Genomic DNA, 105,102 nt, shown 5'->3' with positions numbered 1-105,102 from the left:
GGAATATCAGAACAGGTTCTGACATATACTGTAAATTGAATTGAATTACAGTGGCCCGCTGACCAACACTTTGAGAAAGCCCCGCCGTTTAATTATAAAAAGAAAACATGATAGAATTAACAACTACTTTGGTCAAACATATCACAAGAGTTCGTCCCGAAAAATGTGACACCATTATGGGTTTGGAATTCCAAGATTGTAAAAGGGTAACGGAGTTGTATTGTCCGTCTCAGCGAGTGGATGTGATAGTGAAATTGTGACACATTTATCAGAACCTGGGTCCTATTTGTTTAACTGAGTGCATCCTGTCTCAACACGTTGCTCCCATTCAGTCCTGTTATGGTCTGCCCCTGCCGTCTGCTGTCCGTGGCCTGGCCGCTGGCTTTTATCTCTTAAGTAAAACACCTCGTATCAACCCCTATGGTCACTGCAATGCAGACATCCGGACAAATTAACGTAAATGTCCTTTTCATGCCAAAAAGTACAGAGGAGAGGACACAATATGGCTATCTGTGATTGTGAGGGAGGCCTGCAGACACACAACCTTTGTTTCCTGCCTCTCGATGACTCATATATCTGCCACAAAATATGCATTGCCGGGATGACAGCGACATGATGAAAGGATAGGACTCAGTGGTGTGCACAGACATTTTGAAGGGCAGGTGAAAAAAGGGCACCTTGTGCGGCACGTGGAACCGCTGGCTGCCTTAATAGTGTGTGAAATTTATAGCCTAGATTTTGGGGCATAAATAATTTATTCAACGCTTTTAATCCAGGGTTGATCGATGTCATCATGGGCCACATACAAAAACAATATGAACAAACTGTACAAAAAACTAACTTTCAAAAGGGCACTTTGCTGTCCAGAAGGCATAAGGGCAGGTGCTTTAGCACCACTTGGTGTCTATCTGTGCACGCCCCTATAGGGTAGGTTGTGACCAACGGGATGAAAACACAGTGTGATTGATCTTGGCAGCCTTAACAAAGCATTTGGTGACCTAAAGAAAAAGTATTATTATTATTTCTCCGTTTTTTTAGGAGCCGCAATTTGGCCAAAATCTAAACAGTCACCTTTGCAAAAGCATTCTCCCTGAGGAATGCCTCAGCATACCAATGTATAGCTTCACCTGAGTGATTTGTGTTGTTTTGAGAGGGGCAGGAAAGGAAAGAAGAATGGTGCAGTGATAGTATGGTAGTAGTGGAAGACGGGTGGCTAAGTGGAAGTGCTTTAGCTACACATCTTCCTGACGCTGTGTACACAAACAACCACAGATGAATTGGTCAACTTCAGCACATGCACTATAGAGCGTCGCAGTCCCACCCCCTTTCATGACGACGTGAGACCCCGAAGTGAATTCCCCGTTCATTTTCTCCATAGGCTTTTCAAAAAGTATTTATTTAAAGACGTTTACGCCGCGGACAAAGCCAACTCGAGTTGTGTTAAATAAATCATGACAACAAACACAACAGTTTGGACCATACAAATAATTACAAAGAAAAAAAACAACTAAAAAAGCGTTTTTTTCTTCTTTCTAATTATTTGTTCGGCCCGAAAAATTGTGTTTGTTGTCATGATTTGTCACCACTCGAGTTGGCTTTGTACGAGGCTCAAAAGGTCTTTAAATAAATACTTTTTGTAATGTCTATGAGGAACATGAACAGGGAATCATTTCCTGTATTCTACAATCTGTATCAGTTTTCCAACTGTTAGTCCTTGCATTCATTTCAATCAAGGCCTATTAATTTATTATTTCTATTTGTATTATTTAAATATTAATTTAAATGGTGTTTACTTCCTATAATTTATTTATTCTGGCTGAAACAATTGCAGTTTCCCACCTGGGATTGATAAACCTACTATAAACACCTGCCATCAATACACCCCCCCCCCCCCCCCCCCCCCTCCAAATCATCATGATCTTGTTCTGGTATTTTGTCATTTATTTTTGGTCTTAAAAATGGGATTAGGATAGAACGTTTCTCCATACAAAATATATTTAACCCTATTCCTCAGACAGACTGACCTCATTGTATTTGATCCCCTCTGCTTGTTAGCCACTGAACCTGAAATGAGCACCTTAGCTGAAAGGATGCCAGTGACAAAGACTGTAAGAGAAAGAGGGGGAAGGAGTGAGCCAAAGAAAGGTTATAATGTTAAGTACCACCGTAGGTTGGGGAAAACTACAGGGCTTGTAGATTATCATATGAAAAGTAAAAACCATGAACAACCACGTGTGACTCGTTAGACATCTCCTTAATATCATACGTATTGTCCATTTCGGTCCAAAACATCAAAGTTCCTATAGGCTGTGTAACACTGTAACTTTTAAGGTTTTAAGTACAGTATGCCTACCGTATATGTGTTCATGACAAACTGAAACCGGACTCAATTCATATTCTGGTGTTTATATACCACTGTCTCCATAGCAAATAAGTATCTACCTAAAATGGCATTAACACTTTCAGGACTACTGGGTTAATGATAAAAATGTGTTCGATGACAACATTCAAAATATAGGGGAGCAGTACAGGAAGATGCATATAATAACATTTAACCTGTAATCTGCATACGAGCTCTTAGTCTTATCCAAAATGCTGTCGGAATGAACATACTCATAAGAACATGTTTTTCTGATCCAACAGAGACTGTCTATTCAATCATGTTATGTTTACCACAATGATCCAAATCATTGGATCAGTTTCACAAATGTAATTCCCCTATCCTAGACTATATACTGTAGATCATCATTCAAGTGGTTTGACTCTGTGAATAGAAGCTGATGGGAGTTTGGATGAAGTTCACCTGGTTTTCGGTTGCTAGCATCACTGTTGATATCGTGTGTTTATTAGATACAAGGTGGCAATTAGTATACTGTAGAGCACATCCATATCAATCCTGCAGTTTGATATGTCGTTCCCAATTGATATCATCTCACACTTGAGATGTTTTTAAAAGACTCAATTTTTTTGTTACAGTTGGATCAAGTGTGCACATCATTTCATCAGTTGTGACAGCTCCTGAAGAGATTATTACACACGATGACTTAATTTGGACATTTGTTATTATTACTGTTTTTCTATGCCGGCAAGCCTTCAAAAAACATCGCTATCCACATTCCTCATCTGTGTCTGGTGCTGCTGTCAGCAGTGGCACTCTCTCCTCCCTTCACTTGCGTCGGTAACGAGCTCCAGCAAAGCCTGGTTAAGCGTGAAAAATGTGGGCAAAGTGCTGGCTTCCTTGTCTTGTCTATGGAAATGAGGCCAAAATCTCTATCCTAATTCCTGAGCAGTATCCCTGGGAGACCCCTGCATGGCAACCACACCAAGGATCAAAGCCGGGGCCTAAAGGTCACAGAGTGCAGGGCTCCAGTGGGCACAGTAAATCCATCAAAGCTACTGCTATAGCAACACACATGGACACTTAATAATCTTTATAGTTTGGCCATTGTCCCTCAACCAAATTTCACTTCTGAGGGATCACAGTGCACATGCCACTGACCACCATAATGTGTTTCCACGAACAATGAGGTCACCCCAGTCTTCAATCCAAGTATTAGCCCCAGAGCATCTCTGTCACGCTAATCCCAAAGCTGTGAGCCTGCAGCGCTGCACGCCACCTGACAGATACATGCCTGAAACTCTCTTAACTGCTCCATTACCTTTGCCGCCATGGGCCACGGCTATCGACAGACAGCTTCTTACTGCCGTAATCCTCCTACTGATGATGGGTTCAGGAAGATGAGAAGGGGAAGGGGTTGAGGGGGGTGAGGAGGTTTAGGCTGAACTAAATCAATGGTCAGTGGCAGTAGGAATGCCTCCTAGCCTCTGATTCAGCCTTCCTACCGGTTCGCCCATCGTCCGCCTAGTATACTGTACGTGTCAAAGTGTCCCTGAGTGACCACGACACATGGATTAATAAGGGATCAGAACTGAGATGAAATAAAAAGTGAAGGAAAAAGAGAAAAAGGCCTGCTCTGCAGAACTAAATGAGACAAAAATAATTCTGAGCTGTGTGACTGACTGAATTGGGGTATGTACTAGCGAGACAAAAAAAACTGGATCTGTTTACACCCACCGGGTGACATTCACAACTATATAAGCGCACAGCAGCGTCGTCCTCAGCCCGCTGCCTGTCTCAGCATCACCTTCCTGCAGCTGACTTTGTTTGGCTCACTCGACAGTTACAGCAGACAGACCTCCGCTGAGTTCTTTCAGAGTACTGCGAAATGCCCATGAAGCACTGTGCCAAGGTACGATGAGCTCAAGTGTAAATTGTGAGTGGATTGCCTTGCATACCTACAAGTCAAGAAACGTGTGTTCGTAAAATGTCTATGGACCATCTGCAAGCATAACACAATGTTTCAAGCATTTCTTTAAAACAAAAAGAGTCTCTTTTGCCATTCATGAATCAAATTCAAGCATGGCATCTGGCACTGAGAATGTGACAAAACTATTTTATTATTTTTCTCACTATTTTACTCACTAATTCCGGCTTAACACTTAACACGCGACAGCACTGGTAGACAGAGAGAGCGACTGTGAACCTGGGACGAGGACTGACGTGACAAAGAGTAGACCTGTTGATTTGAGGGGCGCCGCAGTCCCCTCAGGGAAGATTACATGTACAGTGAGCACGCTCGAAGGCACCTGCTAAGGATTTTGGAAAAATAAATTCCTCACATTCGTGTTCTTGGTGCTCTGCAAAGACCCCTCCTCATCTCACTCTAGCATTCCACAGACACTGCAGTCGGGAATGATAATTTCTTTCCAGTTTCCCTGATGTAACAAAGCCGCAGCCTTTGTCCCGCGCACATTCCACTGACACATGGAGCAGATTTACAAAGCGATAACTTGACAGCTGACGTTTAGCCAATGATGTTTGGAGCCACAAGCAAACTTTGCAGATGTGTGCAGACTGACACAGTTGCAATCCCTGTTGGTCATACAGTTTGTCATAGAAAGTGTTGTCATCCAAATAACCTTTGATATGGTCCTTTGTGATGTATAGAGTTTAGACAAGTCACCTTTTTGACATTGCAGAACAATTAATTAAACTGCAAGACAGTTCAACTTGGCATGCAGCACTAGATTTGTTGCTGATGGTAATAATGGTGGTGGTCTACTTTTTTTTTACTAGGATTGATTGTAAAATTGTAAATGGAGATCTGTGCTTTAAGGGGCCATACTGGTGGTCTGACATGTTTAGCCCATTGACTGCGACTCATGGTATAATTGACATTACTGACGGCCATTGACCAAAGTATACCATGGTTTATTTGATTTTCGACAAAGCCATTGGATTCCCTTCATTTGAGCCAAGTATGAAAATCTAATTATTCAGGTAGGTTTGGTAGCGTTTAAAGGGGGATACCACAAATTTTCAACATTTTACTATGACATTAATATACCTTAGAGCTGTCGTGTCCCAGATTGACTGCATTTTGGACAGAGATATTTAATACCTTCTCGTATATTTGTAACTCAACTATAGATCCCAATCCAATAACGGCGCTGTTTGGTGCCCCTCCAGCAGCACCGCCATCTCACAAACGTTGGGTGGAGGATGTTATGTCACATCTCAAAGTGAAGAAGAACTTAAATATACAATCAGCGGCTCCACTCAGAAATATACCAGAGTTTGGCAACCGTTTCTAACCTACTTTGCGGTAGTATTTTCTACGTAGTCATTGGCCATCCCCCCCTTCATTTCTATTTACCCATTTGTTTTGTATTTTTTTTTTGTATTTTATTTCATGATAGTTGATATCATGAATGTACAATTTGTGGTTTTTACATTGTATTTCAGACTTTTATATTTTATACATGAATGTTGAGTACTGGTGTGTTGTTGTCCTGTATCTGTTCTGTAATTGTCATGTATCTGTTGTCTGTCCTGTCTTATGTACAAACTTCAATAAAAATACTTGAATAATATACCTTAGAGCTGTTGTGTGGAAATAATAAAAAAGTCCCCCCATTCTGTGTCTGAAAAAAATTAATTAACATTGTGAATCACATCTTGATGACATCATCAAGATGTGATTCACAATGTTAATGATTTTTTTCATACAGTACCTCCAGTTCTAGGAAACGCAGAATTGGGGGACTTTTTTTTATTATTTCCACACAACAGCTCTAAGGTATATTAATGACATAGTAAAATGTTGAAAATTAGTGGTATTCCCCTTTAATGACTTTGGCAAAAATATTAACCATGAAGAAATCTAAAATTAAAGCCACAGTCTACAGTTTTTTCCGCATTTTATGGAAAACACTATGAATAAAAAATGTATGTGTCGGTTAGTTATGTTATGAGTATGACCCATATCAAGGTTTTGGTTATTCATACTTCAACCCATGGCTGACCTTGCATGATCATGCAGCTCATGTGGCATGTTTGGTTGATCAGATCATCTCTTATTTAAGGCAGGACCCTCTGTGTGTGGCTGCAGGAGGTCTCTGTGCTGTGACAAGGGGGTGGGAGGTGAGGGGCGAGACCAGAGAGGCCCCACCTGGAAGTACTTCTCTTGTGTCAAAGGTCAATGTGATTGAACCTGAGTGACAACATCCATACATAAACAAACACACACAGCAGAACAAGAGAGACGTTGGGTTTGCGACAACAAAAGAAAACGTAGTCCTCCCTTTGCTGGATTATGTTTCACTGTCGGCTTGCCTTTCCAAATTGGTTTACATAGGAGTAAAGAATAAGAAGTATATGCACTGTCATTGTCATTCTGTTGTTATCAAATGCCAATAATGAACCCTATATACTTTGCTGTACGTCAAACAGTGAAAATAGCGTTGTAGACTTTTGCTGAATGTTCGCCTATTTTCCCAGAATATGGACACAACCAAGGATATAGATGCTAGGTTTCATGTGGTTAATTAACATCAAATCCACAACCTAACAATTGCGGTTGTTGGCACAACTCGGCAGACACTGGGTTCATTATAGGTTAAAGTTATGTAGACTAATCAGATCAATCAAGTCACTGGGCTAAAAGCTTATCTGCCAAACTGTTCAAAGCTCATGACACAGGGGAGACAATAAAGAGCTTGACTGATGGCTTTGACTGTATAAATGAAACAATTGACTTATCAATAACAGGCCAAAACTCCCTTTTCCTGGCCTTGAAAAACAGCTTCAATAGCTTGAAGAAACAAAATGGGTTTGCACAATGATAGGAAACATGAAATACTTTAATATCAGGACGGGCATCTCTCTCGACATTGTGCTGTTTATGGACCCTGGAGAAAGACTTGACAGCCAGCGGAAGACTTCCACTGGGCTGGTTCCTTCACATTAGTGGAGAAGAATAGGTGTCACCTATCCTCTGATAAACAGACAAGCAGTGTTAGCTTGCTATCCATAAGCTAAACATGTGGGTACAGTACTAGTATGTGTACACAGTAAAAGTGTTAGGCTACTATAGCTCTAAAAGTGAAAAAAGAAAGCAAAGTTAACACTTTTTACTGTGTAGTAGTAGGCCTACAGCCTTCTCATACCAGAAATAACAACAGCATTCACTACCAAGTTTGTTTCATAACTTGTGCTGGGAACTGCCCATAGATCCGACGGACCATTGGTTCGACAAAGCATTGGTCCGACTCAGGGTTAGGTTTAGGTGTGCTGCCCCGTGCTCGCGGTTATGGTTAGGGTGAGGGTTTGGGGTTAGGTTTAGGTGTGCTGCCCCGTGCTCGCGGTTATGGTTAGGGTGAGGGTTTGGGGTAGGTAGTCGATGGGACCAATGGATCGGACCTATGCCCCGTCGGACAAAAGGCATGCACTCGATCCGAAGTCCCATTAGTCCGAACATGCATTAAGGTTGGCGAACATGCACTGCTCCCATGCTTGCGGTTATGTTTAGGTTAGGGTTAGAGATAGGGATAGTAATTTCGGAACAATGAACCTGACTAATGACACGGCACCCTTGTGATAGCGGGTATATCTACTGTGTCTTATTGTGGGCTTACTATTGATGGCTGGATAAGAATAAGAAACTTTCCTTTATACAAGAAACTTTACTTGTGCTCCTGACCAAAGCACAAATCAAATATGGTCTTTGCATAATGTAAAGTTTGCATTGCATAGAGGTCATGATCATTTCGTAATTCGATCACAACAACATAACCGTAAACAATTCCTTGACCCATATACTAAATCGTATATATGTCCAGATTCAATCAAGGGCATGCAGCCATCTCAGCAGGTCCCCTTATTTAGTCTATTCAGCAATCACTCCTCATAACATCCCTGGGGGTTTGCAGCCTTCGTGTCTATGCTTATCGAGGAATGCCAGACATTCTCTACTGTGTGTGCAGCTCACGCGCGCGCGTGTGTGCCCGTCATGTACGCGTGTCCATCATGTCTGTTAGTAATGTGTGTGTGTGTGTGTGTGTGTGTGTGTGTGTGTGTGTGTGTGTGTGTGTGTGTGGGTGTGCGTGCGTGCGTGCGTGCGTGCGCCACACATTCTGACCTGAGCAGACGTGAAAATAACATGCGAATTCACCTCAAAATTCCAAACACTTGTAGAACCCACGAGCCAAAACAAGGGGATGGTTTCCTGTTTTGTTCTCAGCCCTTTGAAAGGAGAGCCCACCCCCACCTCCCTATCACCCGATTCACGCACTGTCCACCTAATACCCCCAGCCCGTGCTCCGGCCCCATCAAGGGATGGAAAGTTTGGAGAGGAAAGCTGAAAAGCTTTTAAACTCTCCATCAGTGAGTAGTTTTCCATTTCAGAGCCATTTCTTTCCAATTCCACCTAATTAACAAGCCTTTGTTTCTTTATTCAAGTTACAAAGAGTTATTCATCTATAGGCTGCTACCTGTTCCATAAACACAGTGCATTGCTTCCTGCAGCCAATTCCAGACTTGCCAAAGATCGAGGAAGTGATACTGCCATTGTGCGTTTGTGATCAAAAGTGATACAAGTATAGAACATTAGTCATTCTTACATTAAAGTCTCTGCCATACTATTACATTTGTTTGGGTATGTAGACCAGTGGTTCTCAAACCTTTTTGACTCTGGGAAACCTTGTAAATCCTGTTTGTCAACCACAGCACCCATGTATTGAATTGTTACTTCATAGTATCTTACATTTATGTCATATTACGCTACGCAAATAACATAAATCTTAAGATACACAATGTCACAAGGAAAAAAACTTGAGATCGCTATTCTGGAGGGAAACATTCGCCCCAAAATAGCAGATCTACAAGCTCACAACGCATCATTTATATAAGCCCTCCATGGGTTTCTTTTCTCACCTGCACATATTTCTCTTTTATTGATGTTACCTTTTACTGTACTGTTTTTTATTGTGCGAATAACTAAACTAAACAAAACACTACACGCATCACACTACGTTGTGACGCATTGTGAGCTTGTAGATCTGCTATTTTTGACGAAGAGATTTGGTGTAGATTGAAGAAGAACGCACCAAGTGCAGTGCAACTCAGTTTTACTAAGTGGGTTTTAGAGTGGTTAAACTGAAGTGATATTGATAATTAAGTATTCTGAAGCACCCCTGGAATGGTGTCACTGCACCCTAGCAGGGCACACACTTTGAGAAACCCTGATGTAGACTACAATATAAACTTGTTCCACAAAGAGTGAAAGACGTCTCATCGCAACATGTCACATAGTGAGCTTCTAGATCTGCTATTGTTATTATTTTTTGAATGATTTGAAAATGTTTTTTTATAATTAAGCCTATTAGCCTAAACGGGGACCCTGGTAAGTGGTTAGCACATGCATGTACCATATTTTCATTAGTAAATAATAATAATTAATCAATTAATTAACAAATGAAACCATTCAATTGCACATTTTCCAGGGAAACGGTTCAATGATAAGTATGAAAGTCTCTGACATTTCAGGAAGAATATTTGCTGTAATTATAAACAAGGAATGGGGGTGACAATGGCATTTTATTGCAATAGTCGATTGTCCTTTGAGTCAAAACAACGCCTGCTTAAGCCACCGTGGAGTGGCAATGTAAAGCAAACAATCTTTATTCTCTGCCAGCGGCGGTTACACAATCCAAATTGTCAGACGGTGAAAAAGGCTATGTCTTGCATGGCTGCAGCCAAAGTGGCTGCATGTATCTGATCTGTTCAACCAGGGATCGCAATAACAGGAACCACAGTGTAGCTCCTGCAGACCTGCAGATAAGAGCCATGTTGAATGAGGACCTGCGCCTGGTCTGGCTGTCCACAGCTTCATTAATGAATAATTATGCCTAATAATAACAATGCATGATTCAAGACAATGAGTGAGCTGTGGCAAGTAGAAAGTATTCTACCAACATTCTCTGTGCATCACGAGAACAAGAACTTGCTTTGCCTCATCTTTTACGGTATGCAAAGAATATTAACAATCGCTAGAAGTTCTAGGATAATGACGAGTGTTTGACAAGATGCATTTGTCTCACTAATTGACTGTAGTACCCCCCCACACCTCCCTCAAATCCACTTGAGAAATTTCTGATGTGATGGAAAACATAACATGATGACAGCAACTACTGGAATGTTGTTCACTTCACGCTGTAAATCCTTTTCTTGTGTGTGCTTCTCCACCCTGGTGATGAGGCTAACCTCAGAGAGTAATCACTGTGTTATTATGAATGCAGGTTAAAGGTAAAATAATAGCATAAGCAGACTGATTTCCCTTTCTCTTCCTATAATTGACTGACAGTGGAGTTCTCTGAATTGTGTGTGTGCACCATTGTTTGAAGGACACTCCCGGACAACTTCCAGTTCATGACAAATGTCTCGACTGTCGGTGGTCCATAGTGCAAATATTATTGAAATGCTAAGCGCTATTGGACAAACAAGATGGTTATCACACTTTTATCATCAGTGAACTAATGTGGAAGAAGGCAGTGAAGGCAACATGCAGGAAGACAAGTTATGCAATTCCAACAGAGAGCCATTTTGTTAAGTCATTTTAGCACAAATATTTCAAACATTAGATATCAGCTAATGTAGGGCTACGCAGTGGAAAGCATGCAGGTTGCAATGCTGTGGGTTAGCACTCGATGACAAACGACGGTGTTTAAATGTTGACAACATACGCCATGGTTACGAGGGGTATTTTCCTGAGTAAAACCAACGTGCTCCTTAGTTGGCTACTTGGCACAAACAAACCTGCGGTTTGCACTGACTTGCATCTCAGAATGCAAAGGCCTCGCAATCATCACATAACAAGATTAATTATTTTAAATATAGATACAAGCTCTTACATGAAGCTTTTCTCCTAATGCTGGAGGCTCACCAAAATAACACAAGTTGAGATTGCTGAGAAAAGCACTGAGGATGAAGTGGGCGTAGCACGCAAATGCTAAAATTGGCATGTATACTTTCACCAGGGTTAACGTCGACTATTGTGGTGTAGATTCAAAAATTCTAATTGCTGCTCGCTCTTTGCAGATAAGGAATTGCATGACACAACGTTTTGACAATAAATCACTTGTCTCCATCATAGCATATGGGAAGGATTTGCGTAATTTTCTGATACTGAGATATACTGTCTTCACCTGGTTAGTGAGAATTCTAGCTTACTGAACTCTAGATGCCCCAGAATCCAGAAGCCAACCCCGCCTCTTGTCATAAAGAGGTTTCAACTAAGCAAAACAACAAGTTTTGTCCAATGGAATATGTAGCTCACGTGGGAGAAGAAATAACAGGAAAGCTCCCTTCAGATCAAGGGCCCTCGAAGAATATATGTGAACAGAGTGTAGCTGTCAGCTGACTAAAACTACGTTCTGTCTCACCCTCCCAACATCCAAAACAATGACTGCTTCAACGTTTTATTCCTCCTTCTCCCTCTCCTCTTCTTGTTCTCAGTTTCCTATAGTAACTCTCTCCCTCCCTTTCTCAGAGTTTTTATTTTGCATTGGCTATTCAGGTTGTATTGGAAGCCATGTTCTGTAACCTTAAGCTACCGTGGGATCCACAGTACAGATTTTGTTTGCCAATCACTCACATGGTTGTGTTTGTGTTCTACAGTCGCATAGCGACTTTCATCTGAATTCTCTCCCTCTTTAAGTTTGAGTCTGAGGTGATGGGAGACAAACTAGGTACGTCTCTAGGTAATACTCTTTGGAAGGCTTTTTACCAGAAAACAAACCAACAAAGGCTTATCACAAAAAGCAATAAAACTGCTGTATGCAATACTACAAAAACTCGATGATTATAGCAACCTCCAGTCTATAGAAGCAGATTTGTCAGAGAATGGTGCCCTTGAGGAAGGCACTTTCTGTGTTACCGTTTCTGATGATCTGATCTGTGGTCTGATCAGTGGACGCTGCTGGAGGACTATGATTATATAATAAGGGTCGGTATTGCAAGTTCAGACTTGACCCCTCACCTTGAACCAGACTGTTGACTCACATCAAACTTCGAGGAACAACAGGGGTCGCTGTTTTCCCGAATATTTGCAGATGGGATTCTCAGATTGACCCCAGCCCTATGCCCCACTTCTTACCCTAAACAAAATTCAAGCAGTCACTCAAGCAAGATAAACACATACATATGAAATGTGTAGTGTGTAGTGCCTCGTTAAACTAGGATAACAGGTCAAACAAGAACCTAGCATCAGCCTAAAAACAATATATCACAATACTAATCTGTACATTGAAACTACTAGACCTGAACATTCATACTGAGACTACAAGAGGATAAATTCTATAAAAAATGGGAAAAGTGGAATCTCTTCTCTCAGCCTAGTGATATTGCAACAGAATTTCATTGAATGTTTTATTGTAATATGAAAAATGCAGCCTTTTTTTCTTTAACTTTTTGTCTTTTTTCTTTTCTGTATTGTCTTGTTAGTTTTTGTTTTTGTTTGTGTCTGTTCTAACTTCAATAAAAATTTAAGTGAAAAAAAAAGAAAAAACTACTAGACCTGTACGTGCCCGTCGGCTACTGGCCTACTTGAGAATGATGCAACTTGGGAACCTAATAATACCCGTTGTTTGCACTTGACTGTGCAAAGTGGACTGGTTAAGTAGGCTAATCAATTGTCAGGTGTGGGGTTGACATGGCAATCAATTGTCTGAGGCAGAGGCAGAGACAAAATGTTTTTATAATCGCCATGGGGGCCCGCCCATTTATAGTAGGATAGGACACCAGGTAAACAATGAACCGAGCATCTGTCTAAATAACTACATTTCAACCTGTAGGCTACATAACTCTGCATGGTCGTCAAAACTATGTGCCTTGAATGAAAGCTGACTGTCCAGGACAACACAAAGGCTCTTGACCGTTGGAACCAAAGCCACCAGGTAGTTATACTGGAAATAGTTAGATCCTGCATGGGGCAGGACTTACCTGGGAAGAAGAGAAGCGCTGCCTTGTGTGGGTGCAGCTTGAGGTGGTGAGAAGACAGCCACTGTGAGATGTCAGCCAGACTGGGGGGGTTGAGTGTCATCTGCAAAACAGTGAGTGATTGATTTATTGATTGATTGAATAGTTTATTGAACACAAATGTGAAAACAGCAACAGAGTGCAGTCAAACACTAGTAATAACAATACTCAAGATAAGATACGGTAGCTTCTGAGCATTAGATATTTCAATGCATTTTTTAATAGTTAAAATAGCCGATCTACAAGCTTTCAGCGTGTCGATGTAGATCGGCTAGTTGAACTATTCAAAAATGTTTTTCAAAATAGTAAAAAAGGAAAAGAAGTTTAGGGATAAGGGGTTTAGCATGGACGAAAATGGAGCCCTCAGGGCTCCATTTTCGTCACCGCTAAACCGCTAGCGGTGACAAAAATGGAGCCCTTAGTGTACAGTACAGGGTGAACAGAAGTGTGCCAAGTACAGATCCCTGGGGGACCCATGTACCCCATCCCTCACACCTCAGCCACACATACAGTACATTTGTTACTATTATTAATATCATCATCATCATTATTATAGGGTTGTTGAACATATTAGCCTGCACCTGCTATTCAACAATTAACCATTGTTGTCTTATCTTTTATCTTGCATAGTTCTGAATTGTGTGAAAGCATGCAAATATGTGTCATGTAACAAGGCAATGGTGAAAATGTATGTCCAATGCTATACAATACGGCTTGGCATATTGCATTGCATATTACTTGATGGCTTATTGAATAAGCCATCAAGAAAGAAAGAGAAACTGCTGCAAAACTAGGGCAAGACGTTTAATGTGTTACCGCATTTAGAATATAGCTGTCAAGGACTCTCTTACAAGTTATTACATGTGTTCCAAAATTTGGATTGATTTCTATCCCCATCGGCACTGCTGGTCAAATGCCTCTCTGGCCCCGATTACACAAACCTTTTACATGCATAGCCAATTCCTCACGCATTCCAACACTCACAGACATACAGGTAGTACTCACACTCATTAGAGACACAGTCACATAGACAGAGAAAGCACATATACATACACACACGGTTATATTAATAACATTGCGTGCGGCCTGTTTCTCTCTCATACTTCTCACACCATGACATCACAGTGTTTAACATAGCCGCGCTGTTCGAGAGTGGCTCGCATTAACTTAGACTGACAGCCGGTGACAGTAAGCAGCATTCCACACATGCTGCCCTATTGGGGAAAGCAGTTAGAAGATCAGAACATATTTGAGTGAAGTTTGATGTGCGGCGCTGAGGAGAAGACTTAAAAGGTTTATGACCATTAACAATTTGATGTTAGTGTAAATGTACTTAGTTGTCCTTAAGTTTAGGACAGTGAAACTTACTGAAGCCATGGTTTTGTATGTGAATTTGGTGATTTAACTTTAATTTGCACCATTGACGGGCTCATGCAGGCTGAAGCATTAAAACACGCATGTGCGTACAGTATACACACAAGTAGAGAATCGGTCAGATCGAAGAAGCGGGATGCTTTGATGTCCACGCAGTGCTACAAAGCATATATTTCCTGCAAACACATTTAGCAGCTATGCTAGAAGGAAGTGGTTAAAAAATAGATTCAAACGTCATTCCGAATCAAAGAAATAATCTTGTTATATGAAGTGTTCCCGGAGCCACTGTGTTTCCTTGTCTTTGGACACCATTGGAGGTGTGCCAAATGAAGGGTACTTGAACAGTAGCTGCTCTGGGAACTGAACTACTTATTGCGACCAGTATACTGGTCGCTGATTATGAAAACCTGAAAAACCTGTCTGTCCGTCCATCCGCCACCATATATGGCTGTCAGCCCATTATGCCTGGTGACACGTCACACCACCATATATGGGTGACGCTCCATATATGGCCGTCTCCATATATGAAGATCACGACACTGACCTCATCATACCCTGGATAGTCATACATGGAGAAGACTGGATCATCACCTACGTAGATCTGCATATATGGAGCTGGCCAGCAACTCTACCTCAAACCCTTAGATCTCCATATAGAGCCGACCTGTTCTGACATTCCATATGTTGATCCTTCCCCACCCGTCCTTCCTCTTCGACTTCGATGTCTCCCTTTTGACTGATACCTGTCCATTCAACAGGCCCGGAAATTAAGGCCCGGCCCTACCTGGGCCCTCATCATGAGGGCCCATGCTCCATATATGGCCAGTACAGAATGAATTCCATGCCAAAGTGCCAGCCAAGCAGTCTGCCGTCACTCAGGCGGATGCGTGCAAGCTTCTCGCCCTCAGGGCGTCTTACTGGTGTGGTTATGGCTGAGTCATAGTGACAAGACTGATGATGTGGTTTGCCGACCTGCCCACCAAACGACTAGGCGGCAGGCACTGAGTCCTTGCTGATGCACGCACCGTGTTTAAAGTAGGTTCGGTTGGAAACTTCCAGACCCACAGGAACATGCCCAGGGTGCCGGCCTGGTTCCGGCGAGCCGCCCTGCGTCCGAAACAGTCGAGAAATGACAGAGTTACCATGTGGGGGTCCCCAGAACATCCAGACCCCCAGGAACGCACCCCGGGGCCGGGCCGGTTCCGGCGAGCCGCCCCGCGTCCGAAACGGTTGAGAAATGACAGTTATCGTGTGGGGGTCCCCAGGGGGTCTCTCTACTGTACTGTACAGTCACTGTACTGTACTGTCACACGCGAAATCATCATATATACAGTTAATGTGTGTGTGTGTGTGTGTGTGTGTGTGTGTGTGTGTGTGTGTGTGTGTGTGTGTGTGTGTGTGTGTGTGTGTGTGTGTGTGTGTGTGTGTGTTAGGCTGCGCAACAGTGACACAACGCTATTTCCGTGCTCGGACAGACCCAGCCAGCCAGCCACCCACCCAGCCAGGCACGGACACACAAAGCTACTTAATGAAGTGGTTGCACCACTTAAAAATAGTCTATGAACAGGTTGAAAAGTATCTTGCCACAAAAAAACTAATATACGAATTCCAACCTGGCTTCAGAACATCCCACTCCACTAGTCTGACACATGCCTCCTCTATTTGAGTGACCACATCTGGACCTCCAAAAGGCTTCAGACACCGTAAACCACTCCATACTAATAATGAATAAGCTAAAAGCAATTGGTTTTGATAGCACATCAGTGAGCTGGATGCAATCCTACCTGGAGGGGAGAGAACATGATGGAGGTGAACGGAACACTGCCCCCCCCTCTCAGTGAGCTGTGGCATTCCACAAGGAAGCATACTAGGGCCTTTACTGTTCCTAATACGTAAACGACATGACATCAGCTTGTGACTGCAACTTGTTCCTGTTCGTGGATGACTCGTCACTGCTGGTCTCAGACAGGAACAAACTGCAGGTTGAAAAGGCCCTCAGCTCTGAGCTCGGTAGAATCTGCACCTGGCTCGCTGAAAACAAACTTTCTTTACACCTGGGAAAAACTGAATCCATTCTCTTTGGATCAAATAGTAATCTCAGCAAGGCAGACGGCTTCTCAGTTAAAGTGGGTGACAATATTATCACACGAGAAGATGAAATTACCTATCTAGGTTCCATCCTGGAGGATGGAACCTATAGGTACCTTTTCCGGTGATAAAATGGCCACCAACGTAAAAAAAAGAGTCAACTAAAGAACAAGATTCCTGTATAGGATCTCCTCACTGTGGTCAACAAAAACACCTTGAAGACCCTAACAGGAGCCCTCGTACAAGGTTTCTATGACTATGCACCTCTTGGTACCACAGCACCTCAAAGGCCCTTAAAACAAAGACATCTACTTGGCCTCACTCCCCAAACCCGCTCCATCCCTGCCCATTTTCATAGGCTGGAATGGTTTAGGATTGACGACAGAGTACAGCATCTTGTAAATGTAATGGGTCTGGTCTACAAGATTCGCTAAACCACCAAGATACCCATCTGTCAACGAAGTCCACACTCACAACACCAGAGGGAGTTCAACAAACCGTGTGCAACCCAGATTCGGCTCAAACAAGGGATTAAAAAAATTTCGCTCCTATGCCACTAAAATGTGGAACACCCTACCAACAGCCAGTAAGACATGTGAATCCCTCGACTCCTTCAAAACTGCTCTCAAAGAGCACCAACGGACGGCTGCAATTCGAAACCGTAAATAAAGTCTAGGTTCCCCCCACCTCTTTTCCTCCCATACTGTACATGTTTTTCTCTTTTTTACTTTCTTTATATGATGATTTCCTGTATTTTTGATTTACTTTTATAGAAGTGTATATTTATGTCTCTAAATGCTCGGCTGAATTGAAAATGGTGGCCCCTGTTGTAAACAAGTGTTGATACACAACTGTACATAATATGTCCATTTCAAATTTGGCTAATGTTAGGAGCCAGACATTGAATCATAGCGTTTAAATCATTCTCATCTAATTTCACAGTCATTTGACTCGTGTCTGAGTGCTGAAAACCAAAGACATGTACAGGCAGTAATGATGCTAACCACAATACATGCTTGCCAGAAATGTCCTGCACCAGGAGACAGTAGTACCAACAAACAGGCAGACAGATGGATAGACAAGAGAGGGAGGCAGGCTGAAGAGCAGACAGACAGCCTCGGCTGACGTAATTGTAAATGTCAGAGGATTTCAGCACCATCTCAGATAAGAGATCAACCTAAGTGATTATAGAACCTCCATATATTTCTGTTTTATAAGAGAGGAAGATTTGACAAGGATAACCCATTAAGAAACAGGCAAGAGGAGGACTCTGGGGGAGTATAAAATATGATCCAAACAGCATAGTAACAAAACATAAAAACAATGAAACACAGGCAAATATTGCTTCAACTGCAAAGGATTAACATGCTGTTTGTGGATGTTTTTTTCATGCATGGGATCGGTTGTATAGGGGTCCTTTAGATAACAAACTAATCTCAGCTATATCCTAAGATAACTATAACCTGGCTGAGACACACGCATCCGGTATGCCACCTGATACCATCAAGGCCCAAAGGCGTGAAATCTCCTTAGCATGACATGATACGGGACGGAGTCTTTAAAAAAGTGTACAGTCACGAATACCCTCATCAGCTTATTTACGTTCCAGTTTTGTCCATCAACTGTCCGCTGGACCGGGCGTGCTTCCAGAATCCCATTCAGGTGTAGCATCATGACATACTGTATAACGTTACCTGAAATTAATGTTCCAAAACACACCTTTGGATATCCTGTAACATGAACTAAACAATTAACTGAATTTTTAGGGATCAGAAATAGGCAATATTTCGAGGCATGAAAGACATGGACAGATTTGGTCTACGATCAGGTTGTGTAACATTTGCAAGAAAATCCTAGAAGGCCAAATGATTCCACGAAAAAAAGAAGAAAAAAAAGGTTTGAGGTGTAAATGAATATGAGCTCTGAGAACTAGAGCCAGCGACAGCCAGCATGTTCACTGGCAGGAGACTGCATGTGCAGCCTGCCATACGGGTTGAACCCAGCCAACGGCTGGACTTTTTTCACCTGCCTGATGCATGATGTCATGGACCGCCACCTCTCGGTCAATTCCAAACGGCCACTCAACCATGTCCCAACTGGGAATGAGGGTTTGTAACATCCCTCCTCTATTTACAAAGCCTGTACTACTTTAAGTATCAGCAGATTTGCGCTCCATCATGACATTAACTGACGGGTACAAACTGCTCTGCCAAAAAAAGCAACTTAGAATCTTGAAAAATAAATACCATAAAGGAGATGAAATTGCCTCATATCATCCTTTGAAACAGTGCCGATTATTTTGACCTGCTTAGCATCCTTCTAAATGGGGCTGTTGCCAAACTGTTTCCCCACTGATTTGTGGACTTTTGGAAAGGCATGCCAGCACAGGAAACAGAATTGAATGCATCCCCTCAGAGTTAGCATATACAGAACAGCATCTCTCTCTCTCTCTCTCTCTCTCTCTCTCTCAGGCCTACTCTCTCACTCTCTCTGAAACACTGAAGCTTTGCCAGGACTGCCATGCCTGAAGGAATGCTAGGATGCCAGCAAGAATGTGGTTATGAAACACGTGAATAATAGCAAAAACGATAAATGATCACCATATCACACAAAATGCGCACTACTGTACATATTTACCAACAAATGTGCACACACAAAAATATAGTTCTAATATATTCATGCAAGGTGAAATCTCGATTTCACAATTAAACTAGATAAAGTGCCCATCGGCACAGGTCTCCACCAGGGCAGGTCAGGTTGTGGCCTCCTGGTGGCGCTATAATAGGCCGTTGAGGAATATTTGGGGCAGAGGTTCGTCGTTGGCATCCAGGGAGTGTGTGTGCAAAGTTTGGCATGGATCGGGCCAACGGTGCCGGAGATTAGCTGATAACGGACGGACGGAAGGACGGATGGAAGGACACGGACAGAAGGACACACACACGGACGGACAGAGTGCAAAACATACTCTCCCCCCTGGCCTTCGGCCTGGTGGAGACAAGGACGGACGGAGTGCAAAACATACTCTCCCCCCTGGCCTTCGGCCTGGTGGAGACAATTAAAACATTGTGCTCCACAGATGCATTTGAGTCAAACAAAGATGCATTTGAGTCACTAGTGTTCAGTGTTGTTTTGCAGTTGTCATGAAAATATGCAGCTTATATGCATACTGTATGTATTGGTTTGTAAATTGTGCAGAGTAACAGAAAATGATGCAACTGTAGGCATCCTGTATACAGTAGTGATCTTCAACCTTTTTAATTTCAATGACCCCCGGTGTGATATGCACTGATTAGGCCACAGATTTTATCTCCAAGGCCCAATTTAAACACTATCCTCAAATGTTCATTTAACTCTGAGAGTGTACAAATGGAACCATAAGGGTCCATTTAGTTTCACTTGTACACTCTCAGAGTTGATTGGATATTTCACTCTCAAACCTGTTTGGGTCATTTTAACATCTACTCAGGCTTTTGTGAGCACCCTAGATAGTTTTTAAGTTGCTTGATTCAGTATTTAGATTTTTGTCAATTACTTTTTTTAAATGGTCTTGTTAAAAATAATAATATTATAAATAAGAAAGGTAATAAGCAGTCACCAGAACCAAGGACAGGTGTTTGACAAATCAATCACGGTTAAAAAATGGCGTTTGAAGTTATGGGTTTGTATAGGAAGCGGGCGTGTCTCATAAAAAATAATAGCAAATATCTAAATAGTAAATACTGAATGAAGCACCTCAAAAACTATACAGGATGCTCACAAAAGCCAGAGTAGATGTTAAAATGACCCCAAACATGTTGAAAGTGAAATTTATAATATAATAATTTAGCAGTGAAAACTGAAAAGAGATACTGTAGGTCGTAGAATACTATTTCTCAAGATGGGGTCCAGGCCCCTTGTACCCCGTGTTTCTATACCCTACAACCTATTTTCACTACAACGGCATCACTTGGCCTGGCGCAACATTCATTGCAGTGTGCCTCTGGACCACAGGGGTAGTGTTTTCCAGTCACCATGGCAACATGGAAGACTGATTGAGCTCTGTGAGCAGGAAGTTCTGCACGGACAACAGGATGTGCGCTGGCTCCGCCGTCAAGCGTCTAAGAATTCCAGGAAGTTATTGTACTTTGTGGAATGGCCTGAGGAATGCAAGATGTCTGCCATTTTTTTTAGGTCCCATGCTGGCCATATCACATGTCTGAGGGCGACAGGCTTTGATGATAATGTGCCCTTGTTTGGTGAAAGTGTGGCAGATGAATGTTTGTGGTCAGTTGGTCACCTACCTCTCCATTCTCCTCCGTTTTCTAGGTGCAGCAGTGGCTCAGGAGGATGTATAGGCAAACGGAGGGTTGCTGGTTCGAATGCAGCTCTGTGTCAAGGTGCCCTTCTGCAAGACATTGAACAAGTGAAATAATCTTAGTTGTGTCCCTGATTAATCAGCTTCTGCTATGTGCAGAGTTTGTTTAATTTGTTACAGTATGTATGGAATGGGTGCACTTGTGCACTGCACGTTTGATTTGTGTCATCGTAAAGCTAGCTTTGCATCATATCTAAACCGCTGTACTGGCACTGCACTAAATGCAATAAATCCAATGGGTGGAAAAAGGAGGCTCAACAGTCAAAAAACATAAACAATAGCTCAGTTTCCTAATCTACGGGGATAGTCTCTAACCAAAGGTATTCACTCGCACTTTTCCTCTAGACAGATCATGTATCCAGTAGCTTGCATTCTTCTCTCCGGCGGCACATTTGATCTTGTGTGAGCTACACCTACCTAATTGGCCCTGTCGCCCCACTTCCCCCATCGCCTTCAGACCAGCCCATGTTCTGGATTGTTCTGTGTGACAGCCCTTCTCCCTGACGCGTGGATAGAGCTGTCGTCCTGAGGGTCAGGGGTCATCGGGGTCATGGGTTAACACCACAGGCAGCTCTCCAATAACAAACAAATTGTTTCAAATCCAAAAACCGACGAATACCTGGCTCTCCGTTCCACCAACACTGGGTGCCATAAATCCTCTCACACCCAAAACATACAGCCACAACCTCATATCCATTACTACTTGGGAGAAATATCTTTGCACCCTGCTTCGTGTCTAGGTTCTCAGAAATGGGCCATATTAATGTATGTTTAACTTAAGCAGTTATGTATTTGGTCTATTCTTTAGCAGACTTCATGTTAACTTCAGGTTCATCGCTGCTATACATGCTGTGTGCCAAAAAAACATATGAGGGAGTATGTTAATGGGGGCTGTGGGTTAGGGGTTGATCCCCTAGCTGGCAGATCAAATGTTTGTTCAGTGCTGAAAGGTATGTTCTGCCTGTGGAATTGGGGTGTCTGTTTGTATGCCTTAGGTGTAGCTAGTTGCATGTCGGCTCACCCTGATGATCTGCTGTTCAATAGAAAGGTTAACAGCTTTGACTCCTCTGTTCCCTACTGGCCCCAATGACAAAATGCAGACAGACAGAGTGGTAGAAGGCAGACAGGAAGCTATGAGGCATGGCCTCATTAGATATTTGATTTGATATCAAGGAGTTAAACATTTTTTGTACCTGCCTTATTTTGAAATCCTTTCGAAACAAAACTCAATTCCAATACAAAATGTAATTCACACATTTCACAAATATGAACCCTGGGATCTCCAACTTTTCTGATTCACAGCAGCCAAACTTCACATGCAAGTAGAGTAAAAATCACACCCGTGTGAACTGCAGAATGGTGCAGGCTGCTCAACAGCTGTTCGTAGTCCAAACAGACAATCATACAAACGGATATACTGTACACACATGGCCAGTCATTGGAGCGGTTAGGCACCGCTCAAAAACAGGTGTTACCAATGATACTAATTTGTTCCATTTAGGTCAAACTGAGCCAGGGTGTTGCAATTGTGCACAAGGCTCTACTACACTAAATGCAAGTAGAGCATATCATAGCCTACAATTTCATGTCATGTCAATATGACTATCTTGAAACAGGTGTATTTCTTTGGGAATAGTATTTATTATGGCATATTAGCCTTTATCTGCAACATAATGACTTTATTTCCTGTTGATACTTTGCTAAGCGCTAATATTAAAGTGTAATGCGTTTAATACTTTGGCACATAAAGATTACAAATGGCATACAACCAGCAAAATAAAGTATGCTTGTACATCACATCAAAGATATTTAGCACCCTCCAGTGTTGAACCTCAGCACTACTGGATTTGATTCTCCCCCTTCTCATTAGATTAGTTTTCCTATCCTCAAGGGAAATTAGTTTTGCTCGGGTCAACGCATACATTCAAGACAAGACTAGACATAAATATGACCACAATGAAAACACCCAGCAACCAACAACAAAGACAAAAAGTATTTCCATTCTATAAAAGGTATGCCCATTAGGCCTAACTAATTCTAAATTTAAAAGGTTCATCTGTAAAAGAAATTAATTCCCTCTCCACACAGTGGAACGCCCATTGTGTGTGTGTGTGTGTGTGTGTGTGTGTGTGTGTGTGTGTGTGTGTGTGTGTGTGTGTGTGTGTGTGTGTGTGTGTGTGTGTGTGTGCGCATATATTTCTTCATCACAATTGAGAAAAGATTTATGACATGTCCTTGAAGAAATGATAAAACTAAATTACATCAGCAACCATGTCACTGTAAAAGACAGTGGCAGAACCTGGCAGGAAGGTCTCTGGAGCTGTAAATGTAATGTACCTCTGTTGGCCCAGAATAATGAGCCTGTTCATCTGTTTTCCTACTGTGTGACTCAAATAAATAAATATTGAGGGGAAAAACCCCTTTAGGGGTTAGACAAATCAACCATTTGTAATTGGATTCCATTCATTTCAATTTGAATCTAAATCTATATAAACTACGCTAATACAATCTGCTGTAAAATGCATTGTGTGAGTGTGAAATGTATGTCAAAAATGTAACAGTAAAACACTTGGGCTAAAAGGGTAACACAAATTGGGGACTTTGTCAAATCTTTCTTAAATCTTATTTATATATCATGCATTTTGCCATGTCTCACCTTCACATATAGTAGAGAAACATCCTACTTTGGTTACTATGAATAAAAACTAAAAAGACTACGATATGTTGCACCACCCTGACAGCTTGTTATTCTAGGCTAACTTCCAGACCATTTACCAGGTATTTAAAAATATGTCACATTGGGCATTAAAGGGTTAAACATTTTATCAACACAATTGGAAAACACATCTCAAAACTGGACCAAATAGGAACATTCCAGAACCTTGTCTCTGTTTTGTTTGTTATAAAAGCTTAGCAACATATCCTGTCCAGTTACTTGATGGGCCATTTTATTTGAATGAAATTGCCCACTATATTATGAAATGGCCTGCACATTTGCTGGCTGTAGGATAGTGGAGTGCGTTGAGTTTGTCAAGGGTAAATGTGAGGGCCGCACTGATTAACTAGAACATTGGTACGTCACTGGCTATTTGATTGTCACGCATGCATGCTTCAACATTAGGGAGTCAATCAGTTAGTAGGTCAGTGAAACTGCAGCACATCAACATATCGGCCTACTGTACATAGCAAGTTTCCAACTAATTCAAACATACAACTAGAAAAGTGACCTTCAGTGGAGCACATACTGTAGCTCTGCCAGGAATCAGTCTGGTGACATTAGTTTAGTAGCACAGATATATGGAGATCTCCACAGCTTCAGACTGGCATCCAAGTTAAGTACTGATATCATAGTATTGTAGAGTTCCACATGGCTCAAGACTGCATGCATGGCCTTCAAGTACTGGATGCGTGCGTGTGCGTGCGTGTGTGCGCGCTCCTGTTTTCAGAGCTAAACATAAATCAGCACAGTTTCACAGGCTGGTTAGACCTTTTAATCTTGTGTAATGTCCTGTTTAGTTCGTGTGAAACTGGTGTGCAGAACAGCTGCTGTTCACACATGATAGTTTGAGCTTCTTAGAGTACATCTCCAATTAGTTCAGTTATAAAAAGAAACGTTATTGGGAAGCACAGACAATATTGTCCACTAGAGTGCAGTAGAACTGCACATATAAGTGTGACATTACAGCCAAAAACATACCACATCACCATGGGACACTTTCCCAGGCCAGTAGGTAGGCCATACATACAGCCCTGTCGCTTGCCACTGAGAATAACTGATTGCCGGTGAGCAACACTTTCTTATGATGAAGTATGTGTATGTCATAGGCCTACATGTAGTATCCAGGCTTTGCTCAAAGGTCATCACATTTCAGTCTATTCATCACATGATGCGCTACATATAAACTAGAGTTGTTTGTAAACACTGCAATAGTAATGAGATGGGATGACTTGTTCCTGTCTTTAAGAGGATGAAGAGTCCAGTCCGCAGGGGTGGGCAACCCTGGAGATGGCCACTATATTTCCTCACTCACTCCAGAGGGCCACCATATTTCCTCACTCACTCCAGGGCCACATTGCATATTTGTTGTATAGCAAAAATAGCCGATATACAAGCTCAAAGCGCGTTGCAAATGCAATGCGACACGCTTTGAACTTGTAGGACAGCTATTTTAGAATTGAAATCCTGAATAATTTTTTTGTTCATTTTTTTGTTTAAAAGTAACATTTTAATTTAATTTCAAATGCCTTTAATTATAGTTATGTTAACTTTATGAACTAAATACAAATACACTGGACATAAAAAAAGACAGTAACATTTTAATACTATGCATTAAGCTACTAATTTAGATGGAAGTAAAGTGGGTCATGTTTGCATGTTTGGAATTGTAATCAATCAACTGAAATCAATAATATAACAGTATTCTGATATTAACCTGAGGGCCATATTAAGTGAAGGTAGGGGCCGCTTGTGGGCCCCCGGGCTGCCAGTTGCCCCTGTATGGTCCAGTGAGTCAGTCAGACAGTCAGACAGACATAGCAAGTTTTTTACATCATGTCATGTGAACCAGTTGTCCAAGGCTCTGTGTGTGTGTGTGTGTGTGTGTGTGTGTGTGTGTGTGTGTGTGTGTGTATGTGTATGTGTATGTGTATGTGTATGTGTGAGTGTGAGTGTGAGTGTGAGTGTGAGTGTGTGTGTGTGTGTGTGTGTGTGTGTGTGTGTGTGTGTGTGTGTGTGTGTGTGTGTGTCAGTCTGACCCCAGTTATTACAGCTGCGCTAGTGGTGCCTCACCACCTGTCTGTGACCTCTTTCCCTCTCTTCTACTCTTTCCATTTCTGTTCGTGTCCTCATTTTCAGTTCTCTTCTTTTCAACATCTTTTTAATGGCAAAAATAGCAGATCTACACGCTCACAACACATATGAGATGACTATTCATATGAGAATGAGAACATTTGGGGGGGGGAGGTCTCAGCTTTTGTTAGATGTAAGAAGAGGGGTTCCAACGAAAAAAAAGGTTGGGATGGGAACCTATATGATACTGTCTAAGGACAAGGGAGAAGCTACAGAAATAGACAATGCCATTCCAATGAAAACAATGTCATGCCAACCAAGACAATGGGATACAGTTCAAGACAATAGTACACAGTCAAGCTGTCTGTCTGAGCTTCTGGGCAAGTATTCAGCAAATGAAAGAAACGGTAAAGATACAGTCATTTGCAGTTTGTGGCCGTTTGCAATAAACGTAATGATGTAATGTGTCTACATGGAAAGAGAAGCAAACAATCAAACAGAGAACTATTGCTCAGTGAAATACGCCATTGGTTGTAAATACTCCAAAGATAGCTGCTGTGGGCAATGATGACACATTCATACCATTCAGTTAAGGCAAAATCGGGTGTGCAGCAAATAGACAAGAGTCATGCACAGTTCGTTTAGAACGGGATGAGAATATGTGATGAAACCAAATTCCACATTTCCCAAATCCTCCTGGCTGTCAAAAATCACACTGAAAAACTGGAGTAGAGATAGCCCACAGAGCAATTGATGTAATTGACTGCACCAGTGGTTTATAGTTATTTACACAATCCATTGTATTTACACAATGGATCTGGGTCAAACAGTGCAATCAGACCAACTGGGTCCTGACATAAATATCTGTAATATAATCTGATTGCAATCAAACAATGTCGTTACAACATACTAGGATTAATAGCCATTTCAAGCCATATACACATCGATTTTCAACTAAAGACAAAAACACAGAGAAAAAAAAGTGTAGCTTAGATTCTGAATAGTCTGATACCAGCAGATTTGGAAAGTCAGTGAGAGGAGGGAGGCCTGTTTACTGTTTTTCTCATGGCTATTAATACAGGATAGCCACCAAATAGCCTAACTGTTTTTCTATTCCCTACCCACACAGTAAAATCCTATCTATTTGTACCTTTCAAATGTTTCTGGGTGATATTGGTGGTGGTAACGGTAGGGGTTGCAGTGCACAACAGCTCCTTTCATAGCTGTCAGTGGCCGGGTCAGCTGTGCAGTAAGGGCTGTGAGTCCTACAGCTGCCTGCACAGGGTGAAGGGTGGGTGGGGTGGGGTGTGGGGTTAGAGAAGGGAAGAGGAGGAAAGAGAAGAAAGGGGTGGGGTCTGGTGAATGGGGAGATCTCCACTATAGAGCCATACTTTCTGGCCATTCAGATACAACTGGATGGTAGAACAAAGATGGGTCTGTGCCAGGGGGAGAGAGACTGCTCCTGGGATGCGATGTTGTTTGTCTGCTTCAGCATTCTGTTAATTCCAGAACTTGTCATGGAGTGGTTTGCAAACTTTGCATTAAGGAAAATATGGGGTATTCTCTGTTCTGTATAATATACAGACATACAATGTTTGCACCTGTCAGCCAAGATATTCATCATATTATGATGAATATTGCCGTCGGTTGGAAACCTTGTATGTCCAAAACGAAGGAAATGGGTTAAATAACCTGTATTCTAATAAATCCAATGTAGTAATTTATAAAACCCACAAATAGATTTAACTTTCACTTTCACTGATCTACAAGCTCACAATGAGTCGCGATGCGATACATTGTGAACTTGTAGATCGTCTATTTGGGGACATCCGGCAACAATGATATATGATGAAAAATCTTTCACAGAGACTCACTTAGTAGTTAAAAGTAAGGTTTCACTCTGCATGCATAAATGAATAATAAATGTGATGGACAGAAGTGGCTAAGCCAATCACAGAGATTCGGGCTGGTCTGTGTTTCTTAAATTATGCATGCATTCGATTTATAAGGAACCAGTTTTCATCACACATACCGGTACATCAAGCTTATTCACGCAAAACTCTTACTCAGACGTGTTGACACTATGTTTAGCTCTTCTTCTCCTTTCTACAGCATGTATCTTTTCTTTAACTGCCTTCTTGTTTTTCATCACTCTTGCACTCTCTTTCTCTGCTCTACATATCTGAGCCACAAGCAAAACAAGTGATGCGACCACAAGCAATGCACCTGTGTGTCATCCATATAGTAGGAAACAACACATTTGACCTTGAACTGTCCATCAAAGCAGACTTTGTTTTCCCCATGTCTCATCTCTGCCTCATCTCTCTGCCTCATCCCAGCCTCAAATCAGCTCATACAGTAGCAACCCACATCCAGGCTGCTAGTTTCAAGCACAAAGCGAGGTTCCATAACACTGGGCACAGAGCAGCCAGCAACCAGAATCATAAATTTAAACCAATAAAAATTGGCCATGCATTAATTGTAGTGCACATAATTAAAAGCATAATTGTGCAAGTAAAACAAGACCTCACATGCAGTCACAGTGTAATTGGACAGTGCAAGAAATGCTATAGTGATGAGTGTCAAAAAATCTTTCTGGCCTTGACAGCCCATACATCCAAACAGAAAAGTCCTATCTGATTGCATTAAACCATGTTAAACTCATTTTGCCACTCGATTTGCCATTCACTTTATGCATGCGCACACCCTCAATAGAGTGCTGAAGTCCTGACGTCACTCGCTAATCCCCTGGTTCTGCCTGGTTCACGGAAGTAATTCCTAGTATGGAAAGTAACATGGGGTCATCTTAAAATCATAAAAATTCATATAAGCCGATATTGACGTAGGACTTTGGTGCTCTATACCAGCTTATGTTCACGCCACTGCTGTGTTTGAAGCATCAATTTAGTGGTGGAGTTGGCCTATTGACTTTTCTTGGACTGAAGATATAGGCTACAACATATTTTGTTGTGATCATAGACCTATTCCAAGCTCAGGGAGCTGCACGATGTTCAATATATAATGACCTTATTAAGATTATTACATAATAAGCACTAACCTGGAACTGTGTTGCGGAACATTAGTGATTCTACTGTACACATCCTCATGCCCTGGCTACAACTCATTTATTGTCATCTCAACCGTCACCATGACTGTTCAGCAGAATAGCTGAACAGTTGGGAGCAATAACAACATAGCATTCAAGTCACAAATGCTGCACCACATGTGGCCTTAAGTTTATGTAGGGCAGAGCATTTGTTGAAAGACCACCTACTGACTCCGTGGTAATAAAGCAGTGTTGGAGAAGATACTTTCAAACATACAATACATTCAGTGCAAAAGGACTATGCATAATATTAACGGAAGAAGACAAACTGTATTGCGCATAGAACTTCTTAGTCCAATACCTGAACAAAATCAACAATTAAGAGGTGCCTAATTTGTCACTCACTCAAACTGCAGTGACGTTTTGGTTTGATTGATTTAAAATTGTATTCACAGTTTGTAGATTGGGTACAGTTCAAAAGAAAGTACAGGTCAATACAAAAACTGCTACTAAGGATATAACCAGGATAATTAAGCACTACTTGTAAACCACTTGGAAAAAAGGGAATCATATAGGCCTAAGGCCTACAGTTAAAGAAAGTATAGGGCCAAAGCGTAGGGAGGAGTTTCGCTCAGAACGGGTTAAAAAAGGGGGGAAATGTGTACAGTATGGAAAAGGGGGAGGGGACTTTTTTTACAGGGGTCAGTTTCTAATTGCAGCCGCCCTTAGTGCTCTTTGAGAGCTGCAGCCACTAAAATGTGGAACACCTTACCAACAGCCATGTGAATCCCGCTCTCAAAGCAGAGCACCTAAGGGCTGCAATTTGAAACTGGCCCCTGTAAAAGAGTCAAAGAACCCCCCCACCCTTTTCCATATACTGTGCAATTCTTTCGTATGATGATTTCCTTTTTTTCATAGATGTATATTTGTACGATTAATTGAAAATGGAACCCTGATGTAAATAAGTCTTTCTGGTTTCATCCTCATAGCAGTTTTTGTATTTGACTTGTGCTTTTTGAAAATTTTACCCATTCTACATACAATCAATTAATCAATCAATTAATGTTGGCTGCGTGTTCTGCAAGATTATGCTGCTCAGACGGCTATATCCGTGGATATACAGCTTGGGATATCGGCTTGGGGCGAGCCGTCTTCACGAAAAGCGTGGATATCTGTTTAAACAATAGGCTATAGTAGCTTTGGTCCAGACCATAGCTCTAATGCGTTATGGACCAGAGCTAGGCTACAACAAGATAATGACGGAGATAATACTGGATACATGTTCTTGGAAGTAAAGTACTACTGTTACTGTATTGTATATGATTACCCCTTTGTAAAATTAACACACATTGCTTTGTGACGCATGTGTTACTTTAGTCCAAAAAACTCATAGAGGATTCCAATAACAAATGCAAAATATAAGGTGCTTACCCAGTTACCCTGGTTCTGCCCCAAATGTTAGAGAGGCCTATGGCGAGCTTGTACAATATATTAGTCCATTAGTTTTCAATAAATAAGTGTTTTAATCCCGTTTGTGGCCGAAGGCCATTTTCCCACTTCCTGTTTACGTTGAGCATAATTCCGGTTTTCACCGGATGCGCCCCCTCACTACCGCCATATACAATGTGGACCCTGTTGTAAACAAGTGTAATGCTTAATTGGGTCGTCCACTCACAGTTAACAGTCTCTGTATTGAGTAGTTTGTGCTTGAAATGTACTGTAATTCTACAAACTGTTATAATAACTGTTATAAATATTTCAATCAATCAATCCATCTATGGTCATTGAGAACTTCCGACAGAATCGGCCACAAACGGGATTAAACACTTATTTATTAAAAAACTACGGCTTAATACATTGCACAAGTACCTCGTAGGCTCCTCTAACGTTTGGGGCAGCCGCATCAAAGCACGTACCTTATATTTTGCATTTGTAGCCTACATATTCAGAGCTCTAAGGGGGCAGCTGGTGCCGTTCTCCCCCCCTCAGGGAAATTAACATAATAGACTCGTGGATTGAAAATGTCAAAATCGATCAAATACATCTATAATCTTAGGCTACATTGTGGTATTGTTTACTTGTTAAAAAATAGTACTTATTCGAACACTAGTGCTATAGTCTGCCTCATATAGTCTCATGATATAGTCATATAATCATATTAAATACATATTGGCCTCAGAGTGACTGACGTCTGCCGTGGACATGTCTGTGGACACATGAACACATCTCACATCTGTGAGTGTGAAAATGTATTTACCGTCGTTTTGGCTTGAAGCTTAATTAGGGCGCGTTCGGAAATACCGCACCGGAGCGCACTCGCCTATTTGCATTGCACAGTTAGTGCGCTCAGACAGCGCGCTATTACCGAACGCGCCCCACCAGTACAGTTTCAATGTTATCAGACTCAGACTTGTCACTCGATCAGTGAGTGTGTTTGTGGCTTGTGGGGTTTTCTGTGTTGCGTTTTTGCATGGGTACAATTTAAGGCATGCATGTGTGCGCGCACGACGCGCGTCCCGTCCCGGCCCCGTCCCGGCTCGGTCGGGTCGGCAGCAGCTGAGCTCACGCGCCCCCCACTAGGAGGAGTCTGTCAGGGAGATGATTTGATTAGCTGGCCGCTCTGTCCACTCCGATCGGCGAAAGAGAAGTCTGATGTCAAGTCCCTTCAGAGCTAACATCTACAACTGAAGAGTGAGGACTGCTCTGCCTGTGTATCAGTCCATACTCCATAGGAAGGCTATATTTAAAAAACAAACAAACAAAAATAATGGGAAGAACAAGCAATCCACTTGTCACATGGAAGTAGGCTACATGATTAGACAAGAGGCATGGGATGCATTAAAAGGACGCATATTGCTGTGGAAGTTTGCGTTATTTTCAGCCCCAGAGATGGAGACCCGGAATGAAGGGACAATCATACAATTGTGAATAGGCTATTCACTAAAGGGACCTGCCTTTGTGCAGAGCAAAGGATGACACCTGCACAAGGAGACCGACTGGCTTTGCTGGACTTGTAAAGTAAGGTTATTGCTCACGGCCGGGGACGGGGAGTGACTTTTTGCTTCTAATTTTGCACGAACGTGAACTGACCTCATTAACCATCTGGCCAGCTGTCAGTGCGCACTGGACAGGATAGCTCATGAACGCAATATTTGTTGCGTTCTGATGCGTATCTATCTGCTACCCTTGTATCAGCACCACAGGCTGCGACAAATAAACAACATTGGACAGTGGTCTCTACAGTCTACACATCACATCAGATGATAATTAAACATGTGAGTATGACTATCCATATGAAAGAAAAAGAAACATCCTAAATATTTGCACATCAAATCTACTGTTAATTATTGTTCCGTTCTTTACAAAAAAGGGGGTTCAAACTTCATAACCTGTGCTCTATAGGCTACAGTAGACTAGAGGACGCATAATAGTAGTAGCTATATTATGTAGGCTATATATAATAGTAAAAAAAAAACATATTTCCCACTGAACTAGTAATCTACAGTACAATAGCCTATACAGTCACCCTTTTAGGTAAATTATTTTTTTCATAAGAAAGATCCCATAATTGTAATGGGTTAAAATGGATTAGGCTATATGAAATAATATACCAGTATAGTGTATTGTCACAGGCTGCAATCTAGCTTAATCGCTGTTAAGACTGTGATGCATGTGTGTAGGCTATATTATGACCAGAACTGTTTCATATGAATTGATGCCAGTAGTGTTTCGTTACTTAAAATGCTGTTTTGTTTGTTTTATGTTGCAGACATTGCTTCTGATATCATGGACATTTAGATTTGCCAGCATCTCTGTTAAAACAGACAAGGTTGGGTTGTCATGTCTGCCTTGGACATCTTTCCACCTGACTGCTCTGTTCAGCCATCTCAACCTAGAGTCAAATAATTAAAAGAGCAGATAGAGAGAGTGCTGTGCATCAACCGTCCTCACCTCTGTCCAACCCCCATTAAGTCAGTTTAATCTCTGAAGCACTGACTCACCATGGGCACGGTATTATCGCTGTCGCCTGGCACTCGGAAATCAAGCTACTATGATAACCGAGCAGGCTCTCTGAACCATTACCCAAGCTTCAGCAGCCACTCTCTCAACACTCAGAAGGACCGTGGTTTGAAACGGGGTCAGTCCATCTTCCTCCCTGCACTGACCTGGAAACGACTGGTAGCCTCCACCAAGAAGAGAGGCGGCACCAAGAAAAGCTCTGGGGGTCCGGAGGCCCTATGTGACCCCCTCAACAACAACAACAACATCAACATATACCAGAAAGAAGCCGTGCTGCACCTCAACCGCGAGAATGTGAAGAAGTCTGTGTCATGTGCCAACTTGTCCAGCTACGATTGCCCAGCGGGACTGGGTCTGGGGCTCGGGTACGGGCTGGGATTGGGCCATGGCCATGGCTACGGCTACAGCAAACCCCAGCCACTGCCCTATCCTGTCAGACAAGTCCCCCTGAGTACGGTGACCTCATCGCCCAAGCGTATCATCGTCCAGGCCTCAACCAGCGAGCTTCTCCGCTGTCTGGGGGAGTTCCTGTGCACCCGCTGTTACCGGTTGAAGCACCTGTCCCCGGCCGACCCAGTGCTGTGGCTGCGGGCCGTGGACCGTTCGTTGCTCCTGCAGGGCTGGCAGGATCAGGCCTTCGTCACGCCAGCCAACGTAGTCTTCGTCTACATGCTGTGTCGCGACGTAGTGGACGGGGACCTAGTGGCCACGGAGCATGAGCTTCAGGCTACGCTACTCACTTGCCTCTACTTGTCCTACTCTTACATGGGCAATGAAATCTCTTATCCCCTCAAGCCCTTCCTGGTGGAGGCTGGTAAGGAGGCCTTCTGGGACCGCTGCCTGGCCATTATTGATGCTACCAGCTCTAAGATGCTGCGCATTAACGCAGATCCGCACTTTTTCACACAGGTATTTGCTGAACTGAAGAGTGAGGGGGGCTGTGGCCCCCAGGACTACAGCCGGGTGCTGGATCGGTGATCAAACCCAGCTAGCACTCTTGCAGCACACCTGCTCTGCCTTTTGATACAGACATGTGCGCTCTTGAACACAGACGCACACAAAGATTCCTCTTGTTTTTTCACACTTTGCCCTTCTCCTGTTCAGCTGATGGTGTTAAAACCTTAAGGAGCCTATATGTATTGTTTTTAAATCATTCCATCAAATGCCTGATGCCCTTGTCCTTACAATCCACAGACAGATCCTTAGGAGTAAAAAGTTATATTGCAACATTTCATTGACACAAGGTGTCACTTAGTTTTGCATGAATCATAGAGCCATTTGATCCCAAGTCACCGCCCCATATTATCCAACTCTTACCTCATGAATCTTATTAAGGGGGACCATTCTCTCATTAGTGGCCTCAAGTGCAAACCCCTCTACACAACCAACAGTCGAGTGCATTCCCACTAGAGTGACTAGACCACCTGAAAATGACAATGCAATTTTCATCCTTGGCCACAGAGAAAAGGAATATGCCAACGCCAACATCATTTTATGTGGAGGAATAGTATTCCATGAAGAGGATGGTTGTACTATGATCAATCAAATGGAATGGAATCTTCATCACCAGTGACGTTCTTGTCATATAATTGTATATTTGCATTATATTCCTGCAGGAACATCCATTGAGACTTAACTAACACTTATTGTACAGTAAGCTATACTGTATGTGTCAGCAATGAAAGCAGTGGCTTAGAAGTCCTGAACAGCTGAAACATCCTCTGTGCTTTTATCAATACAGAACAGCTAGTGTTTTGCAGAGCCTTTTGAAGGTCATCTGGCTTTAGGGGACAGTTGCTAGTTAACCTCATTATAGTCACGCTCGTCAACCGACAGGGACTTCAGATGTCCCCGGCTACCTTATCTCATCTTAGGGTGTCCTGGTGGAAGTGGAATGGATCTTGTTTCAAGTTTTGTGTGTGTGTGTGTGTGTGTGTGTGTGTGTGTGTGTGTGTGTGTGTGTGTGTGTGTGTGTGTGTGTGTGTGTGTGTCTGTTGGTGTAATAGATTGTGCCGCGGGCAGTAGGCTATGAAGGCAATCAGCTGTTTATCCTCATCCGTTGTTAACTATTGTGGGCATCCACATTTGTGGAATTAATGCGATTAACAGATTACTAAAGCGCCTGCCCCGTGCCCCCCCACCTCTCAACCTGTGCCCCATTCCCGTCCACACCATACACTATATCAAATCCAGAGTGTTAATTTAACTCAGAAAGTGGACCCAAATGGATAAATTACCACAGGATTTTAATGCAAAGTCCTAGAGAGCTTCAGCAGCTAATCCTGGCAGGGCAGGGGCCAGTCAGCCTGTAAACACACACACACACACACACACACACACACACACACACACACACACCTTGTCTCGTGCAATTTCCTCCTTAAAACAATGTGCCTGTGTGTGAGCACTATGGGTCAACGTCGTGATATGTGTGTGCGCGTGTGTACTGTGCACACGCGCAAGCATGTGTGTCCGTGCGCGCGTTGCATCATCAGAGTCAGACGTAGCAGTAAGTGCCCCTCGGCACAGGGCTGAAATAAAAGATGGATTACACCGTGGTTAAATGCTGTTGTTATTATACTGCAGCTGAATGTGTCCCAGTTTCTCATCAGTCAGTGATGAGTATCCTTATCTGCCATGAAAAGGCAATAATGATACATGTTTCACTGTTAGAGCCCTCTCTCCTTGAACACATCTTTGAATGAATGCTCTAGGCATTCTGATTTAAGACCCGAGTGTGTGTGCTCACGACAGTCAGGAATATATAGAGCCCGCAGACCAGGAGGCTGCTGCTCTCTCTGTCCCTCCATACTCTCTCTCTCTCTCTGTCCTTTCCCACTGGAATATGTGTGCAATATGTGCAGAGATCAGTCCATTGCAGTTGCAGCATAAAAACACCATTGTACAAACAAATGCATAACATGGCATTTTAAGTCAATACTAAAATCACTTGCCCCCATTCAACTACAACAAACAGCATTTCCTCTCCTATCTCCTCGGTTGATTGAAAAATACCAATTAAGAGATGTATAGGAAACTTCCACGGAGAATGCTGTGTGTTGCTATTTCCAAGGATATCTCAGAGATAGGCTGCTAAAGGCTAACCCTGTATGTCTGACTCATAGGTAGCTTTCATCAAGCTGTTTCATGGCCACAGAGGCTAATGCTCAATTTCTGCCAAGGCGTCTGGCCTACAATACCCGTTGCGAAGCAGGCAGCACTTAATCTTACAGTGGTTGGGGACCTAGAGGCTCACATGCTCCACCGCCTGACCGTTGGTGAACACCTTCTGCTCCGACAAGACACTGGAAGAACCATGCACAGTTTAGATTGATAAACAAGTATACTACTACTCGTACACAACGGGACATTTGCAGGACATTCTAACTACAGTATAAAGTATATAGTTAGAAGAACAGCATGCGTGCGCACACACCACACACACACACACACACACACACACACACACACACACACACACACACACCTCTAATATACATACACCCTTGGGTAATCTAGTTCTAAGCCCCCTGCCTAATCAAAAGAGGAAGCGAAACATGAGGAGAAATAAGTATGTTGAATGAACGACGAATGAATCCAGTGAGAGTTGGTGTCCCACTTTCCTTTTCATTTTGCTCCTCACCTGCCTTTAAATCTCTCTCCAACAAGCACCCATAACCACCCAAGGGCCAGACAGGACAGAATGAGGTTGTTCGTTGGTGTCACACAGGTGTAGTGTTTTGGGGTGTTGTGTACTACTTGGGACTTGGGAGTGAATTGGGTCATGGTTCTCACTTAAATCTCCCACCATACGTCGTTCTTTGGGCAAGGACTGTACAGTATTGCTAAGGCTAAGAGATGCACCGGGTGAGTGGCATTTCCAATATAGTGTTATCCATTGTCTTGTACAGTAACATCAGTGACTCACAGTTAAGTATGAGAATTTTGAAACAACATTGTTTTTCACTTTACGCTAATCCTCTATAATCATGTGTATAGGAGAGGCCCATTTGCATGAGTAATTCAATACAAGTGCAATTTGACAAAATGTGACAACTGGTGTGCATCATTCCCAACTGACCTCAAACGTACTACTCTTTCTTTTACTGCTGTCTAATCAGTCTTTGAGCTGGATCATATGTTATATCATATGTTCATCCAATCATATAGCCATAAAATAATGTGGTCTCTAAGCCAATCAACATGTTTCTCAACCAGAACTCTTAATTCAACTCATCCAGTCAAACCCACAGCAGGAGGCCTAGTCTTTGTCTGGCTCATTGAATGTACATAATGTACTTATCTGCAGCAGACACACTTTGGCAACTCTGTGAATAAGTCATGACTCCGGTTATCTATAGTAATGAACGTGATCTACTTAAAATACAAAAAGGAGACTATTCTGTGGACAGAACACTGGCAAAGACATTAAACAACGTTGCTGTACGGAATGGGCCCAGGCCTTAATGTGGCTGGTATAGGAGACTTGAATTGGGGGTGAACATTGTGGACAGCTCTGTGAGTTGTGCTACCTTATCATAAATGTATTGTATTGCTGCTGTTGTACGTTGGTCTGTAATGACAATGGCACACCCTGGACAGTCTCTTGAAATTGAGACATAAAAAAGGCAGATACTACTGTACTGTGTAAATACATTGTGCTATGTAAGAAATGAACCAAAAACAAACAAAAAGAACATGTCATGCTGTGTGGTAGTGTGCATGAAAGCCAGTTAGTCTAGGCAATGTTCTTTATTTTTCTTCTGTATTTATTTTATTTTGTTTTGTACTACTGCTTTTTCTTTTCTATGTGATAATATTTTCAGTGACATTTAATTTCCTTTGGTACATAAAAAAGTTATTTTATGGGAAATCTTATACAGTATTACTTAAGTGTCATTGTTATGACTGCAAATGCAACTATCATAGCCATTGTGGTGCTTAGAAACAACAGATATACAAAAATCTGTAATTTGAGTTTTCTTATCCTCTGTCTTGAAATATCAAAGCATGTTGAGGTCATATGAACAGTGACAGAATTATAACATGAATAAAACCAACATGGCTGTATCACCATCTCAACTTCAACATCACTGCAATGTTATACGTGTTAAAAATATCATGATACTTTGACCATTTGTAGGATTTATGTACCATATGTTGCATAGTGGCTCCAATCAGGATGGACTATCTTCCTAAATTAACAATCTTTGGTTACAGCCAAGAGAAAGTGATGCCCACATTTCACGCAAAGGCTCATGGGACACTGGAAACAGGTTGATACATTGTTGTTAGCCCCCGCCCCCAGAGGCAAATTCAAAGGTTGTTTTTGCAGATGGGTTCCCAGATTGACCTTTATTAGCAAGCATGTCTTTAGAGCAGCATGTCAGACTGTAAATCTCATGGCCTTCCCAGCATCATAGCCATACTTTGTAAAGGCTCCGTTTATGTATAGGAAACGTACAAATCTGCGGAAGACAGTCAATGGATGTTTTCATTGATCAATAGGCCATATGGTGCCACAAAGGAGGCTATTGTACTTGACTGACTTTGTCACAGGTGGCTCCAGCCCACACTGCATCCTTCGTGGTCACAGCTTCTCTTTCACAACTCACAAGGCCATCCTACACATGCAGCATCACTATCACTAGTGTCATCAGAGGGAATTTGTCTTACAACATCTGCTGTATGTTATGACAGTGTACTGTTAATAAAGACACAGTAAAACACACCTGCCTTTGACCCTTTCCTACATACCTGCCTGCTCCATTCTCGTGAAGCGTTTCCTGGCCCTCTTGCGTTTCCATGGTTACCTTCTTCAGTTGCCATTTCACTCTGTGAACACCTCTGTTAAACTTACTTAATCTCAATATAAATGTGTTGTTAAATATTGTGGGCATCCACATTTGTGGAATTAATGCGATTAACATATTACTAAAGCACCTGCCGCCCCCCCACCTCTCAACCTGTGCCCCATTCCCGTCCACACCATACACTATATCAAATCCAGAGTGTTAATTTCACTCAGAAAGTGGACCCAATAAATAAATAACCACAGGATTTTAATGCAAAGTCCTAGAGAGCTTCAGCAGCTAATCCTGGCAGGGCAAGACCTCTAATCTAGAACAAAAGCCAAATCAAATATGATGAAAAATCTAGATGACTGTGGAACGGATTTAGGAACCCAAGGTAGAGCGAGACTCAGGATGGGGGCGTAGTCTCTGGAGCTGACAGCCATCGATGCTCTACTCGGGATGAACGGTTGGTCGTCTCTGCTCCGTCACTGCCCCCCTGGATTCCTAGAGAATCGAGGCGGAAGGAGGAGGTTGGGGTGGAGGAGGATCTACAAGCACAGTACTCACAACCCATGTTTGGTCTGTCGTGAAGCAGAACAAACAAGTTGGTTTAGAGATCGCAGTTGTATTTATACTGTGTCGATTGCACCAGGGATTGGCTGTGGTGAGAGGAGGCAGGTGTAGTGGATACGGGTGATTGTGAATGGGGAGTGGCCGTTGAGTGAAGGCAGGGAGTGGCAGTGATAAGCAGAGGATGGTTTCTACTCCTGAAACTACGTTGTATATAGGCCTACAAGGCTACAGCTACCTAGGAAAACAAAATTAAGCAGTGGACCGATCTATACCTTGAGTGACTTTTATAAAGCCACATCATAAGTATGCACGCAGCAACTGTTAATTTAACTCTGGAAGTGTACAAATTTAACTGTCAAAATATGCCAAAATATTCTTTTTCATGATGACTATGTTGACTATTTAATAAACTATATTGAGGTGAAATCCAAATCCAGTACTATGAATGTAATTTGCAAGATAGAATCCTCTTCTTTCTTTCTTTCTCTCACACACACACACACACACACACACACACACACACACACACACACACACACACACACACACACACACACACGACAGCTTAGCATCTGCAAAGCCCACATACTCACTGAAACTACCATTGTTGATTTCCCTGAGCACCATACTTCCCTTGTCTGCAAGGCAAGGCAGCCATGTCTGGCAGTAAATCCATGCGGGACATAAAATAGCTTAATGCACGCTCTTTACAATAGCCTGTGCGCAGATGGCCTTTGGGGCTTCTGTCGGGGGCACTGCCCTCCATCTGAGGCTGTCTCTCTGCAGTCAATCACCGCCCACTGTTGTGTGCCACTGTGGTCTGTATCGCCCCGGGCGGGGCAGCTGTAGCGGTGCTTTGAAGAGTGGCAAACGAGAGCCATCTCATTATCACGTGTCAACAGGTGCACAGTAGGTGCCTTGGCCGGCCGAGCGGTCCAGGCATCTACCTAGACCGGTAATCCGGCCTGACAGCGTGTCGCGGGTTCGAGTCCCGAGCCTGATGACCTTTGCTGCGTGTCTTCCCCCATCTCTCTCCCCCTTTCCTGTCAAACTACTGTAAATCGATCAATAAAGGCAAAAACGCCCAAAAATATCTAAAAAGAAAACAGGTGCACAGTAGTACAGATGCATTCTTGAAAATATGAAAATAGCAGATCTTCAACACTCGCATTGTGAGCTTGTAATGTAGGTTGAAGGTTCGCTGTTTTATACTAGGAGTATATGGAAATAGTGGAGCAGTCGAATACCTTTTCGTTTCGATTCATCGATTAATCTTCTCACCATGCAAGGGGGACCGACCCGGTCCTCATGGCATACAGTGCCTGTAGCCATGAAACTATAATAATGAAACCACTGGACCTTCCAGGCGTCCAGCCTGACTTGTGTGTTTTGTTACTTTACTCCTAATCCCTGTACAATATGTTTACTCCTATTATTTACTTTTGGATAATCTATCTATAAATTACATCATGTCTCTGTACGTCTGTCTGTGTGTACGTGTGTACGGCTGTAATCCACATAACTCGAGAACCGTTCGCCCCACCGACTAAAAATTCGACACACGCGTCCCCCGTCCCCCCCTACAGTGGGTGCATTGCCCGGTGTCGAGTCGGTCAGCCCACAAAAGGCCTCTGCCCAGGAGCTGGCCTGTTCTGACATCACACCATTCCATATTTGGGCATGCCTGACACAGAACTCCATAGGAATAGAGGGATAAAGGAATGCAGAGAGACAGATCTAGAAATCTCCATATATGGGCATAAAAGGGACACAGACAGATGGGTGGAACGGGTACTCCGACTCGGTTACAACGGGTATTGCATAGCCGGGTGGGGCATGGATCTCCAAATTCCATTGTTACAGGTGCTCTACAGCCGGGCACCGGTCTAGTAGTAGTAAAATGATAATCTTAGTTCTATGTTTAGTTTTACATCAGTCTTATATTTCTTACAGTGGTACTGCTACGACAAATGCATTTCTCTTGTGGGATCAATAAAGCTCTATCTATCTATACTGGATGTGTGAGAACATGAAGTCTCTCTAGTTCTACAGAGCATGTGAGTATCATGTGAGTTTAGAAGGGGGTCTTGCTTTCAAAGTGTGCGTCTATAAATGGAATGGAACATTATCTTAGTCCTAGAATAATATGTCACCCCATATTACTGAGTACATTAAATGCTAAGATACACACAGCATGCACACAGACAGACATTGAAGCCCATGCGGACCAACGCAAGCAATAATCGTTTCCCTAGAATCCAGAGATATCTATCTCTCAGTATCATTGTTCACAGAACTCCAGATATCCTACAAAAAGATAAACAGGCTGTGACATCCAAATAAACATATAAATAAAAAGTACCCTATGCTCACATAAATGTACTGTAGCAGCTGCTGATTTCCTTGAATCCAGAGGTAATCTCTCCGGATTCCCACTACAACCGTGAGTTTGAAGTAATACGTTCCCCTATAGAATTACATACCGGTAATATAAATAGGAGATTTATAGTAGGCCTACTTTTATTTTAGCAGCATAGATACCGGTATATCACATCTCTCTGTTGTCAAGTAACAGGATGTCAGCCATAAACATAATGAAGAAAAAAAAGAAAAAAAAGATGTAGGCAAAAATGGCATAAACTTTGTTTAATGCCATTCATATACTGCTCAGTGTGCTCACAATGCTCAACTGAAAAAAACATACACACTGGCCTGAGACCAGGTCTAAGGACATTTCTGAAGGCAAAGAGGTGAGGACAGGACACTAGATGCAGAAAGAAACAAGTCAGAGACAGAAGATGGAAAGAGGAGAGACAGAGTCAGGAGGTGGTGCCGCAGATGGCTGCAGGGGCTCGGGCGAGTCCTCCTTAGCCCTCTCCTGTCGACACAAATCACCATGCCCCTCTGCTTCCCACTGTTCGGCTCCTATTGTGCACAGTTCGGTGTGCTCAATGGCACAATGAAAGCCTCTACTGCTGTTGTCCAGCTCTTATAAATATAAAGTCCTCTGGGATGCAAGAAGGATCACGCAATTGCTAATAGGGTGGGGTCCATCGATGGACAATATATATTAGATTTTTCTCCTGAAATATCTACTCATGCTAGTTTACTTTAAAAGATTATAGCACACACAGACGCACGCAATTTATTATCTTATTTTGGGATAAAGCACTGTTACAAATTACGCAATTACATTGTTCTGTGAAATCTATAGGAGATGCAATGATTCTGATTGATAAGCAGCATGGTGTCAGGCACCCTGTTGGCCAGTTTAAGAGGTTTTGTTCAGCATAGCACCGACAGTTGCTAGCAAAGAAGGCAGCTATTAAAATGTACTGTGTATCGTCTTGAATGCAGAACGTCAAATGTATGTCAAATGTATGTAATGTATAAAAGGAGGGGATGACGTCACGACTCACAACTAGGTAGGCGTGACATCAGCCCTGACACCCCCCCTTCCGGGGTTAAATGGGTTAAGAGGCCGAAACATTCTAAACATTTAGGACCAGGACCCTACTAGTAACAACAGCAGCGATTGAAATGTGATGTGTCCAATTCAATTCAATTTTTATTAAAGTGTCAAATCACAACAAGACACTTTACATGCAGAGAGACTCTCTCGGCATCTCTCGGCATTTGCAAACCGATAGAGATCCCACCCAGGGCAAGCAATATTGCGACACTGGTAATGAAAATCTCCCCCAGGAAGAAATGTCAAGCCGAACCCGACTATTTGTGTGTTTTAATTGCAGAAATAAAACATTTAAACTCCTGCACACTTCAAAATGGTCATTCAAGATCAAGTGTGTCACATGCACACAGAAGTAGGGGCCATGAGTTCCCTATAAGCGGGTACTCTAGATAGAACAGTGGTTCTCAACCTTTTCAGGCCATGGCCGCCCCAAAACAAGCATATTTGAACTGGGGACCCCTAATGAACTAGGAACCCACCCTCGGTTCCGCAGATAAATATTGTGAAAATAGCCGATCTACAAGCTCACAACTCCCCGCAGCGCTTGTGGATCTGCTATTTTCTTATACTACGGTATTTGCTAATTTTTCCAGCTTTTATAGTATAGTCTGTTGATTACTTTTGACAGTAATGGTATTTTTTCCTTACATTGTCACTTTACTATCATCTGTGGAGACCCCAAAATCATGTGGGGACCCACAGGTTTAGGACCCCTGCAGGGAGTGGTCCTAAGGAAGATGATGAGGGATGTGAAAATCTCTGCAAGGGCTGTCAATTCTGTTTTCACAAAAAACAGACTCACAAAACCTTCATAAAGGGTATCCAGTAAACCCATATTTAATCTCAATAAAAACAAATATCAATCACAAGACCTTGAACCGTTTCCTGATTAGTAGGCATTCAAACTGATAGCATAATTAATTCAGAGCAACGCAAGCTACAAACCAATCTCCCCCTCACATGTAATGTAATCTGCTGCATGTGACCTCCTCTCCATGTCGAAGGGGAAATGCTAGAAAACCTGTATTGCTTTCCAAACCAGCAGCCAGAGGATTTAGAGAGAGAAACACATATTATGTACCAATCGTTAAATCCTCTCCAACACATTACCAAATCCTCTCTGTTGGGTCTCTAATCTCCAAAGATAGATAGATAGACCAGGTGCCAGTCTTTCTGTAATGGAATTGCAGCATCCCTTTTAAGTGATTGCATCAACAATTGGCAGTTCCGATAAATTAGATTAGAAATTAGAGGAATCCTATTAGCAATTACACTGCTGGAACATCAGCAAAATAGTCTGTATTTCATCAGCACATAAAACACACTGGCTGAAAAACCAATTCGAATTGATTTCCATGTGTCAACATTGTAACCACTCCTAGGCCTGTTCTGCACAAGTGGCATTTAGATTTACTCTGTTTGTGTTTGCTTGTCATTTAACAAATATGCATCAGGAACTCAGCTGCCATTATTCAGAGTTACACTATATAGGACTTATCCCTGTCCTCCAGACTAGAGCAGAGCTGTCAGACTGAACAATTATAATGGACAGGACTGTTGTGACTATGACAACTAGTACTGTAGGCAGTTGTAAATGTTTATCCAAAATCAGTTGGTAAAATCATCCTCTGCCAAGTGAATAATACATATCCATGTGGAAATATCCAAACTTAATATCCATCAGATGCCTGCCTGCCTGTAGCTAATCAATAACAGTCATAACAATCAAAACCATAAAGTTGTATGTCTGAATTAAAGAACTAAAAGAAATAAAGGTCCTGTAACTGCGTCAGTAATTATTTATACTGTAACCAAACTATTGCAGACAACAAAAAAACTTGATTTTGAAATTAAATTGCAATATCTTTATCTGCCTTAAACTGAATCAAACAAAAATAATAATTAAATTCAAATGAACAATCAAGATGATCACAGAGACACCACAGCGCATGCGTCTCAAGTCCCGGCGGCCCTTTGCCACACAGGCACAGGAAGATTTCAAATACAAATGTTAATGTTCAAACTCTGATTTTGTAAGTCCTGCAACGCAAGTATCAAAAATGTCATCCCAAAAGCAATTAAACAATCATCAAATAAAAAAGCAATGCAAAAGGGAAAGAAGAATATTCCTCACCAGCTCACCCAACCTTCAAGTCAGGATCGAGGCCACAGCAGGGTCCCCTTTGTGCAAAAGCTCTAAAGGGATTCAGAGCGAAACCCTCAGAAATGTTTCTTGACCAAACTTTTCTTCTTCCAGATCTCAAAGTTTTCCGGACCCACTACTCTGTGCTATGGTTTATGAATTTCTCATTATGGTTTAGTATTGGCCTTAAAAGAGTCTCTTTCACAAACCACCACCAAACACTCTTTTTGATACCTACAGTAAATGGAACCGTTGGCCACTTGGCCACCTCACTTCCTGTTACTTTTATAGACATTCCTAGTACCTCACTTCCTGGAACTATTGCTCATGCTTTTCCCCCCACAGCTCCCCCTATGATCAAACCTTATCAACAGAAATGAATGACCATGGTTTAACTTAAATTAAACTACATAAATCAAAATATCTCTTTTGTATACTACATTTCGGGGTTAAATATTCAACCATATTTTGACCAATATATTCCCTTGTTTCGTTCTTTTTTACTTTTCTACCAGAACAGGAAATCCATTTCAACTATTTATTTTTTGTGAATTAATAACTGCAGAGAAATCATCCCTCCAGACTATGTGATACATGTCCTGTGAGGCTATGGACCGGAAAAGGCCAATTGGGCACCTGTCCATCTGGCTTATGGGATTTATACTACTACCTAGCATGTTATAAAGCTCCCGTCTCTCAGGCTTATGGGATGTACCGCTACTAACCGTCTGTACATGCAAAAACTGTAGCAAAAGATGATCACCAAAATATACAGTACATTAATCAACTTGACAACATACCCCTAAACACCAAAATTCACCTATACATGCACCAAAACAAATACTGTGTAGCCCAATACAGTTGCCAGACAAGAATGCTGGAATTGAAAATAACATGTTTTGGGTGATTTAATTGTAACATGTCATCTGTGTATATGGGTTGAGAGACTCATTTGTCTCTTTACTCTCTCTAGTAGTCTACCCATCCCATGCAGATTGTCACATGCACACACAGGTATGAACTGCAAACTTTGGAAAACTACAAGAAGCCATGGCTCCATTGTGCAAAACAGAACTTTGGTTGCTGGCCAAGTCAGAGTTTAAATGAGATTCACATTCTAGTCTGTTTGCCAATAATCATAGTGTCAAATTAGGACAAGGAGATAGGAGAGTTATTTATATCAGAGTTTTGCCCTTTAGTTTGACTAATAGGGTCTCAAAATAAATAACTAAGCAAGGCGAAACTAGAAAGCAGGAAGATGAAGAATAGACGCACTTCTGCTGCTACTTGGGTCAACTTGAAGGCATGGAGGATTGTCTAATGGTGGGTACAGCCCTGTTACTATATCCTTAGTTATTGACATCCTTAGAGCATCAGTACTTTATACTGTATGATGGAAACGAATGTATGTATGTGATATATGAAATTAAGTATTCCTTAAAAAGTCAGAGGAATTCTTCCGAGCACAGGAAATACATTGTTCAAAATATGCAAACTGACTTACAGATGATGAAAACAGATGCACTGTACATTCAGAGAAAAATGGCAAACACCACATTCAGTTGCATTAATAGTACAATGCATTCTTCATTTTAAAACATGTAACAAGTAATTTTGGTTATATTTGTACAGTTAAATTAACCCTGAATCCCCTGTGGATACAGTATGGTAGGCCCTCTCCCTTTTCCCCCTCCAAAACTCTATATACTTTAATACAAGCTCACAAATGTTCGCCCCAGAATACAAAATAGAAAAACACAATGTTATTTTGTGGGGGGGGGGGGGGGGGGGGGTATTACAGCAAGCATGGTGAAAGAATAGGGAGGGCAGACTGTCCAGACTGTAGTATTGACAGCGGAAGACAAGAGTATTGATGAATTGGATTCAGATGATTCAGTCAGATGTTGTCTTTGAAAAGTGTGACCCTACTATGTTTAAGAACTCAACATGGAACACTTGTGTTATGTTACTTATTCCATGACTTTGACTAGTAAAATTGCTACATGTAATTATAAATTACTTTGGAAAATTCAAGCAACGATCATGGGGCATTGGGGCAACAATGTTAGGTTCATCATGGACCTGACTCTACTACAGTAAACTCAGCCGATTCTACTCTATTCGCAAGGAAGAACATTGCAGAAATTAAAACAACCACAGCACTAAAACAATTTAATCATTTATTGTACTTTCTTTATTACTTCTGATAAAAAAAAACATAGTCTTACTTCTCTAAACAGCAGCATTAGACAATGCACAAATAAAACTAATTTTTTAAGTTGAAATAATTATGCTTGAAAATAAAATACAGTATTTGAAATGTCTCATCTTTGTTGTAACTATGTACAATATTTCATAAACGAAAAGTGCATCTATACATTTTCTATAAAAAACGTAATCTACCGATATAAAACAACTTCAGCATATATAAAGCTGCAAGAATACATTTAATTTACTTTTTTAATACTGCATTCTGAGGTGGTTAAGTAATTAAACTCTGCAAGAAATAAAAATGAAAAAGAGAAGCTGCCAATTTCTTCCAGAACAAGCCATTTCTCTAGTAATACGTATAAAAGTCTCCCCAGTGCCCAGATGCTCACAATCTATTTAAAAAATGGCTATAACAAGCACATACAGTAGGCCTATGCAGTGTTTGGAGGTGGACTTCCTAAATGTACAGTAGACTGCCAGGATGGACACCTACCTAGTGGTTGACAAGGAGCCCTGCCCGAAGCAACCACAATCTCCCCTGGCCAAATGGGGACTCCATCCAGAAGTTTGGTTTCCCATACACGGATCAAAATTCGAGTAGGACAAAAAATCTTTGGGATTGCAGCTTTAAATATAGCTGGGAAATTGATTGTGACGACTTAAGGAGGCCTTCATCAGTTTGAACATTACCAGGCTGATGATGGTGTGTATTTTGGACGTACTTCTGAGGGACCAAGCCTCCCTGTACAATCCTTCGTTTGTTTAATTCTGAGACCTGTTTTTACATTCTTAGATTTACACCAACACTGAGGATTATACTGTGTGGGAATGTCTAGCGACATGCAGGGTTTACGAGGTAACTGGGTGTTTGTTTATGGTATTATGGCCTACTGTACATCAGTTTGAGGGCAACAGTAAGACGAAGCCATCTCTGCTCTTCTTGAAGTCTACATTGGTCTGGCCGGCCTTCGTCTCCACGGCTACGGTCTTAGGCTTACCACGCATGTGAACCTGGACGACTGGACTGCAAACCTTCACTGGTAACAGGACTTTCCGCACTCTGAAACATAGACGGATTAGTATTACAGTAGGAAACTTATGAACCATACAGTAAAATCCATAGTAGGTACATAAAGTCTGGCAGTGTACACAGCTACACACATACAAGCACAACACGAACAATACTTGGCTATTAGTCTGAAGTTGAGTAGTCCATGTCCATGGAAACAGAATCGAAGCATCCTCTATTTTCATAGAGGGTGGAGGGGAGGGTGCTGCAGCATATCAAATCTCTTTGGTGGCAGACAGCTAGGAAGAAGACATGTTTGTGCCTGCCAGCGGCACTGTGTCAGCTGAAGAGGATGGCCTGTGATGAAGGCCATGATCTGCACTGAGGTTCACTCTGCCTGGCACCAGCATCCCCAACACCACCCACTCACAATACGTGTTGTGAGCATGCAGCTCTGCTATTTTCACTCTTTTATACATTTGGGTCGTGGGAGAGCTGTTAATGTTTCGGAGTCTTTGACATTATAGACTGGTCAAGCCAGTCTAAGCTTTCTGTTACAGTCTTACTTATGTTGGTACATGGTATACTGTACAGTGTACATTGTTTTGTTTTTAAAAGTACAGGGATATATAAATACATTAATGTTGCTGTCTCCAGGAGAGACAGCTGGAATTTTAAACAATCACCCCTAAATTCACAAAGCGAATGTCGGCCTCTGTGCTAAGCTATCCCAACAGGTGTAGCCTTGGTCTCAAGTACCCCTCCCCCCTCCTCTTCCTCCATCCCCCTTACTCATAACCCCCCACAACCGGCTGTCTCCCCCTTCCGGGGCCGTTGAAACATCCGGCCTAGAAGCCCACTGACCTTGCCCGGGTTTTGATTCGCGTGCGACCCTGCTGACATCTGAGATTCGAGTGGCTAATAAATAGGAAGGGTCCAGTGAAAGTTGACACCGGGCTAAGACAGCCTGAACTTCAGACTAAGCTACAAGCTATGCCTGTGCACAGTTGAGTCTTGTGTTAATTTGCTGTAAGTCTGTATGAATGTACAAATGGAACCAATTGGACCTGTGTGTGGGCATGTGGATGCTGGGCTGAGAGTAGAGCTGTGTGTACATGCTAAAGAGGCGGTCCACACTGCCTGACTATTACTACAGACTTGCTGTTTACGGCTTGTGCTATTACTTTCTCCCCATCATCTTCAGCGCAGAGGGGTGAGGGTGAATATATAAACATGATAAACCCAGCAGTCTGCTGGTTGTCAATGGGGGGCCTCAAGCCAAAATCAAATAATTCACTGCAGTGTGTGGAGAGACAACATCACAGACTTGGGGCGCAACCAACAGCAGTTCATGGAGGAGACTGAAGACCCCCACCCCCCACCATCTCCTCTGCATTGCTGGATTGTGCTAATCCAATGTGAACATATGCCTCTGGTGTCTCCATTGTGGAGAATTATGGGCCATTACATGTGTGAGCTGAATGTGTTGTTGCTTGGCCCTCTGTGCAGTCCCTTTGTGCAGTGGTGGAAACTGGAAAGTATTACTAAGTACATTTACTCAAGTAATGTACTTAAATACAATTCTGATATACTTTAAAATGTTATACTTTTTGCTCGGTTAACTGATAAATGATGATGCACCACTTTTACCCGCTGCAACATTAAAGTGATGACTGCATTACTATTTACAGTCCAATGTTATTATGAAAGGGGCTATTCTGCATAATGAGTACCTTTTAAATGTTACTTGTGTAAAAAATGTACACCTACTGTACATTGTGGTAGTAAAAATGTATTCCACACTGCATGGGGAATCAAATCAACACTGACCCTGCGCAGCACTGGTCGATGCGTACACGATTTTGTGTTTGTACAATGTACACAATGGCCACCCCACATCCCTCAATTTTGGGAAATTATCAACCCAGTCCAAAAGCAGGCCTTTTGCGCAACAGTCAATGGCACATCATTTCATCTGGCTGAAAGTTTAAAGTCCAATCATCCGGATCAACAAAGTTCTCTCCAGGCAGTTTAGTAATCTAATGCCTCTTAAATGATGAGGTGACCCATTACCATCCATCACAAAGACGATGAGGTATTTTCTAACCCATGATAATGTGTTCAGAATAGAGTGCAATATGCACACTGCCAATAACTGTTTTCCAGAATTCTGCCAATGGGGAAGAAAACCTCATCTCGATGAACTTCAATTAAACCCACCCAGAGACTATCCCTCAAGCAAAGCCATTCTTGTTTCAGTAAAAGAGCATGAAAGGGGGAAAACAATCAATGTTTTGTGGTAACTATTAATTCTGAGCCTTAAATAGCTGGGTGTCAGATCATCTGACTAGGCACAGGGCCTTGGGTGTGATGATTATTTTTCTGTGTCTGCTTCTCTTTTTTATCCCACGATTTTTGTAACCCATTTTTTTCACTCAGTGTCAATTATTGTCTAATGTAATCCTGTGAGCTACACTCCCTCCTGCCAACCTGGGGAGAGCAACGGACTGACCTCAAGCTTCATTCAAATGCACGAGGAGTCCAAGCCGCTTCTTATCACCCGACAGGGGGTGGCGGGGGGAGTTTCCCCAGTAGGACGTATACCGTGTGGAAGGAACACGTTATTCCAACCAGTTCCTTTCCCCTCCACCAGGCACCCCAGCTGGTCAGGGGGAAGCAGTTTAGAGACCAGCATTACTGCATGTTTTTTATGAGGGTACCTATACCTACCCTAGGGGACATGAGGAGAATATGCTGACTCCACACAGAAAGGCCCTTTTTCCAACCCCACCTATGGGCACTGATGACATGGAGGAGAGAACACGACCTCAGCGGGAATCGAAATCAGGACCTTCTAGCTGTGAGGCAACAGCGCTAATGATTTGTGCCACCGTGCCGCCACCGTCTGCTTCTAATAATACCACTGGTCCTAGATCAGCGTTGGCGTGTTAAGAATAACTGTCCCAGATCATCACATTAGGCGATCAAGGGATGTCTGGGGGGTTTCCCATTCTTTCCACACACGGACTGATGGACATAATGTACACAGTGTACATTATGTCCATGTGTGTACAACCAAAGCACCCCCCTCTCTCTCTCTCTCTCTCTGAACGGAGACAAAAGGAACCCAACATACAGTATTAGCACTTGAAGACACTGCAATCAATGAGAGAAAAGTATGCTGTAAATGTTTCATACTGTAGCTTTGACTTAGAGCTTGCCACCATGTAAAAAAAAAAGGGAAAGAAAATCAATCGACTTCAAAAGCCAAATTGTATTTCTGTCAAATGACTCAGTTGTTCACTAAATCACTGTTCATCTTTGTCTTATTCCCCTTTATCATTCATATGAATTCATAAACTGAATCCCCATTGCTGTCTGGATTCTCTCGTCCATCAGTGGATTCAGCTTGGGTTATGATTGGTCCTCGAGAGGAGCTCAAACAGGAGAGGTGTCAACAGTTTGACAGAGCAGAGCTAAACCAGATAAAGATCAGGATATCTGCACAGACCACAGTCCCAACAGGAGAAAGAGTGATGGACAAGAGAGATGAGGCGGACTCGATAAATGATTGTTGAACAAGAGTGTGTCAGTAATATAGGCAACACTGTCAGTGGTAGACTGGATTCAAGATCACCAGACTTTGCTAAGTCGAGTTGTGTTATACAGCAGTCAACCTAAGCCTGATTTATACTTCGACATGGTGATTTATACTTTGTATGTTCAGCTTGTAGTTTAGATATGCTATTTTTGCTGCAACAGCGTCGTACGACAGAGTACAAACGAGTAATGTAAAGACATGTTTTGTCATCGGTCTCATGGTGGCGCTATAACGGGCAAATGCAGGGCAACATTTTTTTCCCTGACCTCTAGGGAGTGCGCATACAAAGTTGTACACAGATTGGTGCAGTTATAGGTAAAAAAAACGATTTGGCCTGTTATAGCGCTACCATTTAATGAGGCTGATGTGAAAACATTTAAGTGGCATTTCTTCCACGGCGTAGTTGGAATGTGCATGCGTAATTTCACGGAAATCACACACTGTGTTAATGATTTGAGCCATTTTGTCGTAAACGGGCCAGTCGTGCACACACTTTGTACATAGCCATTTTCCTCAGCTGCCTGACAACCAACACTGGGGCAATGGTAGAATCTGCTGCCCAACTGTATGGTTGACAGTTAGCGGAGGGGTGGGAGTGGGGATGGTGAGGTATCGTGGATAGCGGCTATTTGAGTCATTGGGTGCCAACTGCTATAAGGTTGCTGCTGGGAAGTAGGAGGTGCGAGAGTTAGCACTGTTATAAGTCTTGGCATTGGTCACTGGGACTGACATGTCATAATTATCATCATCAACGGAATTAAAAACAGAAGCTATGTTGCCACCAGCTGGACTTTCTGCCTCCTGGGCAGGAAGCATTCTGAGGAAACATTGGAACTACAGTACAGACACAGTAGTACTATACTGGACTTGTACTGAAGCACAGTTGTGGAGCATAAAGAGCAATGTAACAGCATCAGCTTCAATCACTTCCATGACATTGATTTGTTCTAAAGCCCCATCACAGATTTCTGAGATAAGAGCAAAGCGGTTTATTGCAGCACACTCAGTCAATCACTGAGGTAGCACGGAACTCGCAAAAAATTGATTGTAAATAAGGAAAGATGGTGTAACATTATTAAGGGTTTTTGGCCAAGTGGAACATTGGCTACATCGGAGGAGAAAGCCATGCCAGGTCTTTCACCTGTATACACGTGAGGCAAGTATCTTTCAATAGAATAGAAATAGACGCTTTTCAATTCTCTAAAATACAGGTCAGTTTGGTATGGAAATGCATGCAAAATCTCCACTGTTTCAGGGCTGAGCAATATATTTCATTCATGTTGATAATTGTCATCTAAACAATATGTACATTGCAATAGGTGTAATTGTCTCATTACTCGTTTAATATCGATATTAATCAGACTGGTATCTGCCAGTGAAGAGTATTTAAATTAGCATGATTTGGTCACTAATATTAATTATGAAAAAGGTCACCTATAACTGTACTCAAAGCTTAATCGCAAATTAATAAAGTTAATATAGTTATTGTTTCACATTATGAAATTAAAGTATAAAAAGGTTATTGTTAATGCTTGTGCAGACATTAACCCATGAGATGCTCACAGGGACACAAGGAAATACCTAAACATTGCCAATGCTACAAGTACTACCTATACTTTAGCCATAGGTAGTACAGTAGTACTAAAGTTTAGCCAATGGTCTAGTAAACAGTATAATATGAAATGATACAATGATAAAGTATTTTAATCTTCTGGGATTGTAGATCACAAGTACTTTTTTTGTAAGTTATTCATGTATTTATATAGGAAAAAATCTAATTGTAAAAAGGTGACAGAGCACTTCCTCTTACAAGGTCTCATCTCTCTCTCACTCTCTCTCTCTCTCTCTCTCTCTCTCTCTCAGCAACTTGCACAACAACAACACAATCCAATCAAATCGACTCCTTTCTTCCTTCTGCAATACTAATGTTTGATCATCACTCATCCTGAAATCTGAACATTCCACAATGTTATTTACAGCCCTACATCACCAAGGATATTAAATCCATTTTGTGGACAATGGTCATTAGCTCATTGATCAGCAAGTGTTAATCCCCTTAATCACGCTACACAGAGCAAACCCTATACTTTCATAATGACACTAGAGAGAACTGCTTTAGCAGAGTGTCTTCACAGACTGGACCTTGTCTAAATTTGTGAACACTGGTGGTGTCTACTAGCCTGGCTCCATGCAGTGCTGAATCGCTACCACCATTAAAAAATATGTCCTGGCGAATGGCGATTCAGGTCTGGTGACTCTGCCTATGGCAGCGTCAGTCTCGATCAAAAATCTGATCGCAGCAGCTGATTGGCCATCAGCCCGGTCACTTGACAGCGTGCCCCCACTGCAGTGACTCGCAACCATATCGATCTGGCTATTAAATCGACCTATGATAAATAGTTTCTTTACAGAAAAGACAGGTTTTATAAACCTCATCATCCGACATATTCTACCGCTTTTGTTTACATGCGGACATGCTTGACTGTGTTTGTTTGGTTAGCAACAGGGTTAGCCATAGCCACATGATTGACAACAACGTCATCTGCTTTCCTACTATTCTGATTGGTTGGTATGAACCAATCGCCGAAGACTGCTGCTTTGTGTCAGGCTGTGTGTCAGGCTAGGTGACTACATGAAAGCATAATTTTTTCAAACAGAATAAAGTGGCACAGTGTACACTACAGTACGAGCCCTGGGCGCGTTCCTGGGGGTCTGGATGTTCTAGGGACCCCATGGGGACCCCCACACAGTAACTATTATCATTTCTCGAAGATTCCAAAAATAACAGAGCACAGTACAGTAACTATAAATGTATAGTTGCACCGCTCAGTTCACACAGGTGTGATTTTGAAGTAGTTTTTGCCTTTTTGCCCTAGTACAGTAGGGTTGACAGGAAACGGGGAGAGAGATGGGGGGAAGATACGCAGCAAAGGTCGTCGGGATTACCAACCTAGGTGCCAGGACCGCTAGGCCGGCCCAGGCAGGAAGGCTAGTTTTAAGAACAGGTGACAGTGCTGAGTGGGAGATAAACCCAGGCCAGAAGAGGAAAAATGTGGTCTGGTAGTACATACTGTAGCTCTATCTCTATTTTCTGCTGAAGGGGGATATCCATTCTATGGGACTGAACTGGAGGTTGTTACATGTGCTGGATGTTTTGCTTTTGTATTGGACTCCTATGGCAATGGCATCCTTGTGCGAGTTGAGCACACAATTTGTTTTAGACTTCAATCACGTTACCGTGCCATCTGAGAGACAAGAACATTCTTCAGGACGGGAATCCCTTTTGGTGTTTTTACCCTTCAAGACGGGCACCCTTCAAGACGGGCAAACCCAAGTTTTTCAGAAAGCTTGGGTCAGGATTTACAAGGCGTTTTTAGAATCGGCCTCAGTCCTAAATGGGTTAAGGACAGCCACTGAGGGAGTGAGGGAGATGAGAGAGAGAGCGGGATCTATTTCAGGCAAAGATGACGCCTTTCATGACCTAAAAAGCTAGTTGAGTTTCAAAAAGACAGGAGCCATTTGGACAGATTCCAAGTCTATAATGAGTGACGCTCACATCCAAGAAAGGTCACGGAGAGGGCCAGCCAGTAACGCCAACATTTCCCTAACAGTGGGTCGGGACCCATTTATGGTTCATGGACCAATTTTTATGGGTCACAACTCAAGTATAAAATCCCATTTTCTTACTACATTGATTTTTTAATATAAAAATAAACAAACAAATCTAAGAAAATAGATACATACATAAATAATAATCATAATAATAATTAAGAAGTAAGTCTAATTTCCCTTTTGCGTCTCGAGCTAAAAAGTTTGGAAACCACTGCTCTAACAGTCACAGATTACGGTGTGTGTGCGTGCGTGCGTGCGTGTGTGTGTGTGTGTGTGTGTGTGTGTGTGTGTGTGTGTGTGCGTCCGTGCGTGTTTGTGTGTGCGCATGTGTAGCAGGACCTAAATTAGTAAAAACAACATTCATATGAGAACCGTATGGCATCACAGGAGGTGATGCCATATGGGTTGGGTCTTGGGTGGGGTTCTACCAAATCAAGTAGGTGTATGAAGTTGAACCTACTGTATAAGGACGTATTTCTTACTGGTGTGTCTATGGGTATGGATCTCAGAATGTGCTACACACTGGTGGATGACACAATACTGAGTTTATAAAACGTATTTGTCAGTACAAAAGAGCATGCTGTTTTATTCAAAACATTAACCAATTGCACAATAAACGCAGTAACTTTTGCTAATGCCATAAAGGTTCTATGACCATGTATCGACAGTATTTTACCGAAACACTCAATCACTGACACGACACACAATACTGCATTCCTACAGAAAATGCCAGCCTAGCAATAATATAATTTTAAAGCAGACAAACAATGTACAACATGCCAAACACATTAGTCACTACATCAATCAATACGCTGTGAACACTGCAGCATCCTTCAATAAAACAGTCAATATCTAAATAATAAAATAATAATTGACTCTCAGATGAGGTTTACTGCTTGAAGAGCAGTAAAACATGGCTTTTTATTAGATGCCAGCAGTTAGCCAATTTCTCTGTCATAACTTCACGCTGGATCGACAATCTTTTCTCAAGCAGCAGTCTGCCAATATTTATTTCATTGCATTTCGTTTTTACTCAAGAGATAAAGTGCTAAAATGTAATGATTAGCATTTCTATAGCTACAAACTCTGTCCTGCATTAGCCAATTAGGAGGCGGCAACAAACTTAAAAAAAAATATCTGAATTTTGGGAAATTCAACAGCAAACATGGCTAAATATTTCCACACATGTGGAGGGAATGGGAAATAAGAACACATTGCAGCACACAGATTTCAGTTTTAATGTTGTGGGGAAAGAAAACTCTTATAGATAGTGCTGAATGAGATTCTAGAAAGCCACCATCAGTGTGTATTATTATTGCAAAGGTATGGCGAATCATATCCTAAATCCTGTCATAGCCTAGTCATATCCATCCAGCTGTCCTAGCAGATGGCCCCTGAGAGAATAACCCCCACATCCCCTGGCGCCCCATCTCTGTCTTTTTCTCTAGACTTAAGCATTCACATTCACACACATGCAGAGACATTCACATGCACACTCACAAACATACAGGCGAGAGAGGGAGAGAGAGAGTTAGAGAGAGAGAGAGAGAGAGAGAGAGAGAGAGAGAGATAAACAAAGCTGACTCCTACATGTCGACAGCTAAGACCCAGGTGACAAGGAGAGAGAAAACTAGAAAGAGAGGGATGAGAGTAGGAGGGAAAGGGGAGAACGTGGAGAAAGGAGACACATGAATAAAAGGAGAATAGAAGAATCTATTCTGCCGAGGGACCAAGAGCCTGCATGCCAAACAACAGAGAGCCACAGTATAGTATTGAAGACAGCTTTACACTTGAACAGCTAATACCGCTTTCACTGATGACCCACTTTTGTACAACCCTCGTCTCTAGCACGTTTTCTATTCACCTATTAATCTATTAACAGTTTTCTGAAAAACATTATGTTGGAATATTAGTGGTGCTCAAGGACACTCTCCTGCGTTTGTTGCCAGTCCCCATATCAAAATATTTTGTTCCAAGGGCCCTTCAGAAGCAAAGATTTTAGCTAAAAATCTACAAACTCATGAGCTTGTAGATCTGCCATTTTTGAATGGCCAAAGTATAAAATGACCTGTGACCTCAATGACCCTCTCATGCTTTCCCCGTTTCAATGGGTTAACACTCAAATGCAGATATAGTTCCCCCGTTAAAGTACTGTATGTGTAATTGTGGGAAACAAAAAGGGTCAGAATGAGAGACTGCAAAATGTGGCACACGCTCACACGGGCAAATACAGCATTGCTCCACTGACTGTTTCCTCCCCTGACCAACATCCTTCATGTGTACACTGAAAAGACTTGTACATGACTCCCATGGCCCCGATTATCAACTTCCAAGCAGAGGGAAAGTAGCACGTGAGTGTGTGTGTGTGTGTGTGTGTGTGTGTGTGTGTGTGTGTGTGTGTGTGAGAGAGAGAGTTAAAGCTAAATAAGTTTCTTTTTGCAGAGTTTTTCTTTTTTCATGATTTCTTCTGCGCAATTTTATTCTCTTAGTTTTCGGTTTTATTATCATTTCCTTTCTTCTTTCTTGGAATAAAATGTCCTTTTAGAATGTTTTAATGTCACAATGCTTCATGATTTGTGTGAAGCACTTGCCTTGTTGAAATGTGTTGTACAAATAAACATGCCATGTGTGGGTGTGCACGTGCGTGTGTGTGTGTGTGTGTGTGTGTGTGTGTGTGTGTGTGTGTGTGTGTGTGTGTGTGTGACTGTGTGTGACTGTGTGTGTGTGTGTGTGTGTGTGTGTGTGTGTGTGTCGCACACATTGTCATTCACCCCTCTCCTAAAACACACACACTTCCCACACCACACTTACGGAGCTCACGTCTGACTTTGTCTCTATATCTCCTTTTGACAAGGAGCCTGTGGGGGTCAAGACCCCGGCATTCACCCCCAGATGGTGGCACAAAGACAGGCGGAGGCCGACAGAGGTACACAGCGATACACTGATCGGCCTCATCTCAATGGCCCATGGCCCCATGACGCCCGCCTGCCGGCCTGCCTGCCTGCCTGCCTCCCACCCTACCAGAGCCAGGCAGCTGCCACAGGGGTCCCAAATGGCACGAGTCCCTCCCCCCAAACCAAACACAGACCAAAAGTCTACGACATATACTCACACATGGGGAACGCACTCATAAAACTCACAAAAGCTTGCCTGCAAAACCCCATAACCGGTGGCTATGTCAAAAACACCCCTACGACGAGAGTCGTAAAAGTGTTAATGTGTCCATTTGTAACTCTCAGAGTAAAATTAACACAGAGGATCCAATTTATAGTGTGTTAGGGTTTTGGAATGAGCGCCACGATGAAACCTGCATGAGAGATACGGTCTAGTAGTGTGTGTTTGTATTGTATCGAGTCTGTATGATCCTGAATGGATTTGGGGGGGATTAAGACTTAGGGAACCAATCAATTTTGACAGAGAACTATTTCAGTAGGCTTATGACGACACGTGTGCACAGCCATGCGGGCACACATGCATGCACATGCAAAATTATGTAGACACACAAAAGGATATCACTCACACACACACACACACACACACACACACACACACACACACACACACACACACACACTTAACAACCTTGCATCGATTGGTAATTTTATAAACTCATTATTGTTTATATGTATGTAATCTCGGCATCATTGTAAATGAGGGTCTCCCTCAATGATCTCTCCAATAATTTAAATAAAGGTTGAATGAATGAATGTGTGTGTGTGTGTGTGTGTGTGTGTGTGTGTGTGTGTGTGTGTGTGTGTGTGTGTGTGTGTGTGTGTGTGTGTGTGTGTGTGTGTGTGTGTGTGTGTGTGTGTGTGTGTGTGTGTGTGTGTGTGTGTGTGTGTGTGCGTGCGTGCGTGTATATATATATATATATAGTCTTACTTGTGGGTGGTGTTTCTACCACATATCGTGTCATCAAAGCCTAAATCCATTAATCTAGCATACTTTAACAATGAAGTAAATGTTATTCCTGGCATTTGTCACTGTCATAGTTCCGTCTACGTCCGTTTCCTGCTGTGAATAACCAGCGTGAAATTAATTGGCGGTGGTGACATTCTGTCACTGCCATGTATGAATCTGATCTATCAACAATGTTTATAAATCTGTTTCACATTCATCACAGTGTGGCCACGAGTGGTCACAAGTTCACAACAAGTGCGTATACATGTGCATGTGTGTATAGACGTATACATTTAGAGTAAAATGTTTGCTCAATGGTCATCACTGTGAAATGTTTGATTAAGGCCCCTGAAACCGTCTATGGCTGTGGTTTAGCTTGTGCCAGGGACCCCTCAAACAAGATTAGTAGTGTTCGACTTTTTCCAAGATTTCTCAAAAAGGATTGGCTATTTCTGAATAGCTGTATATACAAGTAAGACGCACAAATGCGGGAAGCGAACGCAGCTCGTAAATTGCAACAATTAGAATAAATTACATACTTTTTTTTCTTTAAGTTTTCCTTTTTTTGTCTCTTTTTGTTTAAGTGTTTTACTGTGTGTGTGTGTGTGTGTGTGTGTGTGTGTGTGTGTGTGTGTGTGTGTGTGTGTGTGTGTGTGTGTGTGTGCGCGTGTGTGTGTGTGTGTGTGTGTATGTGTGTGTGCGACAGAGACACACAGACAGACAGACATGATCTGCAGGGTCTCATAGTTAGTGCTCATTGCGTTCGCAAAAATAGCGTTTTGTCTGCTAGGGACACCACCCCCCTGGTCTATGGAGACAACATTGTGATAACACCACTCACCGTGTGAAGTGGTCAACCAGCGTGCCCACCAGCTCACCCACGCGGTCCCGGTTGGGGCATAACTCCCCCCTCTGTAGGCACAGCACAACATCATCCTGGGAGGTCGTGTGCAGCGCCACCATCTGGTCAGCCCCACTGGTCACGCTCAGTCCTGTTAACTAAAGGGAACAAACAAAGTACATGATTAGAGTAAACGCCAGCATAGACAACCACCACAATTTAGCATTTTTATTTGTGTGGACAGTTGGACTATTACTATATGTGAGTACCGGTAGTTTGTTTATTATGTGAGTATAGTTCATTTTTGTATGTATCTTCTTTGCATTCCTGTGAAACTTTCCTGTATATGATATGTGCTGTACAAATACATTTTGACTTGACAGTGACAAGAGTCACTGTAATTTACTTAATAATCTATATACAGTACCTGCGTACATTATACAGTACATCGATCAATATTTGCTCAGCCTAACACAATACAACAAGGCTTATCCTGGACCAAAAGCAGGTTAGGAATGATGTCAAACAGATTAGTTTGGTCTAATTTAAGTGGGGTGAATGTAATTCTTCCCACAGTGCACGTGTGTGGGAAAGGGGGTCATGAGTTGTTGTGGCCCAGTTGGAACTATGCATGCACAGATTTAGAAGGGCCAAGCAGAGCAAGACAAGAGGGAGAAAAGAGAGGGGAGGGGGGGGGCAGATAGAGAGACCAAGAGGGATGGATAGTTGGAGGATGGAAAAGAGAAAGACAGCCAGATTCAAAAGAAGGTGAAGTTACATAATAGATTGTAGAAATAGATCTCGGAGAAAGGAAAGAAAGCTGATGGAACTAAGCCTCTTATAGCTTGCTGGGATGAGCCCACTACAAACGCAGGTTAATCCACTCCAGAGGGACCTATGGGGGCTGTTCCTTGTGTTATCAGGACAGTGGTTCTGGGACAACCTGTCCTTCAACGCTACGGAACACTGATGGGGTTATGTCGGAACGAATATACGGAAAAGACATTGTCATATTCATCAATGCAGAGGTTATCAGGACTCGCTGATTTAAGTACAATGGTATGTTACACCATGTTTGGGCACAATTATTTTGTCTCCACAAAAACCTGTGATCATCCGGAAAATTCTGGTGGTTCTATGCTCTAGAATGATTATACGAAAATAATGCGTGTTTGTGATGTGAACGGAAATGTTGTATGTGCTCTTACTCTGGGGCATCCGTCTTTCGATGCAATATAATAAGGTATTCCATTCCATGTATATAATATAAGATCATTTTCATGCTCAAAATATGACCTGGGGTATTTCATAACGACTTGTATGTGTTTCAATTTAAAAGTTATATTACTAACATTATTTTGTTTGTTATTGATGATATTGAATTTTGTTGTTATTCTGTTGCCGTTTTTACATTTATGTTCAATAAACTATTCAATCAATCAAATACACATCTGGTTAATGTAAGACTTAAGAGGCCATTATTAATTTGTCCCATTCTTCCATAGCATTTTCTCCACAAGGTTACCCTTCCAACACCAAGATAAAAAAATGCCGGGCAACCACGTTAAATCTCAAGTCTCACTCCGACCTGATAATATCAACTCCATTTTGAGTTTTGGCGCTTAATGGTATCAGCTACTGCCGTACATATTGACTGTTTTGAACTCTCTGGAATTGTTCTTGGAAAGTCTGTGCTGTCTCATTATGTTATGCAGGTTTCATGTTTTAAGCTCAAATCCTTTTGTACTGTTCTTATTGAACATGTAGTGCATGTAAAAAAAAACATGCATGATTCTTCCATCAAGGAAACACGCACACACACGTGTCTATTCTACATCTGCGAAAAGAAAAGCCTGGTCACAACGTAAGGCAGAGAAGCATAAAGAAAAGCCTGGTCACAACGTAAGGCAGAGAAGCATAAAGAAAAGCCTGGTCACAACGTAAGGCAGAGAAGCATAAAGTAAAGCCTGGTCACAACGTAAGGCAGAGAAGCTATCGGCGGATGTATCTTCCGGAACATCCATCAGATGTATTTCCCCCGGATACGATATTTTCCCGACCAATCACAACACTTGAAAATGTAAACTGATTTGTAAAGCATCAACGTCATTTCCTTGGGCGATACTTCCGCTAAAATCCCGCAACTTCCGCCCAATCAAAATAAGTCTTTACTCGCTCCACACACACACACACACACACACACACACACACACACACACACACACACACACACACTTAAGTAAGCTAAATAAAGTGGGTTTAACCACATTCACAATATCATTATGATTATATAATAGATAGTTAATAGTAATAGTTTAGATAGATTGAATAGATAGTTCATAGATTGTACTCCAACGTATTATTGCACACTTCACAATCAAATGCCACTGTTGCCATCGTCAGCACAGGTACTGACAGTTAAGTGTGCGTGCTCTCTACAGTATCACCCTGTCACATCTGGCTCTCTCTCTGTCTGCCTACCCCTCTCTCTTTAAACTGAACCCCTGAACCCCTTCTTATCTCTTCTCCACTCCCATGGTCCCCTTGTCCTTCAAAGCCCAAACCCGTCAGATACCTGATCCAATTTCTCAGATCAGTGCATGCATGATACTGCTGCAGTCGCAGTGTGACCACAGACTAACATATTAAAAACATATTGTACACACACACATGTGGCCACAGGGAGTACAGCCGTACCATTCCACTCCCTCACCGGTACCGAGAAATGTAGGTCAGACCCCTCACACTGTCTACCAGCAGACCAAAGCAACCATCGCTCCCTTCACCTCTCCCTCCCACAACAGCTGTGTTACCAACAATCACATGAATGCTTTAATCATTGCGCTCACTGCAGTGGCATTGCATTAAACTTTAATGCAATGCCACTGCAGTGAGTGTAATCGAAGTACGTATATGAAATGCTTACTTGTGACTCATAAGTCCCACGTAGCCTATATAGAAAATTAGAAACGTAGACCTATATTAATCCCGATGGGCGACCCGGTGACATTCTGATTACGAGACAGTCCCTTTACCCACTAAGCTACGGCCGGCCTTCATAATAATTGATATTTGCATCATTAAGTGATTGTGACAAAAGGTTGAGTGGCTAAGTCGGTGTACGTGTTGGTGTATGTGGGTCATTTTCTGTATTATACATGAGCATACTTACAATATCTAAGGGAAGCCTTTTCAGAACTTTGTACTGTTTCTTTGGCCCCAGTTCGTAAATGTTCTTGTCTGTGAGAAGCAATACACGGTCTGTGGTTTTGTTGAAAACAAAACCACAGTTTACCTAAGTTTGGAGGAGGAGGAGAGAAGATGAAATTAAACAGAATCACTGCACATTTTGTTCAGGCTTACCAATTCCTATATTACTAACAAGTAGAAAGTTTTTTGGCGTGCCACCATTTTCTTTGCTGACAGCAAAAAAGAGATTTCATTGTTCATACAAAGACTATGAATACCAAGATATAATGTTCTACTAAATCTATTAAAGCTCTATTTCTTGTTCATCCATCCACAGTATCACTAGTGCTCTCATATGGTCTAATAGGCTTTGGTTTAAGTGGTCCCTACTCCCAACATTTGGTGGAGGCCCATTTTCTCATTTGATAAGGAAAACGTGCTCATTATTACCCACAGCTGCAGTGAACTGATAAGCATACTTTCAGCACAAGGTATAATAATGTGCAAAATCATAACTTAACTCCAACTGATTTATGAATTAAGTTATTTTCCAATCTAAAAGTTGGGATGTGAAAGAATCTGGGCTAAAGCTGAAATCATCTGACTTTGTAATTATGTCTTGGATGATTAACAACTCCATTCTCACTCCCCTGCTGTGATCTTTATTTGGACTGAAGTACTGTTGGAAGATAGACTCATACAGAGCAACAGCTTTATAATGGGCCTTGTGAACAGCCGGAGGCATGGGGGGGCTAAATGTCGGAGTGAGAAAAACAACCCAAGGGCTAAATTGAAAACACAAAAGACTGAAACTCCTCGTGGCAACAAATAGACACTGCAATGTCTGCACAAATTCAATACATACTTTCCTACAGAAGCCAGAGAAGAGGACCTGGCTGTACTGGTCTTTGTTCCTTAGATCCTTGGACGCCCTGATGAAGTTGTGGCTAGTCTGAGGGCAGTCCCTCGCCTGTATGGAAACCAAATACCCCAGATTACACAGTGGTGGAATAATGTATTTTTTTACTTAAGTAAAAGTATCAATACTTTTTGTAGAAGTAAATGGCTGGAATTCAGAATTTAATAGAGCAAAAGTACAACAGTATTGGTATCAACATGTATTTAAAGTACTAAAAATATTGAAATTGAAATGTAGTGAAGTAGATGGAAAGGGAAACTGTAAAAGTATAGAAATTTGGAAATTCTCCAGTAAAGTACTGCACTTGAGTACTTGTACTTGGTTACTTTCCACCACTGATGGAAACCAAAGACCCTGCTGTGTATTACATGAAGCAGACTACTGCCACCTGCACTTGAGTACTTGTACTTGGTTACTTTCCACCACTGATGGAAACCAAAGACCCTGTTGTATTACATGAAGCAGACTACTGCCACCAACTTCTGATGGGATAGGATAGCATCTCCTTGTTAGTCATAAAACTCTCCATAACCTCTCACAGACTCTTTCAAGCCATATAACGCTCCGATTCTATAAGGAGCAGATCAAAGCTGCAAGCCCCGGGCTGCCGTTACCAGACACGGCCTCTGACGGGCCTTTAGAAGCAGGAACAGGACTGCTGATACTAGAGCACAGCGTCTTTATGACAAGTACAGTGGGAGCAGTGAAAGAGTGAAACCTAACACTGTGTCAAATGCTGCTCCAATAAAATGGACGACTGCATAAAAGTAAAGGGTCGCTCGGGTCCGATTATCTGAGTGGAAATCCCAGAGTGTAAAAAGTAGCCCCAAAATTATGGCTAACTGTTAATCTGTCCTGACAGACTTGATAACCACTCCATTGTGTGGCTTTGTGTGTACGTATTTGAGAACTGAGAACCGTGGGCAAGCATGCATCATCATCATCATGATAAAGAGCACCGCTAGATGATTAGGCCAAATAGTTGACAATAAGAGGGAATTGCTTGTAAATAATAAACCAGGCTGTGTCTTGTTAACTGTGATCCTTCGCAGGGCGAGTTGGAGGCTGTGAAGACGAGGCACCCCAAAGTCACGGCCCACGGACAGACTGGCGGAAAGATGCATGGCTTCCAGCAGAAATGTTCCCGGCCCCTCAAGGCGTATAGTATACCCTCAAGGCCACCAACCCCATATTAACCCTGAAATGAGCCGAGCATGAAACCCATTAGTGCAGGGCTGTGTTCATAAGTGCCGTCAGCCAGACCTTATCATCAGTCATACTGATGCGGTTTACTCTCGAGCTCATCACATGTACAGATGATGCATTCACTTAGAATGGGATTCTGTCACTGACTGATGTCATCCTATTCAGAAACTACGTTTTACACAAGGCAGATTTTCCGCCATTTAGAATTTTCTTCAAAACACCTTTTTGCTCTTCCATCAAATCTCAGCAATATCGGTAAGCAATTCCATTTTCATCCATAGGGGGCGCCCCCTCCTAATTACTTACACATGATCAGAGGAGTGACTTGACATTGTAATTGGCTAGCTAAATCAGTGGGAGGCGCCTACATTTGGTGGTTGGCCTTCGAGCCAACCACACTTTGCAAACCGCAATTTCCCCAGAATTGCACCTTTCCTGTACTACTTTCCCAACGGGCAAGTGCCTCTGCCTCTGTATGTTTATTGATTTTAACAACACATAGACAATCAACACACATACACAACAAAAACATAAAAACAAACAAGGCATATTACGTTTGATTGGTAGTCTCGTTCCCAGGCTCGCCCAACACCCCAGTCCTTCCTTTCCCCAGCCAGAGCGCCCATAGCGGCCACCTTAGCCCGCACTTCTGCCATGTCAGATGGAGGGATGTTCTTCACTATCTGCCTTGCCCACCACCTGACCAACGGGAATGTAAAAGAAAAAGGGAAGACGGAAATAAACTTTTAGCTGCAATGACAAAACATACCCAATCCCCCACTGAAATATAAACATACACGGTCACATGCACGTACACACGCATGTACACACGGTCACACGCACCGAAAGACGGGTGGACCAGTGTACATGCATGCATGCACAATCACACACACACACAAACACACAAAATTTGCATATAGATAGATATCCAATCTCCTCACATGCATAAAATATTGAATAAGTTCGGACCTACGATGCAGCATAACTGTGATGTTGTGGAACTGAGCCAGTGCGGCGGGAGGGGAGGGCCACTCCACACTCTTTCCATAGTCGGCCATCGTGCGCACGTTAGCAAACCTGCTCTCCACCTCCCAGAAGTGAGCCTTGACCTTGTAGCGCTTATAGCAGCCCATGATGGTGTAAATGGCTCTCATGCGCCGGCACCTCATACGGGCCAGAGCACCACGCCAAACCTAGATGATGGAGTTGAAGGGTAAGCGACAGAAAAAAACCAGACAGAAAACATGAGGGGATAAGTGAAAGATTGAATGAAAGCAGCGGCGTGAGAGAGAGGAGAGAAAGGTTTCAGTGAAGCTCGCATTAAACGTTCACATGCCCTGGAACAAGACCAGTACACAGTCCCGCCGCATCGGATACAAACGTATACTTCAGTCGAAGAACCAGACCTAATTTTAGATGAATCAGAAGTAGGTCACGGGAAAATTGAAAAACAGCTAGGGCGTTTCATGGTTCACGAGAAATCATACATTTTATGTAACTATCCTCTGATCGCATTAATTATCTCAATTATTGTTAGTTTGATTTGCTGTCTCCGATATTCATTTGGCAGACGAATTACAGTCAAACATAACTGACAGCCTTGTTAATCAGGCGGTTCAGGCAGAGTACTTTTTTTCTCTCCAGCAGTCTGAATAAGATGTGGATGAGGATAACAGTGATGCTGATCTGATGACGTGAGAAGTAATGCTCAATGCTGTCTTCATCTTTAAATAAAATAAATATTTATTTGTCGATGTCATGTAGATAATAATCGATATTTCCAATATTTGTATTTTGGGCTACTAATATCGTCATTTGAATAATGCTCAGCAATAAAACATGTTTACACTGAAATGGAACTGAAATCAGGGAAGTAAAATAATCATTAACCCATTTTGGGCGGGAACCCCTTTTGGTGTTCGCATTATGTTATGCTTTAGCTATTGAAAGAATAGCAGATCTACAAGCTCATAGCGCGCCATCGAGTGGCGCTCTACGAGCTTGTAGGTCTGCTATTTTTTTTTTAAGGTCAAAATGGGTTAACTAATCAAGAATGCGTATACAACGTCACCTTCTGTATGAACAGCACGAGGATGGGGATGAGAGCAGACCTCTCCTGCTCCAGGGAGAAGAGTTACCTTCTGTATGAACAGCACGAGGATGGGGATGAGAGCAGACCTCTCCTGCTCCTTACCTTCTGTATGAACAGCACGAGGATGGGGATGAGAGCAGACCTCTCCTGCTCCTTACCTTCTGTATGAACAGCACGAGGATGGGGATGAGAGCAGACCTCTCCTGCTCCTTACCTTCTGTATGAACAGCACGAGGATGGGGATGAGAGCAGACCTCTCCTGCTCCTTACCTTCTGTATGAACAGCACGAGGATGGGGATGAGAGCAGACCTCTCCTGCTCCTTACCTTCTGTATGAACAGCACGAGGATGGGGATGAGAGCAGACCTCTCCTGCTCCAGGGAGAAGAGCGACCGCGGCGTTCGGACAAACAGCTTTGTGTGCCCGTAGGCCACGTCGTCCTGGAATCCATGCTGGGTGACGATGGCTTCCACCGCCTCCCTGTCTGTGGCCATTAAGTGGTTCGGCCATGTGTATTCACATGTCATTTTATACCTACAGGGGGGCATGCAGGAAAGAAGGGGTCAATAATCTAATTGTGTTATAAAGATCACACCCGTGGCGGCCGCTGGCCTAGTGGTCCAGGCCACTAGGCGTTGCGTGTTCGAGTCCCGTTCATGACGACCTTTGCTGCGTGTTTCTCCCCTTCCCTCTCTCCCTCTTTCCTGTCTATCTATTAAAAAATAAATCACACCCGTGTGAAGTGAGGGGCGCTCTTATCATCATACATCAGATTCCGTGCTCAGCAAATGAAATCATCATAATTGGGTACACACAGATACACAAAGCTTGGCATGGGATTGGCTAGCGCCTCAAAAAAGACCCATTCAAACCCTTCTGAAGCTATATTCATATCATCCTCATCATGTTTGGTCATTTGAAACAACATTTCTAATATTTATTTTTATCCTTTTATTTTATTTATTTTTTATTAATGCAAGAACCATGGCTTTTATTTCAGCATTTCCAAGAAGAGAAAGGCTGTAGTTCAGGACCGGATGTAACCTCAGTTGTCTGCTTTTCTGTGAAAGCCCTAACAAATGCTTCTTTTTAAGTTAACATATTTGGATTTTCCCAGAAAGATAACGCCATAAATCACTCACACTGTGAGTGATTTATGGCGTTATCTTTCTGGTCTCACAGTGATTTCAACACCTGTCAGTCACTTGTTCATAGGCTAGTAGCACACAGCAATGCATGCATTGTCAGGGAGCGTGTGAAATACACAACACAAACGTAGCACATTTTTGTTTTATTTGTGTTTCTTGTTGAGCCTTGTTGTGCCTTGAAATGAGCAGGGAATTTATATTTTACTGCCTATCCCATTTTTTGCCACAAGGTGGCAAATCTGCCTATGACAGGTGGGTGACATGGCGTCTTTCTTCAGATGCTATGAGAGAAATAATAAACAGATTGTCTCCAGTTCTTCACTGTTTGTTCAGACTGGTGCAGATCAGTTTTAAAAATATAATACATTTATATGGTCTAATTATCTCCTGGGGGGGGGGGGGGGGGGGGGGAGGGCATTTTCAGACCGGGGGAGATGGGAGAGGGAGGGGCTGTTCAGCTCTGAGCAGGGCACTATGGAGACGGGCAAGTTGTAGGAGGGACGCATGCTAAAAGCAGTCTGACTCGGAGATTTTCCTTTTTCTCTTGGTGTGTGCGAACCACTGCCCTTTATTTTGATATATTTTTTGAATGACGAAATGGTGTTGGTTTGGTGGTGGTGCGACAGTTGTAGTTAGTAGCGTAGTGTTTCAAATAGTAAGTAATATAAGCACTTTAATTTGAAATATCTTTGAAAGTTGGGATTTTTGCATGTCATCATGTTTGGTGGGGCAGTCAGGGCTAGGGGGGCATTGCCCCCCCCCCCCCCCCGTGCCCATGCCTATATCCGGCCCTGCTGTAGTTTCTATTAGTTTGGAATCACCATCAGGCAGGTTTCAGATCTGTCCATCCATAGCCCAGTGTTGTGTTGTGAAAGCTGAATCCTTCCAATTCCAGCATTGTTTGTTGTTACATAGTCATAGTCTCATGTACTACAATAGATGGCCAAGAAGATTACTAATGCACAAAGTTGTTCTCATTCCTCACCTCTGCAGAAAACGTGCATATAGTTGTCGGTAGGCAAAGCCTGCCCTGCGTACCCGGACATTTTCCAGCAGGCCCAGGTAGGCCACCTGGTGCTGGCCACGAGCGTCGTCAAATAGAACCGGAGACTTCTTCTCATTAGGCTTCACACAGCGCACGTAGTAGGGCTCCTGCAACACCGGACAAAAAAACATGTCTTTGTTGGTTCTACAGGAGTTGAGACTACATCATCCTAAAACGTTTCAGACAGAAAGAGAGAGAGAGAGAGAGAGAGAGAGAGAGAGAGAGAGAGAGAGAGAGAGCCCACGACACAGCCAAGCTGCAAAATGGTAAACTGACTGCAATGACCTCAATCAGACTTGCAAAATAATTAATTACACACCAGCTACAGTAATATGTATTTTTAACAGCGCATTAAACAGCATTATTCATCTTAAAGGTTTTGCGTCTGGATTCAAGGCGGACACATGCACTAAATGGCTAAATCACTTTGGGACAGCTATTTTCCTGCCAAAGAAAGGAGACTGGGATTTGGTCATTCACTTTTCCTCAAAAACAAATGTGAACGATATGCCCTGTATGCCACATCCCTGTCAGTGCCGCAGGTGTGTACACCCCCAACTTCAGCTAGGTTCGGTGGAGTTCGACTAATATGTAAAGCTATAGTCAGATGAAGAGATTGGTCACAGTTGCTCCCACACAGAAACTGTGAGAGAAATCATCCATGCACTCATTGTGTGATCTAAAATATTAAAAAAGGATATCAGTAACTGTTTTTTTTTTGCCTCAGCTACATGGAGATGCTTCAGCAGCACGACACTAGGTCATAACAGCAGGAAATGTCAGACCTCATGTCAATGGAGCTGAGAGCGATGTGAGCTCCATGCTTTGTTGTGCATTCCTTTCCTTTCCATAAACACACAACCAGACAGGAAGGGAATTGGTGACCTACAAATCTTGTTACTCTCTGACCCAAAGGAGCACATAACTATGTAATGTATGCAAATCACATATGGTACTTCCACTTGGCTGTCTTCCAAGAAGAGCAAGAAGAGATTCAGATAATCATTAGACAGACCAACTCTTTCTCATATGCACTGGCCTCAAACGAGAAACAGTAAAGTAAACCAAAAGGCATATCTGGGTCAATGCTGTACACTGACAACAACAAAATAACAACAACAACAACAACAACAAACTGGTGTCCCAGATTTGCAACAGGTTTCAGAGTGATATGCAAACACTTGGAACTTGAAGTTCGGTGCCGACTCTGCCAAGGCTGAGATCAATATAGCCAATTAATACCACGAAGAAATGTAGCACATCATTCTGTGCCCAGCGAGGCAGCCTGCAGCGACAGTAAGGCATGATCTTATCATCTTACATTTGGAGGAGAGCGCAGAGTTGGCTTAAAACTTTGACGGAGCACGCCGATGCCATTCAATAATGTGGACTTCTATTTTGTATATAATTAACTCTATATAATTAAGTCTCTGTCAGACATGTTTGTAAACCATAGAATATGTATAGGCAAGTGCAAGATGCGCAATGCATCGATTTCGCCATTCCGGCTATAGCAGGCTATCTTTTTTTTATGTGCTGAGCAATGTTGAACATAGCCTATGCATATTTTATTTGAGGTTTCTGATTACCAGTAATTGATTCAGCATGAAGACTAAAGTGTGCTAAATGCATTTATGCTTTGATCCCGGCCCTGATAAGTTGTGAATACACTCAAAGTCACAGCCAAAATAAATCATGAATTCCACACGTAACGTAGGAATGGTCATAAATGTCCGTATGATTATGAATGTTAAATTGTGTTTCTTCAGGTGTTATAAATAATAATCACACCCGTGTGAAGTGAGATATGATACAACCATTTTTCAAATAGTGTTTCTTTGTCCACAGGTTTTTTTTCTGCCCCTCACTTCTTTTCCTCAATACGTACTTTGCTCAGCCAATCAAATAATCTCAATTCAATGCTCAGCCAATCAAATCATCGCTATGATTCACACAAAGCTAGGCATAGGAGGGGCTAGCGCACAATCAGCTCATCTGTTCTGCTCACAGAAACAGACACACGCACGCAGACAGGACCTATTACAATAGGCTGCCATACCTGCATGCGGGCAGGGAATTAATTCAGGAGGACGTGGCATCAAACATCACTGACCTTGCAAGCCAGCTTGCCCACGAGGGCCACGATGGAGTTCTTAAAGAGGGTGCCGGCAGTCAGGGGTCGCTTGGTGACCTCTGTGATGCCAAGCTGACCATCTGGCCACATCTCCTTCAGGACTGGATTGGCACTGAGAGAGAGAGAGAGAGAGAGAGAAATAGATTTTTTTAAAGGAGGCCAAGGAGTGCAGAAAGGACATCATTAAATTAATGGGGTTATACAGAGTAAAATACAGAGTGTTGATATGTCTTATACTGTATTTGTCACATCTGTACACTATAATATGAGTCAAATTAACACTCTGGGTTTTACTGTGTACTAGCAGGGGAGCGAGAGAAAATAGGGTGTTGAGTAAAGCGATGGTCTGATCATGGAAGGTAATTTTCACTTGTCCCAGTTTGTGAAACTGTCCTGAACCTCCTCATGTTGGGAGACAAACATTTGTCACCTGTTATACATGAGACGCTTGAAATCTTGGAAAAGCAGGTCCTTGTTCTTGTCCAAAAAGCCCTCGACAGAATATCTGAAATAGACATAATAAATTAGATAAAGTCAATACACTGTCATGTGACAGTAAGAGTGGTACATTTGGCTGCTAAGGCTAATGGAGACTCCTGGCTGAAGAGAAGTCAATTTGTGTGCCACAAAACAGAGGCAGGGTCATAAAATAACACCATAACTCATGTAATCTTACATTAAATTAATGGGGTCAGCTGACACCTTTTTTTCAATTTACAATTTAGGCATTTAGCAGAGTTATCATGAAACATGCGTAAGCTAAGAATGTAACAGTGGAATATCTATATAATGAAACTATAAACTATACATACTATACTTACTATAATATACATATATACTATAAAGTGCTATGACTACATAAAATGCAAATCTTCTTCCATTAACAGCCCAAATGTTGGAATCTGTTTCATGTCATAAACGTGTCTGGGTCTCGGACTTGGCAGGTAGGTTGGAAATATCACACACTATTGGCCAGATCGTGGCGCTATGACAATAACGCTCTATGACAATAACGATCTATGACAATAACGATCTTCCACACTTCCTACAGTACCTCATTCCTCTATTCTACACACAGCACTGACCGAACGTGTCACAAAGCCCGTAAGCAAAGGCTTGCCTTAAAACAATAGTCACACTGCTTTACTCATCTTTACAAATGAGGCACATGGATAAATTCCCCAGAGCTTATATTTGGGTGTTGGACTAAATTCACAGAGACATTCTTTGAAGCTAGGCAGTACATTGGGCATTTGGAATATTTAGGGGAAGAATCAGCAGGACAGTTCTAGCGTGTAGTGAGGTTATGTAAGCCGCCTGACCCTTTGGGTTGAAGGCGGCTGAGGATGATGACGTAAGACATTTTGGAAACGATGCTCCTGAAGTGCCTCAAACCTCTTTTCCTTCTCCTTTTCAACTCCTCTTCCTCTTCACCTCACGCCTTTTCTTGCTTTTTCCTGTCTCCCTCCCTTTGCCTTTTTCTCCTCTCTCTCTCTTGCTCGCTCTCTCACACATATACCATACACATTCAACTCGCATTGTAGGTAGACACACACACTTACATATCAGCACGCATGCACACACACACACACACACACACACACACACACACACACACACATAGCGTGCCACGTGTCATCTGCATGGCCCTGTGACTGAGTGTGTCCTCAGCAGTCACATCTGAAGGCCAGGATGACAAAGCTACGAGGGACAGATGTGTCCCTGGAGCCCAGGAGTGAAAACATGCACCACCTGAACCGATTCTGGGGAGGGGGGGCTGGCGGGGGGAGGGGGAGAGAGAGAGAGAGAGAGAGAGAGAGAGAGAGAGAGAGAGAGAGAGAGAGAGAGAGAGAGAGAGAGAGAGAGAGAGAGAGAGAGAGAGAGAGAGAGAGAGAGAGAGAGCATGCGCAAGAGAGAGAGAGAAAGAGAGAGAGAGAGAGAGAGAGAAAAATAGATTAACACTGTGACAGGGAAACAGGATGAATGGATGGATGGATGGGTATAGACTGGAAGAGAGAGAAAACAAGAAGGAGGCTAACAAGGAGACAAACCATGAGATTGAAAGAAAGGAGGAGGAGACACGAAGAAGCACTGTATCTAGGACAGGACAGGACAGGACAGGACAGGACAGGACAGGACAGGACAGGACAGGACAGGACAGGACAGGACAGGACAGGACAGGACAGGACAGGAGTCACAGGCTCCCCACAGGGCGGAGGATGATTTAGAGAACTGTATATTTAACAATGAAGGTCACCGGTGGTGCAAGGGTAGTGAATCTAGTGATGTATTTATTACGCAGGGTGAATGTTGGCTATAGCACTGGCAGTCTCGGAAGAAAGCGACAGGTACTGTGTATGGTGATGGTCATCTTCCTTAGCTATACAGCAAAGAATTCAATACACAGCTGTACAAAGTGCTATATTTGCCGGTTGAACTTGAAGCACTGTAGGGATTTAAACTGGATGACAAAGAGCCAGGAGAGTCGCAATAAATAAGGATGAAAAGAGAATAGGAGAAGTGCACAAAGTAGGTCAAAGCCAGTGATAGAGGCTGTGTTGCGGATGAAGGGAGGGAGTGGAAGAGGACAGAGAGAGAGAGAGAAAGGGACCTGCAGGGTGGACAGGGCAATGGTATATTTAGCTTAACTAATAAAAAGAGAATAGGGCAGAATCAGATCTGATGGGACGGGGTTGCGTGGGGTGGGGGTACACTGTCAACATTGAGGTGTGGGGACCTTACAGGGGGTGACAGCTCGGTGCCAGCGCCCCCCCAGGAACATGCTGAGCAGAGACTGGGCTGGGGGATAACCAGTTGACATAGACGCTCAGCGACAGTGAAGGCCAGCTGTCATACAGCCGTGGTTTGTATAAGCTCTAATAATAGTGCAAACCATGCAGTGTTGATATCAAACAGGTCCTCGGGACCAAAGCTTGGACGAGGGAACAGAAATCTAAATAAATACATCTGTCCTCAAGCAGGAACTGCGTTTGTATAGTCAAACTTGAGAAAATGGCTTTCAATTGTATAAACTGTTCCTCACAAAACCAAAACTACTCTGCTTGAGTACGTTGTGTTCTATGTAATGTTGTGCTGCCCCTCGCCCTCAGCAAAGCCAGCTACTACTTCAGTTCTCCCTCATTATTGCTGCCACTACTGGCTTAAGTGACCACATCTTGCAGTGTGAAAATAGTCTCATCAGCTCCCTCCCTCCACCCCACCTCAGCATCCTCAGCACATCTTGCTCCCATGACATTACAATGTCCTTCCATGTCTAGAATGAGGACTGTACACATGATAAGTATTCATTTTGTGAAACCAAAGCAGTAATGGACAAATGGTTGCACAGTGGGCCTCACCTTGCCACTGTGACCTTGAAATCTGGGCTAATGTATTTATTATTCCTCACAGTGCGATATATTATAGTGACACAGTGAAATTGTGAAATTCTGTCATAGTCTGTTACTACTTAATACAGTGTTCAGTGAAATCCTTGCATCTTCTCCATATTAAATTATACTATATATTCATTGCCCATCAGTATCAAGGACAATGAATTTCAGCTGCGTTAGACTTGATGATTGCGCGACACTACAAAAGTTTAGATCTACATTACTATCCCCATACATAATTGTTGAATATTTCAAAGGGAATGATCACAACTGAGCACAGCATGCGAATTAATACATTTTTATAGTGGCTTAACAGTCATTTTCACCCCCATTACAAACTTTTATGATAATTTCAACCAATATGCCATAAACTGCCCTCTTGGAAATGGGATTACATGCCATCTGCTTGTCGGTAAACAGTAACAAAGCAGCATGTCACGTGTTCTGCCATAAATTCTCCCCCAGGCTGAGGCTGATGACATAATGATGAAGTCAGCAAAACATAATACACAAAATAAAACAACTCACGTGACATCTCCAGCGTAGTGCCGGACACGGAAATGCTTCTGAAACTCCATGGTTTTGTCAGTGGGGCTGAGCTGGATGGTTGGGAATACAATGCATAATTGATCATTGATCAAAGAAGAACAGAATAGAATGAGATCTACACGGCTGAGTTACTGTAGGAGTTCATTGGAAAGGAGAAGGGGATGTGATGGAAAAGAGACGACAGGCAGAGGCTGTTCTTGGTCTGACCTTGCGGGAGGTGTAATGTGGGTGCTGTGCCAATTTGTCGTTCATGCTCTCCAGACAGACGGTGTCTGTAACGTTGCCTACACCGAGGCAAGCTTCATCCAGGATGGAGATGATGCCTTTGTGTGACTGCTCCACAAGATCCAAAATGATCTGGTTGTTGAAGTAGTCGATCTGGACACACACACACACCATTTAAAAAAATATATATATAACGTTAAAGGAGCCCATTTTCAACAATGGCTTCATATAACTGGTCCTCACTATTGCTCATTGTGATGCTTGGGTGGCGCAGTGGTAAAGTGCGGAGGTTGTGGATGGTTTCAAATCCGCCATGGTGCATCCAGTTTTGTCGAGCATCTTGTGTACACAAATAGGCAGGTGTTTTGGGGAGGTAAGCCGAGCGGGGAGGGTGATATTTGTCACTGCACCTAATCAAACCAATGTGTCTCATTGTTGGTGAGCTATGGACAGTTCAGAAACATGCCTACCAATGATATCAAACTAATACCAACTTTCTCTTCCTGAAACCTTTGCATGCTGAAATAGAAGCCATTACACTTTACTTAATAAATCTGCAACAGTGATGTCACCGGTAGGCAGGTTTCTGAACTAGCCCACTTCTGAGACTCAGAATGAGTAGAGGAAATGGTGCCATCCTGAGCATAATGGGCATTCGTGAGAACCAATTCAATGCTATATATGCTTTGGAACGGACTGATTTCTATCACATTAGCTATTGGGGAAATTTATACCAGGCAACTGTTTGAGTACTATTTACATGCATGTTTCATAACTTTCACTTCATATATGCATGTGATTGTGATTATACTGTGTGCTGTACGTGTCTCTCCATGTCTGACTGTGTTTATGCCTGTATCTGCGTGTACCCACGTGTTGCCAAGTGATGCCCTCTCTCTGGTATTCACTCTGCTCCTGACAGAGGATCAGCTCTATGAAGAGCTGCTGGAGCTTCTCATTACAGTAGTTGATGCAAAACTGTTCGAAACTGACCAACAACACGGGAACAAAGACGTTAGCGAGAAACACCGTCTCATTCTCTTTATGCATAACTAATACATAAAGGAGAAACCAGAAAAATCAACATATTTGATATTCTTTTACGTAGCCAGCATTCGCGTTGATAACAGCTTTGTACACTCATTTAATTACTAAAATGTTTGGAACATTCTGTTGTGAAGTTAGGGTCGACATAGCCCTAAAAGACTAAACTAACTCAACTAAAAGAGGAATGTCCATCATAGCGAATGAAGATCGGTCCATTCGGAGTTGCAAAACTCATCAAGCTCTATGAAAAAAGTGTCTCTCATATTACCATAGGAAAGGAAGACCCAGAGTTACCTCAGATGACCTTAGATTACATTACAGTCAAAATAAATGCATACAAATTCCAAGTACAGTAACAGACATCTCAACATCAGCTGTTCAGACTGTGTACATTATATCAAGAGAAGAAAAGACCTGATTGGGCCAAAAAACACAAGCAATGAACAAAGTCAATGATTAGATGGCTCTAACATCTGGGGCACAAATATTGAAAATATATATTAATACTAGCGATTCTTAACTTGACCCAGTTGCATGTCCTAAAATGGCCAGGACCAAAGCCAACAGTACTCTACTCTGGGTCCCAGAAATGGAACTGAGAACCACTGATAGATGTTACATGTATTGTACATCAATTTAGGTGAAATGATGAGGGACCAACCTGTTGTTATCAAAGATCTCAAAGCCATAGATATCCAGGACCCCAATGACAGTGTTTTTCCCATCAAGCAGTGGGTTGTAGTCTTTAACTTCAATAACAGTGTTGATACGACCCACAATCCAGGCAAAAAGTCTCTCGTACAGAGCCTGCAGTGCCGAGACGAAGGGGGGGAGGGAGGGAATATATACGGTAGTGAGAAAATTAGATACAAGCAAAGTGTAGGAGAATTATGATGTTAACACGGTTTACCTCAGGCAGGGAGCTTGATTTAAAAACAATCAATTCACTAGCTAACAGGTTCAGTATACAAGTTGTGTATTAGCCATAGGTTGTGATGAGAAATAACATGATCTTATCTGACGAGAGAATAACACCTTGGCAAAAGCATCCCTCCCAGAGCAGGCCTCCTGTTGAGTGTGTCCCTTCTCTATAATTTCGCCACCCCCAGTGGCCACAGTGCGGTACAGCAGGCTCTTATTGACAGTATCTGGCTCTGTGGTGGTCAGCTCAGCGATGTGGTTCACAGCCTCTAGCCCCACCACCTGGACACTCTCACCATCACACTCAAACTGAATATTACCCTGAAAAGGTACAAGCATCATTAGACACAAGATCACTATACAATTTTACTAACTGAATCATTCTTGGAAGTGTACACGAGCATATACTGTGACAGTGTCATATAATTTGTAATACTTTCATCACTGAAACATTCATTCACATGTGTTTTGTTGTTTTAAGGGTTTTTAAACCACATGTACCCTAGCTTATTCTGGGCATGCAACAATTAGGCGAACATTCCTTGATAATAGCAGAAACCAAGCACAGATAGGGTCATCAAGCTATAACCTACCAGAAGAAGAATGGTGGCCAGGATCATGTAGATGGAATCAATCTCTGCTTCTGAGAAACCAATCACCTTCAGAGCACTCATCACTGCTTTGTGACTGGAGCGATCATTGCTGGATGCCTAAAGGACAGAGAGGTGTTTGAACACATGGATTGAATGGAACGAATCCAGAAAGAAACTAAATGAAGAGGCAAATATTAACTGCCAAAACGATAAAAGTTAAAGGTTATTGACATAAAAGGTAGATTAAAGCTATAAATCACAGACTTACAGTGGTCTCAGCTCCCTCTTTGGTATAGACATAAACAGCAGGGTCATTTTGTAGGTGAAAGGACTCCAGAATCTCATCAGAGCCTCCACGCAACAACTGTCAAAACACAAACTCATAGATTTACTACGTTTCTAATGAGAATACCTATATATACCTCATATGCTCAAAATGGACTCAGAATACTTGAACTATGGCATATCACATTTCTATTGTCCCACTTGTGTCAGTTTCTCTTCAAATGAGATGGACAGCACTTGCAGTCAGGTCTTTTTATCTGGTATTTATATGAATTTTGTCAGTATTAAAGCATTACTTATTTTCTTGAGACACGTTAGGGATGCTAGGTTTCAAGCAGTTAAACATTATTAACACAAGAAAGAGTTTGAGCATGTTTAAACTTTAACATTTGTATTAGTGTCTACCTGATAGAATGAATGGAAGTTCCTCTCCCCCTCTTGCTGGTGGATCACCCTAGACTAGCAAGGGAAAACAGAACATTATTATTGTGAGCAATAAACCATAATTGACACAGGTTAAGAACAAAGGTCTACTACTCCATCTATGTGACACATAACAAGCAGGGTCAATGCCACCTAGACCTCCGTGCCCTCACCTTCTCTAGCAGATAGTTGTTGATGTGTCCACCAGTGGGGTCACCGTTGAAGTTGAAGTTGATGTCCATGTACTTGCCGAAGCGGCTGGAGTTGTCATTTCTAGTCGTTTTGGCATTCCCAAACGCCTCCAGCACACAGTTGGACTTCAGCAGCACGTTCTTCACACTGATTTATGATCAGAGCGGTGACCATGATGGAAGGATGTGGGCCACATCCACAGGGGAAGAAAAAGATAGGGCATAGTGAAATGATGGATGGTTAATGTCAAACCCTCCAACAAACTCTCGTCAAACGGTCCAATGATTGATGATGGTGATATGAATTGAACTTGAGAGTAGGAAATGTCTGTTGTACAGGTTCACTGTGTTGCTCAAGGACACATAGGTACAGGTAGTCGCTCTAACTCCTGAGCCTCTGGCACCCCTCAAGTCATAGAGCAACAGTACCAGTGATCTTTATCTCTCTCCACCCAAACATCATAGCTTCCTAATCCTCAGTATTAATTACTTACCTCTCTACCTCTGCCCTCTGGTTGGGGTTGGTGATGGCTGCTATGTACTGCATGATGTACTTGCTGGCCTCTGTCTTTCCTGCTCCACTCTCACCTTGGACAACACAGATAGGCGAGGTAATGGTAAACGGAGGCAAATTATGGCAATGGCAAAACACACAACAGTAGTCTCAATCTTCTATTCTAACGCATGGAAACGTACTGCTAGTAAACAATAATGCAGTTGCTGTACTCAATTGCCTATCACTTACATTTGAGGAACGTTTAATACATTTCAGCAGAGCAGCAGGGGTGGTATTGCAGTCGCTGTACTGCACTGCGGTGACGAAAAGAGAGCTGAGCCAGAAGGCGTGTACTGAGCAATCTTCGTTCCTACTCTCACCTATGGTCATGAAGTGTGGGTCATGACTGAAAGAATAAGGTCGCGAATACAAGCGGCCGAAATGCCTTTTCTCAGACGGGTGGCTGGCATCTACATAGGGTGAGAAGTTCAGTCACATGAGAGAGACTCGGAGTAGAGTCACTGCTTCTTCGCCTGGAAAGGAGCCAGCTTAGGTGAGTTAGGCATCTGGTTAGGATGCCTCTCGAACATCCTCTCCCTAGGGAGGAGGCCCCTGGGCAGACTAAGGATGAGATGGAGGGATTGCATCGACTCACTGGCCTTGGAACGCCTCTGGAGAGGGAAGTCTGGAGCGCTCTCTGGTGGAGCTGTTGCCCCCGCGACCCGACGACAGATAAGCGGATGGATGGATGGAAAATACACAGATTACTATGAAAACCTGTGATTTCTTCGCTCCGTCAGTCACGCCACCATATATGGCCGTCAGTCGCTCACGACTCATGACACGTGGATCATCACCTAGATCTGCATATATGGAGCCGGCCAGCAACTCTACATCTGACCTCAAACCCTTAGATCTCCATATATGGAGCTGACCTGTTCTGACATTCCATATGTTGATCTGACCTCGTCAAACCCTGTACACTCAAGATACGCTCCATATATGGCCTTTAGAGCGATGTCGCTTCTCGCTCTCAGTCATGATGCTCGATTTGGGCTTTGTTGAAGCTCATCGAGCACTACTGTATGTATTAAATTATAGCGAATGAGTGGGACTTACCTGAAATGACAATGCAGGTGTCTTTGGCTCGTCTCTTCATGGCCTTGTAAGCGGCATCAGCAACTGCGTAGAGGTGTGGTGGGTTTTCGTACAGCTCCCGTCCACGGTAGGCGTCAATGGCATTTTTTCCATAAATGTCCAGCTCTCTGTATGGGTTGACTGAGACCACCACTTCTCCAATGAAGGTGTAGATACGGCCTTTCTCAAACCTGAACAAAGATAAAAGAAAATACGGTAATGTAAAATTGACTAATTAATTATTACATCAATGGCCTTAAACTAATATTGTATTCTTCATACTGCATCAATCAGGAAATAAATGGAAGTTATAAATTAAAGTTAGGCACCATCAGTATGGTTAAGAATAAGATTAGGCAAGGGTTTGGTGTGGTTAAGGTTAGATTAAGTACATATACTGTGTACAAAGAAGCTATACGCACACCAAAGTCCTTGTGGCGGTGCCGGCACACGGGAGAAAACTGTAGAGGAGATCTTGAATCTTGAAGGACAGCGGGTAAGACAAAAATGAATCCTTGGGATTCATTTTTGTCTTACCTGCTGTCCTAATAAAATATTGGCACTCTGGCTATTGGCGTGTGCCTTCTTGTTTTTTCAAGATTTCCTCTACATACTGTAGACATGGCCTAGCTTCATGCAAGCCTGGTGGTTGATGTATTGTCAGAAGCAATACAGTACATAACCACTATTGCACACCTCAGTCAGTGTCAAAACGTTCCACTGAAGTGAACAATACCCTGGAGCTATAGTAAAGGAGCTATAGTAAATGTAACACATGCAGCTATCACTCATATGCCGACCATGACAGGAAGTGATGCAAGAGCGTATGAAAAGCAGGAAGTACATTGTATCTATGTGGCTCAATGTGGTTCAAGAGAGTGTTGCTTCCTCAACCTTGTCCATCTCGTTATGTTTCATGAGATATGGACAACGCTGATAGACCCAGGGTTTAAGAACTGGTCAGGTTGAAGTCCAAGCGCTACGGAAGCTAATATAGGCTAGTGCCTATGAAAACAATTATCTGCCCTGGATGATTCATCAATAAAATAGTCAGCATTTCAAATTGATTTACAAAAACTAATAGTTTGAAGTGATTGGCAAATATTAGAAGTAAAGAGCCATTGGGGAATAATGTAAGTGCATCAGACCATTGCTGTTTAGTATGGTAATAATTAGATGGTTAAATGTTATGGCACTCCTATAAATATAACCTGATCAGGAGAAAAGCTTTGCTAAGCCATAAACCATTGTAAGATCAACTCACAACTGTAAATAATCTAAAACACGTTTTGTTTACATCGGTACCGCAAAATGGTTACCCTTTTGCTGTTGAAATGCTAAACATAATAATAAATATTAATTTTATTTTGTATGTATCGTAGCAACACAAAAAAGCAGTAAAGACAGTCAAAGTGGAAATTTCCCCATCTCACCCAGTGCTGGGCTCTTACTTCCTCAATTACTACTGTATCTTGGAGGAAGTACTTAAATGGTCAAGAACATTTCACATTTTCATGTGCTTCAAGCTTAGACTTTTTAGGAGAATTGTTAGCACTTTACAACTGCCTTAACTTTCAGAATAAAACCATGAAAATGTATATCACAACTTATATCAATTGCACAATTCGACTTCCTTCACTGAAGAACAAAATAGCATTTTCTTTTGGCAATTCAGGACATGTATGGAATGTTACCCTTTCCATCTGTGCCATCCAGCTGATAATCCATCTCTCTCTCCCTACCTCCCTCTGGGTATCAGGCCTTACCTCAACTTCAGGTTTTCCATAAACTGTTCCATTGTCACTTCATCCAGGAGTACAAAGTCTGACTTCCCAAACTCTAGGTCCTCGAGCTCCGCCATCCCTGAGGACAAATCAGTCCTCACACACCCACAAAGGCAAACAGAGAGAGGACGGAAAGCAACTGACAAGAGAGGAAAGAGAAGTGTAGACTTCTCTGGCCCGGTAGTGAAGACACAGTTTGTGTATGTCTGGCAGTGGGTGTGGCGTAACTGTTCTTTTTGTGGATTAGGGTGTGCTTCAACGAGTCACTGAGGGCTGTGGTCTACATGCTACAGCACGTCATCCTGTCAGTCAGTCCATGTGTGTGTGTGTGTGTTTGCGCACATACAATACATGCATGCTCGTGCTCATCTATATATACACAGCAGAACTATCATTAAACCCATACACCACTTCTGCATCCTCCTCCCGGACTCTCTTCCTGCCACACATGGCTGTGAGGGCCTCTGTGTTTCAAAACCGTTGCTGAACTTATCGTGGCATGAAACCCGATCACAATGTCAAACTTTTCCTGCTCACTTTCCGTCACGGTCTTCCTCCGTGTGCACATTCTGCATCTTTCCTCCCTCATTTTGATTTCCCAATGTTATAACCGTGAGATATTTGTGACAAAGCCTTGGAAGATTAACTTGTAATTATGGGCAATAAACCCAAAAGGATCGTTTTGGGTTTGGGTAAGGATCCTTAGTATGCTGGAGCGCAATACACTCGTTAACATTTGAGAGTTCAATGATTCAAAGGCACAAGACCACGTGGTAGTGAACTGTCTGGTTTCAATTCCACAACACATTACTATTGTTAGCTTTGCCTCTACATCTCCATACATCTCATTTCTTCTTTTAAAGTGAAGAGTTATTCAAATCACCCAGAGGATATGTTTTTGGCCCTATCACTACATGCTGGGGCATGGTCCTCCAATGTTTCAACAGTGGCGGCTTATCTTTCCCAAAACAGGCAGAGCAGTACAGCTCAAAATATGACTCAGATGTCATCCTTGTTCCATGACAAGCAATTAACCCAGCTTTATGTTTGTTACTTTGTTCTATATACAGAATATATTTAGTAACATTTTGAGCCAATGTAAGAACAAATCTCTTATTTCTTTTTGCTATTGAAACCAAAACTGCGATCAGATTTGTGGCTGAAGTAATCAGAATGGAACAAGATGGTGTTCAAACAGAGATTTCATGCAAGCATTAGCCTCGGAAACCCAGACGTTTTTATTTCCAGGGAGAAAAAAAAAGTCTGGGTCTGAGTCCACTTCAATTCGGCATAGAGTAGCGCAAACATTGCTCACTCTCTGCTGATTTCTGATTGTCTGCACCTTTGTAAAATTGACATACACACGCACACATACACGCTCCTCTCTCTCTCTGTCGCTCTAAGTAATTAGTCTCATGTCGCGCAGCTGCGCATATATTCTCCCGGCGGATCCTGCCGGGAGCTGCCTATGCCATAAAAAGCATAGGTGAGTTCCAGGCTATGCAAGCATTGACTGGAAAGTGGTATGAGTGAGATCAGGGGCGTTTGACTCCGTGACGTCACATCACGTTTCAATGGACATTGCACCAATTGGTAACTGGGCATGTCACAACTAACCCAACTATAAGCACACTTGCAGTATGTTCCCTCTTCTTTTCAGGTATGACTGTATAGGTTTTTCTTGACTCACGACAGGGAACAATTGACACAGTTCCCACTGTGTTGTTTGCCGTCTACCATCATGATGAACTCTAATCCAATAATTGCTGAACCTCATTATGTACCCAACATGACCACTCATGACCAACAATGTCTGTCCGGGTAGATTAAAAAAAGCATTACTTCCTGCTGTGAGGGGTTATGTTATCTAGATGTTGGACTCAGATGTAGCAAAATTAAATTACACCAACATTAATTTTGCCAACAGCATGAGAATACCTTAAAGATACAGACTGACGGAAATCAAATACTCCTCTTAATGTTTAATCAAAACGTCCCAAATTAAGACACAAACAAAACATTATACCACTCCACTTTGTGGCTTCCTCCTGCGGTTAGGGACAGGGTTAGTAAGGAGCGTGTCGAAATAGTGATTTTAATTATACTGTGGTTTAATACCTAATGTTTGGCAACTTTTTACACTCAAAAACAGATTTGTTTGAATTAGAATTGTCCCCAAAGAAAACATAGGACAATACATAATGCAATTGCTATATAATGTTGACAAGACATGCACAGGAAACCCAGCAGCAGCTTTCAGTCATTTCCTGTTTATTTTCTTTATCTTTTGATTGATGTCTGTCGCGGAAAACCTATTTAAAAATGCCTTCACTTTCTTGGTTGCTGAAGGATCAGCCTGGTTTGCCTTGTTTTGGCTGCGGTCCGCACCAGCCCTCTCTTCCCTGACCTTTTCCCGGGATTCAGAGTTGCATCTTGCTCTACGGAGTCGACTGCTTTGCAGAGGAGGGTCTGGCTCAGCAGCCGCTGCTCCATCATCCTGGTATTTAGATGGGTAGTCGGGAGTTGCGTTAGCATCACGAGCACTCGGTTTCACTTTGGACAGTGAGCTACTCCTCCCCTTTGACCCGCGGTCTAACATCCTCCCAGCTCGTACTGGTGGCAACTGCACGGTGGGCTTTCCCAAAAGCCTCTGTGTTACCTCATAGCAGTCTCGAGATGGCCCAACCAGGTGGATTGTGTCCCCCGTTTGACTGATGACCACCATTGGATAAATAGCCTTGTATACCTTCATTTGTTTAATGATGTTTGCGCGGGTAACGCTGTCATGGTCTGACAGACAGATATGATGGGTGCGTAGTGATTTGGTAAGATCATCCAGAAGTTTTTGCAGTTCCCCCCTCGCAACATTTGCACTGCTCCCTGATAAGATGACATTGATTAAGCCAGGACCCACAGGAGACAAGTCCATTTTAATGGTATGGCTGTTTAGTATGAAGGCAATATCCTTTGTTTTGAAGGACTGAGCATAACGCAATACATCCTCATCAGTGACAAAGGCTTCACGTCTTGCCCGGGGGTGATTTTGTATTGAAGACTGGTCTGCTTGTTCCAGAGGGGAAGAGTTGGTGGGATACATGGGCAGGGCTGGAGAGATAAAGGTACCTCTGCTACCAGCAGCATACATAGAGTTATCTTCAGTGTGGGCTTTGTATATTGCACCTGTGGAGCGATTGTGGCCATTAAGTGAAGCTGAGGATGTGGTGTTCTGGGAGTGGCTTTGTGAGCTAAGAAGCTTCTCCAAGCGAGCCTTCACTGCTGTCAGCATCATAAATGTGCCCTTGACACGCACCTGCTCTCTGGACGTGCGAGTTGTCACAAAACCATGCAAAGTGAGGAGTTGCATCACTTCTGTCTCCTCAGGGAAGATGCTGATATCCAGGGTGGCCTCTACTGGAATATCTACCTGCAGAAGGAAGGAAAATTCTGAATGAGCAAATGATCATTCATAATTAATCTGATATTCTGCCGAGTGCAGTGCTATATGTGACAGGGTAGCCTATGTGTATAGCCTACCTCTGGCATGTCAACAGGTTTTACTGTTAATGGAAATTGTCGATTATCAACCTCCATCACATGGGATTGATAGGAACCATGTTGCAATACACGGGCAGCGACTGGGGTGGTGAGAAGTACACGATATTTTCACCATTAAAGTGATGCTACAATTTAGGCATTTAGCAGACGCTCTTGATCAAGAGCGACTTACATTAAGCAAAAAACAAAAGCATGGCATACATCACATATATAAAAAAGTAGTTATCATGAATCATGTATAAACTAAGAACGTTAACAGTGGAGTATCTTTGTCAACTACCTTCTGGCTCCTCAAATATGATCAAGGCCTGTCCCGGGCGGTATGAAGGGTACAGCACTCTCTGCACCTCACCACCTCCGTGACGACCTCGCAGGAAATGTATGGTGAGCTTGTCAACAATTCTGTCAGCCGGCAGAATATTTGGAACCCCAAGAACCTCCACGGCAATTCCTCTCCTCGCCATTGTCACTTACCAACTTTAGTAGGCCTAAATTGCAATCATTGTCTGGCAGGTGCGGTTAAAATGTATAGCTGCAGAATCCGTAGTCCCAATTCCCATCTCTAAAGTGAAAGTAGAGTAAATTGTTTCGACGAAAATAAAGTCAACGCCGTTGACTTGACCAACACGTTGAACCGTTCAGACTGGACGTGCGAGTTGTCTCAAAACCATGCAAAGTGAGGAGTTGCATCACTTCCGAGGCTACCACAGTAGGTTAGTAAACCATGGTTTCGAAAACTATACTTGCATAGGCTTAGGCTATCATAAATGAAGTATCCCCAGGAACTGCTGTGAACCAGAGCTACCCAGGAATATAATGCAACCCATGAGGGTAATTTAGCTTCTTCACATAAAGATCAAATTCACTCAATTTAAATTCAGTAGTTCACCCATGCCAGTCAGTCAATGCCAATATTAGTCAGCCGAAATGGAAAGCGAAAGTTAGTGTGTGCGTGGCTGCGTGCAGTGACAAACGGGGATTTCACAGTGAGCCTATAATCTACGGTACTCTTGCCACTGGCACGCGAAAAAACAAAATCTTATGAGTATGACCACGTACATAAATGTTTCGGATTAATGATAATTTTGTAGTAGCTAGTCCGTTTATTAATCATAACTCAGAATGTGGCGCTCGTAAAACATTCTATTTAAAATAATACCGCCATCTAGTGCCAAAGAATGTAAAACAAGTAGTGCAGTATATTAAAATACTTTGTAAATTTGTGATAAAAAATTCCATTGTAAGATTACTTTATTAGGACTGGCCGCATTGCTTCCAGATCAGTCATTCATTCTGATAGCAGATCATAGCAGTTGACTATGCAATGGTAATGCAAGAGGAAAATAAACTTCAGTTTACAGTTGGAAGCTTAGGAAATGCCAACTTAAATGTCAAGTGCTGACAAGCTTTGAAAAAATGTCTTACTTCTTTCAGATACTTTACATAGGAATGATCGAGGCAATGCACAGCACCAGCTTGAACAAACAATGCTTTTGTAACCACTGCTGCAGTTTACTATAAAATAAACACCGAGATCACATACCTGCTGTAACCGTATCATTTATTTCAGGTCTGGTAGCAGTTTACAACCCATATCCAGCCAGGTTACAGTAATTGTATGCATTGCTGGAATGGGGCACAGTTATCCTAAATTAATTGTACTTTAGATTATCACAGAGCGCATCATATACAGAAAACAAATACAGAAATAAATCGAACCTTGATTTGCTAACAAATGAATAACTTCAAATAATTTGCTTAACAGCAATTTCACAGCACAGGCTTTAGTTCCGACATACTATTGGTCCGACTGTCATTAGAATGTCAACCTACCTCAAACCCTAACCTAACCATAGAGTAGCACATGTTCGACCGAATGTCGGACCGTTTGTGTGTCGGATCTGCGTGTGCATACCCACAGGTCCAACCAAGATGTCACTTAATATGAATACAAAGGGGCCATTTAATTGTCAAAAATACAAGGCACAAGCGGTCTCTTACCAATGCCACCTCAAGCGATCACATCACATACATACAGTAAGGTGATTCGAGACCAATAATGAATGCTGTTAAGTAGTATTGTTAACACAAAGGGGTGATACATATTCTTGGGTGTAGACACTGGCGACACTAGTGACACCGAGCTATAATAATGAACAGAATAATCCAACAGCACTGTAATATCTGGCTATTATTCCATATCAAAGTGCCATTCTCTGCACAGTGCGGCACATAACATTTGATGCTCCCAGTCCAATCAATTCCTACAGAGAAAGAAACATGTGAGGAAATGATTAGCTGCTTTTCAGGAAATTGAGAAGTGTTTCACACAATGTCAGAAATGCTGCCATTATTTGTCTGGGGATTACCTATAACCCTGCCACGAATAAATCACAGCAGGGCCTCAAACCACCCCATCTCTCTCTAGCAAGCACTACAGGAAAGGACAGAGCCATTAGGGGCAACGCCTTGCTGGAAGGCTTGCAACAGTATACTGTAGCTTTTACGGACAACGTATGGACAGGTTGGCCAGTAATCGAGAGGGTACCAGTATTGTCCTCATCGAAGAGGACCAAAACAGGCAGCCTCTCAGTTCCTAAAGACAAAGAAAGCGCAAGCTCCGCAACTACTTCAGCTGAGGTGCTTAAGGATGTTTCTGAAATGGCGTAAGCATAGTTTACTTGAGTTTACTCACTAGTAATGCCCAATTAGTCGTCATCTGGTTGGCTGTCAGTGGTCTGCGTAATGTGAAATCTGCATTTAAACAATTTTAAGGGTGTAAATTTGAACTTTTCAATAGACTGCAGGCATCCTGAATTTTTTTTCTCCATTTTCCCAAGTTGTAAAATTTTTGTATTTGTCCTCAATATGACTTAGCTTCAGTCAAAATTTCTCCCCCTCCAAAATGTGTCGAGTAAACCTACCTTGTAGTGTAAAGAACTTTACAGCATCATACTTCAGGTTTTTCATATCAGTCTGTGAGACGCCTCGCAGTAGTTGATGGAAGTACAATCTGCCCCTGGAAAACAAGAGCTATCCATAAAGTCTACTGGTAGAAACAAGATAATGAAACATGAACCATCCCATGGAACATGTCTGGGGTTTACCTATAACCCTGCCATGAATCAGACACAGCAGGGCCTCAAACTGCCCCAACTCTCTCTAGCAAGCACTACAGGAAAGGACAAAGCCATTATGGGCAAAGCCTTGCTGGAAGGCTTGCATAATATCTCTCCAAGAGTTCAATGAATAGTACTGCATGTAAAAATTAAATAAAAACATAAAATTAAACAAAGCCGTTTCTGCCAATAGAAATGTCTCCTGGTACGTACATTTCCACACCCATTTCACCTAGTGGTGTGTCTCACATCATACCTGGTGTTTAAAAGCCTACATAAGCATTCGGAAGAGTTTCAGGCTGGACTCGCTCCCATATGTAGGAACCTTCATGGCTTGCTTGCGAGTCATCACCACCTGGAAAAGGACATTTCATCATTATTATGACAAACTGTATAAGGAAATGCTGATAGAGGGTTGTGTACCGTCTGATAACCCTGCCTCACAACAGCCTCAGTTCTCTCTAGCATAGCACTACAGGAAAGGACAGAGCGACCACAGGCTCAATGTAGTGTAGTCAATTGATAAACATTTGTTAAAATGTTCAATCATTACAAATATAAATGCCACAAATCTGTCCTTCGCATATTTCAAGAACCGTTCGACTTCACACTGGTGTATTGCTGAGAACAATTTGTGTCCTGCATGGTTTAGCTCCCCAGTAACGGCCCAAAGGACTCTGGGAAGTTGTAGGAATATACAGGACGCCTGTCCTCGCCAGCCCGAGAGCCAGGGACAGAGGTTGTTTTACAACGTCGTGGAACGGGACTGTACGTCACAGCATTAATGCTACGCTCCCATAAGCCACAAGGACAGAGCCATGCGAGAGAGTAACCTCACAGGATATCCACGTTGAATACAATTTTCTGAAATGGCTTAAGCAGTTTATTTGAGATTGACTACACCCTGGCCATTTAGTCATCTGGTCCTGTCAAGGTCATATTGGCTGCCTGTCTGAGTGGTCTGACCTCTCCAATAAGTTGATTTAAAAAACATAAATTTGTATTTAAGGGATAGTTCACAGGGGGGGGGGGGGGGGGGGGAGACTTATTTTCTATCAATTATACACCCCATGGAGCCTTGAATTCACAGATTTGTTGGTTTTTTGGAGACTCTGCCAGTCAAATTATTAGTTTAGGAATGAGACAAACAAAATAATCTCCATGGATTCAAGGCTCCGTGGGGTGAGTAATTGGGGGTAAAAAAGATCAGGGGGCTGGCCCGGGTCCGGCGAGCCGCCCCACATCCCGAAACGGTCGAGAAATGACAGCTACCAACCAAGCTATTTTCGTGCTTGGACAGACAGACCCAGGGACACAGACAGTCCCAGGGACACAGACAGTCCCAGGGACACAGACAGTCCCAGGGACACACAGCTGTGTAATGGAGTGGTTGCACCACTCATTAATTAAAAAAACATTTTGGGGTGAAATGTATGTATCCCAATAGCATATTTTTATTTGTCCTCAAACAGTTAGTCAGCTTAAAATGGACAAAAGTTGAGTAAACCTACCTCATAGTTTAAAGAACTTTGATATAGCCTCATACTTCGGGGGTTTCATATCGGTCTGTGAGACATCTCGTAATGATGAAGTACACTCTGCCCCTGGAAAACAAAGATATATCCATAAATACTACTGGAAGACACAGGATACATTAGAAATGTAAACCATCCCATGGAACATTAAAACTAAATTGTCTGGGGTTTACCTATAACCCTGCCATGAAGCAGTCACAGCAGGGCCTCAAACTGCCCCAACTCTCTCTAGCAAGCACTACAGGAAAGGACAGAGCCATTATGGGCAAAGCCTTGCTGGAAGGCTTGCATAATATCCCAACACTAGTCTCTCTAAGAGTTCAAGGAACCGTAAAAGTTGAATCCATTAATGAATAGCACTGCATGTAAAAAAACAAAACATAAAATTAAACAAAGCCGTTTCTGCCAATAGAAATGTCTCCTGGTAAGTACATTTCCCCACCCATTTCACCTAGTGGTGTCTCACACATCATACCTGGTGTTTAAAAGCTTACATAAGCATTCAGAAGAGTTTCAGTCTGGACTCGCTCCCATATATAGGAACCTTCATGGCCTGCTTGCGAGTCATCACCACCTGGAAAAGGACGTTTAATTTGTTAAAATGTTCTACCATTACAAATATAAATTCCACAAGTGATGTGAAAACTGACATGTTGATTAATGAGCGTGGTCCCTGTCAAATAAATAAAATAAATCTGTCCTTTGCATATTTCAAGAACCGTTCGACTTCACACCCTGCAGGTGTATTGCTGAGAACAATTTGTGTCCTGCATGGTTTAGCTCCCCAGTAACGGCCCAAAGGACTCTGGGAAGTTGTAGGAATATACAGGACGCCTGTCCTCGCCAGCCCGAGAGCCAGGGACAGAGGTTGTTTTACAACGTCGCGGAACGGGACTGTACGTCACAGCATTAATGCTACGCTCCCATAAGCCACAAGGACAGAGCCATGCGAGAGAGTAACCTCACAGGATATCCACGTTGAATACACTTTTTTCTGAAATGGCTTAAGCATCGTTTACTTGAGATTATTGACTACACCCTGCCTATTTAGTCATCTGGTCCTGTCAAGGTCATATTGGCTGTCAGTGGTCTGACCTCTATAGGTTGATTTAAAAAACAAAACAAATTGTATTTAAGGGATAGTTCACCGGGGGGAAAAAAAAGACCCATTTTACAGGTCCATCTCAATGAATATTTTGTAAAAGTTAATTCTTCCGTAATTCATAGATTCTCAATTCATTGTGCATAAAGTGAAGTATTTAAAACCTTTTTTGTTTTAATCTTGATTATGGCATACAGTTCATGAAAATCTAAAAATCTTATCTCAATGAGTTCGAATATTTTACGAGACCACTAAAAATGTTTTTTTAAAGGAGAAATGTTGACAATCTGAAAAGTATATTAATGTATGCCGTTAATACTTGGTCTGGGCTACTTTTGAACAAATCATTTCATCAATCATAATGATTGAATCATACATCATCATATTCTTTATTTGTCCTCGAATAGTTAGTCAGCTTAAAATGGACAAAAGTTAAACCAACGTAAACCAACCTCATAGTTTAAAGAAGATCTGTGAGACATCTCGTAGATTATGAAGTACACTCTGCCCCTGGTCTGGAAAACAAAGAGATATCCATAAATTCTACTGGAAGACACAGGATACATTAGAAATGTAAACCATCTTCAAAATGGAAAAATTAACATACATGTTAAGAACTAGATTAGACAACTTCTACCAAATTTGGAACAACTGGTTTGTGCATATTGCCCCCCTGAGAGCGGACTTCGTGTAATCTCACTGGTTCATTGCCTGCTGTATGATTGTATAAATATAAAATGTATAAGACACCTCTCCTCCTCTCGTGGTCGAAGACCAAAGCTATATTGTTTTTGTCCCCCTCAGCATAAATGTATATACTTTAGTTGTTGTTGTTTTTTGTTTTCTTATGTCTTTTTCCGCCCACTCTTTCTTTTTTCTTTGTCCTCCTGAAATGTACCACCTGAAGTATTACTGCCGTGCCTGTCTCTGTTTGAGTGTGGACTCGATGTCTTATATAGGAAAAAGGACTATACTATACAGAGACATTGGAGATGTTGCCACATGGAGGGGGGATGAGGGAGGGAAGAGGGGTGGGGAAAAAAAAGAAAAGAAGAAAATCTTGGGAACTGCTCTTATATCGTTTGTAGAAATGCTATATGTACAATTATACTGCACTTTCCGAATAAAACAAATATTATAAAAAAAAAAAAAAAGAAATGTAAACCATCCCATGGAACATTAAAACTAAATTGTCTGGGGTTTACCTATAACCCTGCCATGGAGCGGTCACAGCAGGGCCTCAAACTGCCCCAACTCTCTCTAGCAAGCACTACAGGAAAGGACAGAGCCATTATGGGCAACGCCTTGCTGGAAGGCTTGCATAATAATATCCCACCACTAGTCTCTCTAGAAGAGTTTGAGGAACCGTGAAATAGTGCGAGTCCATTAATGAATAGTACTGCATGTCAAAAAAGGCCTCTTCACACTAACGTGGAATCAACGTAAACAAAAAAGGTCTGCAAATAGAACTGTCTCCTGGCTGGTACGTACATTTTCCCTCCCATTTAACCTAGTGGTGTTGCCCATCACATCATACCACTATTCGTTATGTACCTAGCCGTTTTTGTTGCGCTAGAAAACTTGCATCAAGGTTAATAATATAGCATGAATATAGCCATTTCATTTCCCCAAAATTACATGCAAGGCAATGTTATTATTTTAATTGGTGAAATCCACTTTGTTTGCATTCGTTTATGTAGCAAAATGTGAATTTGAGACCATATTTCGCCATGCAATGATGGTGAATAAAAGCATTATACACAGGGCTGCACACAACTTTTTTGGTCTAGTACTCAGAGGAACACCTGAGTTACTTGGTGCTCCCAAAATGCGGCGACCCGTCTCGCCGGATAGATAAAAGAGGGATGCATGAATAACTTTTAGCAAAACGATATTTACTGGATGAGTGGGGAGACAATGAAGTATTGCAACTCTACATTCATCCCATTATAAAAAAAGAAATCTAGAGTTGGAAATTGCCTAGTCTAGGTCCATGTGTGGTCCAGCCCTATGGAATGCATAGTCTAATAAAAACAACTTAATACTTCCTAAGGATAATATGAGCATCAAAGCACATAAGCAATATTTAGATACTTTTATTTTTTATTTAAATAACCGATCTACTAGCTCACGTGTTGTGGAGGCGACACGTTGTGAGCTTGCAGATCAGATTTTTTGCGACACATCGTACGGCGAAGCATACGTCAGGCTTCCCTTTTGTTTTTAGCCGAGGCGACGTACAGTCAGACACACATGGCTCCTCGGTGCAAAAATAAACAGTGTAAAAAAAAGTGGTAAAAAGTGTCAATTGTTCCATTTGGTTAACATGCTTTATCCTTACCTGGTGTTTAAATGCTAGTACAAAAGCATCCAGAAGAGGTCACTCTGGAGTCTGAACCCACCTCCATGTGTAGGGCCTGCTTGCCAGTCATTGTCACCTACCTGGAAAATGACATTTCATCATCATTCTAAAACACAATAAGGCAATTCTGACAGAGGGTGTACTGCCACGAGATGCACCAAGGCCTCAGTTCTCTCTAGCAAGCGTGACTACAGGAAAGGATAGACTCAGAGCAACCACAGGTTCAGAGTAGTCACTGAAGTCCATTGATAAACATTAACATTTTATTTTGTTCAAATGTTCAATCATTAGACTTCACTCTGCAGGTGTATTGCAGAGAACAATTTGTGTCCTGCATGGTTTAGCTCCCCAGTAACGGCCCAAAGGACTCTGGGAAGTTGTAGGAATATACAGGACGCCCGTCCTCGCCAGCCCGAGAGCCAGGGACAGAGGTTGTTTTACAACGTCGTGGAACGGGACTGTACGTCACAGCATTAATGCTACGCTCCCATAGGCCACAAGGACAGAGCCATGCGAGAGAGTAACCTCACAGGATATCCACGTTGAATACACTTTTATCTGAAATGGCTTAAGCATCGTTTACTTGAGATTATTGACTACACCCTGCCTATTTAGTCATCTGGTCCTGTCAAGGTCATATTGGCTGTCAGTGGTCTGACCTCTATAGGTTGATTTAAAAAAGAAAACAGTTTGTATTTAAGGGATAGTTCACCGGGGGGAAAAAAAAGACCCATTTTACAGGTCCATATCAATGAATATTTTGTAAAAGTTCATTCTTCCGTAATTCATAAATTCTCAATTCATTGTGCATAAAGTGAAGTATTTAAAACCTTTTTTTTTTTAAATCTTGATGATTATGGCATACAGTTCATGAAAATCTTATCTCAATGAGTTCGAATATTTTACGAGACCACTAAAAATGTTTTTTTAAAGGAGAAATGTTGACAATCTGAAAAGTATATTAATGTATGCCGTTAACACTTGGTCTGGGTTACTTTTGAACAAATCATTTCATCAATCATAATGATTGAATCATACATCATCATATTCTTTATTTGTCCTCGAATAGTTAGTCAGCTTAAAATGGACAAAAGTTAAACCAACGTAAACCAACCTCATAGTTTAAAGAAGATCTGTGAGACATCTCGTAGATTATGAAGTACACTCTGCCCCTGGTCTGGAAAACAAAGAGATATCCATAAATTCTACTGGAAGACACAGGATACATTAGAAATGTAAAACATCCCATGGAACATTAAAACTAAATTGTCTGGAGTTTACCTATAACCCTGCCATGAAGCGGTCACAGCAGGGCCTCAAACTGCCCCAACTCTCTCTAGCAAGCACTACAGGAAAGGACAGAGCCATTATGGGCAACGCCTTGCTGGAAGGCTTGCATAATAATATCCCACCACTAGTCTCTCTAGAAGAGTTTGAGGAACCGTGAAATAGTGCGAGTCCATTAATGAATAGTACTGCATGTCAAAAAAGGCCTCTTCACACTAACGTGGAATCAACGTAAACAAAACAGTGTCTGCAAATAAAAATGTCTCCTGGCTGGTACGTACATTTTCCCACCCATTTAACCTAGTGGTGTTGCCCATCACGTCATACCACTATTCCTTATGTACCTAGCCGTTTTTGTTGCGCTAGAAAACTTGCATCAAGGTTAATAATATAGCATGAATATAGCCATTTCATTTCCCCAAAATTACATGCAAGGCAATGTTATTATTTTAATTGGTGAAATCCACTTTGTTTGCATTCGTTTATGTAGCAAACTGTGAATTTGAGACCATATTTCGCCATGCAATGATGGTGAATAAAAGCATTATACACAGGGCTGCACACAACTTTTTTGGTCTAGTACTCAGAGGAACACCTGAGTTACTTGGTGCTCCCAAAATGCGGCGACCCGTCTCGCCGGATAGATAAAAGAGGGATGCATGAATTACTTTTAGCAAAACGATATTTACTGGATGAGTGGGGAGACAATGAAGTATTGCAACTCTACATTCATCCCATTATAAAAAAAGAAATCTAGAGTTGGAAATTGCCTAGTCTAGGTCCATGTGTGGTCCAGCCCTATGGAATGCATAGTCTAATAAAAACAACTTAATACTTCCTAAGGATAATATGAGCATCAAAGCACATAAGCAATATTTAGATACTTTTATTTTTTATTTAAATAACCGATCTACTAGCTCACGTGTTGTGGAGGCGACACGTTGTGAGCTTGCAGATCAGATTTTTTGCGACACATCGTACGGCGAAGCATAAGTCAGGCTTCCCTTTTGTTTTTAGCCGAGGCGACGTACAGTCAGACACACATGGCTCCTCGGTGCAAAAATAAACAGTGTAAAGAAAGTGGTAAAAAGTGTCAATTGTTCCATTTGGTTAACATTCTTTATCCTTACCTGGTGTTTAAATGCTAGTACAAAAGCATCCAGAAGAGGTCAGTCTGGAGTCTGGACCCACATCCGTGTGTAGGGCCTGCTTGCCAGTCATTGTCACCTACCTGGAAAATGACATTTCATCATCATTCTAAAACACAATAAGGCAATTCTGACAGAGGGTGTACTGCCACGAGATGCACCAAGGCCTCAGTTCTCTCTAGCAAGCGTGACTACAGGAAAGGATAGACTCAGAGCAACCACAGGTTCAGAGTAGTCACTGAAGTCCATTGATAAACATTAACATTTTATTTTGTTCAAATGTTCAATCATTCGACTTCACTCTGCAGGTGTATTGCCGAGAACAATTTGTGTCCTGCATGGTTTAGCTCCCCAGTAACGGCCCAAAGGACTCTGGGAAGTTGTAGGAATATACAGGACGCCCGTCCTCGCCAGCCCGAGAGCCAGGGACAGAGGTTGTTTTACAACGTCGTGGAACGGGACTGTACGTCACAGCATTAATGCTACGCTCCCATAGGCCACAAGGACAGAGCCATGCGAGAGAGTAACCTCACAGGATATCCACGTTGAATACACAAAACCACCACATCAACTTTAAAAATCACAATTATCATTCAAATTAAATACTAGAATTTAAACTAAGGCATTAACAAGTTCAGTTCAGGGGACATGACAAAATACATCCATACTGCCCTTTTCATAGCTTGATACTGTAATCACAATATGAATAGCAAGTTTAATGTTTAGTCAATCGGCAGTTGTCCAGGACTGACCAAACCTGGTCCACGACAGAAGAGCACTCGCATCTTCAAATCAATAAAAAACCTGTTGCAAACACCAGGCAGAATGTGATCCATATTATATCCAAATTGTGTAAAATGGACCCTAATGGGGCTGTAACTCCAACCCTGACATGGAAGCAAATCTGGACACTTTGAGATTGTACAGTTAGGATTTTGCAGTCTAGTTCTGTTGAAGCCTTCTCTGCTAGCTGCAGTATCTGCCTGCCTGACATGTAGGGTCAACTTGGGTCCCGCAGTGGCTTGCAACCAGCATGTGCAATTATGACCCAAATAAGTAACTCTTGCAGAGTACCATTTGTACACTTTGAGATGTATTATTTTACTGGGTTAATAGGTTTATATATTGCAGAAACACCCAATACATGTTACAAAATGGACTGATCATCCATAAATCACTCTAGATGAGATGTACTGCAAAATAACATCTGCCTGGATTGTGGAAGATATGCCATTAATCATCATTAAGATATGTAAAAGAAATCACACGCGTGTGAAGTGAGGGGCGCTCTTATCATCATGACGTAAAATAGACACTGTCCATTTGCTCAGACAGACATAAGATTGTCCATTCATTGTCAATGGGAATTTAATGTTTGTGTAGTACAAAGTTACATTTGTGCACACACCAAAATCTGGAGGTGGAACGGAATAAAAGGAAAGCAGATTCTGACAATAAAAATGTGTCCTGGTTAATTTCCTTCACCTTAGTTATTTATAACCTAATGGTGTTGTCAGTTTCTGTTTTTTCCTGGTGTTTAAATGCCTACATACCAGCAAGTGTTCAGATGAGGTCAGTCTGGATGTCTGGATGGGGAAACCGGCATCACCACATGGGTTCTGGAAAGGGAATTCACCATTATTCTTTGAAACGTTGTATAAGGCAATTCTGACAAGACAAGAGGTTGTACTCCATAACAAACACAAACTGTCTGAGGTTTACCTATAACCCTGCCATGACAGGAGACACAGCAAGGCCTCAAACAGCCTCAGTTCTATAGCAAGCACTACAGGAGAGGACAGAGTCACGGACTGGCTCAGCCTTGCTGGACGGCGTGCATCATGGAAACTTGTGAGTGATGATTCAACTTGTCTACACTATAGTCTGCAGCATGCAATATGCAATATGCAAATATGTAGTCTAGCTAAACATATCAATGCAGAAAATAAGTAGAGACTTAATAGACAAACATACTAACCTTTCCATTTTGATCCTGTGATCACACCCGGTTGGTCAAGTGAACCTTTTACTTTCTTAAGGCTGCCTACAACAACTGCCTATCACACTAAACGGAATAATATTACAAATGAGTCAACGATCAGTACTTTGCTAAACTAATTCTCAAAAACCAATCTCATCTTATTGTTAAATTAACGCAGATGGCATTAGATAAGAGGACGTTACTACCATGGCACTCCTAATACTCGAAACAGAAAGAAATGTCCACAAACGTGTTATATATATCCTGTTTATACCGGATATTACATCACAAATGTTTTACTTGTTTGGTACAGTAGAGGGCAGTAAAGTACAGCTCATCAAGTTCTTCAGATCACGGTCACCTACCTACAGTGGACATTGATTGATTGATTGATTGATTGATTGATTGATTGATTGATTGACTGACTGACTGACTGACTGACTGACTGACTGACTGACTGACTGACGGACGTTTATTAACAGTTTGTAGAATGGGTACAGTTCAATGAAAGTACAGGTCAATACAAAATCTGCTAAGAGGATAAAACCAGAAAAAACACTGATAAGACTTGTTTACATCTAGGTCATTTTCAATACACTCCATACACTTCTATGAAAAAAAGGAAATAATCATATACACGGTTAGAAAATAAGGGAAAATATGTACAGTATAGAAAACATGGGGGTTCTGAAATTATGTTTAGATTTTATTTCAATCAGCTTATCAATTTTGAAAAACATCATTGCACAGTAACAATAACACAGACGACTGCAACATCTAATGTATTTTTGTAAGTAAAGAACTTAGAATATAATATAATATAATTATGTATTATTATTATAATGTCAAAGTAGGTGTATTTTTCAAATTGTCTTAAGTCAAAATATCATATTCTGAAATAAAACTTTCCCCACAATCCAATAAGTAAATCAAGCACAAGAAAAAAAATATTTTTCCTCAAAAACCTATTGTTTTGTTGTGTGTAGCAAGTAATTTAAAATATCAGCCAACACCCATTCAATTATTTTGTAGAAGGGCAGTTACAAACCAGTGACTGCTGGAGGGAGGGGCAGTTTAGTAGGTGGGGGGCTTTGTATTGTGCCATGCAGGGGAGTAGCCTACACTCGTGGCTGATGACTCAGAATACATCTCGGCACAACAATACAACCCATAGAAAAGCACAGCTCTCCTTGGCCTCTATGATGGCCGGCACCATCACCAGACAGTCTGTATGAATTTTAGCTTTGTTTAGCCGCTGTGTGTGTGATGCTGATCTGTCTCACCAGCTGCCATGGTTTCCATATACAGATTGATAACCCAGCCTGAAAGTCTGCGTCTGTGTTTGCAAGAAAACAGTGGGTTCCTTTAGCTATGTGTCACTGCAAATTTTGGAGACTTAAGGAACTTCATTTGTTTAGTAAACACAAAAAGATCCTGGGCTGGAGACAGACTTAAATGAGGCACACTGTTGTATCTCAGACTGATGTTGGGATATGTCTGTCTGTGTCTTGTAGATCAGATTTGCAGTATCAGATGTATTGTACCCATCTCTGCCAGACAGTGCCCTGTGAACATGCTGTGTCATATAATTGGACTTCCCTGGGATTAATCTTGAAGTCTACTTGGCTTAATGTGTGTCCATATAGGCTAATATACCAACAACACAGACTTGAAAACCAAGTCATGTTTTTATGCTTCCATAATCTAAAATTCTAAACTATAACACCTTTTAGAATCTTGGGTGTAACTGACATGTAATGTGAGTAATGATTCATATGACATTTGCAATGCTCTGTATTTTCTATTTAGCCTTTAGGTTCTTTTTAAAAGTTATATTGATTTTGGGGGGGTTCCAAAATTGTTAGAAGTACATTGATTTGTGAAGATTATCATGTTGAACAAAACATTATTCCCGTAGCACTTCCACAATAGTGAATATGCCAAAGAGCTCACTGACATCTACAGTAGGGACGTGCAGAGAGTGTTAGAGGCAGGGGCTGAAATCCGTAAGAGGGCACTTTTGGACAAAATAGCAGATCTACAAGCTCACAACAGCTTGTAGATCAGCGCAACCCAGCACTCTTTAGCTAGTGGAGATGCAGTGTAACGACATGGATTTCTATACAAATTTGTTCAACACAAAATGTTGCGTTCAAGTTCAGGACACTTCGGGAAAAAAGCAATTCTCCTGAATGCAGACTTTGGGTATGGCATGAAAAGGATAGGAGTGGCATGTGCATTTCTTTCACCATAATAAATCCTGCAATCGCGGGGGCAACAGCTCCACAGGAGTGCTCCAGACTTCCCTCTCCAGAGCAATATTAGTGACTTCCTCCTGGGGGATTCCGAGACGTTCCCAGGCCAGTGAGTCGATGTGTTTCCTCCAACTGCGCCTTGGTCTGCCCCGGGGTCTCCTCCCAGTGGGCCGTGCGTTGAGAACCTCCCTACGGAGGCGTCCGAGAGGCATCCTAACCAGATGCCCGAACCACCTCAGCTGGCTGCTTTCCAGGCGAAGGAGCAGCGGTTCTACTCTGAGTCTCTCTCGGAGTCTCGTGTGACTGAACTTCTCACCCTATCTCTAAGGGAGATGCCAGCCACCCGTCGAAGAAAACTCATTCCGGCCGCTTGTATTTGCAACCTTATTCTTTCGGTCATGACCCACACTTCATGACCATAGGTGGGGGTAGGAACGAAGATTGCTCGGTAGACAGAGCGCTTCGCCTTCTGGCTCAACTCTCTTTTCGTCACAACAGACTGATGACAGACGAGATTAATTAGAGACATAATCTGACCAAAGATGTGTTGGTCACTGCTCAGGGTTAGGGTTAAGGTTACGACAATGAATCCTGCTGACTGCTGACTGAATATGTGCGAATGTGTGAACTGCAGACTCACTCCCAATCTTCCGCCGTAGTCTGAAAACCCACCTCTTCAGACTCCATCTTCTCCATTCTTTAAATTGTAAATGTCAATTCTCAGAATCATCAGCTGAGAATTTCACGTGGAATTCCACCGAAAGAGCATCTTTCTTTTTCTTGGAAGTACTTTGCAACCGTACCATGTAACATGCTTCTCATTCCAGCCTCCTATTTATTTTGCTGAAAGCCATACTACACAGAGGGGGTTGTGTGGGGCTAAAATAAAAGCTTTAGCCTTTTGTGAATATAATTTAAACAGGCAGTAGACTTGACAGAGACAGCGCATGAATTACGTCTTTGTGTACTGTGGGCACCGTCCTGTCAGCTGACCATCATAGGGGAGCTGGAGAATGCCACTCATTGCCGTCGGTCTACTGAAACCTTTTATCTCTATATTTCATTCAACAACAGAGCAATGTTTAACTTTTGAGAATAACCTCTATAGAATGTGTTGCGAAATAATTATGTAATAGTGGATACACGTGTTTTTACAAATATAGATCTTGCATCGATGATTCGAGTCAATCAGTGTTGCCCTCTCCATTTTAAGAGCAGCTATCCTCCCCTCACCCTGCATACATAGCCATGCAGTTCATCAGGCCTCATCCTCTCAATGGCACGAGAGAGAGTAACACCATCCATATTATATAACCATATTCATAGTCGGTCGCATGTTGAGTGACACCAGCTAGAGCTTATTCAGTACAGCACATCCGTCACTAATAGCCCCATAATAGCCTTAAAGCTGGCTACACAGTACCTGCAACCATGACTGTATGGTTCACCTCTGTCATCAGCAACATTACTCAGCATAACGCTGCCCTTGTTCACTCGGCTTCAGGGTTGACCCAGGATATGTTCATGCCACAATTCTTGCGTACCGTCCCATTTCCATAACTGATTTGCATGGATGGCTAGAACTGAATCTCGTATTACGAAATGTCTTTGACAGTGTTTATAATGCAGTTAGAACAAAATTGTCCTGTTTTTAACATTCTTTGTAACTTACAGTTCAATAAAATGACTCATGGTAAGATTATCTTTTACAACCAGCAGGCTGTATTACCACATCTAAGCGTATTGCTCCTAGTCTCTTACGCCATACAAAATGTAAAAGTTAACAAGCAATAAAAATGTTTCCTGTTGTCACAGCATGTGCCGATCACTACTGTACTGAACTACTTGTGTTCTGCACTTGTTTACTGTACAGCTGTGTCAGGAAGTTATTTCAGTATTTGAACAAACTGCAGGCCTTTAAAAAATGTCAAAGAACACAATGATGGATCAATGATGAATAGCTTATATTTCCTTTTTATGAGCGTATTGTATATGGTTGTTTTCTAGAACGTGATCATCACAGTATATCTTGAGATTAGGGTGTGAGGTTTTATCCGTATGCCATTCACACTTAATCTGATGCCTCCAGTGTCCTTGTGCAAGGCTGATGGGGAATCACAAATATGCAGTCAAAGACTTCTGTGTTCCTCTCACTTGTTAAGCTGCCAATCAATAACTGTGTGTGTGTGTGTGTGTGTGTGTGTGTGTGTGTGTGTGTGTGTGTGTGTGTGTGTGTGTGTGTGTGTGTGTGTGTGTGTGTGTGTGTGTGTCTCTCTCTCACTCACTCGCACGCCAGGGTCTCATCAACAGGACACACTGTTCATGTCACCATCTAGTAAATCTTGTCCTTATAATGTAAATACCAGCTCAGTGCCTTGTGGTTAGAGTGTCCGTCCTGAGACTGGGAGGTCGGGGTTTGATCCCTGGCCGCGTCATACCAAAGACTCTAAAAATGGGACCCAGTGCCTCCCTGCTTGACACTCAGCATCAAGGGTTGGATTGGGGTTAAGTCCCTGCGACATACTAGTGTCATGTCCAGGGGGTGTACTTGTACATCAAGCTGCCTCACGCTACAGAAACAGGAGATAGGCTCCTGCCCTATGGGCCTCATGGCTCGGCAAGGCTACTTACTTATAATGTAAATAGTAAAGTGTGGTAAAGGCTAATAGTATACCGGTACTTTGTCCTCTGACAGTGATGTGGCATGTTTTACAATTACAAATCTATCAAAAATCAGGATAAATAATACATCTTATGTATATTAGAGAGAACAGCCATGGTGAAAGAGCAGAGCGATTTCCTTTTGCATCTAAGCATGTTCCAGATGCACATTGGAACACAGACTTGAGACTTCATACAGGAGGCGGCTTAACCAGCTCTCATGTCTAATTTGACTGTTGTCGTGGTACTTAACACTCCACCAGACATGCGCTAATTGTGACATAGATGTGATGAGGCAAGCTGAGGCGGGGGGGTACGTGAGGTGGGCATGAGTACAGAACACACTACGGCTCCCATGCTAGTAGGTGAAGGAAGGTCTTCTGCCTCCTATGAGGAAGCAAGCCATTCAGACACATGTAGTCCCATATGAGTGAACATTAAACATTTTTTGAAATCTACAGGATTAAAGGATTTAAATTGAACCTTTCAGATGCAATTTAAGGACATGGTATGGAAGGATGGAGGGAGGCTTCTGGATTAGGGTTTTCATTACTGTCTATTTTTCCATTAAATATAACTAAATGCTACAGGTTTTTTTGTTTTGTTTGTTTCTTCAGTCTTTACTGTATGGACATCTTTGTCTTTTTTATGGCTTTTAATCATCTTTTTTTTAATCGAAATGAAGGCACCAATTTGTAATAAATCTCCTTCACTCTTGAAGGCACAGCAGGTCAAATACAATATAACCTGCTAGGGCTATGACTTCAAATCAATAGAACGATTATTACAAACTGTTGCCTTGATCTTTCTTTAAATCGTAATCAAGGCAACAGTTTGTAAGCGCACACGCACACACACACACACACACACACACACACACACACACACACACACACACACACACACACACACACACACACACACACACACACACACACACACACACACACACACACACACACTCCTTACTTCCAGTAAGAGACAACTTGATTAGCAGGCCTAGACACAGCTGGACATCAGCTTGTGAGGATCTAGGTCTGTGATAATCACAATGATTCTCATTATGATTCAAAGCCTTGGAATTAAATTCAATCAAGAACATTGGGTGGGAGGCTAGA

The 105,102-nt window shown here is 42.3% G+C and overlaps 3 protein-coding genes and 1 long non-coding RNA gene across 8 annotated transcripts; 1 reads left to right on the top strand and 3 right to left on the bottom strand.

The window, feature by feature from the left end:
- Positions 1-31,809: 31,809 nt before the first annotated feature.
- On the top strand, positions 31,810-34,024 carry LOC308331877 (cyclin-dependent kinase 5 activator 1; the record flags this gene model as incomplete). Its single annotated transcript, XM_080787403.1, has 2 exons — positions 31,810-32,301; positions 32,796-34,024. Exon 2 carries the CDS (start codon positions 33,029-33,031, stop codon positions 34,022-34,024), a length of 996 nt encoding a protein of 331 aa, XP_080643529.1. The 5' UTR covers positions 31,810-32,301; positions 32,796-33,028.
- Positions 34,025-46,842: 12,818 nt separating this feature from the next.
- myo1g (myosin IG) lies at positions 46,843-83,599 on the bottom strand. The gene is made up of 22 exons (XM_080788280.1): positions 82,962-83,599; positions 81,178-81,386; positions 80,057-80,150; positions 79,545-79,710; positions 79,354-79,407; positions 78,932-79,027; positions 78,664-78,780; positions 78,185-78,391; positions 77,811-77,956; positions 76,976-77,090; positions 76,085-76,255; positions 75,857-75,927; positions 72,367-72,441; positions 71,916-72,048; positions 69,743-69,909; positions 67,936-68,143; positions 66,487-66,710; positions 66,072-66,216; positions 64,258-64,362; positions 63,376-63,498; positions 60,204-60,361; positions 46,843-48,300 (listed from the first exon to the last, which is right to left on the bottom strand). Exons 1-22 carry the CDS (start codon positions 83,054-83,056, stop codon positions 48,138-48,140), a joined length of 3,042 nt encoding a protein of 1,013 aa, XP_080644406.1. The 5' UTR covers positions 83,057-83,599; the 3' UTR covers positions 46,843-48,137.
- A 1,466-nt stretch (positions 83,600-85,065) lies between these two features.
- rbm43 (RNA binding motif protein 43) lies at positions 85,066-87,544 on the bottom strand. The gene is made up of 3 exons (XM_080787015.1): positions 86,815-87,544; positions 86,514-86,614; positions 85,066-86,403 (listed from the first exon to the last, which is right to left on the bottom strand). Exons 1-3 carry the CDS (start codon positions 86,996-86,998, stop codon positions 85,240-85,242), a joined length of 1,449 nt encoding a protein of 482 aa, XP_080643141.1. The 5' UTR covers positions 86,999-87,544; the 3' UTR covers positions 85,066-85,239.
- Positions 87,545-88,081: 537 nt separating this feature from the next.
- Positions 88,082-99,301, bottom strand: LOC308331439. 5 transcript variants are annotated; one of them, XR_013965602.1, is made up of 13 exons: positions 99,066-99,301; positions 98,810-98,873; positions 98,641-98,706; positions 97,070-97,170; positions 95,767-95,829; positions 94,632-94,732; positions 92,743-92,805; positions 91,664-91,762; positions 91,165-91,257; positions 89,910-90,008; positions 89,459-89,553; positions 89,230-89,288; positions 88,082-88,798 (listed from the first exon to the last, which is right to left on the bottom strand). It is a non-coding gene; the product is annotated as an uncharacterized lncRNA (long non-coding RNA). The 5 variants fall into 5 exon arrangements; XR_013965603.1 differs by lacking the exon at positions 98,810-98,873; XR_013965605.1 differs by lacking the exon at positions 98,810-98,873 and having other exon boundaries at positions 89,459-89,547.
- Between the last annotated feature and the right edge of the window lie 5,801 nt (positions 99,302-105,102).

Source organism: Protomyctophum bolini (assembly GCF_963924005.1).
Source record: "Protomyctophum bolini genome assembly, chromosome: 17".
In the NCBI taxonomy this organism is placed as follows: Eukaryota; Metazoa; Chordata; class Actinopteri; order Myctophiformes; family Myctophidae; genus Protomyctophum; species Protomyctophum bolini.
Note: the sequence above shows the minus strand (reverse complement) of the source record. Positions and strands in the feature narration are given on the sequence as shown.

Bases quoted from the DNA above. Each gene is read 5' to 3' on its own strand.
- myo1g (XM_080788280.1), bottom strand. From the start codon at position 83,056: ATGGCGGAGCTCGAGGACCTAGAGTTTGGGAAGTCAGACTTTGTACTC. The intron at 79,028-79,353 runs GTAGACACTAAT...GTGTTTTGACAG, and splicing joins ACTTCCATTCATTCTATCAG to TTGTTGCGTGGAGGCTCTGA. The intron at 77,091-77,810 runs GTTGGTCCCTCA...GTTGTTGGTCAG, and splicing joins GAGATCTTTGATAACAACAG to TTTCGAACAGTTTTGCATCA.
- rbm43 (XM_080787015.1), bottom strand. From the start codon at position 86,998: ATGGCGAGGAGAGGAATTGCCGTGGAGGTTCTTGGGGTTCCAAATATT. The intron at 86,615-86,814 runs GTAGTTGACAAA...TCACCACCCCAG, and splicing joins CATATTTGAGGAGCCAGAAG to TCGCTGCCCGTGTATTGCAA. The intron at 86,404-86,513 runs GTAGGCTATACA...TTCCTTCTGCAG, and splicing joins AACCTGTTGACATGCCAGAG to GTAGATATTCCAGTAGAGGC.